This window comes from Ursus arctos, unplaced genomic scaffold (genome assembly GCF_023065955.2).
Source record: "Ursus arctos isolate Adak ecotype North America unplaced genomic scaffold, UrsArc2.0 scaffold_3, whole genome shotgun sequence".
In the NCBI taxonomy this organism is placed as follows: Eukaryota; Metazoa; Chordata; class Mammalia; order Carnivora; family Ursidae; genus Ursus; species Ursus arctos.
Genome location: NW_026622985.1, coordinates 36,119,267 through 36,263,445, shown reverse-complemented (window position 1 = coordinate 36,263,445; position 144,179 = coordinate 36,119,267). Strand labels below are relative to the sequence as shown.

The window sequence follows — 144,179 nt, the reverse complement described above, 5'->3', positions numbered from 1 at the left end:
CCTATGATCAAAAAAAATTATTTTAAATTCCAGTATAGTTAACATACAGTATTGTATTAGTTTCAGGTGTACAATATAGTTATTCAACACTTCCATACATCACCCAGTGCTCATTGTTTAAGTGCAGTCCTTAATCCCCACCCCCTATTTCACCCATCCTCCCACCCACCTCCCCTCTGGTAACCATGTTTATTCTCTACAGTTAAAACTCTCTTTCTTGGTTTCTCTCTCTCTCTCTCTCTCTCTCTCTCTCTCTCTCTCTCTCTCCAAGAACAAATCTGAGGCACCTTCTCAAAATACAGTGAAGTTTTTGCGTAATTACCCTACCTCAGGTGTCACCTCTGGTCATATTAGCAAGGGTAAGGGTAGAGGGTTTGTGTATAACAAATGAATCAGTAGAAAACCATGACTGTGAGCAGAGAGTAAAAGGAACTCAAAGAAGGAGGGATACAGGCTAGGTAGGGTCCCAAAACATCCATTGTGTGTTTTCAGGATAGATGTGTTTTGATCAAAAGAGATATGAAAAAAGAATTCCAAGTGGAGGAAAAAACCAAAGCAAAGCAAGCAAGGGCAGGTCCTGTCTGGATACCAATATGCGATTCTGTTTAGCTAACGGGGAGAAGGTGAGAGCATGCAACGCAAAATAGTGTTGGAAACAGATTCTATGACCTTCAGACCTAATCTTCACCTTTGCCCCCTGGTTGAAGCAGCCAGAGTTCTGTTTGTCCTTTTCCTATGGTTGCTGTGTTTTGTGCTGGTAGATGGCTGAGAGGATTTGAAAACCAACCAGTTCAGACATGTCTACAAAAGCTCATGGAGGTCAAGTGGTGAGAGGTTTGTATGAGCACCCAATCTGTCTCCTACTTAAGACTGTACAGGGAACATTTAATATCCTAAATCCTCAGCTAAACTAGTTTCATAATTATTTTTCCGAGAGGAGTTCCACTCAAATTTATACTCAAGAACCATTTCAAATATCTGTGAGAGAAAAAGTGATTTTTCAAGGTCCAGTATAATATCCAGTTGAATGCCATTGCTTGACACGATTTTATAAGAGAATAGAAAACTTACCTGGAAAAAATGCCCAGAAAAAAATATATCAAGGTTCTTTGACAGAATACAAAAAATGGACAAGTGTCTCTAAAGATGGATTTTTGAAAAGGTAAAAAGACACTAATAAACAACATTAGGCATAAAAAATCAACAATGATTCTGATATTAAAAAGATAATAAGTAGATATTATAAACAACTTGATGTGATGCATTTGGAAACTCAGATGTCATGGATAAACCTCAAGAAAAAAAATGTGAGTTACCCAAATTTATTCAAGGAGAAATGGTAAATGTAAACAGTCATATAACTATAAAAGAAATTGAATCAGAAGTTAACAACCTTCCTATGGAAAAACCAGGCCCAGTCAGTGTTGCCAGCAATTTCCGACAAATATTTTTATTTTTATTTTTTATTTTTTATTTTTTAAGATTTTATTTATTTATTTGACAGAGATAGAGACAGCCAGCGAGAGAGGGAACACAAGCAGGGGGAGTGGGAGAGGAAGAAGCAGGCTCATAGCAGAGGAGCCTGATGTGGGGCTCGATCCCATAACGCCGGGATCACGCCCTGAGCCGAAGGCAGACGCTTAACCGCTGTGCCACCCAGGCGCCCCCACCGACAAATATTTTTAAAAAAAGTAAGTCTTCAACCTTATTCAAACTATCTCAGTGTATAGAAAAATGGGATTATCCCTAACTCACTTTATTAAGCTACTAAAACTCTGATACAAAACCCAGTGAAGCTTGAAAACAAATTTGCAGATTAATCTTGCTCATGAACATAGATTCAAAAATTAGAATATTAAAAAACACAATCCAGAAGTATGGATGCGTGTTTGTGTGTGTGTATATTTTAAGATAAGGCATCATTTAGATGATCCCAGGAGTACAAGTTTGATTATAGATATAGATATAGATATAGATATAGATATAGATATAGATATAGATATAGATATAGATATACAGATATATATCTATATAGATATATATAGATGTTACCATTTTACTGGTGAAAGGAGAAATCACATAATCATCTCAATAGAAGTAGAAAAAGCAATTGATAAAATTCCACATCCTTTCCTAAATTAAAAGAAAATAAGTTAGAAATAAAAGACAACTTCCTTAAACTGACAAAGGGCAGCTACAGAAAACCTATAGGTTACATCATATTTAATGGTGAAAAATTTAAGGCATTCTTTTTGGGCTTAAGAGCAAGACGAGGGTATTTGTTAGCACCAAATGTAACACGGTACCTGAGGGCATAGCCAGTAATCAGGCAAGAAAAAGTAATAAAAGGTATGAGAACTGGAAAGAAGGAAAACTCTCAGTATTTGTGGATATACTCTCTGAATTAAAAATCTTAAAAAGGCTACAGATAAATTACTAAAATTAATAAAATAATTTTGCACAGTTGCAGAATATAAAACTCAATATATAAAAATAAATTTCAACAAATATAAACTTTTAAGAGATATATGCAATAACACCAAAATTATAAAATCAAAATTGTGCAAGAACTTTATAAAGAAAACTATAAAGCTTTATTGAAAGACAAAGAAAACCTAAATAAACATAGATATGAAAATCATATGCATGGATAAGAAGAATTGATGCTGTATAAATACCAATTCTACCCAAACAGATTGGTAATTCAATGATGTTCCCATCAAAACCCCAAAAGACACTTTGTCATACTTGACAAACTGATTTAAAAATTTATATGGAAACGCAAAGGGCCAAGATGAAGAAGAAAGGGTACTTGCATACATTCATACATACTTAGAATTATTATAAAGCTGTAATAATTACAACAGAGGTATTGTCACAGGATCATCAAAAGAAACAGAAGAGAAAGCCCTGAACAGATCTACTTATAAGTGGATCTTTGATATTGACTTTCCCTTTGGAGAAAGAATGTATTTTCAATAAATTATCTTGGTACACTTGGGTATCCACAAGAAAAAATAAAATGATATCCCTATCACAGACTATATTTAAAAACTAGTTCCATTAAATTAAAGTCTTCGATGAGAAAGGCAAAACTAACAACAAAGGAGAATACCTTTGTGGCCTCCATATAGGAAAGGATTTCTTAAAACACACAAACCATAAAGGAAAAAATAAATTCTATCATTTCATTCAAAAATATAAAAATAATTAAAGGAAAAACACACAACCTGGGAAAAGAGATCTTTTGACACATAAAACTGACAAAAGGTTAACACTCAAAATATGTTGAAAAATGAAAAACAAACACAATGGGGTGACTGGGTGGCTCAGTTGGTTAAGCATCTGCCTTCGGCTCAGGTCATGATCCCAGAGTCTTGGGTTCGAGCCCCGCATTGGGCTCTCACTCAGTGGGGAGCCTCCTCCTCCTTCTCCCTCTGCCTGCCACTCTGCCTACTTGTGATCCCTCTCTCTCTCTCTGTCAAATAAATAAATAAAATCTTTAAAAAAAACAACTAAAACTTCCAAAATCAATTAAAAACAAAACAACTCCATAACAAAGGGCAAAATTTTGAACCAGAACTCTACAGATGAATAATCATAAATGGAAATAAACACAAGAAACTATGCTCAACTTTATTGGAAATGATAAAGTGTAAATTCAAATTACAATGAGATAAAATATCATACCCACAATGGAAATCAGAGTCTGGCAACATTGCATGCTGGTGAGAATGTGGGAAAAGCATGGATTTTATACTGCTGATAGTAGTATCTATAGTTGCTCCAACCAAACACAATTTATCATTTTCTAATAATATTGTAAATGTGTGTAACCCATGACCCAAGAATTCCACTCTTGGAAATCCATGCACATATGCACCAAGACAAATGCCCAAAATTGTACGTCACAGCACTGTTTATTATTCCAACAAATTCTGAACAATCCAAATGCCTATCAACAACAGGATAGATAAATAAGCTGTGTGTTACTACAATGGATTACTATGTGCTAGTGGCATTTAATAAATTTCAGCTACATAAAACAACATGAATTAAAGAACAATTTGATAAAAAATATATATGGCATGATTACATTCATATAAAACCAATACGTTGTTTAGGGAGTCAGGGAAAAGGCAATGCTATTATGAAAAGGAATGAAATTATAAACACAAAATGCTGGATCACGGTGATTTGAGAAAAGAAATGGGACACACAAGAGACTTCAACGTTCTTGGTAATATTCTGTTTCTTGCCTGGACAGTGGATAAGTTCACTGTATTTATCCTTTACACCTTATGCATATTCCATACATATTTTCATACTGACTGCACATCTCAGTTTAAAATTTTTTAAAGTTGTTTAGGTATATCAAGCACAGGAACAACCTTTCAACACTCTACAGTAGCGCCATCTGGGAGTCTGTGTCCCAGTCCAAGGATTCAACCAGCCAGAGCCTGTGGCAGCAAAATCCCAAATGCGGAAATGAATGCATCGGACCATTGTAACCTGTCACACTCAGTCACCTCATCTAATTTCTCTTGTTCCAATTCATCTCCCAATTATAAATTTAACATCCCACGTAGATTTGCCCACAGGGAAAGAGGAGACTGATCAACAAACATGAGTCACTGGAGAGCTTGATAGCTCCATTTCTCACTGTAATTTAAAGCTGGCATTCTGGCTGATATTTTAAGTTCTGTAAGCATCCTCAGGGACAATCCATGCCTGCTGAAGAGAAGATGGAAAGATGAATCATTCCAAGGACAAGTGGAGGGGGAAGCTGAGAAGGAGGCAGAGAAGCGGAAGGGAAGAAGTTGTCGTCCAAAGCACATTTCAGATGCCATAACAAAAGACTTTATTTATTATTATTATTTTTTTTTTTTTACAAAAGACTTTATTATAGAGGCACTTAAACTACTTGCAGACTAAACTCTGAGTGTTCACAAAGCAAGTATGCAACTTATAAAAAAGTAGGTGCCATCGTGAAAGATAGCAACCTGTAGTGGAAAGAGGAAAGTTTCCAGAGTCAGATTTGACTCATATATTGGCTTCCTCACTCATGAGGTCCCTGAATCTCAGTATATTCACCTGTAAATGAAAGTAATAGTATTGGTCATGATCGAAGGTAAAATGATGCAACTCTTCTCAAAGCGGGGCAGTTTGGTAAAATGGAGGAGCTTGGTTTTGATGCCAGACCCAGCCTGATTCCAACCCAGCCATCTTCTGGTTATATGGTCGCTAAGACTCATTTTTCTCATCTAGAAAATGGGGTAATGACATATACCTGAAGATGTCATGAGACTTAGAGATAATAAGCCGAACATTGGTCGATAAAGCTTGCATAATATTATTGTTACTGGATATTGATGTGCTATTAAAAAAGCAAGAGATGGCTAGGACAAGGAGCCAGCAAGACCGTGAGGACAAGGAGAAGGTGTAGTTAGAGTGATAGTCCATTGGCATGAGCTGAGGCAAGTGGGCAGAGAGGAGTAGCAGCCAAGCTACATGGGGCTGGCTATGGTGAAGTAAGGAGAAAGTACCAAGCAAGAAGGAAACCGACCTTGGATTGGGTCTGGACATGGGCATCAGCCACTCAGACATGGGGACTTATACACAAGGACAGATCTCTAGTCACTAGAAAGGAGGGCAGGAAGAAGCAGTGCTTCCAGTCAGTCCCAGAGAAACTTGGGTAGCAGTTGAGTAATCAAGATGAGGACTCCAACCCGATGTACCTGTGAGGCAGATGGGATGGGGACCTAGAAGGTGGCACTGTGGCGTAAGTCTAAGTATTAACCACACCCTCAAAGCAAGAAGCCACAAGATCACAGCAACGCTCTCAGATGCAGAGCTGACTTTGGCTTCTTAAATGCTCTAACCAGGCTGAAGTAATCATTCTCTCTTCCAAGAAAAGAATGTTCAGGACCTCCAAGCTGATCTCGAATACAATGTCTGGGAAACTCATGCTGGCAAGAGGATGGAGCATTGCTTCACGTGGGGCTACAGTACACGGAGCAGATGGAAAAATTCTGTGAGGCAGCATGCTGGGCAAAAGCTAGATCCAGAACAGGGCCAGGCAGAGTCCTGGGCATTAGGATGGAAAGCGGGTTTGAAACCTGGGGTGAGAGCTGTGCCAGCAAAGTTTTCTACAGATGGCATTTTATAGGATGTGGGGCTGGGGCGGGGGGTGGGTTGAGAAATAACATGTGGGTGGATGGGAACAATCAAAGCCACAGGATTTACTTGATACCACTATGCAAGGACTTGGTGGCAAAGATGAGAGGCGTTATCTGCAAGGAGCCAAGCACATTTCATTTTCAGAATGGCAGACCTGGCAATAGGGCCCACAGTGAAGTTGAAGCCCAGAGCATACCCAATCCCAAACCCATACTCCTTAGCTTGAGCCAGTTCTCTACTGGTTCTTAGGAATGACAGAGCAAAACGCTATTCACAAAGATGTCTGCCCCTGAGTTCCTGGCTCTGCTGAATGCAGGTTTGGTGTTTGGAGAATAAAAATCAATTTCCTGCAAGAACGCTGTGCAAAAGAGTGTGTCATTTCAAAGTATTATGAAGCGTTCTATAAGTATTGTTGACTTGGAAAATCACTTTGAAGAGAACACAATGGTATTTCTTGAATGGGAAACTAATCCAATTTCAGAATAACTCTTTCAAGATCATTTTTCTTCCTAGTTTACCTCCCATTGAGGACATTAGAATGTTCTAGTAGAGTCAATATTTGCTTGCAGACACGTAGGTTTCCTCTATAGCTTTAATTAATTTCAGCACATGCATTATGGTTTGGGATGCAATTTGTCACCTGGCATAAGCATGGTCCCCCACCCAGAGCCCTAAAAAGTGCTGTGATTTGACATTTGGAAGGATAGGTAGCTTTCTCTGTCACTCAAAATCTCTTTTATTCATCACGGCAATGCCAAATAAAACACCTGGGTGCTTTTGAGTATTAATAGCAAAGGTCTGCTTTTTCCAAATGCCCTCCAACTTGAAAAGAAATAAATCCTCTCGAATTCTACCTCCTATACCAAGAGGTTTATTTCATCACAAGTTAGAGTGGGAACAAACTCTTGGAGGAAATAACTGGACTTTCTAATCCCAGTGTAAAAGGTTTAAGGTCTTAGTTCATGACTCAAGACTTTTAATTAATAATGTTGTTCTGTGTTTCTTCCATTCACCCTTTCTTTTACCTGGTTAAATACTCAATTTATTTTACAATGTCCTTATTTCACTGCACGTGACATCTCCAAGCCATAAGATTTGTCAGTAAAGTTATCATAATTATAATTTCTGGTGCTTGGTTCTTTCCAGTACTCGGCGGGGGGGGGGGGGGATGTCCTGATGTCCCTCCTCTGTTCTAGATTGAAGATAAACTTAAATATTCTTCCATTAAAAATCTTTTTCCCACCAATCTCAACCTCTGTGGCCATCTGAAATTCTGACATTTCTCTGGAATATTCCTTAGGCTTCAAACTTAGACTAGGTCCAGGCCTATTTTGGAAAATTGGACTTTTGTTTATATATGAGGAAAATAAAATTGCCTTAAAATTTTTTTAAAGTGAAAACACTGGTGCTGTGTTCTGAACAGGAGGATTTATCACTTTTTGGGGGGGAAGATTTATCTCTGAGTCTTATTGTCATTCTGTTAAAGAACGGCCTGTGGACTAGTCTGGAAGAAAGATATTGGGAAAAGGCAGGAGCCAGATTATATGTTGTATGATAAAATTATAAGGATTCTTGACTTTTCCCCTAGCAACTAAAAGGGAAGAAAGTATTAGGGACCCCAGGAAATGTAGGAAGTGGGAAGATGGGAACTTGCAGACCCCCCGCCAACCTGAAGCATTTATAGCTGATGAGAAAGATGGCCGCTAATGGATTCCCCTATTGAGGGACTGGCCAAGTTCTTTAGGAAGAGTGAAGTCAGCCATCCAGTTAGCTTCTTCATCTGTGCTATGATCCCCCTATTATCCCCAAATCTTTATTAAAATCCTGTGACAATAGCAGCTTTGTGACAGAGCTACTGTAGAGAATGAAGGAGAGGGTAGCTTATGCCTGAAGGAAGGAGAAAGAAATTAGTAGAAGTGTTGACAAAACACACTTGGTTGGCGGAGGCAAAGCCAGGGAGGGAATTCTGGTTGACAGATGACAAACAACATCCAGAAGAATATACACTTCTCCCATCCAGAGGGTCTCACAAGTACTGCAGAAGGAGCTGACCTTCCCAACGCTATATGGCATGGGGAGGTAGCTCGAGTAAGACATGTGTCCAGAATGCTATAATACTCAGAAAGCTATGAATTATGCATACCCCACAAACCTCTTTTTTCTTCTCTAAAAAGTCAACATCATGTCACCTTCTGATGACATTTATGTGGAAAATACTCATTGCCATGCTTCTTATGGTTTATTCTCTTTGATCCAAAGCAAATGAATCCAAAGGAATTGGTTATTATCTGCCAATCCAACTCATGAAAGATTTGTTTTGTCAGACACTGACAAAAGAATTTTGTTCTCTGTTACATCTTATAGTGGAATCTAAACATTCCTATGAGGAAGAGCATATTAAAACGAAGTTGTGTTCGTTTCTGGCTGCTCCATTAGCCACAGTCCTCCTTAACTTCATTCCTTTCAAAGCTGGAAGCCAGAAGACAAAGTTATCACTCTGTATGTCCAGGGAACATAAAATGGGGATAAAGTTTAGGAATGCCGTAACTCCCACCTCACAGACATTGGGTTCTCTGCTGATAAGTCCAGATTCAGTTTATGGATTCTTCTCAATCCCAAAACTCCCAGCAGCCACTACAAGTCAGTTAGAACTGGCCTGTGAGATGTAGTGGACTCTTCCTGTGCGCTGTCTCTTCCTCTTGGCCCAACTTTTACTGCAGACATTGCTGCAGCCGGTACCTCCACTCACAGGTGCATCCTGACAGCACCTCACACTGGTTTCATCACTTATCTCTTGCCTTCTGACCTATGGCTTTTCTGCCACCACCTTGAAGGACCCTTTGGGAATCTGTCACACTCTCTCACATGTACAGCCTGGAAACACAAGGGAGTTAATACTCATCGGTCAACTTTTGACCAATGAGGGATGCAGGCTAGTGGATAAGGGCCATATGCCCCCCTTTTCCATCTCCTGGGTAATAATACACTCTGAGGCACAGTCTACACTGCTTGTGAGAGAATCCCAGATGCCAAGAGCAGTGCTCAACCCAAGAAGGCGCCCTTGTGCTGGCTTTCCCTCCTTTCCGCTATCCACTGCCCCCTGCTGCTGTTTCTTGGGACCACTTCTCAAAACAAACTACCCGCATACAAGCTCTTGTTTTTTGAGGGAAAAGACAGGCTAAGCAAACTATACCTTAACTAGTGAAACAACGGTTTCCTAAATAAAATAATCTGATCTTTATTTTGTTATGCTTCTTTTATAATCTCTCCTTCAGGAAACCTACAAGGGATTTAAGCAGAATGCCATGACAAATTGTCCTTTACACCTTGTCATTGCCTGACGTAAAATACGGTCATGTAGATGAATTTAATTTCTAATTAATTTGTTTCATGTTTGCATTTTTAAAAATAATCTATAGATGTTAAAAATATGTGTACTTGGTTTTGTTGTTGATAATTTAAAGTAAACAGAACTTTCTACTTATCTTTTAATTTTACTTTAGATCTGTCTTTATATTTATTCCAATTTGGTATGTTGACTTATTTTTATCCTTGGCACTTGTTTTTATGGATTATATGAGATAGTTTTGATAGACTCTAATGTCAAGTTGTCCCTTCTATCTAGGAAATTCTGGCTGTTAATGCATGCTTTAAAATAAAAAAGGATGGATCTGACGTGTCTCAGGACAATCAAGGCTTGAAGTTTGTTCCCTGCTGTTGCTGCCCGGTTTCAGGGAATCCACGGAAATGGGAGTTGCGGGTAAAGGTAAGTAGTTATGATATACCTCAGCAGCCAATTGTATTGAGGGCGATATAACCAATAGATAATGCAACCAATGTAACCAGTAGCTAGAACTCTCCGATTCCAAGTCTAAATGTCAGACTTGCCCCTTCCCATCTGGACAGTGAAGGCAAGTCTCTTTGTACCTGTTTTATCACCCTGCCTTTGTTCACCCTCACATTCATCATTCAGCAGGCATCTCCCTTCCAGTTCCGTGACCGCAAGTGGTGCTGGATGCCGCCTGCCCATAAAGCTGGCTCTCCCAATCTTTGACTTAGTGCAGAGTGTCTGAGGGTGGGGACAGGGTGTGAAGTGGTGGCTTGTTTCCCTGGGGCCAAGGAAAAATCACCTTTCATCATCTTTAACTGTTTGTTTTATCTTTTAAGGAATGTCTAAGTGATTGGAGAGGAGTCTTTAGTATATGAATAAAAAATTAGGGTCGTCATTTATTTGTTTCAGCCTGACAACCTACTCACATTTTAATACACTCTTAAGACTTTCAAGGCTAGTGCTTTCTAATTTGTCTTATTCTTTTGTAATGTAAAATAACATTTACATTATTTCAAAGGCAGAGGGAGAAGCCCCTTTAAGAAGTTAGCCTGTGATGATAACTCGTGATAAGTTAACTCTTGATTTTGTATGAGTGAGTTGGGAGCGCACGCGGTTAAGGAGATCTTACCTGGTTGCATTTGAGAAAGGCTATTCAGAGCCAAGGAACAGTCATGATTGAATCAGTGAAAAATAGGCCAAGGTGACCTCTAAAATGAAGTAATGAGCAATTAATGGTCTTAGAAAACAGAAATTTTGGTAAGATTACTCCTTCTTTAGGTGTAAAAAAAAGTTGGGGTCAATCCTGGACTGCAGATGTCAAAGTTTTAGGAAAGCTCAGAAATGAGAAAAACAAAAGTGTTTCCTTAGAAAAGAAACCATATATATATATGGTTTCTTAATTTTTCTTGATATTTGGTTTATTCATACTTTGAAATCTAAATTCCACTATTGGAATTTTTCTTCAATATCATCTATAAAGCTATATAAATAAAAAGATATTTGCACTATTATTTAGAATAGTAAAAAGTTAAAATGTCCAAATAACACATTACATGTTTATTGGCTAAATGCATTATAATACATCGATCAATAGAATAGTTTGCAGGCATATAAGTAAAGATTATGAAGACCCTATGGCAAGAATATAGAAAACACTCAAGATATCTTATTAAAAGGCAAGGTTTTTCAACCTTAACACTATTGACATTCAGGGTCAGATCATCATCCTTGGGAGTGGGAGGCTGTCCTGTGCACGGCAGGATCTGCAGCAGCACCACTGGTCTCTACCCCCTAGATGCCTATGACACCACCACCCCAGCTGTGGCAACCAAAATGTCTCCAGACATTGCCAAAAGTCCCAGTCTCTCAGTGGAGTGTGGGGGAAAAGCCTCAGGTTGAGAACTATTGTTAAGGGGGAAAACCAAACTACAAAATCTCTTCTATACTATAATTAAATCTAATGAGATTAGGTATGCCTCTAGATCAGAACAAAGATTAAACAACAACAAAAAAAATCAGAACACTAATTTATTAAGGTGGTGGGATTCTGAATGATTTCCTTTTTCTTTTTATAAATTCTTAATAAATAAAAATTTGTAGGAAAATATCGGAATTGGAGTAACAATATTACAGTTGTATTAGTTTTGCAATATAAATGAATGGTGTGGTTAAAAGTGTAAATGAATGAATGGTTTTCTTACCTCTAGTCTTAGGGAAGCCTACCCATTAGACATCAGTAATCTAGAGCAAATTTCACGATTTATCTTCTCAAAGTTTCCTACTCACAGAGTTATGATAACCGAAACATGATTAGATTTGTACCTCTTGTTTTCTTCAATGATGGAAGGTCAATGCTTTAGTTTGCTAGGGTTGCCATAACCCATACCACAGATGGGGTGGATGCCATAACACTTACCACGGAACAGGTGGCTTAAACAATAGAAATGTACTATCTCCTAGTTCTGAAGACTAGAAGCTCAAAATTAAGGTGTCGGCAGAGCTGGTTCCTTCTGAGGACTGAGAGAGGATAAGGATACCAGTCATATTGGATTAAGGTTCACCCTATGGACTTCATTTTAACTTGATTACTTCTATAATGACTCTATCTCCAAATAAGGTCACATTCTGAGGAAATAGGAGGTTAGGACTTGAACACATGAGTTTTGGGAAGCATAATTCAACCCATAACAGTTAGATTCTCAAGATGAACAGGACGACCTATTTCTAACTATGCACAAAGCCCTGAAAATTCTACTCGGTTTGGTTTTAGGTTGGCTCCTCACACACTTCTTTCAAATGAACAGGTATTCTTTCTTCCCCTCCCTGCCCCATTTCCTAAGGGATTATCTTGCTTTGGGAGAGAAGAAAATGTGTGATATTTTCCAGATGGTACTGGGGCAAAGTAGTAACCAGTGGTCTTGGATAATAATTTAATAACCTAGATAATAAATGTTTTTATGCTATTAAAGTGAGCTTTTTTTTCCTCCATACATCAACTACATGTAGATGAAGAGCTGAGAATAATATTCCTTCTATGGCTTAAGAACGAAGTAGAAAATTTATATGTAATAGCCATGGGATGGCTTCATTTCCATAAAATGGCATTTTCTGCAGTTTCAATTTCATGCAAACAATTCTAAGAGTTCCAAGATGCTACTCCACAGAGCCCTGCTTATCTGATGTGCAGTGAAGGAACCAGTTACAGATTCTGGCTTAGTTTCTAATCTGAAAAGATTTAAAGAAAGTAGTATTTTCAGCTGTAAGTCTCAAAAGTTCACCGTACTCTAGAATTAGACCAAACAGAAGACATAAATTAATCTTTCTATGGATTATATAGACCCACACTCAAAGCTGATGTTAACTTGAGATCATTTCATAGAGATTCCTGTGCACATTTAAATGACTTGCCCATGAGTAATTATTTATTAAGTAGTATTAGGGTGTTTCACAAATAAGTCAGATGTCAGAAGAGGGTCTATATGCCTGTGTTTATTTATCTCCGCTCTTCCTTTATCAGACAAGTCGAAACCCAGATTCAGGATTCAAACTCTCCCCATATTCCCACAAGAATTCCAATGACTTCAGGTATATATTTGGATTTTGTGCACACACTGAAGAACCAGGGATTACTGGGAGCCCAGAGACAAGAACTCTGTTAGTTCCTAAGCCTCTTTCCTCCTACTCTCTTCTCTTGCCTTCTCCTTCCTGTATTCTTTTCACTCTACACCCCTCCTTAAGTCACACCATCCCTGCAGCAGCAATGCCAATTACTTCTCTCAGTTTATGTATAACATGGAATGCAACATATCAAACATTATTTCCTCCAGTACATGTGGTGCTTTCCCTTAACATAATCAGGAGAATAAACTTTTCTCTATTCCATTACACACTAACCATCTGTAACTTACTTAACCTCTTTAAAGGAATAGAGTGAAAGTCACCCTATGTGGTGAATTTGCAAATACCATGATCAGCAATGACTTCCATCCTCTGATCAGCCCCTTCTCAATCAAGGAAAGCTCAAGTTTATCTGGGCAGGAGGAAAAGAGGGTGAAGACAGAAAGGACAATAGCAAACAATCTCAACTTGAGAAAAGCAGGAAGAGGAAAAATGGAGATTTAGACCTTGCGTATCATGTTATGATGGGGTTTTACGTGAATATGGAATTATTTTTAAAACCCTTTATTATGTCATCTTATAGCACTCTCAAAATTACTGCCCCATTTAACACTAAAACAACACCACCAACAACAAAACAGACACTTCTGAAGAAAGTAAAGTTCTTAACAAATTAATAACAAGAGTTGGGACTCCTACCAGTTCTTCTGATGGCAACGACACTGGTTTTTCCTGGACAGCATGCTTCCTTCCCCAGGAGACCTCATCAAGACTCGATAACAGGAACTTATTCTTCCTTCAAAACAGTTATTTGGACTGATACTCAGTTAATTATCTCATGTTTCTCCTGGCCTGTGTCCATATGTTTTAGGAACTGTGTGGGCCCATGCCTTTCCATTGGTGGCCTCCAACTGCAAGCTGGGTCTAAACCTGGCAGTTTGGTGAATTCAAACAGACAAGCAGTCACTTCAGTTAAATAAACAGGATGAGTAGTTCTAAGTCATCCTCCACTTCCTCTGAGTGAAATTTTCACTCCATACTGGGATAAAGAATTTTGCAAATAATATCAAGGTTGAACGTGGGGAAAAGTTGGCTCTGTAATGACTCTCCAGCGAAGATGTGTAATAATAATAAGAACAATAGCATCCAGTTCTAGTTATTGAGTACTTACTATATTCCAGGTACTGCACGAAACACATCATATAATTTAATCAGGAACAATTTTGTAATCTAATGTTGTCTTTTTCACTATACATGAAGAATTCTCTGTGGATGACAAAATATCTGACTTACAAAAACAAAAACTCTAGGCATCGGTCCCTACTCCCTGATCTAAAAAGCAGATGTGAACAATTGTAACTCAACCTCCAAGCCCTGCAGTCACGTAGAGGACCAAGAAGCACAAGAAATGACCACGATATTTATTTTGTTTTTGCCTCTTAAACATACATTGCAACATTTGTTTTCTCCACTTATCTACCCTGTGTGAATAAGTTCTTGTTCATTACCTGCTGCTCTGCATCGGCTACTTCTCACCTGACAGAAAATATTCATATGCCTTACAAGAAGAACCCCCTGTTCATAGCCAGGGGCAAGTTTCACCCAGAGAGTCCAGTATGATTTGCCTATGTTTATCAGCACTGCTTTCTTTCTGCTTTCATAAGCAACTTCAACCTGTTTTCCAGATAAGGAAGGATATTGGAGCAGTTTGGGTCTTAAGGTTCCTGTAGCTTCATTTTTTGAGGAGGACTTTCATATTTAATCCCAAAGCCCTGTCGTCTGTTGGTATTACCAGAAGGAGGATTTGGAGACCAGAGCAAAAAGAGTGGCCATCTAGTGACAGATCTAGTGCATGTTGGCACTTTGATCAAAGGCAGCCTGAGTTGAAATTTCCCTTCTACCATTTATGAACTGTGTGAAATTAGACATTTTACCTGCCTTCTCTAAGCTTTAATTTTCTCATCTTTAAAATGAAGATAAGAACAGTGTGTGTCTCATAGGGTTAGTATGGGGGCTCCGGGAGATAAGGCACAACAATGTGTTGGCATACTGCTCGGCATATAACAAAGCTCAATAAATGCTAGTTATTGTGAAAGCAACCCCTTTCTTGGCCACTCCTTGGATACGCAACTTCGGCCAAGTCATGCAATGTTTCTAACCTCTGTTCCTATAAGGAAATAGACTAGACAAGATGTGTTCTAAAATCTTTGCTTCAGGGGTGCCTGGGTGGCTCAGGTGGTTAAGTGTCTGCCTTCGGCTCACGTCATGATCCCAGGGTCCTGGGATGGAGCCACATGTTGGGCTCCCTGCTCAGCGGGGAGGCTGCTTCTCCCTCTCCGTCTGCCTACAGCGCGCTCTCTCTCTCTGTCAAATAAATAAAATCTTTTAAAAAAATAAAAAATTTAAATAAAATAAATAAATAAAATATTTTTTCAGCTCTGACTCTCTAAGAATCAAAATCATTCTGTACTTTCATAGCATTTGGTATTCACCAAACACTCTATATGGTCCTCTGCATTTTCAAACTATAATCAGTTTGGAATGTCGTAACTAGTTTTGGCCAGTGGAAATGTGAGTGTAAATCATGTGTCATTAAAGATCAACATGTGGCCTGAAAGGCATGCATGAAAAACATGGAAGAGTCCAAGAAACCCAATATGGCATTGTTTTATGTGTAGCTCCAGGATTTTTTGGCATTTACTAGATGCCACCGTCTTTCTTATTAGTGTGGTTCCAGGTTTATTTCACTGTATACCTAGGATGACTCTGACTCTTAAGTCAGAAATTCTTCAGTCTGTTTTTAATAACACCTTACCACTTCTCCTGGTATTTCACCAGGCATTATAAAATTATGGAAGCATAATTAATTTTGTTATAACTACACTAATTATAAGAAGCAAAACTTTTCACATCAGAGGTAAAATGGAAAGGCACACAGTATCTGGCAGCCCTACCTCACAAGATTTTTGCAAAGACCAAAGTAGATACCAGAGATTGAAGAGTGAAGCGTTGTGCAGTAAGGTGAAGTGGACGATGTGATGGTGGAGTGAGAGGTGTATTGGAAAGGCACTAGAACTCATAAAAGAGTGTGAATATCTGTTATAGGAGACCTATATATATATATTTTTTTAAAGATTTGATTTTATTTATTCGACAGACAGAGAGACAGCCAGCGAGAGAGGGAAATAAGAGTGGGAGAGGAAGAAGCAGGCTCATAGCGGAGGAGCCTGATGTGGGGCTCGATCCCAGAACGCCGGGATCACGCCCTGAGCCGAAGGCAGACGCTTAACCGCTGTGCCACCCAGGCGCCCCTGGAGACCTATATTTTTAAAGAGAAGAAACATATGAAAGTCCAAATGCAAAGTATGGCCAAAGACCTACACAGGAACTTAAGTAAGAGGAGCCTAGCTTCATTCCAGAGTACGTCTCATTTCCCTATTTTATTTCTTTAAAAAGAAAAAGGTACTAAACTTAACATATCAAAAAAAGAAATAATAACACCTTTCTCAGAATAACTGAAATTCTAAAAGCAGTAAGAATGGTGTTTTTAAGCAGCTGCATACTTGCCTATCTCTGGATAATTTAGGGAACTGGAATTCTTTGAGTCTGCAAACCCTATTTTCTTAACTAAGAAATAATGTTGGTTGACATACATCAATGTCATTTTATTAATAATGATTGATTTAAATGTGAATTTGAAAATAAAATAAATATCAATGATTCAGCTCTACTTGTCATTTATCAAGATGGATTTATCCAAGCCATTTGTGATTTGGATGGAATGTTGGAACACAGACCAATGCACCGTAACAAACAAGATAGATGAAAATCTCAGAGGATGACTGTTGACCTAATCCAAACAAAATAACTCCTGGTTCCATTTGCTGTTGCCAAGTCTCAGTAGAGTGCTAAGAATAAATATAGCACAAGTACGGAAAGGGGTCTGCTTGGCTTTCTGTTTGTGATTGTTCAAGCAGATGAATGATAGAACCGTGAGCTGATCTCCACCAACTGCCTGCAAGTCAGCAAGTCATTGACGTCAATGCTCAAAATGAGTTATGCGGTGAAAGCAGTAGTCCTTCACCAGGTAGAAGAAAAAAGTAAACAGTATGACCTAAGGAAGAGAATGAAGTTTGAGGTAATGAATCAAGTCATTGAGGCAAGAATAATGCATCACTTCACTATACCCATAGTCACCATCCAGTGAGGCCACACTTTGGATCTTGGTAGAGGGGGGTTTTCTAAGAGGGTATTGCATGGGAACTTGGTAGGTGATGTGAAAAGGCACTCAACAGTATCATATTTATATCAGAAGGAGCAATGAGTTGTGTATTCTTTGTGTCTTTGAGCTAGGTACATTGTGTAATTTATAGAAGACCTGTTTCTCCAAAGTTGGGCCAACAGTTGGTCATTTTATCTTATATTCAAGCTATGTATTGAATACACTATGATTTTAAAAAGAGGCAAAAATCTATGTGCGATAATTGTCAATGACTCTTCATTAGATGTAACTAACCACCAAATGGTGCCATGACAATGATATATGAATAGCTCTTTTGCTCCTCACCCAGCGTCTACCAGTCAATGAGGGGGTCACTACCAATAGGGAGAGAGAACAGGAGTGAGAAGTGTAAGACCCAGAGGATGGAAAGAGGGGGTAAAGCGCCATGGGGATAAACAGTACTGAGAGCATGACACCTGCATTTCAATAACTCGCTCTTCTGTTGGTCACAAATTACCTAACTAGAGGAGGAAAAGGAGGAAAGACTTGCCAGCCAACTGGACTCTGCCACCCCACCCCCTGCACCACCGCCCCCCCCCAACACACACACAATCCTGAAGCCTTTATTTCACTTTCTTGGTTAAATGCACTGGCTAGAATCTCCAGTACAATGTTGACTAGAGGTGATGAGAGAAGACATCTTTGTCTGATTTTAGGGGGAAAGCCTTCAGTCTTATATAATATTAGCTGTGAGCTTTTCTTGGTGTCCTTTATCAGGTTGGGAAAGTGCACTTCTATTCCCATTTTTTTAAGTGTCTTTATCATGAAAGGGTATTGGATTTTGTCAAATGGTTTTGTTACATCTATTAAGATGATCATGTGGGATTTTGTCTTTTATTTTATTAATATGACATATTACATTAATTGATTTTCAGATGTAGAAACCAAACTTGCATTAATCCTGCTTGGTTAACGTGTATATTTCTTTTTATATGTTGTTGAATTTGGTTTGCGAGTATTGAATTTAGTTTGCTAGTATTGAATTTGGTTTGCTAGTATTGAATTTGGTTTGCTGCATCCACATTTATAGGAGATATCGGTCCATAGTTTTCCTTTCTTTTGATGTCTTTGGGTTTGGTATCAACATAAAAATGGTCTCATAGAATGAATTAAGAATTGTTTCCTCCTGCAACTAATGAATCATCGAGCCTTACATCGGAAACCGGGGATGTACTGTATGGTGACTAACATAATATAATAAAAAATCATTAAAAAAAAAAAAAAGAATTGTTTCCTCCTCAGGACACCTGGGTGGCTCAGTCAGTTAAGTCTCTGCCTTCAGGGGCGCCTGGGTGGCACAGCGGTTAAGCCTCTGCCTTCGGCTCAGGGCGTGATCCCGGCATTCTGGGATCGAGCCCCACATCAGGCTCTTCCGCTATGAGCCTGCTTCTTCCTCTCCCACTCCCCCTGCTGTGTTCCCTGTCTCGCTGGCTGTCTCTATCTCTGTTGAATGAATAAATAAAATAAAATCTTAAAAAAAAAAAAGTCTCTGCCTTCAGCTCAGGTCTTGATCCCAGGTCATGATCAAGCCCCACATTGAGCCCTGCATCCTGCTCCCTGCTCAGCGAGAAATCTGCTTCTCCCTCTGCCCCTCCCCCTGCTCATGCTCTCTCATGCTCTCTCTCTCTCTCTCTCTCTCCAATAAATAAATAAATAAATAAATAAATAAATAAATAAATAAAATCTTTAAAAAAAGAAAAAAGAATTGTTCCCTCCTCTTGAATTTTTTGGAAGAGTTTATGAAGAGTCGGTATTCATTCTTTAAATGTTTGGTGGCATTCACCAGTAAGACTGTCTAGGCCTGGGCTTTTCTTTGTGCATATTTTTTTGATGACTAGTTATATTTCTTTTCATGTTATAGGTCTATTTAGATTTTGTATTTCTTATTGAGTAAGTTTTGGTAGTTCATGCTTTTGTAAGACTTCTTCATTTAATCCAAGTTACTTAATTATTGTCACTTGATTCTTCATACTATTTCTTTTTAATTCTTTTTTATTTCTGTAAGGTTGATAGTCATGTCCCCACCTTCCTTCCTGATTTTAATAAGTTAAGTCCTCTTTTCTTCCTTGGTCAGTCTAGCGTAAGTTTTTGCCAATTCTGTTGATTTTTCAAAAAAGGAGTTTTTATTTCTTTGATTTTTTTCTCTATTTTTTTTTCCTATTCTCCATTTCATTAACTTCTGCTATAATCTTTGTTACAGCACCAAAATGAGAAGGAAAACATAAGCTATCTTTTTCAAAATCCAATCTTATGAATAAAAAAAAGCAGAGTCCCAAACTCATACTATAGGAAGCTAATTATTGCTTTAAACTATCCTTAGACTCTGAAGTTCAATCACCCACTGCAGAAGTTGGTTTATGTGTACAGAATTTCCTTGGCTTTCTGTGGGATTACATCTCAATAAACCCACCATAAACTGAAAATATCATAAATTGAAACTGCATTTAATATACCAAAACCACCAAATATCATAAGTTAGCCTAGCCTAGCCTAGCCTACCTTAAATATGCTCAGAACAGTTCATTAGTATACAGCTGGGTAAAATCATTTAACACAGAGCCTATTAAATTAAAGTGTCAAATATCATGTAATTTACTGAATATTGTACTGAAAGTGAAAAATGGAATCGTTGCATAGGTACAGAATGCTCATAAGTATATTGGTTGTTTACCCTCCTGAGTGCATGGCTGATAGGGACCTGTGGCTTACCGCTGCTACCCAGCATCACAAGACTATCCTACCACTAACATCCCAGGAAAATATCTAAATTCAAAATTCGAAATACGGTTTCTACTGAACGTATATCGTTTTCATACCATCATAAAGTAGAAAACTCGAAAGTCAAACCATTGTAAGTCAGGGACCATCTGCATAGGAATTTGGTCCAAAGTCTCGGAGGAAGATCAAAAAATGTCACCCCCCTGACAGCACTTCTCATCAAAATCACCACATAATGAAATCAAGTAGTCTTCGGCAGAGGCGGCATCTACCCTTTCTCTCTCCCTAAAGTGAATTTGTAAATGCTTCACTAATCAGGCAAAGGTGAATCCCATATAATGAAAAGACTAGAGCAATTGTTCACAAACTTTTCACCACCAATGTGACTGACTTTTCAAAATGTATTTCATCTGCACCCCCCATGTCAGTGGAGTCTTTAAAAGATTTTGTCCACCAAAAAAGCTACTTATGTATTAAGCAATAAACAATTTGTTCTGCCCATATTATTACTATCCTTTGTCAACCTTAATGTAGATTGGAAATGATTTATTAGCAGCAAAGTTTACAGTAGTATTATGAAATCACATAAATTGCTATAAGAACTGAAAGGCTATTAATAAACAAGAATAACTAAGAATCCAGTTCTTTAGACACAGAACTCTTGGTTGCTTAATATTGGCCGTCATTGTGGCAGGATTCAACCCATTTAAGTCAAACACTAAAACCACATGACTTGTGCTCTGAGAGTTGCATTTGGCTCAGTACTCTTGTCCTAGTTATTTCTTTGATGTCATCAATGGCCAAATTAAGCTGGCATTATGATAACTTGGTCTTAGTAATATGGTAAAGACACAATTTGGAAATTTTGGTCAGCTCCATGGTTCCCAAACTGTGTGCCAAGGCACCCCAGAATATTGCAACAAATTCACAAGAGAACTGAAAGACATTTTAAATTTTCTAGGGAAACATGGCAATTTCTTTCAGATACCACATAAACTATCAAATTGTGTGGATATATTTAATAAACAGAACTGTTAGAAATTTCTTTTGGCCTAGGAATATTATGAAAAAATTACCAAATCACTATAATCTGGAAAAGTTTTGCAACCTCTGTATCATCTATCTTAGTTTTCCCCTATAGCTTTATTAAGGATAACTGCATGGTTTCATTAGCCTTTTTGAAATGCAGATATTAAAAAGAGCTCCAAGAACCTTTTTGGCCTTATGAGCCCCAAGTTGGTAAATGATAGACTAAGATGTCTCTAAAATGACATCAACAGAACAAAAGTGTGTATTATTGATAAGTGCATTCTTTATCATGAATACCATTATAGCAATACAATGCTTCCTGCTCTTGATCACTTTTCCCCCCTAAAATTTTCTAAAGATAGAAAATGAGCAAAGAGGATGACACATCTGGGGAGACACTTCATTCATTTAACAAAAATTGACTAAGCATGTACTTAAGACATGTAAGTTGAGATCTGAATGAAGAGGGTGAGAATCACATAAGTAATTAGAGAAAGGGTTCCAGGCAGAGGGTAACAGCAGGTACAAAGGTAAGAGCATGTTTGGCATTCCAGATATGAGTCTGCATTGCAAGTTTGAGTCTTTTGAATTTGACTTTCAGATACTGGTTAGCTTATAATACTAACTCTGTGAACCTATAAAGCCAAGAGCCAAGGAAATTCAGGCATGCCTCGGTGACTTGAGCAAATGCAAATACCCCATTAGGCCGAGCAAAATGAGCCTGCCCTTCCTTCCTTCCCTTCTTCCTCCCTCCCTCCCTCCCTCCCTCCCTCCCTCCCTTCCTTCCTATCTCTACCAAATGTTATCAAAAGTCCACTATTTTTGGCACTTAGTGTACAGCAGTAAATAAAACACACAGGGCCCCAGGCTGCTTGAAATGTGCAGACTAGCAAACTAGGTTTTTTGTAAACAAAAAATCCGAAGTGTGATAAGTATCAAATGTTTGTTCAGTGAACCTGGCCCAAATTAAAAGATAAATGTTTGATCAATGAATCAATGTTTGAATGAATGAACAAGTGAGGAGATGGATTGACTGACCTTTAAGATTTTATAACTCTGAGATTCTTACCATAGCAGGATAATTAGAACTTTTTTTCTGATTCCCATTTTCTATTCCTATATTGGTACGAGTGAAAAATGTTGAGAAAGAATTAGGCTAAATCTGCCAGTCATAAAACTTCATAAGAAAATCAATTAAGTAGCTCAAAATCATTTCTGTACTTTCAGAAAAAAAAAGAAGCAGCTGCCTGATGATATTTTTAATTGAATTCAGAAGCTATTACCTACAAGAACCTTTAATTTATTCTTACCCAGTCAATCGAAAACAATTTAAGCAAAGCAGAATCTGTTTTCTTCTAAGTTGCAACTGAGCTGAGAGCTGTCATGCCAAGTTTCACCCAGTGTGAATTTCAGCAGCTGAATGATAAACACCAGTAAAAGAAGCCCTTTTCTAGAAAGCCAGCAGGACTGCTTTAGCCAAGTTTATGCTACTAGGCAACAACCTAAGAAAACCAATATTCTGTTGCTAATTACCCATCTAAAAGGCTAGAGAGGAAATTACAGAAAGAAGCAATCTTCTTAATAATTCCCCCATTACCCAATCCTGAATCATCTCTTACCCATGAAAGGATGAACATAGAAGTTTCAGAGAATCCCAATTCTCATTAAAGTAGGGAAAGAGATGGCTTCTCCAAAGGAATGGGCTTAACGATTCTGTGTATAAGCCTTACTCCCATATAGTAATTTACAAATGTAATGGGTGAAAGAGACAGACAGGGTAAGTTTCTGAGGGCTGAAAGAGTGGGAGCTGGAAACCCCAAATTGATGTCAATTCTGTCAGCCACATTGCAACCTGGCTTTTACTGGTTCATCCATTCACTCATCACATGTGAACAAGACAGAAAAGCCTACAGTATAGTAGGCAGGTCAGATGAGAAACAGGTAAACAAATAAATAAGATTAGAAAGACAATTGTGCCTTGAAGAATATTTCCAAGGTGATATGATAGAGAGTAACTAGCAGTAATGAGATGGTTGTTGGCCTGGGATCCCATAAAGATGTCTTTGCTGGAGGAAGGAGCTTATACTAAATAAACCCTTATCAAAGATTCTTTCTCAATGTGGGGAAGGCAACAATTACTCAGACTCAGTCAGTGAGAACTTTAAAGTCAATAATGGAATCACATTTAAAAAAAATTAAATTAATAATGGGCAAACAAGAATATTTTAGGAGTGGAATGCACCTTAGAAGTTATCTACAATAACAGTTAATCTATCAATGTGAAAACTGGGACCTAGAGTCATCAAATGAGTTTTTTTCATAGACTCTCAGTGAATGAGTATTGTAGGGGCCAAGGGCAGGCTGCCCCAAATGGGCAACTTTGGCATGAAGATTATTTTGAGTTAAAAGCAATCAAAACGCAGCAGACTCAGGAAAAGCTCTTTACCTTTCCACAACTGCCTAAAAGAATTTCAGTAGAGGAACTGCTCCAGGAAGAGAGCTATCACCACAGGTAACTACATTATAACATGAACTAGGTATGGTAGACAGGGAAGAACCAGCAATGCCCCTTTGATCAAAGTTATCTATATCCCATTGTTTCTGTCTGGTCCAACAAACCTTTGTTTACCAAACATTTACTTTTTTGTCTTCCTGTGAATTGCATTCCTTCCCAGACCCCTACCCTCAACTTTCCCCTCCCTCCCATTCTCCTTAGTTCCGAGTAACATATATACCTGGTTTTGCCTGACTGTCTTTGCAATTTTTATGTCTACGTGGGTTCCCGGTTTGTACAAAATTAAATTTGATTTTTCTCCTGTTAATCTCACTCATGTCAATTTGATCCTTAGTCCAGCTAGAAGGACCTTAAAGAGCAGAGGAAATTCTTCCTCCCTGACAGTATCAAAAGAACACAGAGCCCAGTATCCCCATGCCTTCAACTCATCTTTTTCTATTATTAAAATACTGCTTCTTTTTTCAGCTGAACAATTTCATTCACTGATATAAATAGACTGAGATCCCCTTATCTACATATTGTTGCTAACAGAATTAATGTGAACATAGGAAAGTATGACCATGTGGGGAAGGGGGAAGAAGTTAAGGGGGGAGGCAGAGACAAGATAAAATATCCACTCAAACTTAAATTTTCTTTTTCTGATATGACCTCTAATTTACCAGCATGTCCTTGGTTTTGATGCTAACCTTTTCTGGTAATTAAAGTTTGAGTGTTTAAGGAAAAACAATGCCTTTGACTATTAGCAAGACCTTAGGAAAATGTCACTGTGAAGGCAAATTATTTTTCATCTGCTTAGTAAACTTTTTGACTGATGAAAAATCAATACTTCACCAATTCTTCTTTCAGGTGTTGTGTGTCTGATATGTCTCCTATGTCATCTGGAAACAACAGTTTAATACTACTTTAATGAGAAAAATCACCTATGGCTGGGCTGGTACTGCCTTGAATGGGTTTGTGGCTGATAAGTGACTGATAAGATGTTTGTTTGAAACATTTTGGAAGGACAAATCCATTATTTGTTGCCACTTTTTCCAAGGTCCACGGAGAAATTAGCTTTAATTATTTCTTTAGTTGCCAGAACACAGCAAATCCTCTTTTCTTGAGAAAGGGCAAACACTACTAGACACTTATTTTGCCCAAATCTTTCATAAACCAAAATAGTGAAACTAGTGGATTAAACCATTAGACAGCATTTCCTGAAGGACAGAGTACATTATATTAATTCTTTCTCCTTATTGTAGAGGCAGAAAAAAAAAGGATTTCCTTAAATTTTGTGTCAAAATATCGGAATAAAACATGGAAACTTCAGTCATTCAGGTTCTTCGTGTATATATGTAATGATTCTCTGGCCTCCCACTTCCTTTCAAATTGATGTAGGGCTGTAGATTCTCTAACTGCTCCCATCCTGAAACATCGTGTCCTTTAGGAGCCAAGGATGTAACATAACCCAGAAGCACTCATTTAAAAGAAAATCAAAAAATAAGAAAGAAGCAAGGACATTAATGGACAAGGAAAAAGAGGCTATGCAAAAATTGAAGCCCCTCATCACTATCATAATTCTCTCTATATGATTGCTTTCTTTTTTTATTTTTTTTAAGATTTTATTTATTTATTTGAGATGGAGAGCTCAAGTGAGTGCGAGTGGGGGAAGAGGCAGAGGAGGAAGGAGAGGGACAAGCAGACTCTGCGCTGAGTGTGGAGCACCACTTGGGGTTTGATCTCGTAACCCTGAGAACATGACCTGAGCCGAAACCAAGAGCCAGACACTTAACCAGCGGAGCCACGCAGGCGCCCCTGGGTTCATTTTCTAACAGCAGTTCCATCGTCCTCTCTTCTGCGGCTCAGCATCTCCAGTGGAGACACCTCTTCCGCTCAGACTCTGAATCCTACCATTTGGCTGATTCTAGACATTGTCTGTGACAGCCTGTTTACCACCCCATAACACCACAGGTCAGAAGGGTATCCTGGCTGTTTCCTAGCTTGCTCAGTTTCTTAGAGCAGAGCTCACACTGGGCAAGTTTCCATCCAGACTTCTAGGCAACCAACTTTTCTCTCATTTGAATTTCGCCATTAATTCACCTTGGAGTATTTGTCGTGACATCTCTCTTTACATCCCTGATGTTTCCAGAGGAAATGCTTATAAACTGTGGGAACCATCTAGGAGGAAGTGTTTGCATAACCCTGTCTGAAATAACATCATGGCAGGCTTCCCAACTCACAGCCACAACATCCTGTAGAATCAGCAAAACTGTTTAAAAAGCCAACAACCAATTTGAATTAGAACAATTCCATTGGGGTTTGGGGCAGCAAAGCTTTTATTCCTAGAATCTAGAATAGTGGTATTCTTATATCATGATCCAAGACAGATCTGAAACAAGTTTGACACCGCCCCCCATCCCCAAATCTCACTTAACACAAGTATGCTTTTTTTCCTCTATTCTATTACATGTTCATGCTAGTTGTGACCCTTTACACTGATTTCATGATCCACTAATTGGTCATGACCCATAATCTGAAAAACACTGCTGTAGAACATGGAGAATTTCTCTGTTATCTGGGGTCATTTCAAATGGCAATGTTTTAAGGATTCTAAAGCCGTGCTGTCCATGAGAACCACCTCAGACACTAGAACAATTAAGATGGCTCTGTCCCCTGGCTAGAGAGTGATTCAACTGGTAGCAAGCAAGCAGCAGTCATTTGTAAAAGCTCTCTAAGTAATTCTAATGTGTGGCCAGGATTAGGAACCATTGCCCTAGTGTAAGCAACTAGTAAGATCCTGTATTGCAATGCACTTGTCCAAAGAATCTCTCCGGGGAAAGTTATTCTGCATAATACAAATTAGTCACTCCATAGGTTGTTTATCAGTTTGCCGTATTCGGTACAGAATGATCTTTAAAGCACTTTACAATCTCTGTTTTTCCACTTGAGCAGCAGAATCCCTAAAGGCCAGGAGGCCTGAGCGCTTGGCCTCGTGCCTTGGACACAATGTCGAGGCAGGCCCGAGTTATTATAGAGCTGCCTCTGGTCTGTGTGACCTTTCCCCTAGAAAGCTTGATTTCCATGAGCAGAAACTAGATGCCTGAGAGCTGACACATGGAAAGTGCCTGCTGGTCCACAGCCGTGACCCTTCACCTACTAAACTTCCCCTTGTTGACTCCACTGCCAGCCGCCAGCAGGAACAGCCCAGGCTGTGGGTGTGGGACTGACCTTTTACCCACTTAGCCAGGGAGAGGCCCAGCATCTGGTAGCTTCTGCAGGATGGGCTGTATTTCTTCCTTCCAGCACAATGTTGATGAAAACTGTGTATGGGGAAGAATCACTTGATTTTTATTTTTAAACAGGAAGTGGGACTATGAATTAGGGCTGTAGCATAAGAAAACAATCCTTTCGTTCCAATATACAGTGCATTCTGAGGTGCCTATTTGTTGCCAGAGACAGTGGGGCACACTATTATAAAAGGGCTGAAAGAAAGAACACAGAAGGGGAGACCCACATCTTTGTTCTCTGGACTCAGCGCGGACTAGTGAAATACAGCCAGGCCCCTTTCACCAGTCAAGAGCATAAACATGTCACCCAAACTCTGCATTGTCGGATGTTCACATTTAGTTTTCAAGAGACTGAAAGCAGAAAGTGTGTCTGTGTGATTACTGTGAAAGCTAAAGATAGTGTAGTTACTTTCTGGCAAAGTCTAACGGATGCTCTACATACGAAGGACACCAGAAAAAAAAAATCAACATCCTCGAAGAAACAAGCTGTTGAGTTTCCAGCACCTTTTTGTGTCTTTTTTATTTAAATTCAATTAGCCAATTTATAATACATCAGTAGTTTCAGACGTAGAGTTTAATAATTCATCAGTTCCGTATAACACCCTGTGCTCATCACATCACGTGCCCTCCTTAATGCCCATCACCCAGTTACCTCATCCCCCCACCCACCTCCCTTTGGCAGCCCTCAGTTTGTTTCACACAGTCTCTCATGGTTTGTTTCCCTCTCTGATTTCTTCCCATTCAGTTTTCCCTCCCTTCCCCTATGGTCCTCTGCCCTGTTTCTTATATCACACATATGAATGAAACCATGTGATAATTGTCTTTCTCTGATTGACTTATTTCACTCCCCATATCTTCCAGTTCTTTTTGGTTTGTTTTTGAACTCAGTTTGATATTTTTTAAGATTTTATTTATTTATTTGAGATAGAGGGAGAGAAAGAGAGCGAGCGCCTGTGCATGCTCATGAGTGGGGGGGGGGGGGGAGGGCAGAGGGAGAGGGAGAAGCAGGCTTCCTTCTGAACAGGGAGCCTGACTCGGGGCTCTATTCCAGGACCCTGGGATCATGACCTGAGCCAAAGGCAGATGCTTAACCAGCTGAGCCACCCAGGCACCCCTGAACTCAGTTTTATATAGTTGCCTGGTTTGGACCAGGGAGGACCAGGCATTCTTAGTTCTAAAGGGTCAGAAAAGGGGCGCCTGGGTGGCTCAGTCTTTAAGCGTCTGCCTTCGGCTCAGGTCATGATCCCAGGGTCCTGGGATCGAGCCCCGCATCGGGCTCCCTGCTCAGCGGGAAGCCTGCTTCTCTCTCTCCCACTTCCCCTGCTTGTGTTCCCTCTCTCGCTGTGTCTCTTTCTGTCAAATAAATAAAATCTTAAAAAAAATAAAATAGGGGCGCCTGGGTGGTGCAGTCGTTAAGCGTCTGCCTTTGGCTCAGAGCGTGATCCCAGCGTTCCCGGATCGAGCCCTCATCGGGCTCCTCCGCTGGGAGCCTGCTTCTTCCTCTCCCACTCCCCCTGCTTGTGTTCTCTCTCGCTGGCTGTCTGTCTCTGTCAAATAAATAAATAAAATATTTTTAAAAAATAAATAAATAAAATAAAATAAAATAAAAATAAAGGGTCAGAAAGACTAATGTAAAAAATCTTAAATTTTCCAAGCCGCAGAAGAGTGTGGCAAAGATTCCCTTTTAAACTGAGATTTAGAAAACTCACGTTTCCTACTAGCTATGTGTCCTAGGTGACTTAATGACTCTCCTGCCTCGGTTTTTCCTCTGCAAGAGAAAGTGCTGGATTAACAAAGGATTTTCACACTTGCAGTTGCCAGTTTCACTCAGGGGCAGTTTTTCCAAATGGAAAGGGGAGGGTGGGGGCAGGGGTCCTGTTGTGGGCAAAAGGTAGAGGCTGCTTGGATCTCGAGCCCTGGGATAGCAAGGGGTTACATCTTCCAAATCCGACACTGATTCACTGATTTCTAGAATGCTGTGTTGAGAAGAATCCTGGGCCAAACCAGACCTAACAGGAAAGGATGTTATGATCTATTGTTGGTGGTGTCAGCCCCCGCCAAGAGGGAAGAACTTGCACAACATGTACTTGCTTAAACGTCTTTTCAAACAAAGAAAATTTTAGTGTGACATCTGGTTATCTATCCTTTTACAGCTAAGCATAGTTAAAAGGAAAATCACAGATCCAAAATGGTATCACTTAGACTGAGTTCCCAAACTGGGGCTTAACATCTGACCTAATTGCAGTTTCAAGCTTCCCAGAAATGCACTCTTAACCAACTGGTCAGGAATTTTCCCTTCAGTGCTGATGAGTCTGCCACTTGGGCCCTCTTCATCCCCACCCTCCTCCTCAAGTTAAGAATGTAATCTGCGTGATAAGGCCCCTTGCTTTTTCCTCTAAGGGAAAGTGGACTCCCTGGAAACAATCCTTTTCCTTTGCTAGTAACTTTCTTATTTCACCCTTTTTTTATAAAAACCTTCCATTTTGTATGACTCTTCAGAGCTTCCCTCTACTTGCTGGATGGGATGCTGCCCAGTTCATGAATGGTTTAATAAAGCTAAACAGATCTTCAAAATCTACTTAGCTGAATTTTGGGTTTTTTAGCAACATATAGACATAAAATGTGTCGCCTATACTAATAGGCCAGTACTCAAGAATTGATTGAATTAACCAGGCAACAAGGAATGTGTGTATAACTGACAAAATTTGCTCATTTTCAAGTGGATATTCCATGGGATGTTGACATGGTTTTGACCATCCCCCCTGCACTGGGTTAAGCAAAGAAATCACAAAAGGAAGTGACCTCCAAAATTTGTCTTTCAGATGACCTGGTGCCTGATTTGTGTTCCTTTTATTATCTGGAACACCAGGAAATCTCGTCTAAGGCAGCCAGTCAGTTCTACACAAACCAAGGCTGGACTTTAGTTTTAACTTTCAGTGTTTGGGTTTTCCAAATAAGAGATTCCTGTTTGGACACCATGTGGGGTCAGGGGCCGGAAGGGGGTGAGGGTTAGAAGAAGAAGAAATGTCTTATTTGGCGATAATCTCAGGACATTTAGGCAATGATCAGCAATCAGAGAAAAAGAACAAGCCACAGGCATGGAAGTAAAGTTTCAGCTGACAGTGGTTCAATGTCAGTCCACAGAAGGCAATGGGCAGGGACGATAAGGGAGAGAAAAAGCTGATTATGGGCTCCTCAGGCCTGGAGTCTCTTGGCCTCTCAGTATACCCAAGGGGGTTAGAATAGAAGGCAGGAGAGCACTGATCCAATTCTCTGCCCTGTTTCTGCCTTCCAATTTGGTCAAAAAGCCTATTCTGAATGGATATATGCCAAATTCGTTCACGTATTCTTTTGCTGTATCTATTGGCATTTCAACTTTTGAAATAACATTTGTTTTTCCTATAATAAAGAAGTAACACAAGTTTCATTGTTTAACATTTGGAAAAGCACAAGAAAAGCAAATGTAAATACTGATATATCTAGCCCCCCCCCCCCAAATAACCACTATGGACATTCTGGGGTACTTTCTTTATATGTATGTTTATGCATATGTCTGCACATATAACATTAAAAATATTAACCATGTATGTTTTCCACTAACATTTCTTATTATCCCATGACCCCTTTCCTTATTTGGACAGCTGAACCATGATTCACAATGGAAGCCAAAAATACTTATACATGTTTGGGAGATCTGCTTTAATGAGGTATTATGATATATGTTTTCTTTTTTCTCAGATCCATAAAAACCTACGTATGGTTTCTGTGATTCATCCACTAAACCCCTCTTAAGTTTCATTTGAGTTGTTGTCAAGTTTTCTTCAACTTTAATTTTCTTCTGCACCCCCAAACTATAGACTTTCTTTTAGTTCGAGAGGTAATAGTGGGAAACTTGATGTGATTTATTGCATATTTTCTATGCTCCAAATCCCTCCAAGGCCTAGACCTTTGAAACTCATTTTCTTCAGCAAAACTCTAGGAACATAGCAAGGGTAGAAATGGCTGCATGGGGAACGAGGCAGACAGGCCTAAATCAGCCTTCTAGAGTTTTCTGCAGCCCAACGTGTACAGTCATAACAAAGGGGCACTGAGGAGGATGGGATATGAGACTATGGTCTAGTATGTTTCAAGAACAACAGAACGCAGGATGCCTCAGTGGCTCAGTCAAACATCTGCCTTTGGCTCAGGTCATGATCCCAGGGTCCTGGGATCGAGTTCCACATCAGGCTCCCTGCTCAGTGGGGAGTCTGCTTCCCCCTCTGCCCCTCCCCCCACTCTCTCTCTCTCTTCCTGGAAAGAATGAATGAATGAATAAATACAATAAAAATTAAAAAGAACAGCTGAATGAAATGCTGCCCGTGTACCCAAGAGCAGACAGGGGCCACAGAGACAGAAAGAACCAGACTTGACTAGGTCTTTTAGATGGGAATGAAGGATAATAGGGCTACAATTTGCATTAACCAACAATTTAGGAGCAGATTCAATGAGAAACATCTCAATGGATGCTAGCATGGCTAGAAGACACCAAGCACTAGATGGCCACCTGCCTCAATACTTTGGGACTAGAGCTACTGGGAACATAGATGCAGCCTTGGGGGAAAGAATGGTAAAATCTCGCATTAACTAAAAGGCCTCAGAATAGACAGTAACCTGACTTATGGGAAAGCAAAAGAAAAGAAAATGTTAACACTTGCATATTTGGCATTTCTAGACTGAAATTTGTGCACACTTTATATATTTAGAATGACTTAACTAGGGTTGGTTCACTCAGTAGGTAAAACAGAGAGAGAGTTAAGAATTTTCCTAAGAATATAATCATAGTGTAGGACCATGGAAACCACACTGGGAAAGAGGAAAAGAGAAGGCATATGAAGTATGAAAAAATGCAAAATAGGAGTCTCAGTGAGTTTGACCGTTGAGTCAAATACTGTAGGAGCATGGGAGGTGGGATACAGGGAATGACATGTTTGTTTTAGATATTTTGGATGTGGTGATATTCTTTGTGAAGCTAAATTCTAGGGTGTGGTCATGGGAATGGATAGATATTGGTGAACTGTAGATAGATATTGATAAGCTGGAGATTGATGAACTGAGGTGTGAAAGTATGGATGGATTATTCACAGTGATGTTGAAATCAACAAGAATGATGACAGGAACCATGGCTACTAAGGAAGCAGTCAAGTACTCCATATAGGGTAACAATTAAATGTAGTTGGTGGTGTTGTCTGATGTCTTGTCTTCAAAGGTCCTGTGATTTTAAAGGAGAATGGAGCAGCAGTAACGTTTTGAATGCAGAGAAGTAATAAACTAAGTGTGGGAAGAGGATGACATCCAACTTGCCTTCAAACCATGAAATACTTTGAGCTGAGAAGCAAAGCCATCTACACTTAAGAAGTCTTATGAGACATGGTGTCCTCAAGTTGTGATGAGAATATAAAAGGAATACCCGGAGAAGAAATTGTGTAGGTAGGAAGTTTGAGGACAAACGCTGAGTTCCAGAAAGCAAAACGGAAGTGTTTGGAGGAAGGGCAAAGAAAGTGAGAAACTAAGTCAGATTGGGGGAATATACAAATCAATCTGGAGAAGAAACTAGTCAAAGATGTATGAGTTGGCAGGAGGGAATGTCAGGTCCTACCTGAGTTAAATCAGGACTTGAGGCATAAGAGGACTGGCCTAGGTAGACTCTGAAGTCCAACAGTGTAACACAGAGCCCAGACAGCCATTTAGCTGAACTATGTGGAGCCAGATGGTCACTGTTCACTGTTTCTCAATGTGTTATGACAGCCTGGGGGAGAAAGATCCCACCAGGAACAGGCTTAGGGAAGACGTGAGTTCATATTATCTCAGGGGAGATAGCCGGCGGGGGGGGGAGACTCACAGGGAAAATAACATGTCTGTTCATTGGTTAAGAGATAGAAGCAGTGGAAGGACAAGAAGAGGATGAAATGAAAGAAGTGAGAATGAAAGAAGTAATGAAGCAGGGGGGTCTAGGGGTTAAAAAAAAAATGGCCAAAAACGTCAAATAAGTGAGAGGGAACAACCTTTCCTAGAGCAGTGTATTTTATACGCTGTTCGTTGGTCAAGAACTATTACTGGCTTTAGTGTATAAAGCACTGAATCATGCTTCTTGGAAAATGTAATATGGAGGCATAAAGTAAGAAGGGAGAGTTCCTTTCTACGCACCTTCAGTACCATGATGGAGTGTTGGGTAGGGCTCCTTCCCAGTCTTTTTACATGCATACATCAACCCACATTCATATATATAGTTTTTCTTTATTTTTTTCTTAAATAGAAATTAGACCTTACTATATACATGTTGGCCTGTGATATGTTTTACAATTAACAAAATATAAAGGAGAATTTTCTAAAACAGATGATATCAGTCTAGGTCCTCTGGTAAGCAGATGCTGAGAGAGGAATGCAAGAGGGTCTGAGTTTTTTGATTTTAGGTTTTTTGGGTTTTTTTGTTTTTGGATTGGAGGAGAAACAAAGCATATGCTCACCAAATCAGTGGCTGAATATTATGTACCTGGAGCCATATTGATTTGCTCTAGCAAAAATACTATGTGTAGCAATGTAGGGCCACCACTCAATTGGTTTCTAATAGCCTACAGTTATTCTCAAGGAATTACCCAGTTTCCACAGTTGAATTCAGTGGAGAAATGATGGAACCAATACTCTCGAAATACTTATAAGGATGGAACTAAACTCCATCATTCCTAGCAGGATACCATATTGGTTTGTATTTGCTACTTTAGTTGGAGGCATGTTCAGAGGTTTATACTTGGCCTTCCCCACTATGACAGCTCTCTAATCCCATAGACTATGGACCTAATGTGTGATTTTTTCAAATGCCAATTGCCAAGTTTGTAAATCCCTGTTATATATCCATTCAAGGACCAGGGGAATGACCTCTATCTCTGCCCAGAGCAGGACTCCTCTACTGAGAAATGTTTGCTCTGCAGCTCCCAGCTGGGTTGGCTGGGGGATGGTCTGTGAAAGGCTAAGAGGGAGGAAGCAATACTGGGTAGGGAAAGCTTGCAGACTGTGTGGCATACATGACATCTGTGGAAGGAAAGGGGGCATAGGAAGCAGAATTGACCTGGGAGAGACGTATACCACAATGCAAATGTGACAAAGCCGTAGCCAACCAGAAGAGGTCCTGGGAGCAAAGAATTCCCATTAACAAAGTCCCACATGGAGGAGAAATGGCCAGCCCTAGTGCTTGTCCATCATTGGGGATGGACAGGAAGAGCAAGGCCTCAGTTCAAACACTGCGTGGATCACAACGGTGCTGCAGCTGGCCGTGGTCAGCCAGCTGCCTCCTTGTACTAACAGCAAGTATCTCAGTGCAAGGCTATGTCATTTATTTTTATCCATCCCCTCATGAGTACACATGTTTTCACATTTTTTTCTTGTTCTTACAGGCAATACTGCAATGAACAATGTCATATGTGTGTCTCTGCACTCTGTTGGTAAAACTCTAGAAGTAGAATGACTAAAACATGAGGTAACTATCCTTACAATTTTTACAGATTCTGCCAATTGCCTTCCAAAAAAATCTGCCAATTATACGCTCCCACAAATAGTATAGGAGAACGCTTATTTCCCCAGGATTTGCCAACACGAGGAGATGTAATTAGCTTTTTTCATTATTTGCCATCTGACAGAACTATGGTGTAGCATTCTCTTATTACTTTTTATTTTCCTATTCAATCATTAGTTTGAGCATATTTCCATATGCTCATTACACATTTGTTTTTCTTCTTTCGTTAATTTTTAATCTCCTTTGCTCACCTTCCCTTATTGGTTTTCAACACAAATATCAGACACAATTAAGAAATTTCCGGGGGGGGGGGGCAGGGAAGAATGTTCAGCCGGTATGTAGAGCTGAAGCAAAAATTCTTCTTATCTTCCCACCAAAAGTCAAGATGTGTTAGCTTCAGGATCCACCTCCCCCCGCCATAACACTGAAGCTATAGGTGTCAAAACCGAAAAATGAACAATTTTTTTTGGTATTGCTTTAGCGAGGGGGAGAATTTTAGCCTTTAAAAGTGTAAGGAGGCAAAGAATGAAACCAAGGGCTTCTCCAGAAGGAAGTATTGTGCACAGAAGAAAAAAAAAAGTGAGCTAGAGCTGTAGGCTAGTAGGAGAGGGGAGCCTCGAGTAAAGAAATGGGCGAGAGGTTCACCCATCTCTCTTCACTTCTCAGCAATGGTGGAACAGCCTTGAATCCTTGAATTCTCACCTTCCCTTCCCCCAGAAACCACCTTGACTACTTCCCCAGTGATTTCTCATTAACTCAGTGTTCCCAAACAAACGCATCATTGTGTTCCCCCCTTCCGCCAACCTCCCCTTTCCTCCGGACCCTTTGACTTCCCTGCCTCTATTAATGAAATCACCACCTCCCAGTAACACAGGCTTAGAACATCACAGAATTTTTTATTTTCATTCTTCCTTCTCAGATGTGACAAGAGCTGGAGAGCCCACCAATAAAATGGTTCTTTTCATTCTCTCTCCCACCGCCCCAACACTTCTCCTTTCTTGTGTGCCTTCGAAATTCTTTTCAATCTTTATAACTCAGATGACATGTCACCTCCTCCAAGGAAGTCTTCCCTGAACCCCCGCCATACACACACACACACGCACCTTATAGATATCACATTATTTTTTCTTTAGATTATTTACATGTTTTTCTCCTGTCCTTGAGGACAGCGACTATGCTTTTTTCATCTTTGTGTCCCCAGCACCAATCATAGTGTCTGGTACATAATGGGTGTTCAATGAAGTTTTATTGCACTGAATTATTCAACTGCTAACAAATTTGAGCTCCAACAGTTCCATGTTGCCTACCTCAGGAATCTCAAAGTCCTCATATCAGCATTTAAAGTTTTTATGATATAACCCTAAGCTCCCATCTCCTTCTTCCTTGGGGTACTCCAGATGGCAGCCAGACCAACCTAGCCCTCATTTCTCCACTCTGTCTCCAGCTCCTACATCTGTGCTTTTGCTCAGACTTCGACATCCTTCCTCACTGTCTACCAATAATTTGCCCAAATCTTGTTTATGTTTCTGAAGTCAGTCCCAAAGCCAGTTACCAGAGGAGGCATTTCCTGATTCCCAGCATAGCCCTTCCTCCAAACATTACTGAGGATCATTACTATCACCACCAACATGACACATCGATCAAATCTCTTTTATAAACTGTTTTTAAATGCACTTAATTGTAATTTTTTTGTTCTGAGGATTAAATGATAGTCACATGAATAAAAAAAATTTTTTTTAATTAGCCATTGTTTTTCATCACCCACTATTAGTCTGAGATACCTGAAAGAAGATGTTTTCACAGCAACCAAAGCATCTAGTCCAGCTCCTGGCACCTAGTAGCCTCTAGAAATACCAATTTAAGAAATATCACAGACCAAATGGTGATTTAGGCCTTGCTTTCCCCATCTCTTCACCAATATGCTTCCACCAATATTCCCTTCTCATTCCCCAAAAGAAGGCTGCTAAATTGCCTGTAGTTATCACTTTCTCAGAGAGACCTTTCTTGCCTACCAAATCTAAGGTAGCTCCAGGCCATTATCTATAATCCCCAAGAAAGAATACATCATGACTATTTTGTTCCCTGCTAAAACAGCCATTTCTTAACTAATCATTTGTCTCTTACATATTTTGTAAATAATTTCTTCAAGTCTGCTGTTAATATTTTAACTTTAAATATTCTCTATATATTCTATTACACACACACACACACACACACACACACATACATACATATATTCGGCAAAATACATACACACTCTCTCTTACTTCCATCATGGCTTTTGAAGTTCTTGATATATATATACATTTTTTAATGCTCCCTTCCAATATGTTTCTAGAGGTGAAAAAGTTGAAAGAGCATCTTTTTAAGGGTCTTGAAGCATTTCGTCAAATTAAATATCTCCAGCCCTCTGGCAAAAGTGTCACTTGCATTCTTAAAGCTCTACCAGTGGCCTTATGTTATCAGATTCTGCTAGGCAAGCTGAATAGAATTAACTTGATGCTACGTAAGCATACTCTTGAAAATTTCAGGAATTGGGTCCTCAAGCAGGGGTACTTTGATACTCCTCCCTGCTCACCAGCACCAAATCATTTGGTAGTCCTCTCACAGTTTACCTTTACTTGAATGAATGTACAAATTTGTCCATACCCATTGCCCCCAAATAATAATTCTCTTTGCTTTACTTCCATAGAGACTGGATAACCTCCAAGATCTGTGGTCAGACAGAGAAGACAAGTGCCACTGTCTTTCCAGGTCACTCTCTAATCATGGTATAATACACAGTGATTTAGCCAACTGTGTAAACAACTTTACCTAGCTATTCCGACCCAGTTATCATAAATGTTGCCAATTATAACAGTTTCCATCATAGAGAAATGACCCTAGAAGAATGCAGTGCCCTGTGAGCATAATCCGGTAAATATTATTGGACGGGATGACATGGAGACAAAAGTTTGGTGACCTAAGTACACACTTAGCACTGAGCCATCTCTGTGAACATCATATGACTTCCCCTGATCTTTAATCATCCAGCAACATGTAGGGCAGTAGTGCTGGGTAAGCCAAGACAGTACTCAGTGGGGCTTTCCTGAATTAGACCTGTCTGTAATACATCATTTTCCATGGCCTTTCCTCTGCAAATTAAAGAGTGTAATTCTTTATAATATACATTTTTGCCTATTCTAGATCCCACAGACGTGGAAAGAAAAGCAAACACATTCTTTTACTACTATTCTTAAGATGTAATCCAGGGGGGAAAAAGTGCGGTGGATTTTTACCTTAAATTTTTCTTGCTTCATCAGAGAGAGTTTTATTTTATTGTTTGGTTTCTTGTACACATTGTTTTGTTTTTCTTTTTTCTTTTTTTTCTTGCTTCATCAAACTGTACAAATATGTAATAAAGGATTTGGCGTACAAAAATACACATCTTAGGGGTACCTGGGTAACTCACTCAGTTGATCATCCCACTCTTGATTTCAGCTCAGGTCATGATCTGGGGGTGGTGGGATCAAGGTCCATGTCCAGCTTCGTCCTGCCTGGAGCCTGCTTAAGATTTTCTCTCTCTCTTCCTCTGCCCCTTGCCCCCACTTGCACACACACTCTCCTTCTCTTTCTCTCTCTCTCTAAACACACACACACACACACATATAAATCATAGTGGTATCAAAACCTATCTCCAAGGGTAGATGCAAGTTAGAGCTTCCCCAATGTTTCCACAACTGTTTAAGCTTAAGTAGTGATAAAGCAGGGTAGGAATCACAAAGATACACCAGACTTGGTCCCAACCCTGATCTTTTTCAGGGAAAGGGATTCAGAGAGGTCAATACAATAATAAAAAAGCTACAATATAATATCCTAAGTGACAAAGACCATATTGGAAGAAGCATGGAGGAGAGGACTTCAGGAAAGATCTCTTGCAGCACATAGTTTGTGCTAGATATTTAAGAGTAGAAAAGAATGTCTCAGACAAAGATTTGGATTAAGGACATACTATACAGGAGGTCAGAGCGAATAAATTCTCTGATGGTAGAAGGCGGCAAGTTGACAAATTTATCCCTTTATAACTTTGTTTTTAATTAACAGAGTTAAACCTAATGAACAGACTGTATTAACGGAGAAAAACAAATTGATGGCCTTTTATGGCCGCAGGAAAAAAAAATAAAGTATTTGGGAAGTTACTGAAGCCGAAGTCTCACCAAAAAGAACTTCCAGTTCCTGACTTGAACTGTTCGCTCCTGGAGAAAAGACCAGTAGTCTTTACACTAGTTCTTTCTCTCACTGTCCAATGGCAGAGAAGCTCATATTTTTACATGCAGCTGATTGGCTACTGTAAAAAGCCCGCTCTGAGCAAGAACCAACGACATCCCGGAGCTCAGACTCTTGGAAATAGTTTCTGGTCAGGAATGCGTGACATTGAGACAGTCTCTCCTTGTAAACAAGGACGAGTATGGGCGGTCCCCCAGCCCACGCGATCCGGGGCTCTGTCCCAAGTGGCTGATCTTTAGCCCATATACCTCCCGATGCCCGCTTCACCTGCCTTTTCACAGCCCCGGGCACTGGTGCCAAGTCTCTCCACCGACAGGACTCCGCGGCCGGGGGGGCGGGGCCCAAAGTTCTTTATCTGAGCTGATTGGCGCGGCCCCAGTTCTGGACTAGTCTCCAAGTCCCAGTGACTCCTCCCCTTTGGAGTGGGGGTGGGGGGCGTGCCGGGAAACAAATAAAACCGCGGGAGGCGACTGGTGGTAGCCAGACGCGAACTTGAGTCTCCAGCCAGTCGCGGCTCCTCGCACTCACTGCCGGCCTCCTCCACTCGGAAGCACCCCAGAATCTCAGCCCAGATCGGGTGCACGAGCCAGCCCACCTGCCCTCACTGCCCAAACGCGCACCGCCCCCACCTGGGTCCCAGGTTCTGCTTTTCTCAGCCTTCGTCCCTCAAGCCAGCCCCAGCGCTTGCCAGACAGGGTGGGCATCAAGATGAAGGCGGCCCGCTTCGTGATGCGCAGCACCGGCTCACTGAGCAGCGCCAGCCTGGTGCCCCGCGAGGTTGAGCATTTTTCACGCTACAGCCCGTCCCCACTATCCATGAAGCAACTCCTGGACTTTGGTGAGCTGGGAAGTAGGGCCGGGTGGGGGCGCTGGGGTTGGGGAGCTTCCTTAACTTTCAGTCCTTGTGCAGGGAGAGCAGAGCTCATTGCTTAAACTAGCTGGAGTCTGCTATCCTGCTGAACCCTGGAGCCTCGACGCCAGTGCACCTTGTCCTTTCTTAGATCTCTCTTATTTCTGACAGTTTGTGCTTATAGGTCAAGGCCGCTTGCTGACCCACTGATGCTGGATGGTTTGAGCTCATCTTTCCGTCCAAAGCTTCCAGTCAAAATATTTTGCTTTGCGGCACCATTTAACAATGAATTAAAAAACTTTATCCCCTCCTTCACAGTATAATACTTTTTGGGGAGGATTCCTAATGTTATAAAGTAGCTTCATATTAATTCAGATTTTATCCCTTAGCCACCTTCCACCTGTTCACAGGGTATATACATCTCTCTGCATTGCTAACAGATTTGTCTCTTTACCATTATGGTTTTCCATATATTTGCATTACTGCCAAAAATGTTTACAAACTTCTGCAGTGATCTTACAAGGAAAACTTCAAGGATTTAAACTTGGTATTATTTATCACTAATGTGGGAACATCGTAACTCCTACCCACCCTGTGATCCCTCTACTCCAATTTCATATCTAGAACTCTCTGAACGATGTTGGGTTGACACTGTGGTGTTGACTGAGCTATGGGATAGTCTGACTTCATGGAAGTGAATCCTCTTCCAAAAAAAGAAAACAATAATTCTCATATTGGTCATTTTTTTTACAAAGAAAGTAAAGAAAAAAAACAATGAAAAAGGAGGTAACTTACTTCTTCTTAGTATAAACAGTAACCCAACTGAGGGTGAAACTATAAGTTTATGATATGTGTGTGTGTTCAGTATTGTATAGTTAATGCTATTCAAATGTATCATTTAGAGCTACTTTTTTCCCGAAACTAAACAAATGTTATTTATTACAGGTTCAGAAAATGCATGTGAAAGAACTTCTTTTGCATTTTTGAGACAAGAATTGCCTGTGAGGCTAGCCAATATCCTGAAGGAAATTGATATCCTCCCTGATCGATTAGTCAAGACTTCTTCAGTGCAATTAGTTAAAAGCTGGTAAGTGGTGAATCATTCTGAAACAGTCTCTATTTTTAAAGACACGTATCTGAGTATGAATTCTTATAATACATTAACATTATAATTGGAAAACAGGTGGTCTGAACAGTAAACATTTTTGAAAGATGTAAAGATGTTTTTAGTAATTTAGGGTAAGTTATCATAAGAACAGTTACAAAGCTACAAACAGACATCTTGCCCTGAAAAAGTACATATTTTCACAATATAATTGTATTTTAAATAATAAAAGACAGAGTTTGATATTGCACACGGAATCCTACCCTAGAAATATACAGAAGGACTACTATTTGGAGGGTCTAATCTTTGCTAGTTACAAACCAATAATCCGCAGGCTTTCGGTTCAAATCCTGCCTCTGCCTCTTCCTAGTTTTTGGGGAATTTCTTGGCAAGTATCTTAAATTTTCTATGCCTCAATTCCCCCATCTGTTACTGAGGAAAATAAAGTATATGCTTCAAAGGGTTATGTGAGTGAAATTAAATGAGCTAATCCATAAAAAAGTACTTGCAAGAGTACCTGGCACTCAGCCAGCACTTAATAATTGTCAGTTATTATCACCTCATTTTACAGATAAGGGTACTGAGGCTTAGAGAGGGTAGATCACCCAAAGTAACAGATTTTCAGAGGATAGGACCACGGTACCCCTGAGGCAGATATACACCAGAGCCTCACCCTAATCCACTGACTACACAGCTTTTTGTTTATTGATTTAAGAAATATATATATATTTAAAATACTGTAAATATGTATTGTATAATTACATATATTATAAATATAAATATACAATATATATTATAACTATAAGTATTATAGTTATATAAATATAAATATTGTATATTATAAATATATATTATTAAACAATTACAATCTGAAATACATCATCCATAGTATTTACTGCTGCTTTCACAACTTCTACTCACCTATGAATGAATATAGTAGGAAAAAATAAGAAGCCTTCCTTAAAAAGTTGTTTCTAAGTATTATAAAAAAAGAAAACATTTGCCAGATAAAACAAAAAACTGACTACTGATCTGTAATGATTAAAGAAATATAAATTTTAAATAGGAAAGTTGAGGGTTAAGGTCATAGTTTCCTTGTTTTGTTTTTTAGATACAGTGTTTTCCAGGTGTTTTAAAGGAAAGTTTCAATTTTAAACATTATACTTTCTCTTTTCCATCATTTTGAAATGATGTAGCCACTTGTATCTGACTATTCAATTTTAAAACTTAAAGCACACCTGTCACTTTACAGGTATATCCAGAGCCTGATGGATTTGGTGGAATTCCATGAGAAAAGCCCAGAGGACCAGAAAGCATTATCAGAGTAAGTTCTATGCATTAGAATACATGTCTAAAACTTCGACTATTTCCAGACATACTCCAAAGATTTTTTTTAGACATAAATTAAAGGAGCTACAATTCTGAATAATAAGTAACCTCCCCCTTACAAATGACAAGTTTTGACTTGTTGGTTTTTTAAAAGTGATAAGGAAGGATGGCATTGAAAATGATGCTTAGTATGAACAAGTGTGGGGAACTTCTTATTATTAAGGAAATCTATTTTTACTATAAATTTAGTCTGATGATTAGCTTCACAGGTGGATTTACTATTACACAGTATTACTATATGTCATTGTCACTGGAGATTGAACATTTTCTTTCAGAGTAACTGATAGTTTCTGGCTATAAGAATAGGAAAGAAGAAACTTTTTATAAATCTGAGAAGAAATCTTGAAGGTTTTTTCCACAATGGCACTCTAGAATTCTCTTTAATATTAATTCTTTTTAATTATTATTTTTTAAAAAGGAGGCTTAATGAATTCTTAGAATGAATTCACCCGTTAGAAAGCTGGTATTTTTACGTTAAGCTAGAAACAAAATAAATCTTTTTGTGATACTGTCTCCTCTATTGTAGTTGAGGAATCTCTAGTGAGAACCTTCATAAAGCTTCATCCAAACATTTTATCATTTGATTTCCTTAGATGGATACTTAAAAAAGGCTTTAGCCCTCTTTGAAGTAGTCTAAGGAGTATAAGTGAATGAAACTTACTGGAACTTTCAGTAACTGTAAATGTGTTTTGGCTTAGTTTTGTAGATACGCTCATCAAAGTTCGAAATAGACACCACAATGTAGTTCCAACCATGGCACAAGGAATCATCGAATATAAAGATGGCTGCACAGTTGACCCAGTCACCAATCAAAATCTCCAGTATTTCTTGGATCGATTTTACATGAACCGTATTTCTACGCGGATGCTGATGAACCAGCATAGTAAGTTAGCTCATCATGGTCATGACACACTGAGAAGGGTGTAGAATATAAGCCATACCCCAACCAGAGGTTTCATTATTCAGGGGGCTCACATTCTTTTTCAGTGGTAGTTTTAATTACAATTATCCTGCTTTTTATAACAATATCCTTCGTTTTTATTTTTCAACAGTTCTTATATTTAGTGACTCACAGACAGGAAACCCAACTCACATTGGAAGCATTGATCCAAGCTGTGATGTGGCAGCCGTGGTCCAAGGTAATTTCTAGATTTTTGCATTTCCCTTACTGAAAATGGACACTATGTGATTGACATATCTATAGATGAGGTGACTTTGTGAATAAATTTATATTCGGAGTGTTCCGTTTATAGTTTTATAAATACTGTCATGAAGTTCCTTCGCTTTTGAGAGTCAGGGTTTAAACATTCATTAATAACATAAAAATCCAGACATTAATGGGTAATGTGCCATATTCTTATATATTGTATTCAATCTCTGAAGTGTGCATATTCCTATTGGCACAGCTATAACTTCAACACTGTCTTAATTTTTTATTCAATAAAATATTAAAGAGGTATTTTTTCATATATATATATATATATATATATATATATATATATATATATATAGTCCTGTACTCTAATGAATATTCTAGATTAAGGGTAGTACACACACTGAAGATCATGTGAAAATTTTACTTGGCACAAATTCCTTTCATCATTAAGAAAAAAACCTTCTATTTCAGATGCCTTTGAGTGTTCAAAGATGCTTTGTGACCAGTATTATTTAACATCTCCAGAATTAAAGCTCACACAAGTGAATGGTAAGCTACAAATAAAACATATTTTAATCTATGGGAAATTCACTGTTCTCCCAGTAAGATTACTTCTTGTAAACACAAAGCAACTTCTGTGCGCCTTTTCTCCCTTCTGAACTTGTCTAGAATTTGTACGCTTCTTTTTTGAAGCCGAAGTTCTCTTCATCTCAATTGGAAAGTTCCAGTTGAGCGTATTCAGTTGCTAATGATGATTCATAAAGAGGAATGGTTTGAATAAATACATTAGGGTTTAGAGTAGCAATCTTGCAGAATATGGGGGTCAGGGAGGCCAGAAGTAGGAGGAACCACTTGGTAGTAGGAACATCCTCCTGGAGAAGTTACTCATAAGACCTGGAAACAAAAACACTTTAAATTGTACTGTAAGAAATAAGCCAGTCATGGAACAAATACTGTGGGATTCCACTTATCAGAAGTATGTAAAATGTTAAATTCAGAGAGGCAGAAAGTAGAATGGTGGTTGCCAGAGGTTGGGGGCTGGGGTAAATAGGAAGTTGCTGTTTAATGGGTATAAAATTTCAATTATGCAAGATGAATAAGTTCTAGAAATCCACTGTACAACATCATGCCTACAGCTAAGAATACTATATTGTACACTTAGAAATTTAAGAAGGTAGGTCTCATGTTAAATGTTTTTTTAAAAATGTCTTTAAATTACAAAAAAAAATGTTTAATTGCACTGTAAGTAAACACCACAGTTTTGGAAACAGAGCATACTTCAGTGGCTTCACCTCTAGGGTACCCCACATTCAAGTGATAATATGATGAGTGCAAGACACTGTTCTTATCTTATCCCATAGTGCTTTTCAGAGCAGGACAGTTAAAATTAAGTTGCTCAAATTAAAAGTACCCTAACTCATGGACTGGGGATATGTACACATAACTGATTGCTAAATTAAAAATAGGAATACAAATAAAGATTGAAAAATATCTCTAAGAATTAACAGCAGTGTTGCATAATACGTGTAGATAAACCGCTTGAACTGTTTGATAAAATAAAGAGGGAATTGTGCCAGACCTTCTGTTTTCTGATTCAAACTTTGCCAAGGCCTGGGACACCAAAGAATAATACTTTTATTTTTCTTCTCAAACAGTATTATGAGGTTTTTGTTTCTCTGTTTTCTTTCGCCTCTCGGTGAAATGTAAGCATATTTAGCCTGTAAGATTTAGTGTTTGGGTGAGAATAATCAAAAGAATAATCAAATGTGTTATTTTCCCATAAAATATGAAAATTATAGCTAATATTAATTTCAGTATTATACTATGGACACATGAGTTTTTTTCTTCTTTCTTAAAATGTATATGATTTTAACTCTGAAGTAGCCCAGTATGAAAGTTGTGAAAGCAGAAACAAATAATCCACGTAATCTAATTTATAGCACCCTTGTCATGCACTTCATCTGACCTTATACATTTGTAGAGAAATGCAAAAATTAATCATAGAGCACAAGGCAGCAACTGTAATAGCATTTTGAAAATAAGCCAGTTGTGTTTACTGTTAAAGAGGGAAGATCCTAGGGTAGAATTTCAGAGTAAAGGAAGATGGAGAGTATTCAAATCTTGGGAATAAGGAGTCTCTATTAATCAAATAGATACAGAAGTTTGTTTTAATGAAATACTTGTTTACCAGTTCTAAATGAGCTTATTTTTTTTCTAGGAAAATCGCCAGGCCAACCAATTCACATTGTGTATGTACCTTCTCACCTTCATCATATGCTCTTCGAACTATTCAAGGTATGACACTTCACAATACTTGCAATTTTGCTTTGTTTTTAATTCACAGGTTACATTTTTATTTCCTTTATCATTTCCCACTAAGTGGGAGCCTCACTATCTTCTCCCAAACATTCTTCAGGGCTCCTAACAGAAAGAAGCTACAGTTAGTGCTGGAAAGGGCACATGCGGCTCATTAGAGCATCCGCACATATTGGAGAATGCGCAATACGATTCACGATGTCTTAGTGCTCCCTGCTCTTCTTATTTTTTCAGTGTCCAACAAAGCACTAGTCATTCATGCATATGTTAAGGAAGGTCAGGGGGTGAATGCTTCGGTGAATGGGGCCTTGTTACCTCCACCCCCGCAGGATGGTCCAGCTCCGAATCCAGACATTCAGGTCCAGAGTTGTTGCAGGTGGCAGGGCTCCAACCTGAGTCTAGAATGCACTCAGAAGGGAGTCAGTTCCCTCCATGATCAACTTTAATGTGCATATGAATCATCTGGGGTATTGTTAACATTCTGATTCAGTGGGACTAGGGTGGGGCCTGGGGTTTAGAATTTGTAATAAGCCAACGGGTGATGCTGCTGGTCTACACTCCACACTTTCTACAGCAAGACTGTAGGACAGTGTTTCTCAAACTTCAGTATGCATTGAAATCACCTGGAGGGCTTCTTAAAAGACAGATTCTTAGGCTCTGGCCCAGAGATTTGATTCTGTACATCTGAGAATTTGCATTTCTAACAAGCTCAAGTAGGATGTGAATGTTACTGGTCTGAGGTAGCCAGGTACCTAGAATCAAATCCTGTCCTGGGTTCTACCAACTGTACTTACACCAAAAAAAAAAAAAAAAGTAAAGAAAAAACACCTGAACCTTCGTAACCCTTTCCAGGAGTCTCCTGGACTCCTGGAGGAGGAAGACTTAAAAAAATGAAATTTGCCTCTAATTCTGATATAACTTTTCTCAGAACTTACTATTTCCTACCTTATTCTAATGTTAGTGCAATGAGGTATCTATTGTACTACAGACATCTGATCTATTTTCTTTTACTTCAGCTAATGATTAGAACTTAGTATTATATAGAATCCAGAAAGCAGATAATGTACCACAGGGAGGTTAGAGAGGAAAACGGGTGACATAAACCAAAACTTTATCTGTATGAGACTCATCCAGTTGTCTGCAAACTTGTTTGAGTTTCTTCTCTGTTAAAGGACAAAAGATACTTTTTTCACTGATTTCATTTACTTTTAAATTGAACGGTCCAACTCCTAGTTATTTTGCCATCATTGGTAAAAGTTAAGATGATAATCAAATGCAAATTGAAATTTAATTTAGAATTATTTACTATCCTTTTAAATAGTAACAACCTTTCCCAGCAAGTTTTATAAAAGCCAATAAATTGGTTCAATGATTCACTGTTCATTTGTTATGTAATAGTCTTTGGTGGTTGGATATAAAATGTAATGGAAAGACAGAAAAGAGAAAACCGGGAAATGGACTATAAAAACCAATTTCTACATTTAAATTAAGCTTACAAATAAGAACTTGACAGCTAGCAGAATTGTTTTTCCATTAGACATTACTCCCAGGAGCTATATTACATGGTAAATGAATATTTTTCATTATACATCCTGCATGACACATTCATAAATGGCTATTTACAGAGCTTTTACTACTAACTTAAAAAAAAAATAGGAACTTTGAATTACCCTCTGTGCTGCTTTTATTTTAAACATAAAAAACAGTTATTTATTGTTTCTCATTCTTCTGCCATTGAATTCCTTATGGTTTTGATTTCTTTAGAATGCAATGAGGGCAACAGTCGAACACCAGGAAAATTGGCCTTCCCTTACACCAATTGAAGTGATTGTTGTCTTGGGAAAAGAAGATCTTACAATTAAGGTAACCATTCTCTGTTGTTCTTTTGAGTCTCTCTTGAGATAAGGTGTCAATAATAATAAATAATAAATAATAATAAATAATAAATAAATAATAAATAATAATAAAGCTCTCTGCTTTGAGCAGCAGATCAAAGTCATGTACACCAGGTGACTTTTAAATAAAAGAAAAAATTTGTAGATCTACCAATGCACCTTGTTTTTAATGCATAGCTTTGGTCTGTTTAAGATTTCAGACAGAGGAGGTGGCGTTCCCCTGAGGATCATTGAGCGCCTCTTTAGTTACACTTACTCCACTGCACCAACGCCCGTGATGGATAATTCCCGGAATGCTCCTTTGGTAAGACCAATTAAATAGCTAAGTTCATCCCAGCCACCTAGTTCTCAATGTAAAGCAAGGATTAGAAGGAAGTATGTAGGCAAGTTAGTCAATTTAGTTAAATTGGGCATGGGGTTATGAGAAAGCATGAGAAAGCAAGCTGAAGACGGTGAAACGATTTATGAGAGGTCTCTGATTGGAAGCAGAAAATACTTATCTGGGTTCTAGAACATCAGGAGCAGGGAGGATAATAACTCCTTCCTACGTTTTGTGTTTCAGTGAGCATGTCCACTTCTTTGCCAATAACTGATCTTTTTCCCTCTAGGCCGGTTTTGGTTACGGCTTGCCAATTTCTCGTCTCTATGCCAAGTACTTTCAAGGAGATCTGAATCTCTACTCTATGTCAGGATATGGAACAGATGCCATCATCTATTTAAAGGTATCCCTTCAATTCAGTAGAAACAATCATGTTTCTGTTTTTTTAAAGATTTTATTTATTTGTTTATTTGAGAGAGGGAGTTCGAGCAGGGGAAGGGGCAGAAGAAGAGGGAGAGAAAGAATCTCAGATGGACTCCCCACTGAGTGTGGGGCCCGACTTGGGGCTCGATCTCATCATGAACCTGAGATCATGACCTGAGGTGAAATCAAGAGTCGGATGCCCAACCGACTGAGCCACCCAGGCACCCCGAAACAATATTTCTGAAAGCCATGCTTCTTTTCAGCCCCAACTTGAATTACAGCCCCACAGTGAATTCCCCAAACTGAGTTAATGCAAATAATGACCACAAGTCATTTTATTTTCTGTTTGGTATGTGTAGACGTACTATTTAATATTTAATATGATAACTTACCAATTAGAAGTGGGACCAGGCTCCCTGCTTCAAGTGAAGCAAAATTGTTTCTCAAGAAGCATATTAGTTTCCAAGTGAGGAGATCCCCAGGTGAATTTTTTAAACCAACACCTTTTGGCATCTGTGAGAATAGCTGTACCTTTGTTTTACTTAAACTCGTGGGAAATATATGGTAATAATGTTCCAGCCTAGAAAACAACTGATACCAAGATATGCAAGACCTTAAAAGCTGACCTTATTAGAAATCCAGGGAAGGAAAAGCTAACTGCTTACAAGCTGTCAGTGGGATGTCTGGCATTTCCTGATTAAACTTTAAAACTTGGTACAAGTTTTTTTCTATTTCTGATAAAGCCTCAATGTATTTGGTAAGGTCACTGCCCTGATTCGTTAATTGTTTTCCAGCTGTTTGAATTGAAAATGTATTTACAGATTTTAGTAACTAAAACATTAAGCTTGTAGACTCCCATTTTGTGCAAGGGAATTATTTGCTGAGAAGCCTTTGACTATCTGAAATAGTTAATGTATTCATTTCTTAAATGAGCAAAAGTCTTCAAAGTACTGGGAAAGATTAAGAGATGATAGATTGATAGTATCAGATTTTAATAAATTAATAGTATCAGATTAGGACTCTTTATCACCGATACAAAGGTTTTTGTAAAGAATAGCTTTGCCATTCAGTTCTGTCACATCAGCAACATCCGAACAAGGGACGTATGTAAATATTGAAGACAAATTCTGTTCCCCAATTTATAATTGGATATATACTATTTTAGCCCCTACAGGGTAGAAATAAATATTTGTTTTTTACTTTTCTTTTATACACCTCCTAGCATATTATGGGCTATGGTGTGCTCTTATTAACTGAATCGATTACAGGAATGTAGTTGAATGTTTGAATACTTACCTCTGGATTTATTTTGAATAATCACTTCATGTACAAATAATGCCATGAATAATTTCTTTTAGTTGATTTTTCTCCCCCCTCTTCTTTCAGGCTTTATCTTCAGAGTCTGTAGAAAAACTTCCAGTCTTTAACAAATCAGCCTTCAAACATTATCAGATGAGCATCGAGGCTGACGACTGGTGTATCCCAAGCAAGGAACCAAAGAACTTGGCAAAGGAGAAAGTGGCTCTGTGAAGAGGGACACTCAGAACACTTTAAGGGATCAAAGTGGGTCTACGCCAGTGCTGCTTCCTGAATGTTTGCGTGGGAACTCTTGTTTCCTCAAAAACAAACAAAAGCAACAAAAACTCCTTGATCAGAACAGTGGTGCAAAGAGGAACAAAGCCCTCTTCTCTGACCCAGGAAAGTGTAACATAGGCATTATTCTTTAAACCTAGTATAATGTATGAGCTTATGTCAAATCCTGAAGCATGAAAAACCCGTTTGCCATGTCTGTAGCAACAAGGATGGGAATGCAAGCGAAGTGAAGATGTAAGCTAGCACTTGCAGTGGACTGATATTTTAGGCCTGCAGTTGATGGCATAAGATATTGGTATTTATTGCATATCAAGTGTCAATATGCCAATATTTCCCTGCCATCAAAGGGTTGGGGCTTAGTTTACGCTCTGTCATTAGAAATGTATGTAAAGGTGCATTTCCTATATTTCTGTGTGCTTTAGGGAGGAAAAGCTGGTGACTATGTAACATTTACTTTGTATGTTATTTGAATGAAGAGGAATGAGTCAAAATGTTTTATTCCAAGTTGCAGCCAAGGCACTGGGCCAGTATAGAAACTCAGAAGAAAGCCTCTTCTGATAAATACCGCATCTTCATTATGCTGCTCTCCTGTTGACACTTCATGTAATAAGTGAACACTTATTGCCAGGTGCCTGCCTAGTCCTGGGTGAGTTTTAAAATATGCACTGAATTCAGGATGTTGGCGGTTGGAGAGGGAGAAGAATTACCAAAGTGATAACAAAACTATCTCTTGCCTTGCTTTGTTTATAAATGAAATGGTAGATTGGAAAAATCAATGTTCAGGAAAGAAATTATGCATTCAGAACCTTACTCAGTAGGAGGGGCTATTCTCTCCCCTGCAATGGTGGTAATCCAATGATGGCATCCCCTTTCTAGGCTTAAAAAGATATATTTTTGATAGGTGTAATTATATTCTCTACATTCTTGCATTAACATGTCTGTAAAAACAATTCCTAATTATCAAATGGCTCGAGAACATTAGAATTTAAATATGTCTTGGGACATTTTTAACAAATAGCCTGGGAGTAAGAGGTTTTCATGCCAGGAGGCTTTCATTTGAATCATTGAGACTGAGGGCTCATAAATGAAAGTTGTACTGCATATGGAACTTTTGGGGACTTCAAGTATAATAGGTATGTTGACAGGCCAGTCTTGCACATAACCCTCACAGAAGGAAGGAAAAAATGGAAGGAAGGGTAGAAGGGTGCAAGGAAAGGAAGGAAGGAAGGAAGGAAGGAAGGAAGGAAGGAAGGAAGGAAGGAAGGAAGGAAGGGAAGGAAGGAAGGGAAAAAGGAAGGAAGGAAACAGAGGGCAGGCATCTTGCTTTTTCCCCTACAAATTATTTCAAGAAATGATCTATATTTTCATAGATAAATTACTGGCAAGAGTATGAATTGATGTCTTTCAAAAGAGAATGGCTTATTTAAATGGTTCTCTCGCTTTTGTGAGATAATAGGCTTTTCTGAGATAATAAACTCATCTGTGTCAAATTGATGTGTAAACTGGGATATAGAAAAAAACTAGAATTTTCTGCATTGTAAAAGAATCAGTACTGTTTGTATATGTTGAATTTAACATTTGTGTTTAGTTTTGTTGTGGCCTAGAATTGTGGTGCTTCTGGTAGTGGCCATAGAGGCCTCAAATGATTTGTTGTGGATGTCAGACTTTATCATGAGAAGTCCCAGAGAGCGACTTTTCTTGATGGTGGGACTCCGGCTCATGCATTTATCGATTACACAAAACTGTTTGCAATAGCTTATTTGACTTTTCAGTTTCTACTGAATTTAAACAGTTTGCATGTAAATACTTGTATTTACCAAAGATTTAAAGAAGTTGATAAGTAATTAACCCCAACACTGTGAACTATCTTTAAAATACTAGAAACGAAATGTTAATATCACAATAACATAAACTGTGTAAATAGAGTTCTATAAAATAGAAATAGTCTACGTTGGTATTTGTGATATCTGTGGAACAGCTTTAGGATTCTAGCAGATGGATACTGAATGTTCAGGCCCACTTAAGTTATTGATGTATAAATTGTATTTTTGTCTCTATGTACATAAAGATGTAATCGTTTTTATAATAAATATTTTTATTATAACAGTAAACGTGGTTTTTTGAAATTCATTTCTCAAATAGATGGCAAAGTACTAAGAAATATTTGAGGTAAATATTTTCTTCACTTTACATTCAAATCTAATTCATCTGTATATTGGGTACAGCCTTTCAAAAGTATTGAAAGTAACTTAAAATTCTGGTTTTTAAACAAAAGATAAGCACTTTATAGCAGTCCAGAAATTTCTGATTGTCCTTTGCTTTCTCGTGTATGCCCCAGTAGCACATATACATAGTGCACTTATCTACATGAATATATTTAATATATTCAATAATCATTTTTGTGATGTATACATTCTCTACATTTTTTGGGGTAGACTTAGTTTCACTTGGTGACTGTATTTACGTAATAAATACAGTAGAGTACCAAAGTAATTACCTAGATAATTTAGGTTCCCAAACAACTTCTGGATTAAATATCTGAATAATAATAAAGTAGAAATAAGATAGAAATTACTAAATTAATCTTCACACTGTCTTTCTTAACTAATTTAATCCTACTTTATCTTCAGATAACATCTTTGCCCACCTTCATAATAACCTTATTGGCAAGGTTTTTTTTTTAAAGATTTTTTATTTATTTATTTGACAGAGATAGACAGCCAATGAGAGAGGGAACACAAGCAGGGGGAGTGGGAGAGGAAGAAGCAGGCTCCCAGCCCGATGTGGGACTCGATTCCGGAACGCCTGGATCACGCCCTGAGCCGAAGGCAGACGCCTAACGACTGTGCTACCCAGGTGCCCCTGGCAAGGTTTTTTTTAAATAAAAAAGGTATGAGGGGGGAGAGAGGAAAGAAAGAAAAAAGAGAAAGGAAGGAAAGAAAGAGACGAAGGAAAGAAAGAAAGAGAAAAGAGAATTAGTGGAATGGATTTGTCATAACTAAATTCTAAAATCTTATCAGAATAAGCATATTTGGGTCAGAAATGCCATCAACCTAAGGCATTAGACCTAAAGAACATACGGTAAAGCCCTTTATCAACGACGCTACTTGACAACCCTAGTTCCCTCTGTCAGAGAAGTACGGCACCAGGTGTCTAAAGAACGCACATGCACACACGCACACAAACACAAACACGTGCACACGCACACGAGATTCAGCTGTACAGTGTCCTTGGATTAAGCTGCTTGGAAGGGAGAGAGTTCGTGCACTACACAGGCTCAGAACCTTCATCCACATTTCCATAAAAACTGCAAGACTTTAAGTCCCATAATTCTCTATGTATGCACACAGACTTTTTGACTCAAGTCAAAAGATATTAATTTTCAAGTTAAACAAAGTTGGCTGAATTTTCATCAAATCATCTTTATACCATTTCTCCCAAATTTCAAATTTGGCTAGAAATGGCAAAAGCATTTGATCTTAACTACAATGAGATGTGCAGAGAGATCTCTGAGCTTGGGCATTGACCTTGATAATTTCTTCATTCTCGGCTATACTTCCAAGTAGTGCACTTACCCTTAGCCGTGTACCAACATTGCAAATGTACATGAGCTCTGCAGATCCCTTTGATCTGGCCTGGTGAAAGAATTTAATAATTTCACAGGAGCTTAGGTAAGAAATCCATAAGCCCCCTGCCATGAACACTGAGAGCAGTAGGGTTTTTATTTTCATTAATGTTTTGTCCGTATATCTTATCTCTCTTTTTGATTCTTCACTTTTTATCTTACACCACAGTTACTTAGGTAGTCCATAAACATTCCCTGCACAAATAGATGAATAAACACACAAATCAATTTCTGCCTATAGAACAGCCTCTCTGCATTTAAGGAGAGATTGGAACTCGTGTTAAAAAAAAAAATGTACATCAAATCTTATCAAAAGCTTTAAATGGTATTCAAGAAGTTTTACAACACTGCAGAAACTCTAGAATACTTCTCCAAGCAAGTAAAATTGCAACTGATCTTTGTTTAATGTCACTCTCTGTTGGTGGTCTTTGCCCACTGGAAATTATCACATATTTCAAAAGAAATGAAATAACAGGAAAAAGTTACTACTACTAAGGAAATTTCTGGAGCAAAAGGGTCGGTGTTTCAGATCTATGAATATTCTTTCTTCTTGTTCACCTTGGACTCAGATGAAAAAATATTACCATCCATATTTTATGGCCCCTTAACGGAAATGGGCAACTGTCTTTTAATGAGATTTTTCAGTTCCTACCCAAGTGCAAATAAACATTAAAAGCCACTCAAAACCAACAGAAATGTCAGTAGCCTTGAAAACATGTTGAATCTACTAAATGATGTGAAAATGATGTGAGCTGTCTTAGTGATAAATTCAGCAAGAAAATGATAAAGTTTATCAATGCATTATGAGACATTATTTTCGTGTTTACTGCTACCATTTAATGTAATGAAAATAACTTGGGACTGGTTGTCAAATAATGCAATATAGCTAGGAATTATTTATTAGCATACTGTTTTCCATAAATGTAAAACGATGTTTTAATATCTAAGACAAATAACAAAAAGTCTTGAGGTTTTTTTTTTTTTAAATCAACTCCATTAAAACTATGCCTTTAATGTATTTCTAGTCCAAAAATATACTTTAATAGCTGGTAGAGTTGCCCTTAACTTAAGTCTTTTTCTTTTAAACTCATTTTTAAGGATAACAGCATTTGTTTGAAATTATAAATTTGTGAACTGTAAATAAAATTAAAAAACGAAAACAAAAATAAAAGCCTTATACCATGTTCTTAGGCAATTCTCTCTACCTATTTCTTTACAAATGAGTTGATAGCCATAAAAATAAAGTACTGTCTTTCCGATACAAAGTCATATAGTGTGAACACACAATATCAAGGATAGTAACATGTTTGCTCTAATACACCCTATTGCCTGATTATGACCTCGGGGTTAGATTGTTAGGTCAAAGTATGGTTTGTGACCTAAAACTGCTGAGCAAGACTGAAACCTCTTCAGGCAGGGATCAAACAAAGACCTTGACCTCTTTAGTAATGCTGTCCAACCAAAAACTGGGTGGATGGTGGTGCCATGTGTTACCTAATGAGGTCTATTAACTCTTTAAGGTCCCTTTGCGAGCACTGCACAAGGCTGCCTCTCCCCTGAATACCGAGGAGAAGCCGGCTGGCTACACATTATCAATAAACATATAGATGGCTTAATGTTGCACTTTGCCCAAAGCACACTCTCAGTAATTGTTTGTCGAACGGATAAAAAGAGACTTAAGCCATTAAAGTAACAATCAGGCTTCAGATGTTCCTGAGGCAGCCTCTTTCCCCTTCTAAATATTGTATTTCATCTTGGGAAAGCAGACCTCCAAATGATAATAAAAACAAGCACTAAACACAGTTTTTTAAAAAGTCTTTGAAAACAGTTCTCTGGCTTGCTGGAAAGTAGAGAATGTTTTCCTGCTTTTTTTTTTTTTCTTAGAATGTTTGACAGTAGTTCTTTGTAACTAAAAAATACGTCCTGCCTTCTGTATAGAGTCAGATGTGATTCTTATTTTTACACAATCCAGATAGTCCCAGGTAGGATTTCACTTATTTGAGGGCAAGTATTTTAGGGAGAAAACTTGCCACTGAACCTGAAGAAATTATTTCTTTTTTTTTTTTTATTATGTTAGTCACCATACAGTACACCCTTCATTTTTGATGTAGTGTTCCATGCTTCATTGTTTGTGTATAACACCCAGTGCTCCATGCAATATGTGCCCTCCGTAATACCCATCACCCGCCTATCCCAATCCCCCACCCCACTCCCCTCTGAAGCCCTCAGTTTGTTTCCCAGGGTCCATAGTCTCTCATGAAGAAATGATTTCTTAACCAAAGAATCTATAGGTTATAACCTTGACTTGATTTTTTATTTTATTTTATTTTTAAATTAACATATAATGTATTACTTGTTTCAGGGGTACAGGTCTGTGATTCATCAGTCTTACACAATTCACAGTGCTCACCATAGCACATACCTTCCCCATTGACCTGACTTTTTAAACTATATTTCTCACTGGCCAAAAATTTTTTTTCATATTCACTGTACTTTTTTCTTCTCTCTGAACCCTTTCTAAATTGAATATTACATAGGCAAAAAAAAAAAAAATCTGTAGAACTTATTAGGTGGCAGGTATCTTTCTAAGGATTTTACATTAATTAATTCATTTTCTCCCTCACAACAACCATTATATTATTAGCTCCCATGCATAAATGGACACTTTTGCCCTCACAACACTGGTGATGTTATTATATTGCCTATTCTACAGATAAGAAACTGAGCCACAAAGAAGTCCAGTGAGTTGCCCCTGTCAAGAGACAGAGCTAGGATTTGATTCAAGGCAGTGTATACTCCAGAGCCTTTGCTCTGAGGAAACAGCCCTTCTGTAAGAAATGTACCCAGGAGAGCAACAAGTCAGAGTGATGTCTAAGGCTATGAATGAGTAACCCATAACTAATCTATCAGGTAAGGGGACACCATCACTGACCTCATCAGCACTGAGCCTACTGACCAGCTGCAAGCCTCTGGATTTCTTCAGACAGTATGACCAGAAGCCGTTACCTACTTGCCGAGCCATCACGAGGTTTGGTCTATTAGACCAGCTCTCACTGTCTCCTGAATGACACTTAATCATTCTTCAGGCATTGAGGCAATTCACTTACTTACTCAACAAGCAATCAACAAAGATTTCTTAAGCACCACATACTGTCAGGCACTAGGAATACCATAATGAATCTCAAGGATTTCTACACTCAAGGACTTTATAGTCCATTTGTGAACATAGAAGTTCAATTTGTAAATATTGATATGTTTTAATATCTTTATTTACTTACATTATCCTGAGAGTTAGAGACAAGATTTCTGGGGCAGAGAGAACCTATTTGTATTTACTTACAGTAAAACAAACAAAAAAACTGCACCAGTTCCCTAGCCCCAGTATTTCTCCCTTCCAAGGTTGATATAATGAGAGCCAGATGTCGCATTATATTTCCTGGAGTCTATTCTACAAGTCAAGAAACCCAAAAGAACCTGAGAGTTTCGTAGAAGAGGGATTCAGCCTCCCTCCCCCCCCTTCATAAGGCTGTGAGAGAAAACTCTGCTCCCTAAAGTACACAAACTCTCCTTCAGGAAAGAAGAGGAAGCATCCCAGGTTTTTACCCTTTGGAATGTAAATAAGCATTTCCAGGGAAGATAGAAGACACGTTTCTCTGAAATGAACTCCACACAAGGGTCTCATTCCAAGAGCACACTCAGACCGTCTTCATGCCTCAAGATCTTAACATCCCTTGAAATAAACAGATAACCTCCAGGGAAGCGAGTCTCTTACTATCTTAAGTTTCAAGAGCAGTCCTTTAACCCAGGCCCCAGAAAAATTAGCCCCCAAAACCATAACAATGCAGAAACATAAAAATGTTCACTTCCTGACAACTGTGAGGATAGTGACCAGCACAAATGAGACATTCAGAGGGCTGTGGAAGGGGGAAATGAGACCTAGTCTACGCTTAGTGCAGGAGGAGCGGATCATGGGCGACATCAGTGAAGAGTGACATTTGGTCTGAGGCACGGAGAGGAAATTAGTCACACAAAAGGCAGGGCTGGTGGTGGGGTGAAGGGGTACAGCCAGTGGAATGATGAAGGCAGATAACGGGAAGGTGATTCCAGTGAAAGAAAAGCAGTCTGTGTGCCTGAAATCTGGAGTAGAGGTAATGAAATGAGAGATGTAAGTAGAGACCAAACCATAAAAGGTCTAGTCAGCCTTGCACTGTTCTTTTACGATCTGGCAGTTAGTCAGGACACCTGGCCAGTGCCCGGCTGGCTCAGTCGGTAGACCATGCAACTCTTGATCTTGAGGCTGAGCCCCACACTGGGGGTAGAGATTACATTAAAAAAAAAAAAAATAGTGGCATGATTTCTGGTTGTTGTTTTTATTTTTTTCTTTAAAGATTTTATTTAAATTCAAGTTAGTTCACATATAGTGTAGTATTAGTTTCTGGGGTAGATTCTAGTGATTCATCGTTTGCAATATAATACCCAGGGCTCATTACATCAAGTACCTTCCTTAATGCCCATCACCCAATTATCCCATCCCCTCACCCACCTCCCTCCAGCAACCTTCAGTTTGTTCCCTATAGTTAAGAGGTTATTGTTTTTAAAATTGCTTGGAGCTACATTGTGTAGAATGGATTTGATAGAAAACAGAAAAATTGGAGGGGGAGGGAGACTGAAGCTTTGTGGTATTCACAGGCCACAACATCAGGCTCACAATTTTTTGTCAGTCCATTCTCTTTGTCCCTCTTTTGAAGTCCCAGTCTTAGGGAGATCATTTGCTTAATGGCTGGCAGCTGCAAACATGCATTTAAAGCTTTTAAGAGAATACAATGCACAAGGGAGATTATTATGATAACCATTCCCGATGTTTGCAATGCACTTCAGAGCCGTGATCCCCAAGACCCGAACCAATTAAAGAACGACCCCATTGGAAGAGTCACCCATTTAAACCAAGGAGCGTGCTCAGTGAGCAAGCTGAGTTTTAGCTCCTCAAAAGTGTTAATCTAGGGACAGCCGGTGGTACTGGCCAGAGCACAGACACCTTGTTGCTCCCCTAAAAGATAGTCAAGGGCTATGCTATTATCAAGAGCCCTGTTGTGTGGTTACAAAGAGTCTGAGGACTTTTCTTGGGCAGCTATTGCTTTGGCAGGGGACTCTGAAATATTTTCAAGAGTTAAGGAGAGGTTCTTGATCATAGCCTCATTTCCACTTACTCCTAACCAGGGATGTAGGGCCCCATCGAAAGAAGGAAACCCGAAGCATGAATGCCTGCTGGTAATGCCCGTTTCAAACTGTGGCTTGGGACTGGAAAAGTGACAGACATGAGGCACTGAAATTTTTAAGCATCTATAGTCCACGTAAGCAATTTTATTCTCATTACCTTTGCCTAATGTTCTCTCTCTCTGTCTCTTTTTTTTTTTCCCACAGAGCCTGGACATAAAATTCCCCAAGTTTGAGGTTGTTAACTAGAGACAGGGAAACAGACCAGGGGGTCTCCAGCATCATGGCAGTCTGAAAAGCTACCTCCCCCTTCCCAATGGTCTGGGCAATACAGATGAATGGTACTATCTTTCCAGGTCAATACCATAGTAAAGGAAAGAAAGATATACTCTCTGGGTACATTAAGCTTAGGGGAGAAGGTCTAAAAACTCCTATCAGGCTCTGAATATCCTCTTGTGATTTGGACAAATTTCTGATCAGAAAGTTATTAAATCCTTTCAGGTATCTTGTCGGTTTTCAGCTCGTACAATAAATACATGTAGCAGTATTAAACAACCCCAGGCATCCACAGTGAGTGTACAAAAGATAACTTCACAATACCTAGAGTCACTGCCCAAGAGAGTCAAAGGAATCCACAACCTGCATGTCCCAGGCAGGCAGAAAGCTAAGCCAAGCTCTTGGGATATAAAATGAGACAAGTAAGAAGATAATAGCTGGAAGGGAGTAGGATCAATAACCAATCGGTCTGTATATGGGAAGGAAGCGACAACATAAAATTGTATTTCCATCTTTCAACTGAGCTCAGAAGTTCATCTATTTACAAAAACTTTTGAGGATCATCCCCGGTTTTAGAAACTCTTTAAGGCCCCTAGTTTGGCCTTGGACCAGGGAGTGAAAGATATCTGAAGAGGATCGTAGCCTCAGGTGGTCTTATTTTAAGAGGTAACTGTTTAATAGTTTCTTCAGAATGGAAAGGCCATTCGGAGAGGCACTCAAGGAAGGAAGATCAGAGGGCAGCAAGAGGCGTTCCATCAGCCTGCAAACCCCCACCTTATAGTCTTATTTTTAGGTACCTTGTATGTCTTTCTCACTAGCCTTTTGCAATGAATCTTTTAAAAATGAAACTATTATAGAATTTTGAAAACTTTTGGAGGCTTCTGGATGTGAATTTAAAATAGGTATCTCATTCTGTTCGTTTAATTTGAGAACCCTTGCTTTCAAGTGCACATCTTAAATAATCTTATCTCATCGGAACATTCCTTATAATGGCCCTTGTACTTCTACGTTGTCTTTAGTAAGATGTTGCCATTTTTGTAAGTATCCACAGCTTCCAGGACAACAGTCCTTCTACATAAAATAAGTGGTGATGGCTATGGTAGCTGCCAGTGATGGCCTTCCTCCACCAGGAGAGGGGGATTGGTGGGCATTTTGACAGCTGTGGTTCTTCACATATGGGTGCTCTGCACTGAGTCTTTGCTGCAGCATGCTACAGTGATGGAAAGGGGGCTGTTGAAATGGAAGGTTTGTTTGTTTTGTTTGTTATACTCCATCACGTGCCAGAACTGTGAAAGATAGAAAGGAAGCTTAAAAATTATATGAAATTATACTAAAAAATTAGAAAGCACTATAAAATGGTATTTAACCAAGCACCAGAGTTTCATACTAAATAAATAGCAGGGATAAGAAAGTAGATGGATATGAAGGTATTGATCATCAAGGGACCTTCCTAGAAGGAAACAGAACTTTCTAGAAGGAAATGAGCTTTAAAGAAGTTAGATTCTGTCTAGGAAAAAAAGATATAAGCAGACAGCAGAAAAAAGAAAACCATAAGGAAAAGTCCCGGGGCCAGAATGCATATGGGATCGGGGTGTGTGTGTGTGTGTGTGTGTGTGTGTGTGAGAGAGTAAATATTGTGTGTGTAAACCTATATGTGTTGGAACTGACAGGGGGAGAGAAAGGCAGTAAAATAAAGGTAATACATTTTATGATGGGGAAATGTGAAATAACATTTGGGATAGGTAAGATGGGTACAAATTATCAAAGATCTTGAAAAGTGTAGACTTGAGTTGACACATAGGAAGAAGCCATAATCAATTTTGACCAAGGGGCTGAATGATCAAAGCAGTATTTTGTAATAATTAGAACTACATTTGTGTACAGAATAGTCTGGAGAGGAGACAGGCGGTTTTACAACTCTGCAAAAGCGGCTTTGAAAGTCAAAACATTTTTAAGTCTTTGTAGAGCTAAATTGAAGAATTCCCAACAGTATATTTTCTCTCTTCCTTCTCAAAGGAATGCTGACGTGGCAAGCAAAATAGCTTCACCATGTCTTTGTACCTTCCTTTTACAAGGAACATTAAAGAACTGCAATGCTCCTCTCACCTGAGGAGCTCAGTGTGCAGGGCTTTTAACTTCCATCTAGGAATTTTATTGTGGGAAGTTTTCCTCTCGACATGCATACTAGTAACACTAGTTTTACTTGGTGTATTAAAAATCCACTTCCAAAAACAAAATAAAAAGAAAATAAAAAACAAAAAAATAAATTCATTTCCATTTGGGTGTTTTATATCTTCACGTATAGAAATTGATGAGGAAGCCCTCCCTAAGAATACAAATACTAAAAAGTGAAAGCCAAAACCTTTAAGATCAGAAGGACTATGGTTTTTAAGTGAAGCCTGGGGACCAACAAAACTCTTTCCCCCAGTAGGCACAGATTTATCTTATCACATAGTTGTCTCTACTAAAGATAATGCAAGAACAAATAAATTTTTTGAACTATGGTTTCAAGAGGAACCCAAGAATTTTATACACCTCTCTCCTAGCTTCTGGCAGCCTTGGAAATTGCTTGGTTGGTAGATGGTGTTCTCCCCGTGTCTTCACATTATCTTCCACCTGTCTGCATTCACAGTTCCCCTTTGTATACAGACATAGTCATATTGGGTTAGGACCCACCCTAATGACCTCATCTTAATTTGATCATCTACAAAGACCTTATTTCCAGACAAGGTAACACTCACAGGTATTGGGGGTTAGGACTTCAACATCATTTTGAAGAGACACATACCCACCATTATGGACCTCACTACCCACCATAATGCAACTTTGGCATCGAGATCATGCTGGTGCTTCTGACATGGAGCAAATGCAAGGATGGGGGTGGTGTTAGATGGACCAGGAACAGAGGGACTGCTGGCAAAAGTTCTAATTTTTTAATAGATTGGGTGGATTAAAACCATTTGGTGGATATGCATGGACTATCAAAGCCCACAAGTTTTCTTCACCAAATCATACCTAACATCTACCAGACCTAAAATACTACAAATGCTAATTCAATACTTCTCTTATGGGGTGCCTGGGTGGCGCAGTTGTTTAAGCACCCGACTCTTGGTTTCTGCTAAGGTCATTATTGATCAAGTCATGATTTCAGGATTGTGAGGTCAAGCTCCGAGTGGGGCTCCGGGCTGTTGAGCATGGACCCTGCTTAAGATTCTCTCTCTGCCCCTCCCCTGCTTTCTCTCTCTCTAGAAAAAAAAAACCAAAAACCAAAGTAAAACAAAAGCACTTCTCTTGTAATGTTTCTATTATCCCCACAGGACCTAGATGTGGCTTTGCTTTTAATTCTTTATTTAAAATACAGTATGAGGAAATTGGTCTTAATTCAGCATAAAATTTTGTTTAGCTTGAAAAAGAAGACAGTTGCTTTAAAAAAAATCTTATTAAAACTTTAGGTTTTGGTTTTTTTTTTCCATCCCCCAAAGAGAAAGAAAAGCACTATATTCACCAAAAATATGCCACTGGGAAGATACCGTAATTAAACCTTATTTATAGGAAACAACCAACAGCCATGAAAACATCTGACTCTCTAGAAAGTTTTAGAAAACCTCATTTGAAGGGAAAGCTCCAGAACTTGGCTCATTTTCCTCTTTTTGCTAGAAAAGAAGGCGGTGAGTGTTTTGACTCTGACCTTGTAAATGCAGGAGTCAAAGTTCCTGCAAAACCAGGCTTGCAATTTCACATAGCTAGAAGGCTGAGAGGGCGGGATCAGAATCCAGGTCTTGTGCCATCCTACTTCATGCCAGTAGCCATGTATTCCCAAACTCCTCAATCTTACTGAGCAGTTCCTTGACTATAGTGAGCATTCTTATTTGTACCAGTTAGGAATGGTTTCAGCATTACAACGACAAAGTAGACTAACAGTATCTTAAATAGACAGGGTTTGGAGGGGGGAGGGTTGTTTTTGTTTGGTTTTTGTTTGGTTTGGTTTGGTTTTTGCTTTGTTTTGTTTTCCCATAACCCAAATGTTCATAAAGATGATTTTTGAATAATTATTTGTTACAAACATCGTTTTTGCTTTTTTCACATAGCTTCAGTCTCAGTCAAGTACCAGACACAAGTGGTTTTTCCTCTTCCTATTGTTGGAAAACACGCATGTCTGTTATAATCCCAAAAGCCTTCTGAGGATAGAGAAACTTTTCCATGGATTCAAAAACTCCCTTTGTTCTATGAGTACTTTGATAGGTCTGGCTTTAAGCTGTTAGCCAGAAGACCTTTAGATGTAGACCAATTATTTAATACTTCTGTGTTTATTACCTAGCACACCTTCCAGATAAAATAGGAAATTAGGGAGAAGATGTCCTTTATTCATCTGTGTGCAGCTGCTCGAAAATGACCTTTTAGTCACCTGCTAAGTAGGGCCAGGGTTAGGGAGAAGAGGTCATAATAAGGCACAATAAGGGATCAAGGTCTATGAGAAGGACATTAAAGGGTTAAGCAGAACACACAGGCCACAGGCCTATACAGCCAACTAGCATCTACCTCTCCAGAGTGTACTGGGGAGACAGGAGGCTTTCCCTCATTAGTGGCAGAATGCTAAAATCAGTCTGTGTCTTTTCTCATTTGGAGCTGATAAGGTCCTTGACATGGTGCATGTTTTGTTGAGGAGCTCTTCTTTTAATATTTGGCGATACTTCTCAAATGCATTTTGTAACTTCAAGTTTCTGTGTTTTTTCATGGGTGGCATCTCTATGAACATGGGCTGAAAGCAACAATCAGGTTTAGCAACTGCAGACACTGAATTGCACATCTGAGAGGTAGACTTAATCTTTCTGTCTGCTATGGACTGAAGGTCTGTGTGTCCCTTCAAATTCATGTATTGAAACCCTCACTGTTACTGCAATGCTATTTGGAGATGGGACTGTTGGGAGGTAATTACATGAGGTCATGGGGGGGGGGTGAGGTTTGTGATGGGATTAGTGACCTTATAAGAACAGGAAGATCTCCTCTCCTCCTTTCTCTTTCCTTGTGATCACAGACGAAAGACCACATAAGGACAGAGTGAGAAGGTGGCTGTCATCAAGCCAGGGAGAGAGTTCCTACCAGAAACCAAACTCTACCAGACATTGAATCTTGGACTATCCAGCCTCCAGAGCTGTGAGAAAATAAATTTCTGTTGTTTGAGCCACCCAATCTATGGTATTCTGTTATTATAGTCAGAACAGACTAAGACACACACACTCTTTGTTTCTCTCTGTCTTGTTCATTCTTTCTCTCTTTCTCTTTCCATCTTTCTCTCTTTCCCTAAAGACCGCTCTGCAAAACTTTTAAAAAAATGTTGTAAGTATGTCACTGGTCATTTTCTCAGAGCAGGATCTACTTTAGCTGGTTTAAGCAAAAGGGATTTTTTAAAGAGCATCAAAGGCTTACAAATTAATCAAGAGGAAAAGCTCTCCAGGTTGAGCAACAAAGAAAACTTTCCAAAGCCACAGCACACAGTGGGGCCCCCTGGGAGCTACAGACACTGCCATGCTAGGAAATGCCATCATAGCTGCTAGACTGCGCACCCCCTGCTGCTAGGCACCCCACTGCTGCTCCCCATTTCCTTCAGTTCTGAATTCAAGTTCCTCATGAGTGCATCTCTTTGGCAGAACCTGAATCATAACCAGAACACTAACTGCACTGGAGTTTAAAAAGTGTTGTTATTTTTAGCTTTCCAGCATCTACACATTAGGAAGGAGGTTGAAAAGATTATTAAATAGGTAAAACCATAATACCAGCCATAATAAGGACAACAAAATGGCACAAATTTCAGACTCACTCAAATCAACCTATGAGTCCTAGCTTTTGGGCCTTTTTGGAATGTCACCCAAATCACACACTAAGTCACACATTTGTCTAGACCCCATTCCCTCTAGACATGCTTAGGTTTGCACCATCCATTTTCATCCTGGTACCAGACCTACCTCTAACCAACTCAGATCCACGATGACTCATCCATCCCCACCCCAGAGTGCTATTTGCCCTGATTCCTGGTAAAAGCAGACCAGCAATGGTTAATTGGTTCATGCCATTCCAATGGTCATATAACTGAAGACATCATATAACACTCTGGTTATCTCAGTCTCCCCTGCAAATAATGGGAGAAAAGGCCAGGTATTGATATGGCCTCCATCCCTCTCATCATGGCAGAAACCACAGCAGCTCTGATGATTGAATTCCATCCCATCCCAGCAGCTGACTTGGAGGGAAGATGGGACAGTTAACACATGGGCAAACCAGAGATGAGAAACAGGAGACCAAAAGAAGTCAATAGAGAAATTCTTTGTCCTTCTTTCTACCAAAGGACTTTTGGAGATTTTCTGCGTAACTGAGCAATTTGAATTTGAATTTCCTATAACTAGGACTCAGTAACATGATTTTTTATTTGTTTCTATCCTTCCTTTCCTCCTCAGTCTTGCTTCTCTGGGATTGCGCTCGAGAAAGCATGTGCTCATATAATGAACCTCAGACTCTCTTAGACTCTCTTCTCAGGTACCCAGACTAACATAATGCATTTACAAACAGTATTCCCTGCAGTGTGGAAAGACATGTCCTCTTGACCAACCCACATCCAACTTCTCAAAATCTGGCACAGAACATACCCCTTCACTAGTCCTTTCATTACTTCTTGTCACGCCTCATCCGCTCCATTTTTTCCTGAATGTTTTCTGTGCCTGTATTAACTTGTGCTTTCCTTCATTTGGTTTTGCACATACTGTGTATGAGTTTCCTCCTTCCCCGGGCTGGTAAGAGAATGGACTCTTTTTTAAGACCTGTTTTCTCAGTTGCACTTAATATAAGAGATCTACCACAGGAGGGTGTCCAACATGATGTGGTGGCAGAGATGAGGTGTCTGTCCACCCTCCTGCCCTTTCCTACCTCCATCAGCATTTCTGGCAAGCCCACTTTGCCTTCCTGAGGCAACCCCAGACTTTCCAGGGCCAGTCTGCTGCACCTTCCTCCCTGGCTCCTACCCTACAATTGCAATTATCCTCCTCTTTGCAGGTTGTTCTCGGTCCATTGCCCAGTCTCAAAAAAACAAACTCGGTAACTTGGTTACATTTTTTGATTACTAGGCTGATAAACAATTAATGCCTAGTTACTATTGACTAAAGGGAAAACACCTTAGGTGTGTTCATGTATTTAACTCTATAAAACAGCCTTAAACCAGTATGAGCTGCTTCTCCTTTTTTTTTTTTTTTTTAAGATTTTATTTATTTATTTGACACAGAGAGAAAGCAAGTGAGCACAAGAAGGGGGAATGGCAGGCAGAGGGAGAGGGAGAAGCAGGTCCCCTGCTGAGCAAGGAGCCTGCCCTCTTGGCTCAATCCTCGGACCCTGGGATCATTACCTGAGCGAAAGGCAGCTGCTTCACCGACTGAGCTGCCCAGGAACCGCCAGTATGGACTTATTCTTAAAATGTCATTTAGACACTCAAGTGGCTTCATGGAGAAAAACTTTCTGAGCAAGATGATTTTAATTTATGATTGCAGTGTCAATTTTCAACATTCTGGAACTCACGCTACTCACTGTTAAGTACCACAGCACCAATATTTTTGTTGGTGTGATCTCATTATTTCAGTATTTAAAGAAATCTGTAATCTGAATTATTAATGCTTTGCGAAGTACCTAGAGAGTTAAGTCCAGCATTAAAAGGGAGGATTTATCTTTCAAGGTGTCTGGATAGTAGGAGAAAAAGACTGGAATACTAACCCAGATTTTCCCAGATCAAATTCACTCTCATTTTCCTTCTTGAAAAAAGTTGGTTTTTTTTTTCTTTTTAGCAATGTGGGAATACGTAAAAAGGAGCTTCATACGTAAAAAGGAGCTTCCGAAAAGAGAATTATAAGGAACAAAGACTCAGTCTTACCCTCAAGATATTAGCACTTTGAATGGGGTCAGGTTGATGGCAAAAACAATCAGTGTTTCTGGGTGGAAACTCCTTATCTGTCTGATTGATTTGTTTTGTTTGTTTGAACAAAGGCTGCTTCATAGCAGAAGCTAAGAACCAAGCATCTTACAAATTGACTGCCGGGCCTTACTAACAAAAACTACAGCTCACTGTCACTAAAAATATTGAAGTCTTTATTAAAAATAAAAATTTCTAAATATTGTTTTTCTATTATGACATAGATGTGAGATTATTGTCAATAAAAAATTCAGACTGAGAAAGATACCTATCTTTTCACTATTCCCCCAACATGAAGCTTTTCTAGAGGATGGAAAAATTTGCCCCAATACTTCAAAGATCACACCATTGATACACCTTCTTCTAAGGATCATACTTGCCAAAAAAACAAATAATTCATTCATTTTCAATTTTCAAGATTGATTTTCTTCATTTTATATAAGTTTATTTTGTATACTTATTTTTATTTTTCTTTTCCTGCCTACAATATATGTTTAATATTTGTTTTTGAAATTTAAGTTTATTCAATATTATGTAATATGTTTATATGTTTTATATGCAAAATATACCAAATTTCAATGATTTAAATTTTTTTCTGAATTCTAAACACTTTTGAAGTAAGCTATGAGTATTCATACGAGGATATCAATAAATTATGAAATAAATATGAAAAAACTATTCTTTTTGCACGGGCTGTTTCTTAAGTAACTTGAATGCAAAATAATCAATATGCCAAGGTGGCACATTTTTGGGGGGTGGCCTGCCCTGGGCCCCACACCAGTATGTCATTCTGCTCCAAAGTTGCCACCGTGATTTTTTGTGGCTCTTCTTAATAATGCCCCATAAATGACCACCCGCTCTGGTTGGCCGAACGCGCAAGTGAATATTCAGGGTGTTTTCTCTGATGCTCCTCTCCCCCACGCCCCGCGTCTGACCACCTCCTTACCTCTTCTTCCTCGGGAGTGTCTTCTGACCCTCTAACCTTGGAAACGGCAACACAGCTATTTCTCGAACATCAATCATTTTATTTAATCTTCGCAATTACTCACTGTGGTCCTTGGGAAAAACGCCCATTTCACAGTTGCGGAGATCGATGCTTAGCAGGGTTGCCCGACACGCGAAACAGCACACTTGCTGGAAGTCTTCTGTTCCCTCTGAGCCAATCCAGTGTCCTCTTTCTCCCTCACGACATCGGGACTCTCGGTCTCCTCCCTGCGGATGTTGCTTTGTCTATACACCTATGCAAGACACTTGAGTTTAAGAACTTGAGGTATTTTCGGGGCGCCTGGGTGCCTCAGTCGGTTGAGCGTCCGCCTTCAGCTCAGGTCATGATCCCGGGGTCCTGGGATCGAGTCCCCATGTCAGGCTGGCTGCTCGGTGGGGAGTCTGCTTCTCCCTCTGCCTCTGCGGCTCCCCATGCTTGTTCTCTCTCTCTCTCTGACAAATACATAAATAAAATCTTAAAAGGAAAAAAAAAAAAAAAGAACCTGAGGTATGTTCTCGATAATTAAATAGTATTTTATCTTCAACTAAATTGGAGGTGAGAATAGATGACCTCATGATCTCCTCAGTCCCTGGGGGGATTCTACAAAGTGGCAGAAGGCAAATGCCTCACGAAAAGCTCAGGAAGTATCCCGAGAAGTCCTTACGGTGAAAATGGGAACTCGAAGCCATAATGAACACATTACACTTTTCTTCTAAATCCAAAATACCAACTGAATATCTTATTTGCTCGTCAATATCAAAACATATCTCGTCATTTCCTGAGTGTTTATTCTCTTCAGGTGACTGGGAATAACAGTATCTTCCGTTTGTGGAGCACCGCCTGTTTGCTGAGCCCTTGCCGCTCGGCAGCAGTTTGTTGAACGCTGTGAACTCAGTAGCTTATTTTTCTCCAATCGCGGCTTTAAAACATGCTCCATCAACTCTCCTCTTCTCAAGACTTCGTGGCCCCTCGGCAGATGCCAGCTTTCTGACCTTTTCCGGTGGTGAAGGGTGTACTCCAGCCCCACCCACTTCAGTCTCTCAACCAATGGAAACGTCCGCCTCCTCCAGCGGGTTCTGCGACAGGCCTGAGGCAGGGAGAGGCGCAAGGGGTGGGGGGGCCTCCTGCGGATGCTTTTCCTCTACCACTGCCATTTTGAGGGCCCCTTTCTATGTTGAAGCCAGGGAGACAGAATTTGCAAAAGGAGCAGAAATGCTTTTACTTACCGGCTGCCCTTGTGATCTCTCCCCTCCTCCATGGCAACCGTCCAAAGGGAGCACCTCCTGGGAGACACCTGATGATTCTTTGAAAGGCCCTTTGGAGGCCTTTCCTCTGCATTGTCTCCTCTCATAGGAAATCAGCCCCAGCGAACCTTTTCCAGCCTCCCTCAGCTCCCATCCCGTGTAATCCACTCAGTAGATTTGCTGCTGGGGTCTCTTGTCTCAGTGATCAAAGTTTAGGGTGGGGTTCCATCGCAATAATTCAAGCCTTTCATGATGTCCACTTGACCTGCAGAAGACGGGTGCATCTTTTTCCTGCCAGATAATGGGAATGTGTGTCCTATTCCCCTACTGCACATTTTCTCTACCCCACATTCCCTCCCTAGATCTCCTTCCCACTGCCCAACTAGGAACAAAGTGCAGTAGGAGATCCATAACATAGATACCCAACTGAAAAATGAAATTCCAGGCTCAATTTCCTGCTGGCACCCTTCTCCAATCTGTACAAATCATCCTCTTGGAATACTCCATTGGCTTATTTTAAAAAGAGCGCCCCCCCAAGGGTGGAAGGGAAAGACACAGAACTCTTTCAGGGGCTGAAGATTGACAATTTCTTAGTTCCCTCAAAATTGGATCAGTGAGGAGAGAGTGAGGAGAGAGCAGCAGAATGAATTGTTTCTTAATAAATCACTCTCATCTATTTGTCCTCGAATTGTCATCCATCTGTTCTGAGATAATGAGAAAAGTCCCACTCAGCATCTTGTCACACATACAGTCTACATGAACTCCACACAACTCCACACATAGGTATTGTTGTCTTAAGAAAGCGAAGCTCAAAGAATAATTAATGTTATACTATGAGAGCAGGGAAATTTCCATCACCTCACATCATGCTTGGCACATAATAGTGCTCAATAAATATTTATTGAATAAATAAATCATGTGAATGAATAGCCCCAAGTCATGCTTAGGAAATGGCTAAATGGCATTCAAACTCAGCTCTTTTTATGCTTCAAGATCTCCCTAAATCAAGGGCAATCCTCACCAGCACTGATTACAGCCACAGCCCAGTATCCCAACAGGTCTGTCCGTCTGACTCAGACATTTCTTTCAGTGAAAGATCTCATTTCTCTCCCCATATTGGAATCTAGCCCCATGAGGATGCCATCCACTTACATGTGAAACCAATCAGCAGGTCCCAGGCCCAGAATGAGCTTATCCTGTCTGGGCTTGGCTTCGTATATTTTGCAGTTGTATACATTTGGTGAGATCTCTTCATGGCAGAATCCTTCACATTCACACAGATCATTGTCCCCTGAGCATTTCTATTTTCAGTTGCTTAATAAGCAATAGGATCTATGTGACATTTATTATCTCTTAATTACTGTAGGTTCTCAACTTCAGGGCTATAAGGCTGGTTAGTTACTTGTGGGGACTTTAAACTCAAAAAGTATTAGGTGGGTGGATGGATGGATGGGTGGAGGAATTGGGTGAACGCCTACATTTCGGGTAGTTGATGCCATGTGATGCCTCTTGGTTAATGTTAATTTCATAAACCAAAAAAACACTTGAATCTTAGAAACTTAACAGAACTAAGCAAATAGTTTTCAAAGAAGCCATACCCTATACAAATATAGGGAATATATGAAAAGCTCACTTAAAAATAATCTAAAAATTGGCACTGGATTCTTCTAGGTATTGTTAGAAAGGAAGAACATTTTTTAAATATTTGGTTTTAAACCTGGGCCGTGATGGAGACATCGATGATTTGGAAGACTCCAGAAGAGAGCTGGAGAGACATCTAGTGCCCCTGAAGGAAGATAAAAGTTTCCTCTTCACTTTGCTTGCACTGGCTGGATTTCAAGTAACCTTCGTGTTTCTTGCCAGAGCTAGAGCAGAGGGCTACCTTGGGAGAACAGCACTCAGACTCTGCCTGTACCTGTTTAAAATGGGCAAGGCTGATGGTTATTGTCCTTGGGTGCCACCTCCAAGGTCCATGGCCTGGGCCACTGACATAAAAAAACAAATGAAAGTAGAAGAAACATATTTGCGTTTGGCTTTGGACAGCATAATTACAGCTGTCCAAAGGTGTACAGTGGCCTCTAGTAATCACTTCAAAACTACTCTTCGGCTTGAGAAGTACACGGAAACAGTCTGTAGGCTTGGCTTGGAAGGCTAGAGGAGCAAGGAGGGGCGGCAGCAACCCAGCACCACACAGTGTCCCCTTCTGCAGCGGGAGACAGGCCTTGGTGTCTGTTCTTGGCATTGATCTGACTCTCTCATAAGTTTCTGGCAACCTCCCAGTGAGAACAGCATGTTCCCTGCCGAGTGGATAAAGGGCTTCAAAAACATGTTTGTGTGTGCAGCCTAGTAGGCAGGGCCTGGCCGGCTTAGTCACTCCGTGTCACCTACTGCCATAGCCTTTCTGGAGTGTCAGGGGGAAGTCTTTGGCTCAGACCTGCTGTGCACCTCTCCACAAGCTGGGCTGGCCCCTGGGTCCGGGCTGGGCACAATGCTGGTGTTTCTGTGATGCCCGGACAATCAGTCTGAGTTCAATTTTGAGGGAACCTAAATGTTCCCACAGACCATGGTCCAAAAAATATTCTGTTGCAAGGAGTAAATATAGATTGAGTTTCGGCTAACCTCCTACTATGGTCACAAAGGCCTCCTTTAGAAACTTGCACCTGTTTGCCAGGGTTAGAGCTTCTGGCTGGGCACGATTACTCATCCTGTGGGAGCTAAGATAAGGCAGAATAACACCAGCTCTGGGTACTGCCAGCTTAAAGGAACTGACTCACTCCTTGCTCCTCATGCTACCCTTTTAGGAGAGTGAAATCTGAGCAGAAGGAGGGATTAGTCAGTCTGGCCTTAGGGACCCCTGAGGGGGCAGCTGAGGTTTCCAGTAAATGGCAAAAGGATTATCAGAATGACTGTGAGCTCCTGGGCCCCGTGTGCAGTCTACCTAGGTCTACTTGTCTTGGACTCTAAGAGCAAATGGCACCCAAAAGACCGTGGAATATCTTTGGGACAAACTACTGTAGATCATAAGATTTTATCATTACAGACTTATTCTTGTGGACAAGGTGAGGTCCATAAAAATGGGGTTTGCTGTAGAATTTTCTGAAATTGAACTATTGAAATTTCTCCACCTTTCAAAATATCTAGTACTTTCTCTAACTATTTCTAACACACCTCTCCTAGTATGGTCTGCACTGTAGTTTGCTGAATGCACAGCCTTACTACTCTCCCCCATCCCATCGACTCCTCCCCCCCCAGCTCCCAACCTGGAAACTCTCTCCTAAGAGTCTCCGTTTTTCTGGTCTTCTCCTTCCTGCTGTCCCATAGCCCCTCAAATCCAACATGTCACAAATTAATCTTGTCATAAGAAACAGTCTACTATAGTGATTTAAAAACAGAACAAAACACACAGGCATTAGTATGGGATGGATTGAGCTTGAGTCCTCCCTATACCTCTGAATTAATTATGTTGTCTTGGGCAACTGCATAACCTCTCTGTACTGTAGTTTAATTGTCTGAAAAATACAAATAATAGTACTTTCCTCATAAAGTTGTAGTGAGAATTAAGTGAGCTAAAACATGTAAAATGATCAGCACCATTATATTTGTCATATTAGATTAGCTATAAATGATCGTTAAAAAATGAATGAAGGAGCACTTTTAATGGTAAATCCAATATTTAATTGGTCAGGCTACTAATAACCAAAAAAAAAAAAAAAAGTCAAAACGTGAAATACAGAATTTGAGAAGCCCAGAGCTGAGCAGCAATTTTGACAGTAATTAGATGACTTTGGTCAAGTTATATAACTTTTCTGATCTTTATCTCCTTACATATAAAATAGGGATGGTGCTAATAACTACCAGTTGTTGGCTGCTGACTGTCTCAGGCATTATGCTAAGCACTTTAATAAGCATTATAAATAATGAGACAGAGATTTAATAATCATATAGACAATCACTGATGATAGATGATATAATATTCTTTTATTTATTAATTCAATAGTTTTATATCAAGTGACCACTGAATGCTAGAAGTTGAGATTCAAAAGGGAACAAATTGCAAAATATTTGAACAGGCAGTCCACCAAAGAGGATACATGAATAGCCAATAAGCACATAAAAGCTGTTTAACATCTTTAGCCCTCAGAGAAATGTGAATTAAAGCTACAAAAACATGAATACACAGCCATCAAAATAGCTAAAATTAAAAAGACTGACACCACTAAATGTTGACAAAAATGTATAGAAACCAGAACTCTCATATCTTGCTGATGAATGTGAAAAAACTTGGAAAACTGTTGGGCACTTTCTTTTTTTTTTTTTTTTTAAGTTTTTAATATTTTTTATTTTTTTAAAAAGATTTTATTTATTTATTTATTTATTTATTTATTTGAGAGAGTGAGCGAGTGAGAGAGAGAGCTCAAGTGGAGTGAGGGGCAGAGAGAGAAGCAGACTCCCTGATGAGCAGGGAGCCACACCTGGGGCTGATCCCAGGACTCCAGGATCATGACCTGAGTTGAAGGCAGATGCTTAACAGACTGAGACACCCAGATGCCCCTGGTACTTTCTTATAAAGTTAAATATATGCCTACTGACTGATCTTTCAATTCTATTCCTAGATATTTACCCAAGGGAAATGGAAAAGCATCCACAAAAAGACTTGAAGAAGAATGTTTATAGCAGGTTTGCCCACTGTATTAGTCAGGGTTCCCCAGAGACGCAGAATCAATATGACTTATACGTATGTATAAAGAGAGAGAGAGAGAGAGACAGTTTCTTTTAAGGAATTGGCTTATGTCATTGTAGGGGTCAGCAAGCTGGAGACCCAGAGAAGAGTTTATGTTTTCATTGTGAGTTTGAAGGCAGTCTGGAGGCAGAAAAAGATTGAGGTCACCAGTCTTTCTCTGAGAAGGCCTTCAACTGATTGGATAAGGCCCGCCCATATTATAAAGGATAATTCACCCTATAATATGGAGTATTATGAGTCTGGGTAAACTCAAAATCTACTGATTTCATGTTAAGCACTGCTAAAAAAAAAAGTCACTATCAAGATTGGTATTTGACCAAATATCTGGGCACCATAGCCTATGCAAGTTGAAACATAAAAGTAATCATCACAGTTATCACTACCACAAAACTGGAAACAACCCAATGTCTACCAGCAGAAGAAATGATAAGCAGCTTGCATACATACATACAATGGAACACTATAAAGAAATAAAAAGGTGCAAACTACTGATACATGTAAAAACATGGATGAATCTCAAAATATTATGTTAAGAGAAAGAAGTCAGACACAAAAAGGTATCTGCTGTATAATTCCATTTCTGCGAAGTTCAAGAAGTAAATCTAACCTCTGGTGACAGAAATAGTATAGTGTTGCCTATGGGAGGTGAGGGTTTAGGAAAGAGGCAGAAAGAATCATTCTGGGCTAATAGATGTGTTCTTTATCTTCATTAAAGTGCTGATGACACAAGCATATATGTTCATATAACTTCATCCAATTAAATATTTAAAAGTTATGTATTTTGCTGTGTGTAAATTTTAATTTAAGATAAACAACAAACTTGAAGAGATTACAGTTCCTTCCAACCTAGTTGGGGAGACAGATATGCAGACAGACATTTTTAACATGATATGATGAGCTTATTAAGGCTTTTAAAAGAGTAAGTTGGGGGTGGGTGCTAATATTTCTTGAAGCACCCCAAATGTTCTAATGCGTAGCTCGGAGTGAGAACCATTGCCTTATCAGTGCCCCATGTAGGCTGGGACTTTGTCTGCCATTATTCACCTTTATTTTTTTAATATTTTTTATTTTATTATTTTATAATTTTTTAAAGATTTTATTTATGTATTTGACAGAGAGAGAGAGCACAAGCAGGCAGAGTGGCAGGCAGAAGGAGAGGGAGAAGCAGGCTCCCCGCTGAGCAAGAAGCGCAATGAGGGGCTCAATCCCAGGACCCTGGGATCATGACCTGAGCCGAAGACAGACGCTTGGCGAGTGAGCCACCCAGGTGCCCCATTATTCACCTTTAAATACTTGGCACTGGCTCAACAAGTATTTGTTGAATGAATTCTATGTTTCTTCCCACAAAAAAAAAGGAAAGAGAAAGAAAGAAAGAAAGAAAGAAAGAAAGAAAGAAAGAAAGAAAGAAAGAAAGAAAAGTCAAGACAGAAAGAAAAGAAAAGGAAAAAGAAAGGAAGAAAGAAAAAGAAAAAAAAAAAAAAACCTGGAACCAGTCATCATCACCTGCCTTCCAATTCTGCCGGCTTTTTATTTACATGCACCTGACCATGAGTCTGTGAGCACTTTGAGACTAGAACCCAGAGATGACAAATAAGTTTCATCTTGCCTATTAACCCCAAGCACATGATACTGGCCCTCTAGATACTGTGTTGACGGGGACTCTGAGGCTGTCTGGCCTCAAAAGGAGAGAATACCTTGATTTCTTAGTATTGTCTGCCAAAGGTGTGAGGTGGCAGGCCACATTTTTTGCCATCCCAACAAGCTCAGATTGAGCACCATGTAATACCAAAATAAGAAAGGTAGGTGAAAGAAAGAAAGAAAGAAAGAAAGAAAGAAAGAAAGAAAGAGGGAAGGAAGGAAAGAAAAGAAAGAAAGAAAGAAAGAAAGAAAGAAAGAAAGAAAGAAAGAAAGAAAGAAAGAAAGAAAGAAAGAAAGAAAGAAAGACGGGCTATACACATAGAGGGAGTACAAGTGAAATAAGTCAGTCAGCCCAAGGCCAAAAAAATATTTAAGGAATATTAAAAACCAACTCAAATATCAACTCATTGCAAGAGGTTCGGCCTATGTGATTTTTCTGGATGTGTCCAGGGTCTACACATGTACAGCTTTCCTTCTGTGGGCTGCCACACATATCGATGGCATATCATTGGCTAGATAGCTCCATACATTCCACTCACAACTGTTTGCTGAATATGCGTGTGTCTATACTTTTCAGGCATGTGTGGGGTCTACAAGTCACAAGGCTGACTCTGCTTGTGTCTGTGTAGCCAGCTATTCTGCTAGGTTATCTCAGGAAGGAATACTTTCATGCTTTTCCAAAAGTGAGCGCCTCTGAGACCTTTCTGGTGCCATTGTTTGACTAGTCCACAGATGGCACACTAGGCACTCAGGTGGGATGACCCTGCCCTTCTCTGGAGGGGTCAGGGTAGACAGACCGAAGCCACAGGCCTCATCTGGGAAGCTTTTCTCCTTGTTGCTTTCTTGGTAGCTGTTCCTTCTACCTCCTGTTTAATTTTCTCCAGTGACTGTATTTTAGGAGAGCGGCGAGTTAGTAGCCCGCAGCTCTGATTCATGGCAAGGAGAAAGTTCTACATTGCCCCTTTCAGGCCAAGCTATGAAGAGCAGAAAACCAAAATCCAGTGGGCTTGGATCAGCTTGCCACACGAAAGCTTGTACCACAGGAAAATTGTTATAGTTAAATAAAATGCAATAAAAACCACAAGTCACTTCTCCGGCCTGTCTACATGAATGTCTTAGAAACTGCATGTTTTCCAGCATCTTCTACCTAATGCTTTCCCCTCCACACACACATAGCCGACCCATGTAGCATCTGAGCATTTACTGGGGCTCAACTACATACAGGACCCTGCTTTCGATGCTTTGCATGATTTCATTTAGTCCCCAAAAGAGCCTTGTACATCAGATAGTTAACCTCTTCTATCCAAATAAAGAAACTGACACTTGGGTTAAGAAACTGGCTCAAATTCACACAGATATTAAGCCACACGATCCAGATTAAAATCCCAAACTATTGAATTCCAAAATCCATATTTTGCCCCCCGGGCAGCACTGCATTGCTTACAAATGGGAGCTAACACTGCAGTTTGTTTGTAGGTATCTTTAGTGTAGAACCACCCAAAGGTTACTTAGAAACCACTTGAGGCAACCTAAGCTTCCCCTGTGGATCATCTGAAGAGATCTCTCACTGTTGCGCAGACCTCAGCCGTGCTGGGAGCTCTGGGGCCCCTGAAGGAGGGTAATCGTGTCAGGGCTTCTGTAAACAACTTATCACTTGAACACTGGCAGGATGAAAATTATATGCAATCCTAGAACTTCCAATTTTGCCTCTGTTCCTTCACCCTCTTATGTCTAGGGAGAAAGATTTCCTTTTTTCCCCCCTGTGCAATTAAAAAAAAAAAAATTCTTTAGCTTTTGATGTTAAAAAAAAAAAAAAAAGCAAGTTTTGGGGTGCCTGGATAGCTCAGTCGGTTAAGCATCTGTCTTCGGCTCCGGTCATGATCCCAGGGTCCTGGGATCGAATTCCACATCGGGCTCCCTGCTCCGTACGAAGTCTGCTTCTCCCTCTCCCTCTGCCCCTCCTCCCCACCTCTGCTCTCTCTCTCTCAAATAAATAAAATATTTTTTTTAAAAAAATGCAAGGATATATAGTTGCTTCTTTGCTTGAGTAAATCATTCCGCATGATTGAAGCGTTTTACACAAGAAGAGGTTAATTAATGTCATGTTTAAACTTTTTTTTTTTCATGTTTAAATCTTCAGAATTGTATGGGGGGGGCGGGGAAGAGGAGTTGAGGGGAATAGTAAAGGCAATTACCTGTTTTAAGCACCATGAAGGTTCTCTGAACATTACGAAATACCATATAAATGTTACAGAGTTGTGTCATAATTATTACTACCACAAAAGTTATAAGGTTGGAAAAAGAGCAATTATGATAATAACACTCCATTGGTTCTCCATGGTGTTTCCCCATGGTTCAGGATACTTCACAATTTGATCCGCCCAGCCCTGCCGACCTCATCCTCCACTCTTCAACAAACGTTCACCTTCTGTTTCCAGCAAGGTTGTTTAACTGGTGATGGTGAATACGCGTCATATATTCCAACCCTAACCCTTCACGGAGGCTACTGACTTACCTTAATTGCCGGCCCCTCCACTGCCCTACTCCTACTCATGTTATTACCCCAACCCCACCCTTCTTCAGGTCACAGCCCAGGTCCCCCTGCCTAACCGCTGGTCACAGTGACCTGTTTTCCCTCAAGCCCACGGCACTTACCATCTGGATCACCCCCCGGGCTCTCGCTGACTTGTCACAGTCCTCCGTGTGCTCGCGCATCTGTCGCCATCCCAAGAGGAAATGAACTGCATGCTCAGTAGGGGTGATTGAAGAGAATTTCATCAAGGACAATTTATAGAAATGTGGGTAGCCAAGAATGAGGAAGTGCCTGGGACACAAACAACAGGAGGAAGCCTCCACTACCCCTAGGTCTGAAGGAATAAGTGGGGGAAGCAGTTACTATCACCCAAGGAAAACAGTAGCTCAGGAGAAGTGCTCCTCACAGGAGCTGTGCCTAGTGAAAGGACTTCAGCTGCCATCAAGAGGGGGCACAGCAGGGTGGGGGCCAGAAAGGATCCCAAGCTCCATCTTCTCTTGCCCTTCAGGCTTCGATGGGTCTTGGCATTGACTGGACCCAGCAGGAAACCAGGGGGCAGGAGTTCGGCTGATGTAGCCCACCGAAGTCCTTCTGCCAGGACTTATAAGGGAGAGTTTGTGCTTAGAAGGGCAGCTCAGTTTGTAGGTCTTGCTCTCTGAATTGAGTTGATGGTGATCTCCATTGGTTCCCACCTTTTGTCAATCACACACTGACCTTTAGGTTCCCCCAAATCTGGAACGGGTAGTGAAGAAACATCTTCCTTTGTGATTCAGGGCAGTGTTTGGACTCCTGGACCTTGAGAAGGCCCCTGGTACCTAACTTCTACTTCGAAGACATCCTTAAACTCCCCATGATAGTTCTGTTTTGTCAAGTCTTCATGCTCGATAAGCACTAAGAACTAATCCACCAGTGTCTTTAATATAGGAAGTACAAGGTGGCATCATTATTTTATTTCCTTGGCTGGATTAGCATATATTTGCATAATTGTTATCCACTATCATTGAGGCATACCTATATCTGAGAAAACCAATTACTAAAGAAGAATTTTAAGCACACCTAATCCACTTAGTGTTGCTAAAAAAAGAGAGAGAGAGAGAGGAAAGGAAAGAAAGCAATTGTTTCTTGAAAGATAGTTTTTCATATTTCATGTAGTGCTTTGCCTTGGTGAGAGGTAGGACCAAAAATATAAAGAAGGCAATTTATCACTAAAAATAAGTTTTGAAAACCACTTCTAACAACCATTTTACAGCAGGCTGACAGAAAACTCGCTCAGTTAGATAGTACCTAATTTAAAAAAATACTGTATACTTTTTATTATTCTTAGTAAAAACAAACAAACAAAAAAAACATGGTGCCACTGATAGTGAATCTTGGAGTGAATTGGCATCAACATCCCCTTCCTCCTTCCACTTACTTCACAGAACCACACATTTAGTGAATAAATTCTTGAAAGTGAAAGAATAATTTGATGAAATTCTTCAACCCTCCCTGTCCAATCAGTCCGACAGGCAATAACCCCACCTCCAGGAATCTCGTTGCCAGTCTACATTCCTTCTGCTACAAAGTTAGAGGGAAGATGAAAACTCTGTTCACGTGCTAGATATTTTAAATGACTCCTCAGCCTTCATGAAATAGTAAAAGGGTCATTGCATCCTTGATAAACCCAGTTGCAAAAGGGCAAATTTCCCTAAAGTAATTAATTTGCTTCTTTGCTAATCATCCAAATCCATGTTATTTCAACCTTCATCTTCGACCTCAAAAAAGCCCAAGAAGGTCAGAGACCTGCTTTGTCTTGTTTCCCCTATTGATTCCAGGCCCGAGCAAAGCGCCTAGCTCATAGTAAGAGTTCAATGAGTATTTGCCAATGGGAGCAAAAATCTACCATGTATCACCTTTGGCTATAACTCTACGAATACACCATCCTGGTAGAGACCTCTCCCTAAATAATAATAATTATGAAAATAACAAGGACGATGATAATAAGAAAATGCTTACTGTTCTATGTGATTTAATGTATAAGCAATTTAACCCTCTGATGGGGTTTTAGGACATGCAACCCCAAAGTATGGTATCTTGGCATATTGCATACTATAAGCTGAAGGAGTTTGGGAAAACAGCAGAAGCAAGAAGGTCACTCTGATTTCCCTACATCTTTCCACCTGAAACAGGTCATAAAACTCTCCTGTGGGAGGTGTCCTCCCTGTACCTGGAGGAAAGAGGCATTTTTCTCTCTTAAGAAAAAGGAATACCAGAGAAGAATCTAACAAACAGGACTTGCTAAGTCTCCCCTCATATTCCTTAAGGATCCATCATGTTTTTTACACAACTGCCTACTCTTACTCAAACTTACCATAAAAATACTCAGTTCTGTTTCTTCAGATCCTCATTTCCATATGAAGTTCCCCATCATGCAGAACTTGTATGTTTTTTCCTATAACCTTTCTCAGTTTAATTTTCAGACCCAACCTGGGATCCTAAGAGAGTCGAGGAAAACTTTTTCCTCCTCGACACCTCAAGACAATCATGTAAAACTTTCATGATATACTGTTATTATTCCCATTTTATAAATGAGGAAACTGAATCATGGAGTAAGTGCATCTTTTTCCCTAGATAACGGATCAGATAAGGTTGGAAGTCAGAAATTGAATCCAGGTAGATGGGTACCAGAGCCAGAACTCTTAACATCTAACTGTAATGCATCTGTTTATACTCCTCAGGAGAATGACAGTGACTTTCTTCCAGACACCAGCCATGGTGTCTATGTTTCAAAGAAAATGAGTGAATAATTTGGATTGTTTTTTTAAAGTTTTGGAAGCGTGCCGGTTTAAAACTTCTTGAGTTCCTCACAAACAATCGGATGAGTAACAAAAACATAAGGCTCAGCTGTTCTTTCCAACATTGATAACCCACTGCAAATGGTTTGTTACTGTTCTTATCTGTACAATCAGTTTTCGACTGCTGTGTTTTTTATTAGAAGCCACTGGGTTCAGGATGGAAGGACAAAGTGGCAATGTAACAACCATGTGATTAATAAATAAAACACAAGTGTGTCTAGATCCTGAGAAGGAGAGAAAGCTGGATAGGTGGTCTTCCCTCATCTTAAAGATCTTTCCTCACGTGTAACTTACAAAAGAGAAGAGGTTTGTTTCTCAGGCCACTAAATGACTATTTACAGAAAGTTCCAAAAGCAGCCTGAGGACATCATTTCCTCTGTTGCTGTTGCCTGGGGTTGTGTGAATGGGGAGAATGAAGGGGAATGAAAGGACCAGGAGGACAAAGATGGAGACAGGTGGGAGAGAATGATTGTGGTAGCATTTTTTTTATTAGTAGTAAAACACTCTTTTTTCTGGGGCGCCTGGTTGGCTCAGTTGGTTGAGCATCTGACTCTTGATTTCGGCTCGGGTCATAATCTCAGGGTGGTGAGGTCAAGCCCCACCAGTGGACTCCAAGGTCAGCAGGGAGTCTGCTTCTCTCTCTCTCCCTCCCCTGCTCACACGTGCTCACTTGCTCTCTCTAAAACAAATAAATACATCTTAAAAACAAACAAAAACTCTTGTTCCTATAGCAACAGCTTGCCTTTTATTTGTATTTACCCTTTACTTTCTTTTGAAGATATTATTCATTTACAGGAACATTTCCTCATTCTCTTTTTCTTTCTTGATGTTGAAGACGGCAATGAAATATGTAGAGCTCTTCCGAGATCTCTTGCTATAGTCAATTGGGAAAAAGTCTTATCGGTAGATAAACAGCTCTCAAAGATGAAAGGAAACAGCTTTATTTAAGTCCTTTAAATAAAAGTTCAAAGATAAAGAGAAATAACTTTAAATGTATGAGTAAACAATTCAAAATAAATAGGCACGTATTATGCGCTAATTAACATAAAATGTTTAAGCACGAGCAAGCAGATTGAGAAACATTTCCTAATGCAAGGAACACCCTCTCCCTTTGTCCTCAGCGTTTTATTGACAAAGACACCGCATCACAAATTTTTCCGCCAGAATATTCCCGAAGGTGAGGGCAACATGCGCCCCCACCCAGCATTCTGGGATGTGTTCCAACACCACTTGCTGCAAACAATTTTTTGAAGGATCACTGTTTTTATAGGAATAGTTTATACAAATTCAGCATCCTATTCCACAATACAGATCTTGTTTTAGTACAAATTAGTTATCTCAAAATATCGGAGGAAGACTGAAGAAAATCAGAAATATTATTGTAACTACCCATGATTTTTCCTACAGGCCACAGGGCATATGAGAATCCCAGTGTAGAAGCACAGTCTAGGTGGTGGGCTGGTGGAATACTTGACATCATTTCTACTCAAAACTCAAGCATCTAAAATTAAATAAGATGAAGAAGGGACACCTGGGTGGCTCAGTAGGTTAAGCGTCTGCCTTCGGCTCAGGTCATGATCTCAGGGTCCTGGGATCGATCCCAGCAACCGGCTCTCTGTTCAGCAGGGAGCCTGCTTCTCCCTCTCCCTCTAAGCTCTCATTCTCTCAAAAAAAAAAAAAAAAAGAAAGAAAGAAAGAAAGAAGAAAGAAAGAAAGAAGGAGAGAAAGAAAAAAAAGAAAAGAAAAGAAAAGAAAAGAAAAGAAAAAAAGAAAAGAAAAGGTGAGGAACCACACAAATAAACCTGCTTACAACTGGCAAATGGATTGGTCTGTGCCTAATTACTTCTGTTCTAACTTCTAAAAAAAAAAAGCAATGTTAAGAGGCAATGAGCTTACCTAAAAGTGATTAGCAAGAACAAAAAAGCAAAGCGAAGTTGGCCTCATAAACCCTGAGGTCCAGAGGTTAATCATCTACATTTCACTTTCTGCAACCCACTAACTAACAAGCCTGATTGACACACTTATCTTTCCACCAGTTTCTCAAACTTTTACCATTTCCAAAAAGTCTATTTGCTCTTTCAGTAGCCAGCCATCGCTAGCAAAGTGTTCCTTACCTTCCAGCTAAAAGGCTCTGAAATGTCAGTCTATTACACAATGAGACCAAGTCATCAACTGAAGTTCTTTCCTTCACACACTTCCTTGTACACATCTTACTAAACTTTCTTGTCGCATACATGGGAGCCATTGAGTGTGCAATATTTTTTCCCAAAGAGGATTCTAAACAGGAACTCAAACTAAAGTAAAAGAGTTTCTAGATGTTCAGAGAAACTGAAAGTGAATACATTTACACTAACAGCCCCGGGACCTCCCTCTATGTCACACAATCCGTTCACTCTTTTATATTCATGCTTAAAAGGAAAATCACACTTCAGGGCAGAAACATGACTTCGAAGCACAAGCACTAAAACTGAGTCTGCACCTGTACCGTTGCCCCTGATATCTGACATGGCAGTTTCCTGCCTGTATGTCCGGATCCTCTGCTAAATGGTGAGATTCTGGAGAGCAGGAGTCCTCGCTTTAGACCCTCATCACATCTCCAGTCTCTGGCTCAATGGGCATATGTTGGAAATGTCCATTTTTTTTGACTATTAAGTGGACTGGTCTTTGTTTTTCGTTTCTACTTTAACTCAGAGATCTCCTTGTTTTGAATAGGCTCAAATGCTCTCTTCCCCAAAAGTACGTTAAAGAGCTGAGAGGGGGGATAGGAGTTTGCAAAACTAGTGACAATAATCCTTGCTAAGCAGAAATGGTGGTGGGAAGGGCTGGAAGCCACTGGGATTAAGAGGCCAATCACAAAGCCTATGATTTTGCCAACTGAACAGTAATGTAAACCTATTACTGATAAGGGAGAGAATGAGGTTGGTTGTAAGAAAAACTGGGTCCCATTTCAAATGAGATGATATATGAAAATTTTACAAAAATATATCAGGCACCAAGTAAAAACACTATACACATTAGTTATTACCACTGTCAGTATCTTCTGGATACATTCTTGTCTTTGAGAATTCCTTAACTTTACTTCTTGTTTATTTCCCCTCACTGTGATACGCTAGGATTAATGACATAGAGTTTGTCAAGTGTTTTGAAATCCCTGAAGTGTTATAATCAACCCAAGTACCATTTTATTTATGCAAACTGTGTCTACCTGGTGAGTCCACTTAAATATCTAGGATTGGGAACTTCTGTCTCATAAGGCTTAATAAATGATTCCCTCTGGCTCTAAAAGCAAGTACTTTTTCAATGACAATGGGAGGGAAAGCAAAGGAATTGCTCGGTGACATCTGTTGTGCAACGTTTTTCGAATGGCACATCTCGATAAATGCATGAGAGTCCTTGGAGAGTTACTGCACACCGTGAAGAGAGAGTGGTAGAAATCCCAGTATCTCTGCAAAGGGAGGCAAGACAGGTTGGAGTCAGAAAAGCCCCAGAGTTTCCATCAGTAGAAATCAACAATGATGTATTTGGTCCCTACTTTATACACAATGGAAACTTTCTAGGGTCTCTGACAATGAGAAAAATTAAACATAAAATTGAGATGGGGGCTGAGGCAGTGATACGTGAGGAGAAAAGGGAGACGAGAGGACATAACACACCACAATTCAGAAACCCAGGAAATGAGATAACATATACTCATGTGAACTGCCTGGACCAGCGCATATCCAAGCAGCAATTCAAAATTAATCTAAATACTACTGTATATCCTTTATGTGTCTTATGTGGCCCATACATTCAGATATTTGTTCTGTTAATGACGTTAACTAAAAGTTATAAGTCACTTTTTAAGGGCGAGATAGTTCAAAAGGAGCAGAGTACGATCGCACTGAAGCCATCGGCCTCTGAGCCCAATGAGCTTTGCACTCTGTGCCTGGTACTTCTCCACACGCTGGAGACAGACTGTGACTGCCGAAACCAAGAACGGGAGGCTCAGTGGGGGCGCTTGTTCACCAAGGCAGCGAAGTCCGTTTGCAGAGTGAGAACTCAGCTCTGTCGATGGCTTTCTGCATGACTCATTAAGGATTTTTAATACACTTAAAGTCTTCAAGATAACTAAAAGTGAATGAAATAGAGGTGCCTGGGTGGCACAGTTGGTTAAGTGTCTAATTCTTGGTTTCGGCTCAGGTTGTGATCTCAGGGTCGTGAGATCGAGCCCCTTGTGGGGCTTGGGCTCAGTGTGACATCTGCTTGACGTTCCCTCTCCCTCTGTCCCTCCCTCTCATTCTCCTCTCTCTCCCTGTCTCTCTAAAATAAATAAATACAACTAAAAAAAAAAAAAAATGAAATAATCTACATGAATGACTAGTCTTCTGGTAAAAATATTATATAAGCAATCTCAAATATTACTATTATTATTATTATTATTATTATTATTATTATTAAATCATCGAAATTATTGAGGAGAAAGTAAAACTGTCACCTTTACACAAATGTTCAACTTGCCCTGAAATGGAGAAATCCTCTAGACATTCCCAAACACTACATACTTGGTACATCTATTTATTCTCACACTTGCATTTTTTTTAAAGATTTTACTTATTTATTGAGAGAGAGAGAGAACATGCACACAGAGGGAAGGGGAGCAGCAGACTCCCTGCTAAGCAGGGGGCCCAATGCAGGGCTCCATGCAGGGCTCCATCCCAGGACCCTGGGATCATGCCTGAGCCAAAGGCAGAACCATAACTGACTGGGCCACAGGCGCCCCTCTCACACCTGCATTTTATAACCATTTGTCTCATTGCATTTAAGTAGGTCTTAAAAGTGCTCTCAAGACCAGTTTTTTAATTAGAATTTTCTGTACTTCTATTGAACTATTTTACAGTGAAAAACCACAGAAAGTGAATGGATTCTTTACCTCCAGGTCATCATCGGGGATAGCTCTTTTCCACTTTACGTTCCACTTGATGTGTTCGTAGGCATTGACTACAACTTCAATTGCTTTGGGACAAGAATGGCAAGCCTGTATTACCTGTAGAGGAAGTATACACTTTTATTTGTTCAATGCACATCTATGATTCATTCATTCTCACAGAGACATCAAGAACATATGGACCCCTTAGGCTCCTTGGAGCCCGGAAATGCTTTTGCAAAGCCTCATGCTTTTGAGTTTTCAAACACACTGCCAGTCCCAAGGTCCATGGGAAGATTAATAAAATCACACTAACTTTCTTCAACATTCAGGAACAAGTGAAAAAGAGGTCCTAACAAAGAAGGTGGGAGCCTGATGAAAGGCACATCCTGCCCTTACAACCCTCACCCCTACCCACTGGAACACCTCCAGCCTCTTTTTGCCAAACTGACCCATCTCCGGAAGTCCTTTGAGTGTGGCCTGTTTTCATTTCAAAGGAACCCAGCTGGTTCTGCAAGGTGCCGCACAACTGGTCCACACAGAACCTGCAGCCAAAGTACTCTTGACACCGAATTTGCTCAACTTTCTTTCCTTTGTCAACAGACAAGCAACCCCAGCCACAGACTTTCAGCTTCAAATTTTCTCATCATGAGTTATCCATGGGTTCCATTTTTCCCTTGGAACTCCAGAAAACATATCAAGCTCTCTGTGGAGTCCTCTTCAAGACCCCTCACTGGACGGGAGATGAGGAGAAAGCCCCACATTGCTGCCATTGGAAGGGAGACATGCCTTTGCCCTGAGACAACTTTCTCTGAAGACAAGTTCTTCTTGACTTCCCAGTCCCTGTCAACCTCAGCCTACTGTCGTGGAGCAAAGGGTCACAACACTGGTTTTCCCACCTCCTTTACAAGGTCGTCACAAGTGATCCAGCATTGCAGGTTTCAATGTGGGCTGTTAAGAACCTACTGTCTCAAAGCCCCAGGCAAAACTGAGACAGAAAGATTATCAATGTAATGCCCAGTTCAGTGTGTGTGTGTCTGTGCCTCTGTGTGTGTGTGTGTGTGTGTGTGTGTGTGTGGTGTCACCTGAATGGAGGGCCCAAAGAGCTGATATTAAGAGCATGTTAGGATGGAGCCAGCTGACGGTCCACCTGCAACGCCAGTCTGAAGAGCTTGGGACTGGCTTCACAGGCAATAGGACTCTATCACATTTTCTTAACAAGAGAGGGTTATATTCAATCAATTCATCCCATTAGGACGCCTTTATTGAGCACTGTGTTTAGCACCACGACAGTAATTCTGAGAGGTTTATGACCTGTTTTTTGTCTTCAAGGAGTTTACAACCCAGTTGAAGAGAAAAGACATACATATTTCAAAGAGCGAGCAGTGTAGGTCAGTAAATAATAAGAGACTGGCTTAAAGATCATCACGTGTCCCTTGAGCATCATGAGCAAAAGCACAAAGGAGAAAACAAGGATATCAAGGGCAGAGAGCCGTGAGGAGGCTGAATGGGAGTGCACCAAACGGCTTCTCAGCGCGCGTCACTGTCAGTCATGAGAATGAAGGGTAGCTGAAGCTCTCTGAGAAAGACTAAGGTGGGCTTAATGACTAATCAGCTATGGGGAGTAAAGAAGGCAACGAGAACAAGGACATATGAGGGGTGCACTGATGGAAAGGAGGAAACTGGAAGGGCATCCTAATTTGGGGGTGTCAGAGCATTGGCAGGAGGAGATGTCACATGTAATGTCTTAATGTCAGCAAAAAATGTGCACGGTAACGTTCCACTGAGAAGGCCAAGATGGAGGTGAAGACTTGGGCCCCATTAAAGAACGTGCTGGCTAACACCACACAGCTCAATATTATACTCTGAACGGGAACAAATGGAAATGGTAGACGCCCATGATCCAAAGCCTGAGGTATCCTAACAGGCAGGAGAGAGGAAGAAGCAAAAAAGTTATAGCTCATTTTTTGAGTACTTATTTTGTATCAGGGACAATGGTAAATCTTTGCACATTTGCCTTACTCAATCTTCAAACAGATTAGTTCTATACTTATACCCATTTTACAGATGTAAAATCTAAAATGGAGAAAATTTAAACCCAAGTTTATTTAGCTAGTAAATGACAGAGCTGGGATTCAAATTCAGGCCTGTATGACTCCAAAAGTCAAAAGGAAATCAGGCCTATCAGAGTCAAAGACATCAAGTAAGGAGAACATTGGAAGCCGGGTTATCACCAGAGCCATGAAGATGAGGGAGAGGAAGATAGATTAGATACCGCCAGACCTATGAGAAGGCCAGGGTACCAGGAGTTGGGTGGACTCGAACAGGGAAGGCTCAGACTATGGGGGACAGACAGCAGATGGATGCACACTTGTAACTAGGGCTGACCCATCCTCAACTTTAAGACCTTGGCATCACAGCGTACAGGGTTTGCTATAAATAAATGACTTCCCCTCCTGAGTTTAGAACCTATTAAAAAAGGAGACAAAGATGATAATCAGAGATCAGAATGTCATTTTTATTACTAATAAAACTGATTATATATAATATGTTGAACTATGGGACCACATCAAGCTTCTTGACACTCCACCCCAAGATTAAATTTGCATCCCCAAACTATGGGCCTCTGCCTGATGTAAAGAGCTTGTTCCTGGACGCCAATACACAGAAGAACGAAGAATTCAGGTTTTCTTTAGGCCCACAGTTAAGCAAGCAAGTTCAGCCTTCCGCCCAACTCATCAGTAGGTTAAATGGAATAAGATTGGGGTCAGAGGTTGGTAGGGGTTTTATTTTAGCAGAACTTCTCCTACAAACACAGGAGACAAAGGAGATGGCAGCTCTCCTCTAATAGAACACAGCAAAACCCAACTGCAATGGCCCAGACCCAATGGGAATCAGGAACAACAAAATATGGTGAGATGAAACAGGGTCATCAGGGTGGGGATATCAGGGAAGAAAGATTTGTAAGAATCTATCGGAGCATAATTTCAAATCAGGAGGCCTGGCCTCAATAAAGGACTGTGTCAGCCCCAGCAAACAGGCCAATCAGAGGGTCTCAAGAAGTAATAACAGAGTTTTATTGAAATAAAGGTTTGAGTCAGTGGCATACAAAAAAATGTTCAATAATGAGCTTTCTAGAAAAAAAAACTGTGAGTATATTTATATGTATATAAATGTGATAAAAATTTTTACTAATATAAAGAATGTGCAGCCCACAGCGTATGAATAATAAAATATCTAGTACTCTTTATTTCCTATTTTGTATAGTTAATTGGTTCTCACAGAATGCTTCCACTGATTTTTGTATCAATTTTGTATGGACATTGGATTACATTCATAGCCAAAATCTATGTCTGCAATTGAAGAATACAAGTTGTTACATGAATGTTGGTTGATATTTTTATTACATGAAAGAATAATTATTTCACAAATGTGAAACAGTAAAGACCTATATTGGAACTTCACTCATTAGTCAATGACATGAGTTACTTTTTTGTTAAAATATATAATAGTTTTTGAGCACTGGGATCATAGTTCCACACTTTTTGTGCTATTCACAATGTCAGAGCTGCAGACACTACATACTTTGAAGTTTAATATGTATTAGTAACATTCTTTCCATTAATTTCTTAGGTTTAGACCCTAGCAAAGCAACAAATCAAAGTCTGATGCATTTGCTGATTTCTGTGGTGTAAATGCTCCCACCTTAGCCTATTCGTAGCTACCAACCTGAGGTCGCCGAATGCATGGCTGGGAAGAGATGTGCAGTAACAGATCATTACACAATGTTTCCACCACACAGGTATGACGGACCCATGTAACATCAAGGACATAGGTATGTAGAGTAAAATAATTTAAGAAATACAAAAAAAATAATTAGAAAATAATGTGTTTTAAATACCTATTACCTTTGTTTTAGTATACTCTATTTGTTGTACATTGACTTAATTTTTAGTAATGGCTGCACTTAACAACCAGCTCGTACCATTCCTGATCATTTCTCAGCTCTTGTGAGCCACTGTGAGTCCATTTCGAGCAGTCATCTGCTTTCCGTTGTCCCATAGTTAAGCACAGGCATAAGCCATCACAGGCGAACTGTATGTATTGAAGCTCTAATCAGTGATGGTGGCCGGGTCCAAATGAGCACAGCATGAATGCTTGCGTGACGCAAAGGAACCATTCACACGCATATGCTGGGCACAGCGCACAGAGCTGAGCTGCTGACCGTGGCTTTTTCAGCCATGCCTAACCACATCAAGAGCAATCCTATATCATCAACCCATAAGAGGCTGGGGAGGTAGGTGGGAGCCAGAGACCCATTGCTAAAGGACCTCTGAAGAGTCCTCATTTTCGTGTCTACAGAAAAGTGTAGACAGAAGGACTTCCATCTCGGTAGTTGGCTGTTAGGGCGGGAATTTTTGAGCACTTTGGTCTTAGAAAATTAAGGCAACTGGGGCTGCTCTTTCCGCTAGAGTTGGGATAAGAATGACAGATACGGAGCTCCAGGTGAAAGAGACAAAATCTGAGGTTGACTAATTTGTACACTAGCTATAAACTACTCTAATAGTATCATAGAACGTTAGCGCTACAAAACACCCTACAGATTATTCAACACCCCCTAATTCAGAGACAAGGTAATTGAAAACCAGAGAGGCACACAGTAAGAGGAAGCATGAGGACTTAACCTCATGTCTTCTTAATCAGAGTTTAGTGCTCTTTCAAATATATTCTGATTACTTTATTTTAATTCTTAGATAATGGCCAGTGAAATTAGTAGTTTAAGGGCATAAGTCTCATTGCACAGATAATTTGAAACAAGAAACACTCTTTATCATAATTATTTGAGGCTGAGTTTTGTTGAAATCTCAAAAGAATCTCTTTCGAATGTAAAGCTGTTTCTGGTAATATAAACATAGCAACCATCGGGAACTCCATCCACATCCTTGTCTAAAGACCTCCAGATAAATCCTTTCTGAAAGGATGATCTGTGACGAGAAGTACATGGGTAATCAGTTGATAACCCAAAATAGAGATTTACATTTAAGAGTCGCTAATACAGAGATGATAGCTGAAATTAATCCAAGGCTTGAATCGAAAGTATACTCATAATGGAATTATAAAACCAAAAAGTATGGAGAAATCAGAAAGCATGTAATGGGGCTCTGCATATGGCTTAAGAGGCCACTCAGAAAACTGGCCTCTGTTCTACACGAATATCCTAGCCACTCACTCTTCATGGAAGCTGCACCGGTTATATGTGAGGACAAGACGGCCACCTACCTAACACAGGTAATTCGTCTCCAGATATTCCTTACTTTCCCCTTCCTGCCAACATCTTGATCACAGAAGAGATGTAGCTAAAAGTTACTCTCTTCTTGCAACACATTACCTACTTCCCGACTAGGGTTTCCAGATTTAACAAATAGTAATAGTAATATAGACTGCCAGATTAAATTTGAGTTTCAGCTAGACAATACAGAATTTTTAGTGTAACCGTGTCCCAAATATTGCATGGGACATATTTATATTAAAAAGTACTTCTTATATATCTAAACTTCAGATTTAACTGAGCATTGTGTTTTTTATTCTGCAACATTATTCTCAATCCCCGTTCAGATATAGTTCAAACTAAGTTATGGATATAAGAACATTATCCATTCATATTTCAGGAGCTTCCGTCACACATCTGGTGCCTCCATTCGCACCTGGCATACTCCCATATATCACAGGGAGATAACTGGTTACCTTTCATTTGGCTGGAAAAAAAAAATTAAGTAATTCTTAACTTGTAGTCTTTAGATGCACAAAGTCCAAGCTCCCAGGGCTGGCATTAGGTTTTGCTGACACTGACCACTATGTTTTCTGCTGACAGAAGATGGTTCTCACAGCAGGAAAGGCTTCGTTAGGAGCCTGACAGCCTCCCAGTTCTCTTCACCGGCATGTCAGGCTTCTTCCAGAACTGAGACAGTTATACACACCGTCTTCAGGCCTCAATAATTATTCTACTGGGCAACAATGACAAAAGAGATCCTTAAGAGTCATCACACTCCAAATCATCACTCTACCCTGCCTACCAGGAACCTTGACAGTCAAATGAGAAAGGACTCCTGTGGACTCAGGGGGAGAAGCTCCTGCTTCTTCTTTGTCCGCCTGGAAAACAGAAGATGCCCAATGAACTTCGCTTTCTGTGAGTCTCTGGTGTCTCTATTCTCTCTTCATGGAAGAACAGTCGGACAAAAATTTCTTTCTACAGTGGTGGCACCTGGAGAGACCTCTACACACTTGCCCTCCTCATCTGGCCCCTGGAAGCATAAATTAAAAAACAGATTCAAGATAAATCTCCCTGCCATCCTCCCAAACCAAGTGCCACCTCTGTAAGCCACTTCGGCTGAGAAATTCTTTTTATATCGATATATCTGTGTGCAGAAAAGTACTTAATGATCCAAGAGACTGCCTGTATTCTGGGCTTCATTTGCAGCGTTGTTCAACAGCAGAAATCATCCTTACCTCCCCCGAACCCTCACATACCTTTCCCTCCCCTAGAAAAATGTCTTTCTTGCCCTACAAGAAAACCCAATCTTGGCTCCCTGGGGTGTCACTTCCTTCTGAATTATGCCGAGAGAAAAAAAATCAAATGTCCTTTTGTACCCTGGAAAGCAATTGCAGACCCTATAATTCTTTTTTTTCCCTTATGTAATTTATACATTGGCTTTCAGTGAAATACACCCTCTACAAATTTGCTTTGTATTTGGAAGACAGCATCTTCAGCTCTGACCTTGTTCCTTGTAAATAAGGAAACTGAATTCCCCATCCACAAGAGAACAAATCACTTTATCTTCTGGATAAATGAGTCAGTCATTTACTTGTCGTAAAGATGACTTTCTCTTTGGAAAGTCGGGCTGTGGAGTAGTTGTGCTAAATCACTTTGAAGCATCTGCATAGTAAATGGAATAGTTTTTCTCTAGTTTTCCTTTGGAAGGGGGCCAGTTCCCTCACACTGTCTGTTGGGTAGCAACAAAAATGTTTATAATACCAGCCATCAACCAGTAGCCAATCCCGTCCTAAATCTCTTTAGCATATGGCCAAACCGAGGAGCTCAGAGGAGCCAAACACAGCGGAATGAGAACACGCTAACTCTGGAGAATGTCCTTGGAAGGCATCATCCGACAGCGAAGTTATAGGCTCGTGGAGCCATCGAAGTACCGCTGGGAGGACAGACTCCTGCAGTAGACGAGGCATACATTTTTGAGAGGAGGAAGATGAAAGGAAACAATTTTGTTGAGCGCCACTGCTGGGCCGGCTGATAGACACATCTTACCCACTTATTCCTGAAACACTTTGGAAAAGCTGGTATTTTTACCTTCAGTTTTTTAGATGAGGAAATTGAAATCTGAGAGCTAAGGATCTTGTTCAGGAATTGTAATGCACATAAATGGCCAAGCCAGGACTTCTCGCTAAGCCTCTGCTCCTAAGCCTCCTCACTGTTACCTCTCAGAGGACTGCTTTTGGGAAAAGCAGAGGGCCTGGGGACCTTCTTCACATTTGCAAGCCTTCTCACTGGAGAGGAGAAATTCTCTGCGAAGGCCTATTCTCCTCAATCTGGCTGTCAAAGCAGAAAATGAGAAAAGGGTTTTCTAGCTACTTTTGCAGAGACCTGTTTTATCCACAGTCAACCAGCAGTGAGTGTCAGGCTAAAACACAACATTTCATCTCTGGGCAGTCTCACACATTGTCTCTCCTGGCTAGAAAGGTCACTGTGGCAAACCCTGGCCCAGAACACTGATTCCACTGATCAACATATATGCAATAATAGCAATAGTGACAGCTGCCATTTCTCTAATGAGTGCCACGCACCAGGCACAGTGCCAACACTTCTCAAATATTATCTTGTTTCACTCTCAAAGCAAGCTTATGAGAAGTCTATGATTAGTCACAGATAAAGTGAGGCAGGTACCTTTCTCTGAAACCTCCATGCCCTTCCTCCCTCTCCATCCTTTTCTCTGGAAAGAAGGTGGCCTTAGGAAATAAATACACATGAAATTATGCTTTTTGGAGTGAGCCTTAGTAGAAAGAGATCAATCGTTTGTCTTCTAGAAGTTGCACTATGAAGATGGCTTGACTAATGAGATGTAGGTGGTGCAAGAAGATGGACATAGACCAAAGGAGAGGTGCTTGCAGATGTGGGCTGGGGCTGGGGCTGGGGGAGGCACTCTGCAAGGACTGACAGCTACGCAAGAGAAAGAGTAAAGAACGGTTTGCACCATCCTCTGGGCTCTGAGTATATTTGTGTGTTACTAGTAAGATTAATTTCCTTCTAATGTAGGACCACATCTGCATATTATTGCGAAGGCATAAGGGCAGAGTGTATCCATCACACAGGGGAGGAGTCTGAGGCTCGGGAGTCAAATTCAAAGTTAAATTCTTAGGGAAGTGGCAAGACCCAAGTTTGTTTGACCCCGAAGTCCATGCTTCTTTATTCCTGGCATGAATAGCATGAATAGTCTAGAAAGAACAAGTTATAAGTGACAGTGCACAGATCAAAATTTAAAGCAAGAACAATTTCATATTTAATTTAAAATACATTCTGCTTAAAAGACGGCAAGTATTTGCCCATCTGACACCACTGGCCTCTGCAGTAGATTTAAAGTCACTTTCTGGTCTTTCTCAGCTCCCACCCGGCAGAAGCTGTGAGCTGTTGACTGGGGCTCGCACGAACCACGAAAAATTATTTGCCACTCTTGTTCTCATTCTTAGCTCTCAGCCCCAGATTTCAAACCGACTTGGACCAGGACCCAGTCGCCAGAGTCGTGTGTGTCAATGTGAGGTCAGCTGGAGAGTCAAAGGGAGTTAGTGGGAGACTCAAGCCTCAAGCAAGCTTAAGTTAGCACCAGCGGGAGACCAAGCCCTCCTTGATGTGTCTGGGGACCCCGCTGACTACGGGGTTCTGCACTGGCACCCCTGGCCGTAGCCTCACCTTGTGGAACTGCGGAGGGTATATCCGGGCAGCCCCATGGTTCAGCAGGAGCTGGTAGCAGATCTCGGGCTGGGCAGCCGGGCGCACAGAGGTGACCTTCAGCACGTACTGGATGGCCGCGCAGCCGTTGATGTCCATGAGGTTGGCTTCGGCGCCCGCCTCCAGCATCATGTGCATGAGCACGTGGTCGCAGTTCCAGGCCGCCTTGTGCAGCGGCGACTTGAAGTCGTCATCCCTGGCGTTGACCTCGGCCTTGTAGTCCAGCAGCATGCGGCAGATGAGGTGGTGCTCCCTGCTGTACTCCTGCTCTTTAAAGCGGAGGGCCCAGTAGGTGGCGATAGCCAGCGGGGTCTCCATGTGGGCGTTCACACTGTCCACCACGGCCCCGTGCTCCACGTAGAAGGCCACCAGCTCCGCGAGGCCGAAGTGGGCAGCCGTGTGCAAGGGCGTCTCCTCATCCTGGTTGTTGGTCTTCATGTTCACGTTGGCCCCTAGAAAGGGAGATTGAGGAAGACAATTACGTAAACATATTTTGCCATTATTCCCGAGGTTCAAGGCTTTTCCCGCTGCTTCCCTTTTAACCTCTGACCGCCTTACAGAAGCCATTCTTTCCACGGTCCTTTGTTGGTCCCCAGGGAAGCCAGGCGTTTGAAACAACAGTGCCACCTCCTGGACAATCAGCAAATGTACCAGGGTTGGGTAGGGGTGGGGGGAGAACGGAGGATTTCCGCGGGAGAGCTGGAGCGCTCTGTTGAGTTTTAGTTCTCATCCCCAGGTGGATTGGGAAATACAAAGGGATTCCTATAACTAAATAGCTTTTATCGATAAAATAGCAAATTTCACTGAAAATAAAGTTTATATTGCAACCCTTTGGAGTTCATACAAGTGGCTTTAAGTATCATCAATTTCTTTGAATGTTTCACTAAATCATGTTTTTCTTCTCTTTCAAAGGGGGGGAAACCGGAAAGTTTGGTCCAAGCAAACGTTAGTGTATGGAAATTGCCCAGCTTGGACTGCAAACAGCGGGTACTAGAGCCACCCAAGTCTAAGGCTCCTTTGGAGTACAACCGGGCAAAAACAAAAAGCACAAACCCTGTGACCACCCAGTTGACTAAAAGTCATATTTTGCTTGGAAAGGGGTAGAAGCCAGTATAATAGAAATACTCATTGAAAGAAGGAGAGTGACTTAGAGACATATTTGATTTATGGCTGATAACGGTTGTTAGAAATACAAATTTGTACTGTTTGGAAAGCTCCGCAGAAATTACTTAACAAGACCCACTTATCTAACACACCAGGAAACTGAAGTGAATTTTATTTTTCTGATAGAGCATGTTAAGTACTAGAACGGTCAACTTAAGAAGCTGAAATTCTCCTTCTCTGCCTAATTTAATGGGGTGAACGCTTTGACCCCGAGGGGGCCTACTCTATAATCAATTCTACTGGAAATTTTTATAGCTACTTCAAGTTTAAATCTGGAAAGGTTTTTTTACTGTGATGATTATTATTTCAGCAACTAATATTTATTAAGCACTTACCATTTGCAACATTCTGAGCTAAATGCTTCTCATATGTTGCCTCATTGAATCTTCCTAGCAACCCTTTGCAATAGGTGCAATTTTTACCCTAGTTTTACAGATGAAGAAATTTGTACTTAGAGAGGCTAATAATGACATCAAGCTAAGAAGCGATAGAACGGAGGTTTGAAAGCAGACAGCCTGGCTTCAAAATCTCCTACCACTGTACTATCCTACCTAATGATTTTTCTAGAAGAAATCTTCCCTGTACTTTGCTCTCTTTCTGTATTTGAAAACTCGAAAGGACTAGAGAAATCACCTTGCATTTTGTGAATTTTTAAAAAATCTGTTTTGCATGTGTTGCTCCTTTATGCCTTTTTTTTTTTTTCCATCCTGTGATCAGGTGGAACCTACTTAGAAGGGGCAATATTCCCACACACGTGCTCAGCATCCTATACAAAATCAGCCCCCCAGTGAGGTTTCTGAGGGCACTTTGCTCTATAAACTCAGAGGCTGTCTGTTCTCCCAGCTTGCAGAGAGCAGAATTATAACCAAAGGTGGTCTCCCACGGAGGCGTCCATGTGCATCAGTATTCCTCCCTGGAGAAGCTTTGGGTCAGATGTCTTTCCAGGTCAGCCCTTCTTTGCTCTGGAGGGAAATGGAATGAATAAGAATGGCTTCCCAGAAGCCAAATGCAGGGTCACTTCAGACACTGGAGAATTTCCAGTAAGGAAAGAATCAAAGGGTCAGGATGAAAATTTTACAGGCCAACTTGGAACAAACCACATCCTTTATTTTTTAATGTACTTGGACATTTACAATTGACCCTGGACCTGTTGGTACAACTAGATGTGCCACATAGATTTCTTTTCTGAATAGGAGATCTTTATTTTTTATATCTGAATTGTATCTTTGAGTGTAACTTTCCCGGAGAATATATAAAGCAGGATGATTTGAGTACTTTTTTATTTTAGATTTTGTGATTTATTCAAGAAATTAGAGACCTCAAATATAAATTCTTGGAAACTTTTAACAAATATTCTGTTTTTAAAAAAATATTTTATGTATTTATTTGAGAGAAAGTGAGTGAGAGAGAGCACAAGCGCAGGGAGGGGCAAAGGGAGAGGGAGAAGCAGATGCCCCGCTGAACAGGGAGCCCGGCTTGGGGCTCAATCCCAGGACCCTGATATCATGACCTGAGCCAAAGGCAGATGCTTAATGGACTGGGCCACCCAGGCACCCCTTAATAAATAATTCTTAATGTGACAATATAATGTGTTAGTTTCCTAGCACTGCTGTAACAAAATACCACAAACTAAGTTGCTTGAAACAACAGAAAATTATTCACATTTCTGGAGACCGGAAGTCTGAAATTAGGGTGTTGCAGGGTTGGCTTCCTCTAAGGGCTTTACGGGAGACTCATGAGTCTCTCCCAGCTTCGGGTGATGGCTGACAATCCTTGGTGTGCCTCGGCTTATAGATGTATCGCTCCAGTGTCTGTCTCCATCTTCAATCACATCCCGGGTCAAGAAATCGAACACCTCCCAGAGCCAGAGGAGCCCTGCACTTTCCTACTTTCCTTCCCCAGCACAACTCCTCCAGCCCGCCGGAGGGAGGTACGATTCTCCTGACTGTTCCACATTTCTTATAGTTTTACCACCTTTGTATGCATCTCTAAGCAAGAGAGTTTCATTTCATTTATTTTTGAACTTCACATAAGTGAAATAATAAACACATATTCTTCTATGACTTGCTTCTTTCATTCAACATTATGTTTGTGAAAATAATCTATGCTGTGATGTTTAAGCTGTCATTTGTTCCTTCTATTGTGCTCTGTCTCACTGCACAAGGAACCCACAATCTATCCATCCTGCTGGTGATGGGCATTTCTAGTTTCAGGCTATTCCAAACACTGCTGCGATGAGCATTCTTGTGCATTCTTGTACCCCGGTGCTCATATGCCGGGGGGTTCCCTGGGGTCTGTACCTGTGAATGGAATGACTGGGTCATTGGGTATGCACACCTTCACCTTTATTAGATGGTGCCCAACAGGTCCAGTTGTACTTCCATAAGCCTGCGTGAGCATTCTTGTTGGGCCACATTCTCATCCACAGTTGGTATTTTTGCTCTATTTAATTTTAGCCAACCCGGTGGGTGTGTAGCGATAGGTCATTGTCTTTAAATGTTTGTTTCCCTAATCAACAATTAGCTTAGACAAATTTTAATATTTTTATTGACCCACATTGCCTTTAGTTTACTACCATAAACATTTCCATGTTGTTACAGAATTCCTTTAAATGTCATTTAAAAGGAACGATATGATATTCCATAAGTCAGTTTACCCAACAGTTGGATATGAGGATTTTTTTTCCAGCGTTTTGGTCTTATAATTAATGCTGCAATTAATAAATTTGTATGGAAATTTTAAGATTATTTCCTTGGCATATATTCTCCTCACATTGAGTCATTAAGCTGAAATGTGTGACCTGTTTTAAGGACTTTTATGAATAATTGTAGCAAGTTATATAAGTCATTGATGCGTAGCAGGGATATTTCACTCACCAGTATGTTGTTATACATTTAAAAAATATTCTTTTGCTGGGGTGCCTGGGTGGCACAGCGGTTAAGCGTCTGCTTTCTGCTCAGGGCGTGATCCCGGCATTATGGGGTCGAGCCCCACATCAGGCTCCTCCGCTGGGAACCTGCTTCTTCCTCTCCCACTCCCCCTGCTTGTGTTCCCTCTCTCGCTGGCTGTCTCTCTCTCTGTCAAATAAATAAATAAAATCTTTAAAAATATATATATTTTTTGCTAGTTTGGAAGTAAGAGGTCTTTTTTAAAAAAATCTAAATTCATTTGATTACTAGAATTTGAACATTTTCTCTGTAATTATTAACTAGTGGTATTTCTTCTTTAGTTAATTGTCTAAAGGTTTGTCCTTTTATACATCACAGCCTTTCTGCTTTGTTTACATTTATATGAACCCTTCATTAAATTAAGAAATAGGCCTATGTTATCATAATTGCTACAAAATTTTTAACCACTGTATTTTGATTTTTCTTAAATACAATGATGTTAATTTTCGATAGTCAAATTTTCCCCATTTTTTAAAAAAATATTAGAGTGTCCTACTCCTCCAGAGATTGCATTGCTATCCAGATTCATTATAATTTAGTTTTTTTATATATTTTTAAAATGTTTAACATTTGATTCATCTGGAACTTATTCAGGTGTAAACATCAATTTAGGAAGAATTGACCTTCTTACAATATAGAGTCTCTCCATGCAGAAATATGGTCTGTTTCTCCAACAGCTTTCTTTACATTCTAAATTATACCTCCCACAAATTCGCAGCAATTTTCATTCTAGGGGATAAATTATTTCATTCGGGGATAAATTATTTCCGGGGTAAAGTCACTTTTAATGAGCGAGAGCCCTTCATGAACCTTTTAATTTATGCAAGATGATCTTCACAAGTAGTCTGGGATGCTAGTAGGGGAGACAGATACAAATTTTAATTGGTACTGATGATAAAGAACAAGGACTTTTCAGGTTCTCTCTGTAGGCAAAGAAGACAGAGATTTGGGTTCCCTAAGAATGGGATGAAGAGGGGAGACAGGATGAGAATTTGAACAGAAAGAGTGAGAGCTGGCCGCAAGAAACGCCTGGGCCAGGCCCAAGGGGAAAGATAATGGTGAAGCCAGGGTTACTGAGGGACGGAGTGCCAGTCAATATTAAATGTTTTCTCTTCTCCCATACTGTGGGTTAGTATCCTTTCATTACTCCCCAACAGATAGACTCAATTTCATCCGTCTTAGTTATGAGACTTCACATTTTCTTGTCATTTTTTTCAAATACAATTAAATTGCCTCAAGTGCCCATTTGTTAGGTTGGCCGATCAGCGGCGCTCCGTCATCATGGCGGCTCCATCTGCTGGGCTTTGCTACTCCCTACAGGCTAAGGGTTGGCCCTCAGAAGCATCCTCTCCAGAGCATCCACGTTCCCCGCAACTCCTGGCACCTCAAGAGCTATTTAACAGTGGGAGCAGAGAGCAAGTCTCTGTCACTACAAAAACTGCCATTTCTCTATCTTTCCAGACTCAGGGAGTCCACATCCCCTACCATATCCCTAAACTACCCCCTGCCTCCTCCCTGTCCTAATGCACTTGATTTCCTGAAGCCTGTGAGTAAATGGGGAGATAGTGGTGAGGCCGAAGACGAGGCCAGCCCAGTGCTTCTCAATCCTTTATGACAGCCTTCCCTATTCTGCAAGGAAATCCACAGATAATAGCATTTACCTTCATATCTCATCTTTTAAAAAATAAATAGGGGGGCGCCTGGGGGGCACAGTCGTTAAACATCTGCCTTCAGTTCAGGGCGTGATCCGGCATTATGGGATCGAGCCCCACATCAGGCTTCTCTGCTATGAGCCTGCTTCTTCCTCTCCCATTACCCCTGCTTGTGTTCCCTCTCTCGCTGGCTGTCTCTGTCAACTAAATAAATAAAATCCTTAAAAAATAAATAAATAAATAAATAAATAAATAAATAGGGGCACCTGGGTGGCACAGTGAGTGGAGCGTCCCACTCTTGGTTTCAGCTCAGGTCATAAACTCAGGGTCGTGAGATCGAGCCCCGTGTTCAGCTCTGCACTTGGTGCAGGGTCTGCTTGGGATTCTCTCTCCCTCTGCCCCTGCCCCCTCGCCACGTGTTCCCTCTCTTTAAAATAAATAAATAAATCTTAAAAAATAACTAGATACAATAACTAGCTAACCTATATAGGCAAAATGAAAGTAATTTCTAATAATTACCACTACATAGTTATGATTGTTACAAGTAATATAAATGTTACAATGATGTACTATAAAATTCAATATGTTAATGACTATCCTAGATGCCATAATGAAATAGTGGTTTGCTTAAACCCATATGTAGAAGCCTAATAGCTACATATTTGAACCGACCTGGGTGTTCTGCATTGTAATTCAAATAGCAGAAAGGCCATTGCTATAATGAAGGTTATTCCAAAATGAGGGAAAACATTGGTAAATTTCTGAATAAAACCAAGTCCAATCTTGCCTTGATTTATGCCGTAATCACATTCTTGAAATTGTTCATATCTATTTACAATTCAAAAGTATTTTGTGCTTATATGCAAAATGGAGTTAGGTTAGAAATCTACTGTTACAGCATCTAAATATCTAGTATTATTTCAGCCCCAAATCTAAGATGTTTTACAAATTATGCAAAATTAAAACACAGAAAATTGGTGAAAATATAACAGACATCTATATGCCACTACCCATATCTGACAGATAATTTTTGCCATGTTTGCTTTGATTTTATGTTTTCCAAGATAAATTTTACAGAAAAAAAAATCCAGCTCATGTCTCCTTTCTTCCCTTTCTTTCTCTACCAACTACTATCCTAAAATTGTTTTTTGTCATCCCCTATACTTTTTGTTCTTTTATCACTCATATATGCATCCATAAACAACATATACACTAGTATTTTGTGTTCATAGAAACTATATAAGTGGCATCTCATTTTTCAGCCTGTTTTTATTAGTCACATTATGTTTTTGAGCGGAGAGCTGATCTTTTCTTCATTTCAGCTGCTGAATAGCTTCACGTTATATAATTAAACTACAGTTTAACTCTTCCTCTACTAAAGACAGCTGTTTAGCTTTTACATAATAACGATATCTTTTAAATTGTGCAGGTGTTTCTTGAGAGAAAAAAAGTAAAATTACTGAGTATTAGTGTATGAGCATTTTTAACTACATTAAGTTATACTTAACAGTGGTTCTACCAGTTTATAGATCCATCAGTAGAGTTAAAAGGTTCAATATCACTTCCAAAACTCGATACCATCAAACTCTTTAATGTTTACTGATTATATGGTGTAAAATGGTATTTTTCATTTCATTTGCATGCCCCTGGTTACCAATAAGCCGAATGTCTTCTCGACTTGACAACAAGATTCCCACTTGTATTAGTTGTTTCTTCATAGCCTCTGCCCATTTTTCAGTGGGGTTTGTGTCTTTCTCATTTATTTTTCAGGATATAAATAAGATCATTATGGAGATAATGATAAAGAATTGATTGAAGACAATGGGACACTTCACTATGTTCATGGATAGGAGATTCAGTATTATAAGGATGGCAATATTTCCTGAGTTAATCTATAAATTTGATGCCATTCAAACATTTTTTTTCACAGAATTTTCACAGAGTAAAGAGCAAAGCAATTTTGGAAAAGAGAGGTAAAAAGAATGAGAAGAAAAGAAGAGGTGGTGAAGAAGAGGTGCTCACCCTACCAGATATCCAAGCAAATTGTAATAAAACAATGTAGGATCGATGCATAGAAAGACAACTGGGCCAGTGAAAGAGAATGTAGAGCTTAGAAACAAACCTATTTACAGAAAGCATCTATAATGATAGATGGGGTATTGCCAATCAGTGGAGAAATAATAGACTATTTAATAAAAGTATTGGGACCAAAGACAGTGTTGTAAAAGCACAAATTAGATCGTGTGTGTGTGTGTGCGTGTGTGTGTTAAATTCCAGGTTAATAAAAGGTAAGTGTAATCAACTAAATAATCACCTTCTTAAATAAAAGCGTAGGAGTTGGGATTGGGGGGGAATGGGCAGTCTTCCCTACTGGGTCACTATGTTTACCAAATGCCCTTCCAGCATATTAACTTTTGATGAGACAATTTCTTCCAAGACTTCCATTAGGGGTGCCTGGGTGGCTCAGTTGGTTAAACGTCTACCTTTGGCTCAGGTTATGATCCCAGGATCCTGGGATCGAGCCCCACATTGGGCTCCAGCCCCACATCAGGCTCCCTGCTCAGCAGAGAGCCTGTTTCTCCCTCTCCCTCTGCCTGCCGCTCTGCTTACTTGTGCTCTCTCTCTCTATCTCTCTGTCAAATAAATAAATACAATCTTTAGGGAAAAAAAAGACTTCCATTAAATCTATTAGATCCAAGCCTCCTGTTAGATCTAAAACAATAAGGTGACATCTTCTTGAATTCTCCACTTCCAATTTGCCTGATCTGTATACTGCCCAGACACCTGAGTGTGCACACAGTGTTGGTGGTTCTCACTTCCTTGTTCAGTCCTTCAGCAGGCTGGAAGAAGTAAACACCAGCTGAACAGTCGCTAATGTTGGTTTTGTTCCTACTCTCTTTGTGCACAACTTCCTTAAACATTCTGCATGGCAGAGACCAGCACCTCTGTCAGGGGGTCACTCCCAAGATTTAAATTATTCCTTGACTCAGGAATGCACCTTATTGTTTTATGTAATGCCCCAGCAAAATGGCACTGGGAAGCAGTTCGTCCCACTCCTACATTTGAATTGATCCTCTTTTCCTTATCTGCAGTCCAGCCCCTCTCAACTTCCTCTAGGTTAGAAGAGCAAACATGAGGAATCTACGTTTTCTGGATTCTCTAGAGATTTTGACTTTCCCTTAGGCCACCAACATCTTTGGTCCCAACCAGCTCAACATGGAACGTTTTATCCATTTTTTGAAATGTTCTCTTCAATAACAGGGATCAAGTGTTCATCTCAAGACTCATTCACTCGTTCCATAAATACTTACACTGTTTCTATTCTGTGTCAGGTACACACAGACACCAGTGTCCACTACGGTCAAGATCCTTACTATCAAGTCACTTCCACACTAGATGAGAGTTAGAAAATAAACACACAAGGGGCCTGGGTAGTGCAGTCGTTAAGCGTCTGCCTTCGGCTCAGGGCGTGATCCCGGCGTTCCGGGATCGAGCCCCACATCAGGCTCCTCCGCTGGAAGCCTGCTTCTTCCTCTCCCACTCCCCCTGCTTGTGTTCCCTCTCTCGCTGGCTGTGTCTGTCTAATAAATAAATAAATAAAAATCTTTAAAAAAAAAGAAAGAAAGAAAATAAACACACAAGGAAATATGTGACAAGACCATTTCAGGGAGTTGCAAATACAATGAAGAAAATAAAACCAGTTGCAATGATGGGGACCATGAGGGCTGGCTACCCAGGAAGTGACCTCTGACCTGAGAGTAGCTGTGAACTATGAGGGAGAAAAGCTTTCTGGGCAGAGGGAACATCGAGTACAAAGGCCCACATGGGTGAATAAGCTTGACATGTTCAAGGAACTGAAAGAAAGTGAGAGGAAGAAAGATAGAACATAGAGTTACAAGCATGGTGTTGGACCTTTTAGGCCATGTGAGAAGTCTCGATTTTATTCTTTCACTTCAACCAATCTAGTTGAATGTGACACTTTATCAAGTTTGTAGCAAAAAGTTAAAATATTTCTTGGTTTTACTATTGGCGGCATATTGATGCCCTTTTTAAATATTTTAATCCAGTATCGTTTTTTTTTTTTTTAAGATTGTATTTATTTAGGGGCGCCTGGGTGGCGCAGTCGTTAAAGCGTCTGCCTTCAGCTCAGGGCGTGATCCTGGCGATCCGGGATCGAGTCCCACATCAGGCTCTTCCGCTATGAGCCTGCTTCTTCCTCTCCCACTCCCCCTGCTGTGTTCCCTCTCTCGCTGGCTGTCTCTCTGTCACATAAATAAATAAAATCTTTAAAAAAAAAAAAAAAAAAAGATTGTATTTATTTAGACAGAGAGAGACAGCCAGGGAGAGAGGGAACACAAGCAGGGGGAGTGGGAGAGGAAGAAGCAGGCTCCCAGCGGAGGAGCCTGATGTGGGGCTCGATCCCAGGACGCCAGGATCACGCCCTGAGCCGAAGGCAGACGCTTAACCGCTGTGCCACCCAGGCGCCCCTAATCCAGTATCATTGTAACAGAAAAAACCTACACTTAAGCAAAAAAGAAAATACTCTTTTTATTATTTTAATTTCTTTCTTTCTTTTTCTTTTTTTCATTTTGGGAGAAGGGCCATGCTATCATCTTTCCTTGAAAACTTGCCTACATTTCTTTTGTACGAACGTATCCTGGTGTATCTTCTTCTGCTTTTGTTTCTAAGCTTTCTCATTTTACATTGGATATACTTTAGAAGGTATACATTACTGGATTTTTAAAAAATCATTGAGTATGCTTTTTAATAAGCAAAATCACCTTTCGTCACTGAGCAGCTGTGTGCCTTTCAACAGTGCTGCCCATACGACCGGCAGGCTCTGGGAACCAAAATAAGGGAATACACATGATTTTCATACAACCATCTTCTTAAATAAATTTATACCAGAGCTCTCTCCGAGGTTAACTTATTTTTATTAAAAAGTTTCTAGTATTTTGTATTAAACAATCAGGGCACATGTTTAAAAAAATCAGAGTATAGAAGAACTTGATCAACAATTTCCTAGAATAGATGCATCTACAAAGACACTTCTCTTAACTGTGTTCGTTTTTAGTTCTTTTGGCAGTTTTTTCCATAACTCTAGCTAACTTACGATTCATCTATTTATTATCAAATTTAGGTAGTATTCTTGACTTTCTGATATAAAAGGTAAGTTTTTGTTTATTCATACTAATCCTTCCTCCAATTTTTGTTCTTTTCATCATGTTTTAATTCTTCTGTTGGAATATTGAAACTTTTTGGCACTGAGGTCTCTATCCACGAATTTGTTACATTATCTCCACCACCTCCTTGAGGTGAAGTGAGGTTATCTCCAAGCTATTTTCCTCCTATGCTTACACACCTCATTTCTGACATTTACAGTTTACATTGTCAAAGCTGTAAGGTTATTATATTTAGCTCTGCAATCTCAATCTGGTCTTTGATGTTTTATCCATGGTTACTTATAAAAGTTTTTCAAGTAATAAACAGTATTTAAATGATTATGACTTAGAAGTTGAGGTCATTTCTAACTAGAAAGGCAGAAGCGTGAGCCATATTGCAATGCAGCCAGTAATCCCCAACCATGGCTGGCTTTGCACAGAGCCCTTCACTTGGAAGGCCCCACATTTGGTTTAATGCTTTGTTGTCACCGTCTTGAAATTCCTTGTAATTTTTTTTAAAAAGGCTTATATTTTCATTTTGCATTAGACCCAACAAATTATGCAGTTTCCCCAGCCCACAGAGGAAAAATTAAATTGAGTCCTTGCAGCCAGTGCATGGTATGTTACGAATCCTCTGCACGAGTGGGAAAGTGGTAAATGACTACCTGTTCTCTAAGAAAGGAAAAAGGGCAGGTTAGTCACTAACCTTAGAATTTCACCAGCTGCCTGAAAGGTTCCACCTCAGTCAGAGCAGGCTGGGGTCTCACAGTGGTGAGCTGGCCACATGTTCGAGGAAATCAGCGTGGCGGCATGAGTGGCCAGTGCGCGTCCCCATAGGACAGCACGGAAAAAAAAGGTACTCACGCCTCGTTTATCCTACCTACCGTTTGCCTCCCACCTTCCTCAAGTATATTACTCTAATTCTGCTTGTTTATCTTGTATTTATTTTTAAAAAATAAAATAAAAGCGATCCTTCTAATGCAATTTTGACTACTGCATTTGTTTTTTAATCACCAAACTATAGTTACTTTAATTTATTTCTCTGTGTTTATCTGATTGGAGTCCTTTAAACATCTGCCAGATTCAGAAGTCGACCAAGCTAGATTCCTAGAAGAACTTTCCTGCTCTTTTGATCTCTCCTCCCTTTACCCCCACCCCAGCTCTGCAAGGGTTTGGAACCCATTATTAGTCAAATGGGTAGGAAGGCATAGAAGTGCTAGGTGAGGAAAGAGCCTGTGTCCCTTCCCCAACAGGGTGCTTCCAGTCTGCAGTGCACTTGAGCAAGGGGAAAGGAGAGTTTCAGTCAAGTTTGAATTATCAGCCCTGGATGTCCAGCTTCTTAAGTGAGGGAGATTTTTTTTTTTTTTAATTTATTTATTTGACAGAGAGACAGCCAGTGAGAGGGGGAACACAAGCAGGGGGAGTGGGAGAGGAAGAAGCAGGCTCCCAGAGTTTGAGCCTGACGTGGGGCTCGATCCCAGAACGCTGGGATCACGCCCTGAGCTGAAGGCAGATGCTTAACGACTGAGCCACCCAGGCGCCCCAAGTGAGGGAGATTTTTGACACTTAAAGTCACTATATAACTTTTTCTTACCTAAGAGTTACCTACCAGAGAAGACATGGACCCACCTGAGTTTTCTTCCCACAGTAGGGGAAAAACTAGACCCTCTGAATAATTTAAAGGGACATTGGAAAACAAAAATGAAATTCTTGTATGAATAACATCCCATGTATTTTGCCCGGTCCCGCTAATAGTCATGTATCTAGTGAATTTTTCATTTAGGGCAACTTTTGGTAGATTTTCTAAGAACTCAAATATTTTTCTGTTGTCATCATACATTGAAAATAACGTTGAAAGAGTGTGGAATTCTTGGGTAATTTTCTCCACGATACTCCATAAGTTCATTCTACTCTTTTTTAATATTAAACATTATGGAGAAATGACAAACCACCAAGTTTTTTGTTCCTTTAAAAAAAATCTTTCTTTTATTCACTCCTTTGTACACTTTTGTTATTTTTTATTGTTAACATTGAATATTTTATTGAAGACATATCTAGACTTCATTTTGTTTCATGAGTTTTGCCAGGAACCAAACTTACCCATTTCATCTCTGTGGTTTTTAGACAAGAATTTCTTTCTCCTACCCTGGTTTTAAATATTGGTCATATTCAATTGAAAACTGTAAAACCTTTTTTTTTTTTTTTGCTTAAAATTTTCATCACCCCCTAATTATCAAGTTGATAAGAAACTCCCTCTCCCAATTTTTTAAACCCCACTCCTCAGACGCACGAGTGAAAACATGGTATATTATTCATGGCTTTCTTTTTAACATCACCTTTAAAAATTATACTTCTCTTAGAAAAAATCCTAAGATGGGGTGAAATGCAGTTAGTCTCTGGTGATAGTGGCCTGCAGTATGTATGAGGGCATAGTAGAGAAGGAGAAAATACTATCATAGGTTATCATCATAAGGGTTTGCGAAGGAATTGGGTTTAATTTATTGACCTCAGGGAGAAACTTAGACTTATCTCCTTGTTTTGTCTGAGATGCCTCCCTCCTCAGCTTGAAGTTCTCCTGCCTCAGTTTCACCATGCTCGGGCTTGAGTAGTCTTCTGTGCAGGTAAAAGACAGTACATTTGTGAAATGTACTTTATGAAAATACTCATCACGTGTGCTATTTTTCGAGCACTCACTAAGAGTTTTACATATATTGTCTCGCTTGTTATTAACAGCAAGCATTCTTTAGAAACATCTATTATTCAAAGGTTAGATTTCTTTTTTCATATTCAGAGCTTTTCATTTTCTGCGTGTTCTGGGATTGTTTCTCAAGTCTGCTTCTTTGTCAAGGATGCAATTTTGTGCAGTGTCAAGTTTGTTATTAACTGTCACCAAAGCGTATTTTCAGTTGGCTGCTTTGTTCTAGTTTCAATTTTGTCCTTTCAATCTACAATCTATGGCAAATATATTTCCTGTATCTTTCATAGTCTTGTCTTAAATGAAATCTTAAATGAAAGACCATTTCCTATAAAGCCCCTTGTCTCTAACACTCACATTCTCCAGGGTCTGGAGTTGAGAACTACCTTTTTCTAGATCAACAATGGTCTTCTGAGCCATTACTCTCTCACCCTTGTGTACAACCCCTCATCCATTAAGGTTTCTATGACCCAGCGAGGTGACTTTTTATTCTTTCTTATCGACGATCTCACAAACTCCCAGGCATTCTCCCATTTGCAATGAAGACGTAGGTATCTGGCTCAGTCTTTCTTTTCTCTCTGTCCTGGTATCATCCTGCAATACCTTTGCAGATGCCCCATCTGACACGTTCACACTCACAATTCCTAAATCTCCTGGGGTGGACTGGATTACCATTACCGAATATCTTACAGGTCCTTCTGGCTGTGGCTTCCCTGTGGGAAGGTTTATGCAGCTCTGCCCTCTCGAAGTCAGTTTGAATTACTGACTCTAGTTGCATTGTTATCTTTCCCTTAGCTAGGTTCTTCAACTTTTACTGGATTGCCCATGTATTTTAAATTTTCCTTAGGCTAGGATTTCATCAGGATAGACAAATTATGCTGTTGTAATTATGCCACTCACATCTCAGTGGCTTGATGCGATAAAAGTATATTTCTCAATCTTAACAGTGTGTTGCAGTTCCAGAACCAATGTCCTCTATTTGCCCTCTGTATGAAGCCTCCTCGGTCCTGTGGCTTCACCGTCTTTGCTTCAGGTTTCCTCCACTGTCACAACACCATGAGGAGAAATAGACTTTCAAAGTCCTACATGGGCTTTTTACTACCTGGAAGTGACTCATTTCCTCTGTTTATATGTCATTAAGCAGAAGGTGCAGAAGATCCTGCGGATCCGCAAAGGGACTAGACTAGGAAGTGCGGACTTCCAGGAGCCTGGGGAGGAAGAGAAGTGGATACTGACGAGCACTAGTTGTCGCGACCACAGCTGAACCGGGTTTCTGTAGTAAACTAAACAAAATGGCTGACCAATTCAATACTCACCTTTACCTTCTCCCTTTCATTTTAGGGAAGAGGGGTCTCCCCCCGGTATGAGACAAATGCCTCCACCTTTGCAACTGATCATACGTGCAGCAGTGGAATGTTGCTCCACAAATTATCTTTTTACTATATATCCAACACCTCTCTTTCCATCAACTGTTTGCCATCATCTTATAAACATACGTAAGCTTCTCCCAGCCCTTTTCTCCCTTGTAAGTACCTGCCGATTTCTTTTCATCTCTTTTTAGTCAAACTTCTTGAAAGTGAAGTCTCTGCTTTCTGTACCATTTCCTCACCACCCACAATCTCCTCAGCCCATCACAACCCACCTTCTGTTCCTGCCACTCCCCTGGAGTTGTTCTGACAAAGTCACCAGCGGCTTCTGGTTGATCATTCCTGTCTACCATTTTCAATCTTCATCTTACTACACTTGTTCGTTGTACCCAACAGTGTTGACAACTCACTTCTCAAAATTCTATTTTTTTCAGCTTCCTTAGAATGCTCTCTTCTCCCTCTCTGGATAGTCCTTCATGATTTTCATATGATTCCTCTTCTTCTCAATCCCTAAACTGTGTTATTTCACACTGGGTATCATCATTTTCTCCCTGTACTTCTTACTGTGCTGTCATAACTACTCTTTTCATTTCATCTATGAACAGATGACTCTCAAAATTATATGAGAATCATATAGGTACACATTCTTCTCAAGGCTATATGGGACATTCACAAAAATTGATTCTTTACTAACTAGGTCAAAAATTCATCTTCACAAACATCAAAGAATAGGCATCACTACAGACCATTTTGTTGACCATAACACAATTAGAAGTTAGTAACAAAAAAGACAAGTTTAATCCAAAATATGTTTGAAGATTAAAGTACATTTATAAATAACCCATGGGTCAAAGAAGAAATCATATCAATTAAAATACTGAAATAAATTAATGGTATCATATTTAAAAAATTAATTATATGGTATCATTAAAATAAATTCACCATCATTATAGTTAATAAACTATGTATCCCCCCAAAAAGGAGAGAAATAACCCAATTTGGACAAGGTCTCATTACAAAGAAGATATATAAATGGTCAATAATCACATAAAGAAGTTCTGTGTCATTAGCCATCAGGGAAGTGCAAATCCAAATCACACTTGGATACTCCCTTATACCCACTAGGATGACTGTGTTCAGAAAGACAGATACTAGCAAGTGTTAGCAAGGATATGGAGAAATGAGAATCCTCATACGCTGATGGTGGGAATGTAAAGTGGTGCAACCACTTTGGAAAATAGTGTAGCACTTCCTCAGAAAGTTGAACACAAAGCTCTCATACGTCCCAACAATTCCACTCTTGGATCTCTACCCAATAGAGATGAAACATATGTCCACACAAACATTTGCACTGGAATGGTCATAGCAACATTATTCATAATAACCCCCAGATGGAAACAATCCAAACATCCATCAACTGCTAAATGGATAAGCAAAATGTATTATAGGAATACAACGAAATATTAATCATCAACCAAAAGGAATGAAGTACTAATGCAGTGTTTCATTTCACAGTTTCAAAAAACACTGAGAACATTGCGCTACGTGAAATGAGCCAGATACAGAAGACTACATATTGCAGGATTCCATTTATAGGAAAAGTCTCAAAGAAGCAAGTACATAGAGGCAGAAAGTGGATTAGTGGTTGCGTAGGGCTAAAAGGGTGGGGAGCAGGGGTTAGAGGAAATGGAGAATGATTGCTAAGGGGTATGGGTTTCATGTCAGGTGATGAAATGTTCTAAAATTGTAGCGGTGGTTGCCTGGCTCAGTGAAAATACCAAAAGCCATTGAATTTAAATGGGTGCATTATATGTAAGTGAATTCTCTTACAATAAAGAAATGGCTCCAAAGAAATATCTGATCAGTCTTGAGCTGACCCCTGAGTTTCAGATTATATATGTACAACTGCATTCTGAACAAAACTATTTGGAGCACTAAAATTTAACAGGTCTCAAACTAAACTCTTCCTACTTAATCCTCGCACTCACGTAAGCTACATTTCAGCAACAGTGCTGCTGTGGCCCCAGCAAATCAACCTGAAAGTCCGAAATTCACCCCCCCCATCCCTCCTTCTTTCTCATCCCCTGGGCCCTTCTCATCGATCGTCACATGTTGGCACCATTGTTTCTTATCCTATTACCACTGCCTTGTTTGTACACTTGCCTTTCCCTCCATGATGCTGAGAGTAATGTATTTTATTTATTTTTATTTCATTTTTTTTATTATTAACATATAACGCATTATTTGTTTCAGGGGTGCAGGTCTGTGATTCATTAGTCTTACACAATACACAGCACTTACCACAGCACATACCCTCCCCAAAGTCCATCACGCAGCCACTCCATCCCCCCATCCCCCAAATACACAACTGACCATACCGCCATCTCTCTTAGAAGCCTGCAAGAGCTTTCCATTTTCTATATGATATGGTTTAAACTTTTTATCCTAAGAGATAAAACCATCTAACATCCGGCTTCTGCTTCTCCAGACTTCCGTGCTGCCATCTTCTGTCTCACACTTTGCTTTAATTACTGAGCACCCTGTAGTTCTTTGCAAACACCCACAGGCCTTTGCTTCTGTCGTTTCCTTGGCCTGCAGTGACCTTAATTTCTTCTTGACTCACCCTTCAAGTTCCAGCACCATGTCTTCCCAAAAAGATTTTCCTTACCCCCAGGCTGTGCTACTTGTCCCTCCACTCTAAAAATTGTATATCTCACTCTAATGAATAACAGGGTTGAGTGCCTTTTTTCTTCACTTTAAGATCTTTGAGAACAGATGCTATATCTATTTGTCTTTGTGCCCTAGTGTGTGGTACAGTTATTCATTCAACAAATGTTTATTGAGCTCCTACTATGTACCCACTACTGTTCAAGGCCCTGGAAATAACCTAGTGAGTAAGACAATGTCTCTAACCTCAAATTCATATGTTAGAGAAGAAGACAGACAAAAAAAAAGTTAACTCATGTATAAAGTTACGGGTAGTGAAGTGTGATGAAGAAAAATAGAACTGGGTGAAGTCATGGAGGATGACGAGGGAAGAAGATGACATATTTCATGTAAAGGCTTTGAGAACGTGACGTCAGTGTAGCACGGAAGGAACCCATCTGAAGTGTGTGGGGAAAGGCTCTCCTGGCGAAGGAGACAGCAAGGGTACGGGCTCTGAGGTAGGCAGGAGCAAGCTGGATGTGTTCAGAAAATGGAGAGAATGCGAGCATCAAAAGAGGTGAGTAGAAGAGGGAATGGTGGGAAATGCCTCTGGTGAAGCCAGCAGGGACCAGAGGAGGTCAGGCTCACCAGGCCACAGAAAAGACCTTAGACCACCCACATGCTAAACGTGAGGGGAACGAATGAGAGGGCGGGAAATGGTCTGATTTACCTTTTGTAAAGATCACTTGGACTGGCTGTGTGGAGGGCGGACAGTAATAAACGGAAAGCACGAAAGCAGGGGCATTATTCAAAGTCTGCAGTCGTAGTGCAAGAAGAAATAATGTGGCTGGGGTAGGGTGGCCCCAGTGTAGACGGTTTGAAGTGGTCGGACTGGAGATATATTTTGGTGGCACCAACAGTTCTTGCGAGGTGTGAGGAATGAGGGAAAGGGAGGAAATGGAGGCGCCTCCTAGGCTTTGGGCTTGAGCCCTGGAAAGAACAGAATTATCATTTGTTAAGAAGGAGGCAGGGGCAGGAAACGCAGTTTCAGTCTGGACGTGGTAGGTTTGAGGTGTTCATTCAACATCTAGCGGAGATGGATTACAGGTAGTTGGCCAAAGGAGCGGGGCCTTGGAGGAGAGGGTCAGGCTGGGAGACACAAACCCAGGAGTGAACCCCGTTGGATGGTATCCAAAGCCATGGGACTAGATCAGATCCCCAAGGTGGGAAACGCATGTCTTTGACTGAGCCCTGGGGCCCAGCAATGTTTAAAAATGGAAAAGATACAAATCCAGGAAACAAGACTGAAGTAAGCCAGCGAGGAAAGAGAAAAACGGCTTAGCTCTATAAATGCTATATAAACCAAGCTGTTTTTCACATGGTCTCTTCTCATAAGTTTCTTCTCTAACAGCTACCTGTATTTTTTTTTAAACATATTGAAAACAGGAAGCAAATATCACAAACTATTTCCTTCTGTCTACTGAAGCGAATCTTTTTCATATCAAAGCTTATCTGCCAACTCCTCAGAATATTGCTTCTCATCCCTGGGGATGCAGACTTTTCCTCATAGAGCCCATGTTTATTTATTCTTATGTTCATTTTTAATTTACTCAACCTTGAGGAAAAAGATATCTTTCTAGACGTGAACAATCCAGATGCCGGCACTGAGCTCAGTCACCTTATACTTATTTTATTTTTTATCTTTTTAATTCAAAAAAAAAAAAACCTCCCCACGTTGATGAAAATTTAGCAAATTTTCAGATAAGACTGAATAACTCAGACTTCGGGAAATGTACTATTATCATACTATTTTGCGCTAATCTTGTTGGGCTCATGAAGTCAGACCATATCTCAGGATTGGGGATGGTGTTTCTGCTGAGGGAAATGAATGCTGCTATTGTCATTCAACTGAGAAAGAAGTTAATCCTCAGGAAGTTTGTTGGACTGTTGTTTTTTAAAGGCCAGGAATTTGGAGAGAGGGAATAATGATTTCTTCCTCCACCTAGGGACAAAACTCTGTTTGTTCTGGACTCAGAATGGGTGGAGGCCTAGGCCCACCTCAGGGGTGGAGGGGTATGGCCCTGGCTGCTTGGAGGCAGGACTGGAATGAGACAGGAAGAGGATGAGGAATGAATGGGAACAGTACCCCCAGTCCTGAGGCAGAATTCAGGGGGTGGGGGCGGGACTCACAGCAGGAGGCAGTTAGTGGGATCTTAATTAGGTTAGCAGAAACCAACTGCACAAGGACAAGTTTGTCAGGCAACAGTGGGCCTTCCCTTTCAAGCGGCAGCAGTGGTGATGAGGCCCAGCTCAGGGGTCAGCGTGAACACAGGTAAGTCGCTGCTGGGGCTTCACATCAACAAAGGGGGTGAGGGCAAAAGACTACCTGCTAATGCAATTTGTAGAGAATTAGAATTATTCTACCCAGGGGTAGCTATGTGTGAGAGGGTCTGTGTCCAAGCTGGGGAAACCAGACTTTTCACTACACAAAGCTTGAAGACAGGCCCTGAGGTTGAGGGAAGAAGGACAAGATTCCCCTCACAGCTCCCTTTGCATTTCTGCCTTTATGTCAGCCCCTTACCTGCTAACGTTTCATACAGGCCATGTTCCCTTCAAACTTTGGATGGAATTAAGCAGAGGGCTTCAAAATTTGTGTCTATTTCTCACAGAAAGGCAGTTCCAGAATTATCCTTTCCTGAGTTGTCAGGGTAACGATCCTTCCCTGTGGGCCAGCATATTTTTCTTAGACTCCCAGTTGGACTTCTTTTTTACCAGCTTCATACTTGAGAGCTCTGTAAGACAGGTAGTGACTGACTAATCATCTGAGAATACAAGATCTTCTCTCTAATTCCTGACATGTAGCATGCTGTGAGTTGTATTCTCAATGGATTTAGACTGATAAGTTAAGGGGAAGGAGAATTTGTGCGCCCTAAAACTAGACACCGAATGTGTGAGTCAATCTCTTTCTTTAACTCTTGGGGGGGACGGGGGGGGGGCAGCGGGGCCATCTGTCTTGTTTTATTTAAGAAGGTATAGCATGTGGCGTCTCATCAAAAATATACATCCCAATCCATTCCCTTTGATGATGTAATTAATAGAACTTGCACTCATTCTTTGGCTTGTAGTTTGTTCGTATATTTCGTTTACATAGTTGTTGCTGAAGGATTTTTGGGGTAAATCTTAATGTATTCTTATAAGTATTTAACAGTGAGTAGGGAGAGGTATATTAGCCCAGGTCTGTGTTAGCCCACAAGAGCACTGCTGTGGCAAAGGAGTCACCATGTTGGTGAGATCGTAGTTCAAGTATCGACCGGGAAGCCCAGGTTAAGGAGAGAAGGGAAATGGTTCAAGGAGCAGCTGAGAGGTGGATAGGAGAGGTGCAAGGAACTGGAATCAGGGTAACATTGAAGAGCAATTGAAGGAATGAAGCTTGAAAAGATAGGAAGTGAAAATAATGGAGTAATAGCAAAGGCCAGGATGTGATCAGGAGAGCAGATGGCTGACCTGGAGTGAGAAGCAGGCTGTGGGAGCTGAGGTGGCCCCGAGCTGTACGGGTGAGTTTGGGTCGGGAATCCACATCATTGAAATCCATCCCCAGTGATGGAATGAGGGAAATGGACCAAAACCGAGAGACAGATGACCAGGTCCTCAGTAGGAAATTACTTGTGATACAGTAGATGACAATGCTTATAACAGACAGAAGGTGAGTGTATTCATTTCTCACTGCTGCCATAACAACTTACAGCAGATTCAGTGGCCTAAACCAACACGGGTGTATTATCTCATGGTTCCGTACGTCAGAAGTTCAACGTTGGTCTCCATGGGTGTGATGTCCATTTTGTCTGACAACCTGGTTGGACCACGGTGCCCAGATATTTGGTCAAAAATGATTCTAGATATTTCTGTGAATGAGTGGACTTTGGGTAAGCAGATAATGTGTGCACCTCATCCAATTAATCGAAGGCCTGAATAGAACAAAGACAGCCTTCCCTTGAGCCAGGAAGGAATTCTGCCAGCAGACAGTACTTCTTCCCTGGTCTCCAACTTGTCAGCCCACCCACCGTTTTTGGACTCCTATCTCCACAATCCCATGAACCAATTTGTTAAAACTAATCAACCAGTATCTTCCCTCTGCCCCCTGTTGATTCAGTTTCTTTGGAAAACTCTAACACAGTGAGCTAAGATCAGGTTATCAACGAGACTGTGTTCCTTCTGGAGTCCCTAGGAGAATCTGTTTCCTTGCATTTCTCAACTTCTAGAGGCCACCGCATTCCTTGGCTCATGGGCTCCTTCGTTCTTCTTCAAAGTCAGCAATGGAGGGTGCAGTCTCTTTCAGAGATCAGAACCTTCCTTCCATAATCACATTTCCTCTGACCACAGCCAAAGAAAGGCTCTCCAATTTTAAGGAGATGGGCCAACCTGGATAATCCAAGATCATCTTCTCATCTCAAGGTCCTTAATTCAATCACATTTGCAAAATCCCTTTTGCCATATAGGGTAGAATGTCATATATTCCAGGGATTAGGATGAGGACATCTTTGAGGGGTCATTATTCTGCCTACTACCGTGAGACAGAGCGTGCCTTTGGATTAGACACTGGAGGGAAGACTGATGTACTCAGGGCTGAATTCGGTTCTTGCTTCTAGTCAAAAGCCCCAATTTCACTCTTCTATGCCAGTATTTCCCAAAGTCTGCTGTGTGGCATATTAGTACTATAGGATGCACTAAAAATAAAGACGGTGAGGTTAAATAAATTTGTAGATCTGTGTCCCTTTGTATATGTACAATTCCATTACCATATGAAAGATTCTGAAGAGTCCTCAGGTGAGGATCTCTGTCTAATTTAACACGTGTTTTCCCAAATCTATTTGACCGAGGAACTGTCTTTTTGATCTTAGCCAAAAGGCCGAGAAGCAATGGGGAAGGAACTGTCTTTTTGTAATACCTGTTAACAGTCCCAGAATCGATGTTTAATATAATGGACTTTGGGAAATGCATTTCTAGACGATACAAAGGTAAGGGGTGGGGAAAGAGTCACACATGAAAATCCACAAACCTTGTTTGAGTTTCCTAGAATCAGCTTGGATTATGATCAGCATCCCCATTTAGTAAATGAAGGCTAAGATTCCAAGAGGTTACTCATGTAGAGAGCGAATGGGGGGGGGGTGTTATCAGGATTTGAACCCAGAAACTCTGACTCCAGTACTTATGTTCATAAGCACTATACTTGAATGCATCTTTTCATATTCAGCCATATTTGACCCCACCCTGGTTTTATCAGCTCTGGTGGGGTAGGATCCAGTGTTACAGAACATCACAACCTAAGCCCCATGAGTGGCAGGTTTACTGATTGATATGTCCAGTCTACAGTGGGGACAGTTTCACAGAATAAGGCAACTGTTACGTTCCTGGCAAGGATTCGAAGTAGCAAAGGAGAAGCAGCACCACCTAGTGGAGAAAGCAAGTACTCTCCATTGAGGTCATTCTGTCTTCAAAACCTGGTGTTCCCATTAACCGTTTATCTAAAGCTCAGCGTTTCGAATCTGCATATGGGATAATAGTATGACTCTCATAGAATAGCTGTGAATTATGGTAATAGAAATGCCATATCTAGTGGTGGTGGTGGTGGTGGTGGTTGTTATTAATTATTAACTCCAGGCCGACTTTTCTTTTGGGGCTCTTAATCAATCTTCTCGTCTTGCTCCCACCCAGGTGAATTTAACTTTGTTTGCAAGAAGTGACCTCATTCCCTGCCTTTACCACTCGGTTCTGTGGCCCTTTTAATTGAAGGATGTTTCTGAGGGCTGCTGGGACTTCCAAAGCTGCAAGTGAATGGAAGCAAAAGATCCTCTAGGGGCTTCCCCAGAAGTATCGGGCCCTCCGTGGCTCTCAGGGGAGGTTGGCTAATACCTCTTCTGATTATCAGAGGATGTTTTATCTCAGAAAAGAAAGGGGTCCACTCTGTTCCGATTAACTTTCTAGTTAGTAGAAACTTCTCCAGGAAGCTGGCATATGCTTGATTCTTAGCTTCCCGTTCTAATGCTGTTATTACCATTTTTCCTATTGGCGTGTTTTCTTGGTTAGCTTAGTAGAAAACTAAGCTGGGAGCCTCAGATTCTGATTTAACCATTTTACCTCCAAATCTGGGCCCTTGAGTCTCATTCTAAAATTGTTTAGATTATCCTCCATTAGTTATTACTTTGGGAGATTACAAAGAAAACACTTGCGTTTCTGTTTATAAATCTGGTATCTTTTACTAAAGGGTGTTTAAAATGTTCGGGGGATAATCCGATCCAGACTCCTCTGCGTAAGAAACAAATTAGAGACGTGCTGATAAATCAGGAAAAAAATAAAGTAGTGCAAGCCCATGAAAACTTCCTCCTTCGATTTCTGGTTTCAGATGCTTCTAGTTATAAAACAAAGATAACATGCCCAGACTGAAAACTCACAACGCGAGTCCCATATGGCCTTTGATAGGAGAATGTAAAGTAGAGAGAACCAGGCAGAAAAACCTCTAACACTGACAGGGGACAGAAGGCTGGAATTAACACTTTCCCTCTGAAGATGCACTTGGGAGTCATCTGGGGAAGCAGTAAGCACCCTGAATTTAAGAAAATAGACCTGGCATAGTCGTATAGGTGAAACTCAACAATTAGTATTTGGAGAAAAAAATGCTAACAACTAAGTCTAGGGACAGGGATATTTAACTTGCACGAAGTTGTTTCTATTTATTTTAAACCTTGCTGTATCACATTGTTAGAGGCAGAAATTAGAAATTGATCAGTGTTGCTTTTAATTAAAGAGTTTAATTTTAAGGAAAATGAATTAATGGATTTTTAATATATCTTTTTCAATCACTTATCTACACCTTAGCTGGAGCAAACCCCGAAAAAGCAAATGAAGTCTTTAGACCTAGAAGGAAAAAAAGCAACTTCTGTGTGGAGGGTCTGCTTTGCAACCCCAGATCCATGTACTGGGAAACGCGAAATGGGGATAAACAATTATTCTGGGGGGACTCATTTTAGAAGAAGCATTGACAGTTCTTCTCATCTTTTCATTAAACACACTTCTAATATAACTAGCTGTCTTCTCAATATTGTTTTTTCAAGAAAAGCCTTTAAAAACATCTAATCGTAGTGAACTTTTTTAAGCTAATGGAATTCTAATAGCATTTAAACTTCTCTTTCATATAGGCAATGTTACCTTAGGACAAACTTTTTTCCTAATTATTTTCATTAGCCAAGCGTCCCAGAAAGATAAGCTGCTTGCAGTTTTCAGCAAGGCATAGTGCGGGCCTCGTGGACCCAAACCAGACAGAACCGGACCTCCTCGAATCCCACCAATTGTGTGAAGCAGGGCCTTAGTTAACCTCTCTGAGTTTCTGATTCCTCATCTACAAGGTAAGAGAATGATATGCACCTCACAGGGCTGTTGCAAGGATTAAGTGAGACATTTGATTTTAAAGTACCTGACATCCCACATCGTAGATGCTTAATATATGTTATTTTCCTTTCCATTTTCCTCTTCATATGCATATATACCGGCAACATCAATTTCCTTTATATGTAAAGCTGCTGCTGTTAACTGTATTAGGCTGGATTTTCCATTAAGCATTTATCCTTATTCATTAGCTAGGAGGACTGACGCACAAAGATATTAAATTATTTACTCAAGTTTAATGAATGAAATTGAAAACCTTTTTCCCCTGCCTACCATGAATGTGCCCTTTTCAGTATGCAGAGCTTTGTTGCATTTTTTCAGAAGCTACGGCTAAGTGCTTCGTTTGGAACACAGGATTAATGAGCCCGGAGACATGGCGTTGGTCACCATGGCAACCCAACTAGCTTTGCCCTGTTCTGAGCTCAAAGAAAGGATACAGGATGCTTAACTCTGGCCTGCAGCATATAGCTGGGTGTTCTTTTTCATATGTCGGGCTCCCCATTGCTGCTTCCAATTACTCCCTAATTCTCTTGAAAAAATAAATAAAAATGAAAAGAACATCCCAGCTTCTTTAGAGCTCTGCTTTTTTTTTTTTTTTTTTTAACTATACCACCTACCCTCCTTCCTGAATACATTTATCTCCCCCATCAGTTTCTGAAGATTTTGGCTAACTGACTCACATTATCCCTCGCCACAAAAATTCTGGGTGACTTTAACAACCACATGGATGACCACCCAGTGCCCCGGTCTTTCAATGTCCAGATCTCATTCTCTCCAGTGGCTTTCTCCTCTTCACTGACCTGGTGACTCCCACCCACAGTCATACCTGGGCTGAGTAATTAGTTTCAACTGAGCAGTCTCCAGAAATCACAAATTCCCACGTTCGATTTTCTGACCATAGCTGCTTATCTTTGTATCTTGGTTTTGTTAGAACCCCCCTCTGTGCTCTCTTTGTTCAGCAGATGTTTCTTACTCTCTCCTCTCCCTACCCAGCTTACTTTCATAGTCCATCATTTCAATAACCCTTTTGCCAAAACATTAAACCACTTCCAATTCTTCCAAGCACCCACCTGGTGCTATGAGTGAACCCAATTATCTACTGTCTCGGTGCCCGTACCTAAGTGGCAGAAAGCTGTCTAGCAGAAATCACACTCTCAGTGAGGTGCCAACTCTACCAGCCCGGTACCACCAGAGAGTCAAACAGAACACTCAGCCGGGTCATTGAGACTGGTCAGCCACCCAATGACTCTCTTTCTCTGCCTGATTTATTCCCTCACTCTCCATAATGATTGTTTCCGACCTTTTCCACCTCCTCGGTTCTTTAACTCTTTCCTCTCTCTCTCTGCACTCTCAGATCTGCTCACCTCCTCTTTTACATAGAAAATGCCTTTCAGATGGAAACTTCGTAAAGCCTTCCACACCTATCAACTCCCATCTTCTCCCCTTTTTTTTGCCTCAGCTACACTGGAACAGGTGCCCTTCTGTCTAGAGTCAAGCCCTCTACCGGGTTCTAGATCTCATTTACCAAACTTTTCAGAATCCTCACACCCTAAATCATTCCTCCTCCCTCCTCTGTCTTCAATGTCTGCCCCCCATCAGTTTTTTAAACGCTCAGTTTCTGTCATCTAAGAGAAGACAATTCTCAACCCCATTTCCCTCATGCTCTGCCCTGTTGCCTCCTCCCCACAAAGAATCTTCCTCAGTGGGTTTGTTCACACTCACAACCTTCTTCAGTTAACAATCCCTTCCACTTGAATTTCTGCATCCATGACTCAACCGATACTGCAATCTCCAAGTCCGTCCATGTCATTCAATTATTGTAAACTTTTTGAATCTCAACTTACTAGATTCCTCAATAGTATTCGACACTTCTGACTTCTCCCTTCTTCATACTGTCTTCATGTAGGAAAAGAAGCAAGGAGTGCAATGGACCATAAACCAAGAGTCATCTTGCCGGTAATGGTGACAGAACTGCTCTGGTTCAACCCTACTCTCCTCCCTAGTTCTGGTGCCTGCATTCAACGGAACATTCATGAATACTCCACAATCAGCAACCAATATGGATGCTACACTGCACTATGCTGAGCAAAACTCTGCTCTCACGAAACATAGATTAATGGTGGAAACAGATACTATTCAGAGGATCAAACAAAATGTAAGTGCCACAAAGGAAAACTGCATACTATGAGAATACACAATGACATAGGGACCTAACTTCATTAAAGGGAATTCAGGAAGAAGGATCTTTGGAATTGATGTCAGAACTAAGGCCTTATGTGCTGGAAGTTAGCGCAGCCAAGAGGAGAAGACAGAGCATTCTAGACAGCATGTATACTCCCAGCCCTTTTCCCCATTTCAGTGCTTAGAAAACTGGCAATTAGACCTTAACCCAGGAAGAAATCAGGTAGAGATTTTTTGTTTTGTTTTGTTTTGTTTTGTTGGAGAATCTGGCCAACCTAAAAAAAAAAAAAAAAAAAAAAAATCCAAAGATACTATGTCAGAGATTTCTCAAATAAAAGATTGAGCCAGATACCACATAGCAAAGCTAACAGTTAAACTAACCTTACCCATACACTAAGATTCTAAATCAGCTTTTAGTCACTCAATCTTAACTATCAGCAGACATCTAAAGATTGTAAAAATTTAAGAAAAGCCTTTAATATGGTAGATAGAGACAATTAAAAAAAAAAGAGAAAAATAATCTGGAGTCAATTTCCCAGGAAGGAAAGCATAAAGATAAAGAAAACAGGAGAGACAGGGCGCCTGGGTGGCTCAGTCGGTTAAGCGTCTGACTCTTGATCTCAGCTCAGGTCTTGATCTCAAGGTCATGAGTTCAAGCCCCATGTTGGGCTCCATGCTGGGCATGGAGCCTACTTAATAAAAACAAACAAACAAAAAACAGGAAGGACAAGATAAGACAATTAGAGAAAAAAGTGCAGGAAGCACAATATCTAAAGAATAGCAATTCAAGGGACAGAGGATACAGAAAATAGAGGAAAAGAACTCAGGAACGTTTCTCAGAACTTACAGAAATGCACCTTTGCGGGTTGAAAGGACCCAGTACAATGGATGAAAATACACCCACCAAAGCAGATCATCATGGAATTTCCGAACACCAAAGACAAAAGGACAGGAGACAATAGGTCATAGATAAAAGATGAAGAAATAAAATGGCTCCTGATCTTTCAGCAGCGGTACTAAAAACTAGAGGGAAATGGGAAAATGTCTTCAGTATTCTAAAAGAAAGTGATTATCCATCTAGAATTCTATGCCGCGTCAGGGTAGGATAAATGCATTCTGGGGCATGTGTAGTCTCTTGCTCCCTTTCTCAGAAATCTAGTAGAGGAGACACTCGACACAAACAGGCAACAAACCAAAAGATATAGGGAGACTCAGGATCCAGGACCCAGGAAATTCAACATGGCTGAGCAAGGAATCTCCAAGATGGTGGGGAATAGAGACTTCAGGAGGACAGCAGTTGGACCACCTAGGTCAGAAGGCTCCAGAAGGGATTTTTTTTTCTTTTTTTTTTTTTTGGTAAGAAAATGGAAATGACCATATACCTGTTGAATTGAAATATTTTCAAACAAGATTAAAACCATTGGCCAAAAGTTTGGGGTTAAAATAGTGATTGATGATCCACAGGAAACTAAGCAAAAAATGAGACAACTCCAGGGAAAACAAAATGTACAAAGGAGAAGCTATCCCAGTTTACTACAGGCCTCGTGGTTTTAATGTCATGATATTGTGAGGATGAAAGACGGGAAAGATACTTGTATGGGGGAAAGGGGAATAGAAAAAAACCCCAGAGCCTCATCTACCATTATGATAAATAGATTATAAGAAATTGCTTATATTGCTACTTATTCTTTTCAATTTTATGCATAAATAAATGGTATTTATTTAGCACTATGGAGCTAAATACCAAACTAATCAGCTACAAGAAGCGAAAGGGCTACCACTTAGAGGGGAGTCGTCAGGACCTACATTTTTCATAATAAACCTTGAATGTGGTATCTTCTTGATGTCTTCTCGTCCATTTTTATATTTTTCCATTTTCCATATTTTTATATTTTCTAGGCCACTTAAATTTCTCATGATATAATTTCCTGCCTCTTATTTCTGATATATAGAGATGCAATTGATTTTTGGATATTGATCGCAAATGCAGTACTTCTGCTCAACTTAATTGCAAATTCTAACCATTTGACCTTAGGTTTCCTTGTTGTTTAAAAATTTTTTTTTAAGTAGACACACATATTGTGCGAAATAATGGGACTTTTGCTTCCTGCTTTCCCATCTTCATACATCTTATTTATTTTTGTTTTCTCTTTGTGCTGGCAAGGACTTCCAGGACAGAGCTGAAATTGTGGCGAGAGAAGCAGACTTGTTTCGCTCCTGATTTTAAAGGGGATGCTTCTAAAATCCACCACTAACTAGACCATCAACTTCAGCAAACACTGCTTAAGGCCCCGTCTCCCACGCTGTGCTATGATCTTACGCGGGCTATTCTTTAATGGGCTGGAGGTACCTGCTACCTGACTGGGTATGCGACACGGCCTGCAAATAAATTTCAAGTTCACTCACTCCAAGCAGAATCACTGGAGACAATGTTTCTAGAAAAAAAAATAGCAACCAGAAAATGAGGCTTTTGAGTCATTCTCTGCCATCTGAGAGAAGAGGGTCTCTGGGCAGATGGAAGTCAAGAATTTCACTGCCCGTTATTTACTGTCACTGTTACATTCTACGTAGGGCAAGGACTCTTGTCCTCTTTTCTATAGTGACAAATCAATTTTTATAGTGATACCCAGTTCCTTTTAAAATTGAATTTAATAAGGAATGTCAATTTGAAGAAAAGATTAAATTCATATACAGGTTGTAGTAACCATATGGCAGATGGGGCAAAAATCCCCAAAGTTGTTGGCAAAGGACAAGGATGGTCAGATTGGTGCTATGACAACGAGCTGGAACACATGAGGGTGACCGACTGGGGACAGGGATGCCTATCGAGCCAACATCTCTGGTTCTTGACTAAAGGGGAGTCCCATGACATCTCGCCTTGCTATGTTCTCATCGCTGAACAGGGCTTTCCTAGCATGCGGGTAACTTGTGTCGTTGTCACACCAAGTAGCAGGGGACCGCTGTTTAAAAGGCAGGGTCTCCTTTACATTGCCCTCATGCTACATTCTGGGAGGAAACATTTGAATTTTTATGGCTTTCCTGCAATAACAAATTTTTCCTCCAACTGTCAGGATTTGCTTCATGCAGAGTAAAGCAAGCAGCTTTCATTTTCCTCTTACGAAAGGGAATAGGTAGAAATAATATACCGCTATTCAGCCTGCTAAACCTGACCTGACTCCCTTTATTTGTAGGGAAAAGCAGGATTCACAGAGAGGACATTTTCACGGAGGTAAATAAGCCCTCTCAACTGATGAACGCTATTATACTAATACCAAAGGAAACAAAGGCCAGAAGATGGGGGTATTAAGTAGAAAGGCAAACAGAAAAATAGCAGACAAAATCCAGCATAGGGACAAAGCGGGCTCTGCAACATTGAAAAAAGAGGGGAAAATCCTTTAAGCGAAAATTGCATGCAATTTTTTGGCCTCAATTAGCCTTTTCCACAAAGAACACTTTTTTCTACAAAGAGTCCATTAAGTAGCAAATGAAATTACACCGGTTTTCAGTTGCCATGGCATTGGTTTTCCTTCTAATGGACTTCTCCGGGCCCGAGTTTAATGTTAGCCTGACTCACTTTCCTTGTCTGTGTGCTGTCTCAATTCCCTCTGTCCGGCCATGAAGTGATATATGTGACTTCTCCTCAAAGTGCCTACAACATAATCCAAGAGAGAGAGAATCCATCCCTCAACTACCCCTCCGGAGACGGAGAGGGTGAAACTGACGAGCAGCCACATTTCATTCATTAACCATGAACACAACAGTGTCCATTTATTAGATAGCAGGAGTTCCTGTCCGTGCACTCCAGGCTCCTGGAGCCATGCCCAGATCAGTCAGAGACCGTTTATAGAGGACATCCTTTGTGCCAAGCACTGTCCAGAGGCTGAAGACATAAAAATGCAAAGAAAGAATGCAAGATGCTCACGGTCTTCCAGAGTTTCTAGACTAGGAGGCCTACTTCAAGTCCCTACTTTTCCCTTCTCTCTATTTCTCCATCCATAAAATGGGTGAAATTTTCCGCATTTTATCTGATTCATAACATATTTCCCTTTTGATATATTTTCTGGGCACCTCACTTTAAAAAAATGTGTGATTCTAGGAGTAAGGATCTAAAATAACAAATTTGCTTTTTTGAATTTGTTTCAGCATTAGTTGTTTAGCTCTAGCCAAACAGCAGCTACAATATCAGGTTTGACTCTGATAATTTGGATATCCTTTCCTGATATGCATAATCGTATATACTTTTTAGAAAAATAAACTTTTGCCGTTCATACTCTCCTATAAACTTCTTTTTAAAAATCCTTCCATGTCAGTAGTGGGTATTATATGCAAACAATAAATCATGGAACACTACATCAAAAACTAATGATGTATTGTATGGTGACTAACATAACATAATAAAAAAATTAATTAAAAAAATTCTTCCATGTTCCAGTTGATCTTTTTTTACAACATAATTTTTAATGTCTATATGGTATGGAGGTAATACAGCTTAAATTTTTTTAAAGATTTTATTTATTTACTTGAGGGAGAGAGGAAGGGGGAGGAGAGGCAATAATCCAAAGTTTGATTTGGAGACCATACATAAATGAGAGCCCTTGTGAGCCAAAGGTTCAGAATTAGTCCTAAATCCTAGAGGCTGAACTTCTGATTTACAGAAGTTTTCAAGCTTTTGACACTGCCCTCCAGACCCTGCCCTCCAGACCCTGCCCTCCAGACCCATTCACATTCCGTTAAGACGTGAACGCACATCCCTGTGCTTGGCAACATCTGTACTGCCATCGTTTGTATCTTTGTTAATGTAATAAATAACAACAAAAGCACCTGTCATTTTAATGAACATTTTACTGATTACCAGGGCAGGTGATCATTATGTTACCTTTATTTGTTGTTTATATACTTTTCTTTGGTCTGAAATACCTATATCTATTCTTGGTCTTTTGTTCTCTTTTTCTCTCTTAGTTTTTAATCTCCTTACTTTAACTTTTAAGATTTCTTTCTATGTTAAGGCTACAAAGAGGGCCTTTGTCCATCTTGTCTCAAGTATTTTTTTCCAGTTTTATGACAGCCTTTTTATTTTATGATCTGTTTGCCACTCGCACACTGAATATTTTTGCTTTCTCTAATTCATCTTTCTTTTCTTTATGGCTTTGGCCTTTGACGCCATGGATCTAAGAGTAAGTTTATCTTTAATGGACTTCCATTCTTCCTCCTTGATTGTTATCCTAATTCATTAGTGGCAGCCTACAGGGATCCTCGCTTGGTCTCTCCCTACCTCTTTACTCCTTCTCATCTCCAGGTAGTCCCCCTCTGTCAATGGAATAAAGGGCACAGACAATAAGCACGTCCTCTGGGGAATGAGGTTCCCTCTGATGACGCCTCTGAGGAGTGAAAGGCTTGGCAGCTCTCAGTCTGTGGTTGATGAAGTCCCATGAAAAGGCAGCAATGTTACAAGTCAATAATTAAATATATAGTGCCTTAACTTTCTAAAGATTTTAAAAATAAAAAAGCTTAAAAGTTTAAATTAATGAATTAAAATATAAATTAAAATAAAAACGACATCTGAAAACCGTAAATGTGTAAGTCAGTGTGAGTGGTGGTGATGGCCACGTGCTGTAGGTGGCTCGCCCCGACTGACACCTACTCCTGTCCTACTCTGCACTAGACCCCTCCCCTTCCACCAGAAGGAGAGGAAGCTGGACAGATTTTCCCCCCTTGCATTCTCACAGGTTGAGAAGACCATAGCATCTCTAAGTTTGTTCTCCTAATCTTTCCGCATGACCTTTCCATCCCTCCCCACTCTCATCAAAATCTCCACCCTTTCTGCTCTTGTTTTTGGCCGATGACTTTGCCTTATCCATTACTGAGAGGGAAAAGCTATCGGATACGAACTCCTTCGTCTTACCACCGCCACATCTATAAACACTCTGGTGTTTTAAAGCCATCCTTTACTTTGACCCATGAGTTAAAAATGAGGATGTATCTCACAGTCTCTGGATTTCACCGCATCTCAACCTCTAAGATTTGAACCTTTCAGTTATCCTGTCTCATGCATTTTCAACTGTTGGCTTTCTATAAATCATTCCCTTCAGCACACAAACATTTCCTTTTATCTCCAACTACAGAACTCTCTGCTGTGCCCCCAGGCCCTTCAGCAATCAGGCCACTCTCAGGCTTGCACGTGCAGCCAGACTTCTCTGAAGAGTTGTCTGTATGTGGCATCCCTAGTTTTTATCCTCCCATTCACACCTTATACCATTCGAATCTGGCTTCTACACCCACCATTTCACCCAAACTGCTTTTGTCAGTGATGATTCTGTCACTTAATCTAAGGAACATCTAATTAAACCTCTCGTAGCCATCGATACAGCCGACCACCTCCTCCTTCTTGAATCTGCCTCTTCCTTAGTCTCTCTGATGCCAAAAATGCTCTTGGGCTCTCTCTCACTTCACTTGCCAATTCATTTCACTCTCCTTGGCCCCTCTCCATCCTGCTCACATACTAAATGTAAGAATTTATCAAGGCTTGGTCCTACATTCTCTTTCCTCTCTAAGTGATTTCATCGATTCCCTTGGCTTCATATACAATCTATAAACCAACGATTCTTAAACTTACGGCTCTAGCCCAGAGCTCTCTTCTGCAATCCATAGGCTTATGTCAAGTGCAGCTTTGACTCATTCACGTTGAGGTCTCAGAGCCATCCGAAACTTTTCATGTTTAAAACTGATCTGGGGAAACTCACCCAGATTTTGAGACTTAATATAAAGCTCCAGCAGTCAAGCGAGTGGAACAGTAACCAAAAAAAAAGGTAGATCGGTGGATCCATACATATCTGGCCACTTGATTTTTGACAAAGATATGGAGGCAACTCAATGGTGAAAAAACAGTCTTTTCAATAAATGATGAAGAAACAATTGGATATATAAGATCATTTATCCACGTATAAAAAAGACGAACCTCAACTTCACCTTATACCATATACAAAAATTAACTCAAAATGAGTCAAAGACCTAAAGGTAAGACCTGAAATTATAAAATCTCTAGAAGGAAACATAGGAGAAAATCTTTGTTCCTGGGGTCAAAGTTTTCTTAGGTAGGACACATAAAGCATAAGAGTAAAAATTGACAAATTGAATTTATTAAAATTAAATACTTCTGCTCTTCTAAAGACAGGAAGAATGAAAAGTCAAAGAATGAATAAAAATACTTGCAAACCACATTTCTGATAAAGGGCTAGTATCCAGAATATACAAAGAACACTCATAAATCAATAATAAGGAAACAACCCATTTTTAAAAAGAAGTATCAAAAGATATGAACAGATATTTCACCAAAGGGATTACACAGCTGACAAATAAATACCTGAAAACACACTCAGCATCCTTGCTCATTAGGGGAACTTTGATTAAAATCATAAGAGATACTATTATATATCTTTCAAAGTGCTGAAATAAATTTTTCTATTAATCTCCAACCTCCGGCAAGGTTGGAGAGCAACTGAACTCATGCATTGCTGGCTGGAATGCAAAATGTATGACTAGGTTGAAAAACAGTTTAGCCGTTTCTTATAAATTTATCACACAGCCCATCATCCCACTCCTGGGTATTTACCCAAGAGAAATGACAACATTTCCACACAAGAATCTGTACACAGATATTTATATCAGCTTTTTTCCCCAAAATTGCCAAAAACTAGAATCCATCCAAATGTCCCTCCACCGGGGAACGGATTAATTGTGTGTCTATATAAGGAATACTACTCAGCGGTCAAAGCTCTGATATACCAGTGAGTGCAACCACATGGGTGAATCTCAACTACATTATGCTCAATAGGGAAAAACAGACCCAAAAGGCCACAGATCGTATAATTTAATTTACATGACACTCTGAAAAAGACAAAATTAGAGGGACAAAAGACAGACCGGTGGTTGCTGGAGGCGGCAGTAGAGTGATGGGGTTAACTACAAAGGGCACCAGGGAAATTTTTGAAGTGACTGTGGTGATGATTTCAGACTATGTGTTTCTCAAAAATACTGAATTTTACTGTTTGTGAATTATACCTTATAAACTGACTTTTAAAAAACGAATTTTTAAAGATTTATTTATTTATTTATTTGAGAGAGAGAGTGCTCAGGGAGAGAGGCAGAGGGAGCGGGAGACAAGCAGACTTCCCGTTGAGCGGAAGCCTGATGCAGGGCTTGATCCCAGGACTCTGAGATCGAAATCAAGTAAGATGCTTAACCAACTGAGCCCCCCAGATGCCCCTAAAAAACTAAGTTAGTGATCTTTTCCACATATATGCTTCTTCCTCAACTCTCTCCATCTTATAAAAATGGCATCACGGAGCACCTGGATGGCTCAGTCAGTTAAGCGTAGGACGATTTTGGCTCAGGCCGTGCTCTCAGTGTCATGAGATCGATCCCCATGTCCTGCTCCACGCTCAGCAATGAGTCTGCTTAAAGACTCTCTCCCTGGGGCGCCTGGGGGGCTCAGTCGTTAAGCGTCGGCCTTCGGCTCAGGGCGTGATCCCAGCGTTCTGGGATCGAGCCCCAGATCAGGCTCCTCCGCTATGAGCCTGCTTCTTCCTCTCCCACTCCCCTGCTGTGTTCCCTCTCTCGCTGGCTGTCTCCCTCTGTCAAATAAATAAATAAAATCTTAAAAAAAAAAAAAGACTCTCTCCCTCTCTCCCTCCCCTCTATGCTCTCTCTCTCTCTCTCTCAAATAAATAAATAAATAAATAAATAAATAAATAAATAAATCTTCTTCTTCTTTTTTTAATGGCATCACTACCCACCCACTTTCTAAAGCCAGAAACCGGGCAATGATACTTGAAATTTCCTTTTCCTTCTCTGCTCATCCACATATAATCCATCTCCAAATGCCATTAACTCTGCTTCCGAAATATATTGCAAACCCACCTTCTAACCTTCCTGTCCAAGTCTGCCCCTTCGTGCAAATCACCATCCCCTCTCACCTACACGGTGGCAATAGCTGGGCTGCTGGGCTGCCTGCTTCCACTCTTGGCCTCCTCCAACTCTGTTTCTGCCTAACTTGAGAACAATGATTTTAAGTGCAAATTAAACTATGTCATTGCCTTGCTTTAAACTTTCCTGTGGCTCCATTTCTAAACCCCATACCTTGGCCCCCAGCAAGCTGTCTGTGACCCAACAACATCCAATGTCATCGTGTGGCACTCCCCTGCACGTTCTTGTTCCTCCCACCCACCCCTCACCCATGATACTCTGACCACACGGGCCTTCTTCCATGTGCTGAATAGTCCAGGTTTTTTGCTCCCTTAGCAACTTTGCTCATGCTATTCTCTACCCCTGGGCTCCTCTGCCCCTTGGCTCCTTTTTCAATGGTTAGCTCCCTCTCATTCATAGTTTCTGCTTCACATGTCGTATCTTTAGAGTAGTCTTTATACGCGTTGTAACAGTTTACTCCTGACATTCTCTTTCATAACACCCTGTTTTGTTCCTTTCCCAATTTATTATTATATATTTATGAATTTATTTTGCTAGTATTTATCTCCTCTACTAGAATACAGCTTCTTGAGGGCAGAAACTATTTTTTTCAGTTACTTAGCACATTAACTGACACATTGGAAGAGCTACATAAATATTTGTTAAATAAATGTGTAAACTAATGAGCCTCCTGCAATGAAAAAAATAATGATTCCAATGTGATCATCACTGAATTTACCTGGACCAACACATACGTTTATATAGTTATATAAATATATAAATATATATATATATATATATATATATATATATTCTTATGAGTTTGAGACTGATAAAAAGGATACCTGCTACATTACCTGAAGGAAGTAACAATCACCAAGTTTCACAACCATGAGTGTGCAAGTAGATGACAACGTCAGCCACCCAGAAAGGCTTACCTCTCCAAACCAATTGCTTGGCACAGAGAATGGAGCTAGGAGTTGTACAGAAGTGTAAAGCTGTGTGTCCACTTAAGGAGTAGCAATTGAGCTTTGCTCCACGGTCACAGAGGATCTTAACGCAATCCAAGTTGGCCATTTCACAAGCCACGTGAAGAGGGGTTTTCCCATTGGGTCTACAGTTGATTGTAGCATTGTGGTCCAGTAGCACCAGCAGACATTCCACGTGACCAAACAAGACAGAGAGATGCAAGCCTGTTGCCCAGGAAGACTTTAATTTATAACTAGGCAACCAATAACCTGAATAAGAAAAGGAAAGAAAGTTTAAGTTCTTGGCCTAGGATTTTTCTCTATTTTGTGAGAATTTTTACAAAGTCTTTTACTTTGGTCACATTTATAAATTGGGGGGGAGGTGATTCAGAAGTTGTGAACTAGTAGCTGATGGGTCTGCAAATGTCTAGTTTAGAAGCATACTAGGATACACTTGAGTGGGACAGGCACCCTTGAGTCTCTGTGTTTCTAGTATGTTCCATTACCTCATGCCTTTATTTATCTTCCTGGCCCTTCAAGGCGTTTGAGTTTGAGACCTTCATTTATGGGATCACATTTTATTTTACATGGTGAGTTACATGAGACTCTTACTGTTTTTACTCCCAATCGTTGTCTTGAATGATTCTGAAGCTGTTACAAGATTATACTTTTTATTCCATCACAGTTCTTTTGCCCTATACTTGTTGCTGTTGTTGTCAATTGGACGTATGAATGTATTTGATGTCTTTAAAAAATTTGTCTTGCCAAGATGTTATTTGCCTGCCTGTTGGTGTCTACAATACCTCTTTCGGAAGAAGAGCTTAAAGCAACTCACAAACTTTACACAATACAAGATTTTTTTAATAATCTAAGGGCAAAGGAAAAAAATAAGGTAGGAAAATAAAAAGTGGTCAAGGGTAAGATCAGTACACAAAATATAAACCGTGTCCTATACACTAGAACCACATTGCAAATTTGCCTTTGAACTTCCTAGCAGCCAAAATAAATAGGAAAACATGATGTATTGCACAATTAACTATGCCCACAAGCTATACATAAATTAATTGCTCAGGAGAAGCATAGCCGTTCCTAGAACTGAGATCTTAGATAAATTTTTCCCATTAGTTGTTGGAAATATTCTCTCTCTCTCCCCTCCCCCCCTCACATGTCTCACAAGCCATAACAAACATAACTTTATAAACCTTCTTTCAGCGTCAGTACCTAGAGCCATAGCATTAAGCTCCCTAGGAGTGTGTAATGGAAAATAAGTTCAGAAAGATAAAATACTGATGGCCAGGTAAAGATGTAGAGATAACTCAACAGCTTAGAAGAGACTCTAGGGTTGAAACAACAAAATGTATTTTAACATGGATAAATCAGAAGTTTGCTTTTAAGTTATAAAATTCCACTATACAAGTACGAGTTAAGTGGAATACGGTTTAAAGGTAATTTATTTGAGAAAAGACCTAGGGATTTGAGCTGACAGAATTCTCAAAACAGGGGGACGGAGCTGCCAAAAAGCTAATACAATCTTAAGCTACATTAATAAAAGTGCAGTGCCCAAAACAAAAGGGGTAAAAGTTGTATTCTTTACTGATTAGATGAGGTCAGAATAAATCTGGAGTATTGCGAATACTTCTGGGCACCAGTGATGAGCATCGGAGGGCACTCGGAGCTGATGACCATATTAGAAGTGGGCCTGCGGATCAGGTATTAAAATTCTCTCATTTAAGTGAGAAACATCACACACGTGCTACTCCTGGGTATTTATCCTACAAGTATCATCACTCACGTGTGAAATGCTCTCTAAGGGCCACTGTATTGCACAACTTCCAAGAACACCATCTGCATTGAACTCTTTGTGAAAAGTATAGAGTTCTCAGGAGTTATAATAACCTGGCCTGTGGACAAGAGCTTGCACCCCACTACAGCATTGCTCTTAATGGGTAGCGACTGGAAACAATCTCAATCTTCATCAATAGGAGACTGTTTAACAAAAATGATGGTGCATCCATGCAATTGAATACTATACAGCCATTATAAAGAAGAGGGCAGTTCTATGTATACTGATAGGGGAATGTCTCCAGACACATGACCGAGCAAGAGAAGCAGGGGCTGACCAGTGTGCATAATATGCTCTCATGTGTGAAAATATTTATCAACACCTCAAACAAGAAACTGGTTACAGCGGTGCCCTCCCAGAACTGGGGGCTGGGAAATGAGGACATAGATTTACTCGTCCTTGGATGCCTTTTAAATTGAGCTTTTAAATTCAGTGCCTTGTGCATGTAGAACTATTTGTAAAAAGAAGTAGAATTAAAGTAAACTGTAGTCTTCCTGTTCAGAGGAGGAAAGATAATTTAGTTTCAAAGGCCATATTATAGGGCACAATGTTGACTAATCCTGAGGGAATGAATGAACCCAACCTGAAGTTTTTTTTTCTGTAGCCCACTCTCCACCCTAGACACACACACACACACACACACACACACACACACACACACACACACCCTTTTTCATTTCATTCAGAATTCTAAGGCCATTTGAATTTCCATCCCCCTCAGCTCTCCCCTTATCCACATTGCCTCTTTAAAAAGAAAACCAAAGTTAAATCGCACAAAAGTCTAATGAACTGAGGACTTTTTAAAGTGTGACCCTCTTAGGATTACCCAAATTTATGTAGGAATCTGTATTCAACTAATAGAACTAAGTGCTAATATACTAATTTGAGATTCCAGACACTAAGAAGGGAAGGTGTTTGTTGACATGGACTTTCTCTGGCAGAGATAAATAGTATCACAGTCACTCTGGGCTGTGGAATTATCAACCCTGTGCCTGTAATGTGTGTGCGCGTGCACGTGCGTGTGTGTGTGTGTGTGTGTGTATAAACAGATAGGCACACACACTGCGTGTTTGTGGATCCATTTATACACTTCTATTTAGCTGTGTACATTGAATCTCTGCTCCGCGCAGAGTTTTCAAGCTCTGTGGTATGCAACCTGCTTTTGATAATGAATGAATCACATTAACACCAATACTTAATCAGTCATTTTAACGCTCAGATTTCCTCAACAAGCAATTTGCAAAGCCAGTCTCTTCTAACTGTCTTGGAAAGAAGCTGGTTCCAGATCTGGAAACTGGAGTACGTTGTGCCTGCTGATTAGGAGCAAAGATTTGGCAGCTCTGTGCACCAAATGATTGGAAACTCGTGCCTGCTTCTGCAATGGGAAGAAAAATGATCTCAGAAAGGGAGCAGTAGAGAGCTGATTAAGAAAACACCATTTTGATGTAAAATCAAAGAAAACACAGAATGTTAGCGCTGGAGGGAAGATTATGCAGTCCAAGCCTTTCATTTTCCAGATGAGAAAACTGCCACTTTTTCAGCCTGCTAGAGCCGTAAGTCGCCCGCCGCAGTCCAAGCTAATGGACTCAGGATATCTGCAGTGCAGGGTTTCCATCTGTCTTTGTCTTTGCGGAAGCAGAGTAGGTTTTAGCGCCAAGCCTGCTTCACAAATCACGAGGAAGGAAAGCAGATCCCGAATTCATCTATAATACACCACATCTCTGATATGGAAATGCATTTGCTTGTGGATGTTTTCTCTTCTTCCTAAATTCCCAGTAGCACCTGGAGAATGTATCCTGCCCCATGTATTCCATGCATCAGTCGTCCTTAGTCTCTCAGTCCCTTGCCTCTGCCCGTCTTTTGGTCATAATCATTAACCAGGAAATCAGCCTTGGTGACGGCCGGGTCCCGGGATTCAGCCCACCCCCTGGATGAACTTGTGCCTACGACTCGCCCGTAGGTGGCTGGCAACAAGACACCTTCGCCGATGCCCCTAGAAGCCGAATAGAGAAAGAGGAAGGGGACAGATTGGCAGAGTCAGATCACGGCCCGCTGAAGCGTATCTTGAAACCGCATCGCAGAACTTTTTGGTGGTGGTGTGCCTGTGCGTGTGTGGTGGTGGGGGGGGCGGGGAGCGTGGAGGGTGGATCCTGGATCATTCAATGCCGGGCGGAGCAAGAAAGCCTTCTGGGGAGAACGGAGCAGCCCATGGCAAGGAGGCTCTGTGCAGTCACACCTGAAAATGAGGCTGCAGCCACGGGTCGCTTTGTACCAAGTGTGGAAAGAGCAAGAGCGGCCTTCCCACCTCACCCACCCGTCTTCAGAAACCGCAGCGAGGCAGCGCCTAGTAACATGCTTGTGTTGATACCGCGACGCCAACACGTCAGAATTTGTCCTCTCCCTTACAGCCCCCAACAGTCACAGCATAACAAAACCACAGTGACCTGAGCAGGCATCTCCACTCTGTACACTCCTCCTTCTTCCCGGGGCAGAGCTATCCCAGGGCTTCAGGACCTAGAATGTGATGAATTCTGAGCATTTGTTTTTCAAAGAGATGCCAGGCTGCTCTCTGTGTGCTCAGATAGGCACAATGGCCCGGGGGGGGGGGGGGGGGGGGGGGGGGATGGAACCTGGAAACAGAGCCCCTGAGGGGGCAGTGAGGAAGCCATTGCCTCCCCAAAACTGTAAGCCACTCACACTGTCCCCCCCGCCCCCCCCCCCAGGTCTGCAGCGATGGCTCGAAGAGCCCTGCTTGAGCGAGGACTCGAACTGAGAAGGGACTACGGATCCTCTCCCAGGCCAAAAACCCGCAGAGACTCTCAAATACAGCCATGCCCACGTGGATTTGTAGTATCTACAGTTACTTTTCACCTTCCCCAAACCATGACACACCATCTGTTTATATCATTTCCCCTTCATAACATCATAGATTATCGGCATGCAGGGGATTTAGAGAGGGGCTCGACAACGTCTCCGCTTCACAAATAAGGATAAGATGAAGTCGCATAAAGCGCTCATGGCTGTCTAACTGGTCCGGACAGATCAACTCAAACTCTGGGCTCCCCAAATCTTTCAGCCGCCTCGGGTGATCTGCTGACTGCCTGCATTTCACTCTTAAACAATAGCACTTGTAGGCAAAAGTTCTAGAAAGATTTTAGAAGTTTTACCTCTGCAAAGATATTCAGAGTAATCGTGTGTCTATGTGTATGTGTGTTTAATTAAATCTGAAACCAAAGAGGTAGGTCTGAGTCCCAGAGTAGTGAGTAGAAAGCCCTCCGCTCAGGACATACCGTAAAGAGAGAAGGGTTCGTGTTCGGGCTATCTTTTGGAAGAAGGGACTGATTCTGCTCCGTGTTTGGGGGGATGTACACATCTCTGGTAAACTTTCAGCTAAGCCTGGGCTCTGCAACAGTTATCAGCTATAATGTTGTCTGAGTCCAAAGAACCCCACACATGAGAAGCCTCTGTTATTACAGCCAAAGGTTACACACGCTGCTCGTGGCTGGATTAGCAGACATTTGCTCTGCCTGTGTCCACGTATTTACACAGTCCTGAAGGATTATAGACTAAAGCACAATTCTTGGCTATCTTTTAATAGCTAATATTTTCAGGATAAATCTCAGAGCTCCCCCAGGAGAGGGGAAAAAAGTCAGCCTGAAAGGCAACATGTAAAAGAAAAAAGTTGCAACATCCAGGAAAGGAAAAGAACCCCAGGATGGTAATAGGGAAGTAGGAGAGCAAATTTCTGGCAAAGAGGAAAATGAGGTGATAAAGAGATTATTCATTAAGAGAGTGGAAGTAAGAGCTTTCAAGATATTTGGAAGGCAGCTGTTACTTAGTAAAGTAGATAGAGTACCTGCCAGAAAGTTTTCCAGTGAAATCACTCAATGGTTATTTTAATTAAAAATATGACTACAACCAAAGAACCTGCGGCTGTGGGCCATAAACGAAGTGCTTAGAGTGCGTTACACTGATTAATAAAAGGACTATGATTAACCTTGCCGACTAGGGAATTTCATACCCAAGAGAGAAGTATGATATTCTGCCTGTATCCTTAGCACGCCAAGGCTCATACATCTGAAAGAGAATCGAAACATGTAGTTGGAAAAGCCTTTGGAAACAGCTTAATGGATGTTCACAGTTCAGATAGGGATCACTGGTGAGAACCCATAGGAACAGCTTTGGGTTTCCTTACAGATCCTGCGTTCACTCTGCACACCGCGCACTTGGCTCATAGTAAACTTCCTATCGTTAATAGCCCTTGACTTCGCAACTACTTACTGCGTGTGGCAGTTGAAAAGTTGTTTGTGTATCTAACTCTTCTTCACGCCGTTCCCGTTTTAAAGCCGTCGTCTGGTGGGTGGAATTTTGCTTTGCTTGTTTTTCCTTTAGAGACACATGTCCCTGCTGTCCTCCAGGAGTTATCCCAAATGCCAGCCGGCATGTTTTTAATGTTTGCTTTCCAAAGTGTGAGACAGGCTTTTTTTTTTTTTTTTTTTTTGATTAATAAAACATGATTTTATCTGAAGATTTGATTAGAAGTTTAACAGAACTTAAAAAAAATAAAACAAGAGCTCTCCAACTTTAAGAGTCATTATTCGGTGTTGGGGCTGGGCGGGACCCACAGTTTGAACCTGAGCTCTGGAATTCTGCTCTCTGTCAAGTGGGGGAGAGAAGCTACTCAGTGGGATGAGGAAGCGGAAGTGAATTTCCAGATGCTTTGTTCTGCCTTCCTCACAGATTCCATCTTATATTTGCTTACGTGAGGGTGCCAGGTAGATGGTGCATTTGGGGGAGCAATGTTTAGACCCCAAATTGATTTCCTCGCCAGGAATTCAGAGTTCTGAATTGTCTTTCCAAAAATTATGAACTGACTTGTATACTAACTTAGACATACCATATTCAGGGAAAAAAATGTGGTCACTTTTTGAAATTCTATGAAAAATGCTATATGTCCTAAAAGAAATACAAATGGTTTGGGATTAATGGTACCCCTGTTGATTTTCTGCAGGACAATGACATGTTGAATATAGATTATATTATATTATTATATTATATTATATATAGATTATATTATTATTATTATTATTATATTATTAATTAATCATACAAGCAAATTTAAAGGTTGCATGGTAACTTTTATAGGTTTTAAACATTGTCATGTTTAATAAGCCACAAAATAACTAAAACCTGAAGATTCTCACACTTTAAAGAGGTAATGTTTCTGTTTCCACATCTGGATGTTGGTTATATAGGTTTGTTTATGTTATGAAAATTAACCATGCTGTATGCTTATGGTCTATACACCTTTCTGTGTGGGGCCTTTCAAAGGTGCTTTTAAAAATCAAAAATTGTTATGTAAGAATCCAATAGCATTCAATGTCCAAAAAGTCTGCTATGATTTAATGAAGTCTCACAAAGTGTAATCCAGCCACATACCCTTCCAGCCCACACAGAAAAGGGTCTCATGCCTAGAACTAACCCTAACTAATTAACCAGTGTTGCCTGCTCAGCTCTACCCTGTTCCCTGGGAATTCCTTTGTGACTTGAGAAATTGATATAACCACTTAGGTCAACTTTGCTTGGCTAGCAACTAGGATTCTATTTATCACTTCCATTCCTGACTGAAATATTAAAAGGTTTGATAATTAGGCTGGAAGACATGTGAAAATGTGAAGAAAACAATTGAAGAAGCTTTGAAGAAAGATGAGGCTTTAATCTGGGCTTACGGTTGAAGAGAGAGATTCTTACACCCATATTCATATAAACAGAGAGTACGTGTATTTCTTTCTGTGCACACAAGCATGTGCACACGCACACATACACACAATTCCTGTATAAACCCTGAAAATATGACCACAAATTCTATCATTTCTGCGTATACGTTCACCTGGCATGCATAAGAAATGGAACTTTACTTTTCCTTTCCCAGAGGGTGTAATTTGCTGTTTCCCTAATGGAAAGCCACATCCCACAGTCCTAACACTACGAAAACACCCATGAGTGTGAATGAATTTTTTGCTCTATGAGGACCATAGGAATCAGCTCATATTGACAGAAAGGATTAAAACTGCATTTTCTTCTGATTCAGGGGTGATGACCCCACCGGAAGCAGGAGAAACAGTACCCTTCTCCCCCGGAGCCTGCCCTCAAACTTCCTTTTTCTCACAACCTCAAAACCTCGGGTGATCCATGCAATTTGGCATGTTTAGGAGATGGGGAAAGGCGGTCTTCACAACTCAGTGTTAAATAAATTACACTGCCTTGGACCTAAGTTATTTTCATCGGCACACACATAAGCTTAAAAGACACCTTAAAAACATACTTAGCGTTCAGTCTTTCACCGAACAAATCCAGAAGGTGAAGGTAATCTGATTATATGGTATGCAGTCCTTCTTTCTAACAAAGCCCCATCAACTACTTTTTAAAAAACAAACCTCCTCATTATCTTCCAGTCAAAATAGCAATACCAATTTATGATAAAGCCCTCCAGGAAAAATCACAAACACAGTCACTGGCCGCCACTGTTCTATCCTTTCCTCCAGAACTAACAACCAGAGTACAGTAAATTAATGTGGAAATATATACCATTAACGTTAGTTTCTGAAAATTGATGGTGCTGATGATTTATATGTGAATGGAAAGTACTTTCAACATGAAGAAAGAATCGCTCTCTCTCTCCCAATGCCGAACACAAGACCTTATCATCTATTTTGTTTAAACAGAAGTGATGTCGAACGCGGTGTTTGTTTGTTGTCTGCTCACCAGATGGCCTCGCTACTCAAGTTCCCCATTAACTAGCTGATTTGGGAAATCAGAATGTACGCACTTCTAATTTATTTCTGATTTCTTAAGCGTGGGCTCCAGAAAATCCCTTGATTAAAAAAAAAAAAATTCAGTTCTCATTCTTGTTACCCCTCGTTCTTTAAAAGGCAGACATCCTGTATTTAGGACCACTGCAGTTTTGATCTATTATGGTAGTCAAGGGAAAAAAGTTAACTTTTTGGGTTTTCTGGTTTCAGCTTTTTGCCTGAACTAAAACCTCATTACCATGATAAGGACCATCAAGGTGCATTAAGGCAGAGCCTAACCCAGTCATTAACCCTCCAAATGGGGGCAAAAATCCCCTTTTCCATCCAGATAGATACAGAGATGATATACCTTTAAGTGGCTGTGTGAGCAGGGAGCTAGCAGCCTGTCCCCAAGGCAGTCACACTGTCTGGATCAGATCTTAGCAGCCTGTTTAGCCATAATCTAAAGATGTTTTCTTTAAGCTGAGTCATTTTAGGCAGAACACTTAGAAATAAAAGCAAAGTACACAAATAAACATGATTGTCCAGGATTTCAAATTCCAGACATAAGGATAGAGAAAGAAGAGAAAAGAAAAGACAGAGCGAAAGAAAGAAATACACATATATACCCCATGATGCTATCTAGTTAAAAAGAGAGAAAAGATGAAGTCAGAAACATTTTTAAAAATCTATACTTAAACCATAAGAGCTACTGGTTTAGAGTGGGTGACCGACGCTGTGCATTACAAAAAATCCATTTTCTATCGATTTTATAATCACACCTATAATTTTTACCTTGTTTATAAGATGCCAAAACCATATTCTCATCTTCAACTTCAAAAACCGTGTCCACATCTATTAGCCTTTGGATTAAAATGGCCTTCAGTTTTCCGAAGTCATTTGACTTTAGAGCGTCAAGGAAATTTCTCTTAACTAACTTGGCAGCTGCAGACTTAGTAAAAGGGGTGGCGGCGCCTTCCATCCTTCCTCTCCCTCTGGAAGCTTTGTTGTGATTTATCAGGAGAGCGGCACCAAGCAAACAGGCACATGCTGGAGAGCCCACAAACTGTCGGCTAATTTTATCCCAAAGTTATGCTGATCCGTTCTATTTATATAGGGATCATTTCAAACTTCAAAATATCCTTCTTGGCTGTCACTGCCTTTTCAGGTCTTTTAAACTGGTTCTATACTAACAGATTCATTGAATAATATACCGTGTCAATATCAAGGAAAACCCTTGCAACACATTTCGGAGAACGAAATGTCAGTATTATTTCTTATGTGATCAAAGCAATAGCTTAAGATTTAAAAGCTCTTAATGCTTTTTTTCCCCCTCTCAGTAAAAACATCTGGTGCCCAACTGGAGATCCAGCGCCCTGCTCTGATTAACCAATAGCCAAAAATGAAAATTTGTTACAGTTGCTGATACATGTGCCTCTGAAAACCTATAATAATTTTGTAATATAAGCCCACAGAATCAAGCAGAGTTGTACACATTGGAAAACAAACAGAAGGTTTTCAAGTGACCTAGACTTGAGCAATTTCAACATCGTGAAAGAAAGCGGAGTAGGGTATGGTGGCAGGACTGTTTCAGGTAAAAAGAGACTAAAGAGACAAAACAGGCAAGTGCAGTGAGTGAATGAACTTTATTTAACCCTGTATTTTAAAAACAGAAAAAACTATATCTCGGGGCAAATGCGGAAATACGAATACAGACTAGCTATTACTTCGTAGTACGGAAGTACTGTTAATGTTTCAAGGCACAGGAGAGGGGCTGTGTTATATAGAAACATATCCTTATTCTTAAGTGATGCATTAAGGGGTAAATTGCCATGATGGCTAAAACTTCTTTTCAAATAGTTCGGAAATGGGGAATTAAATGTGTATGTATATATACACACACACGTGTGTGTGCCTGTGTAAGTGTATGTGTATGGGGGGGAGTAAATAGGAACAGAGAAAGAAAGCTAACGTGGCAAAAAGTTGAAAGTTGGCAAATCTAATGAAGGAGCTCTGGGTGTCCATTATATTATTCTTTCAGCTTTTCTGTGAGTTTGAATATTTTCCAAATGAAAAGTTAGAGAGAGAAAGTCAAAGTTTAAATTTATAAATCATTAAAAATTAGAAAAATGATGACAGTAAGTATTAATTGGAATGCAGTGAAATGCCATCTTATATAGTGTTGATTAGAGTCAAAACTGGTGCAAACTTTTCTGCAGAATAATTAGCAACATGAGTTAAAAAAATGATAATGGTATTGGATTCTTAGAATTTACTTAAGGATGTAAACATGGATGCATATCATAGCACAATTTTTTAACTTATTTCATTGATGTGCAACCTAAATAGAAGAAAAGGGAAAGTGACAAGTCGTAAGCATACAGCTCATAGAATTTTTACAAAGCGAACACCCCAATGTAGCCAACCCCAGATCGAACCACAGGATAGTCCAAGCGCGCTTTAAACAACTTTTACGTCTCCTTCCAATCCAAACACTCACCCTGAACCCCAATGACAACCATTATCTTGACTTCTAACACTGTGGATTCAGTTTGCTCATTTTTTAATGTTTAAATTTATTGTTAATATTCTTAATTTTTAAATCTTCAAGCTTAACATTGTATAAAATATTTGACCCAAACAGAAAGATGGATAAATGAGTGAAAATGTATGTGTGGGTAATGTTAATAGAAAAAATTTTGGAAGCAATCTAAATGACCAATAGTAGAAAATTTGATAAACAAATTACGGCATATCCACATAATGCAATGTCAGTCATTATGATTCGGTGGATATATACTTATTAAAAATGTCTATGAGGGGGGCGCCTGGGTGGTACAGCAGTTAAGCGTCTGCCTTCGGCTCAGGGTGTGATCCTGATGTTGTGGGATCGAGCCCCGCATCAGGCTCCTCTGCTATGAGCCTGCTTCTTCCTCTCCCACTCCTCCTGCTTGTGTTCCCTCTCTCACTGGCTGTCTTTATCTCTGTCAAATAAATAAATAAAATCTTTAAAAAAAAAAAAATGTCTATGAGGGGCACCTGGGTAGCTCAGCCTGTTAAGCATCTGTCTTTGGCTCAGTTCATGATCTCAGGGTCCTGGGATCGGGCACCAGATCGGTCTCTCTGCTCAGCAGGGAGTCTGCTCCTCCCTCTCCCTCTATGCTCTCTCACTTTTGCTCTCTCTCAAGTAAATAAACAAAATCTTTAGGGGCACCTGGGTGGCGCAGTCATTAAGCGTCTGCCTTTGGCTCAGGGCGTGATCCCGGTGCTCTGGGATCGAGCCCCACATCAGGCTCCTCCGCTGGGAGCCTGCTTCTTCCTCTCCCACTCCCCCAGCTTGTGTTCCCTCTCTCACTGGCTCTCTCTCTGTGTCAAATAAATAAATAAATAAAATCTTTTAAAAAATTAAAAAATCTTTAAAAAATAATGATAATAACAATAACATTAAAATGTGAGCTAGACAATTTATTAAATAGTACATGTAGCTTAAAATCTTTAAATATTTAAATTTATATAGTGTACAAATATACATTTGTATAAATTACATAATTTGTACAATTATATATACTTATATAATTCGTACATATTTATATAATATACAAATGTTTAG

General features: G+C 40.1%; 2 protein-coding genes across 6 annotated transcripts; one reads left to right on the top strand and one right to left on the bottom strand.

Moving 5' to 3' along the window:
• Window positions 1–38,903: 38,903 nt before the first annotated feature.
• PDK4 (pyruvate dehydrogenase kinase 4) lies at window positions 38,904–51,908 on the top strand. 2 transcript variants are annotated; one of them, XM_026506104.4, is made up of 11 exons: window positions 38,904–39,589; window positions 40,547–40,688; window positions 41,959–42,030; window positions 42,794–42,978; window positions 43,148–43,234; window positions 43,723–43,800; window positions 45,470–45,546; window positions 47,332–47,430; window positions 47,656–47,766; window positions 48,071–48,184; window positions 49,591–51,908. In XM_026506104.4, the coding sequence occupies exons 1-11, from the start codon at window positions 39,460–39,462 to the stop codon at window positions 49,732–49,734; spliced, it is 1,239 nt and encodes a 412-aa protein (XP_026361889.1). In that variant the 5' UTR covers window positions 38,904–39,459; the 3' UTR covers window positions 49,735–51,908. The 2 variants fall into 2 exon arrangements, with proteins under 2 accessions (XP_026361889.1, XP_057160462.1); XM_057304479.1 differs by having other exon boundaries at window positions 39,223–39,589; window positions 48,071–51,908.
• Window positions 51,909–81,304: 29,396 nt separating this feature from the next.
• On the bottom strand, window positions 81,305–141,638 carry ASB4 (ankyrin repeat and SOCS box containing 4). Of its 4 annotated transcripts, XR_008956322.1 has the most exons (6): window positions 141,365–141,630; window positions 131,906–132,205; window positions 94,713–95,203; window positions 85,745–85,858; window positions 81,595–81,786; window positions 81,305–81,514 (listed from the first exon to the last, which is right to left on the bottom strand). XR_008956322.1 is itself a non-coding variant. In XM_044386658.3 (5 exons), exons 1-5 carry the CDS (start codon window positions 141,549–141,551, stop codon window positions 81,754–81,756), a joined length of 1,125 nt encoding a protein of 374 aa, XP_044242593.1. In that variant the 5' UTR covers window positions 141,552–141,630; the 3' UTR covers window positions 81,305–81,753. The 4 variants fall into 4 exon arrangements, 3 of the variants coding, with proteins under 3 accessions (XP_044242593.1, XP_026361877.1, XP_044242598.1); XM_044386658.3 differs by having other exon boundaries at window positions 81,305–81,786; XM_026506092.4 differs by lacking the exon at window positions 81,305–81,514 and having other exon boundaries at window positions 81,761–84,280; window positions 141,365–141,638.
• Between the last annotated feature and the right edge of the window lie 2,541 nt (window positions 141,639–144,179).

Coding starts and splice junctions, on each gene's coding strand:
- PDK4 (XM_057304479.1), top strand. CDS start 39,460: ATGAAGGCGGCCCGCTTCGTGATGCGCAGCACCGGCTCACTGAGCAGC. Junction 39,590..40,546: donor GAAGCAACTCCTGGACTTTG/GTGAGCTGGGAA, acceptor TATTTATTACAG/GTTCAGAAAATGCATGTGAA. Junction 42,031..42,793: donor GACCAGAAAGCATTATCAGA/GTAAGTTCTATG, acceptor GTTTTGGCTTAG/TTTTGTAGATACGCTCATCA.
- ASB4 (XM_026506092.4), bottom strand. CDS start 141,551: ATGGAAGGCGCCGCCACCCCTTTTACTAAGTCTGCAGCTGCCAAGTTA. Junction 85,859..94,712: donor ACCCTCCGCAGTTCCACAAG/GTGAGGCTACGG, acceptor CTTCCTCTACAG/GTAATACAGGCTTGCCATTC. Junction 84,281..85,744: donor TCCCCGATGATGACCTGGAG/GTAAAGAATCCA, acceptor CTCCCTTTGCAG/AGATACTGGGATTTCTACCA.